The sequence below is a fragment of the Antechinus flavipes genome, chromosome 2, assembly GCF_016432865.1.
Source record: "Antechinus flavipes isolate AdamAnt ecotype Samford, QLD, Australia chromosome 2, AdamAnt_v2, whole genome shotgun sequence".
In the NCBI taxonomy this organism is placed as follows: Eukaryota; Metazoa; Chordata; class Mammalia; order Dasyuromorphia; family Dasyuridae; genus Antechinus; species Antechinus flavipes.
The window spans coordinates 360,433,738-360,577,916 of record NC_067399.1 but is presented as its reverse complement, the minus strand read 5'-3'; the positions used below and the strand labels follow the sequence as shown (position 1 = coordinate 360,577,916).

The following is a 144,179-nucleotide window of genomic DNA, read 5'->3' as shown; positions in this document are numbered from 1 at the left end:
TTTATTTAGTGCTATACCAATCAGACTTCCAAGAAAATATTTTAATGATCTAGAAAAAATAACAACAAAATTCATATGGAACAATAAAAGGTCAAGAATCTCAAGGGAATTAATGAAAAAAAAATCAATTGAAGGTGGCCTAGCTGTACCTGATCTAAAACTATATTATAAAGCAGCAGTCACCAAAACCATTTGGTATTGGCTAAGAAATAGATTAATTGATCAGTGGAATAGGTTAGGTTCACAAGACAGAATAGTCAACTATAGCAATCTAAGTGTTTGACAAACCAAAAGATCCTAACTTTTGGGATAAGAATTCATTATTTGACAAAAACTGCTCAGAAAACTGGAAATTAGTATGGCAGAAATTAGGCATGGACCCACACTTAACACCATATACCAAGATAAGATCAAAATGGGTCCATGATTTAGGTATAAAAAATGAGATTATAAATAAATTAGAGGAACATAGGATAGTTTATCTCTCAGACTTGTGGAGGAGGAAGAAATTTGTGACCAAAGATGAACTAGAGACCATTACTGATCACAAAATAGAAAATTTTGATTATATCAAATTAAAAAGCCTTTGTATAAACAAAACTAATGCAAACAAGATTAGAAGGGAAGCAATAAACTGGGAAACTATCTTCACAATTAAAGGTTCTGATAAAGGCCTCATTTCCAAAATATATAGAGAACTGACTCTAATTTATAAGAAATCAAGCCATTCTCCAATTGATAAATGGTCAAAGGATATGAACAGACAATTCTCAGACAAAGAAATTGAAACTATTTCTAGCCATATGAAAAGATGCTGCAAGTCATTATTAATCAGAGAAATGCAAATTAAGACACCTCTGAGATACCACTACACACCTGCCAGATTGGCTAAGATAACAGGAAAAAATAATGATAAATGTTGGAGGGGATGCAGGAAAACCTGGACACTGATGCATTGTTGGTGGAGTTGTGAAAGGATCCAACCATTCTGGAGAGCAATCTGGAATTATGCCCCAAAAGTTATCAAACTGTGCATATCCTTTGATCCAGCAGTGTTACTACTGGGCTTATACCCCAAAGAAATACTAAAGAAGGGAAAGGGACCTGTATGTGCCAAAATGTTTGTGGCAGCCCTGTTTGTAGTGGCTAGAAACTGGAAAATGAATGGATGCCCATCAATTGGAGAATGGTTGGGTAAATTGTGGTATATAAATGTTATGGAATATTATTGTTCTGTAAGAAATGACCAGCAGGATGAATACAGGGAGGCTTGGTGAGACTTACATGAACTGATGCTAAGTGAAATGAGCAGAACCAGGAGATCATTATATACTTCAACAACGATACTGTATGAAGATGTATTCTGATGGAAGTGGATTCCTTTGACAAAGAGACCTAGCTCAGTTTCAATTGATCAACAATGGACAGAAGCAGCTACACCCAAAGAAAGAACACTGGGAAATGAATATAAACTGCTTGCATTTTTGTTTTTCTTCCTGGATTATTTATACCTTCTGAATCCAATTCTCCCTGTGCAACAAGAGAACTGTTCAGTTCTGCACACATATATTGTATCAAGGATATATTGTGACATATTTAACAAATATAGAACTGCTTGCCATCTAGGGGAGGGGGTGGAGGGAGAGAGGGGAAAAATCGGAACAGAAGCGAATGCAAGGGATAATGTTCTAAAAAATTACCCTGGCATGGGTTCTGTCAATAAAAAGTTATTATAATAATAAAAAAAAAAGATGCCAAAAAAAAGTCCCCATTTCCTGTTACAGAATATATCTTTCCCACCATGGGAATGCTCTTCAGAAGTACTTTCGTTAATTCTTAAATTAAGTTTTTTTTTCCTTTCTTTCTCACTATTTTCTTTGATACCACTCTAGTTCTCTCATAGCCCCTCTTCTTCCTAAGAAAATGAAGGAATTGTTTTCTTTTCATTATTTACATTTGCCTGGATTAGGATCATCAAGCATTCTCCTCTCTCTTCTTCCTCCCCTCTCCGCTTTGATGCCCCCTCTTATTCTGAAGTTTAGTCCCTCAGAGAGTAAAAACAAAAACACTGATTCACCAGAACAGTATGGGTTGTGATGTTTTGTCCCATGGTATTTTGGATTTGGTCCTCCACTAACATTTTCCATTTAGATTGTATTTTATCTTTAGCTTCTTGTATGTTTTTAGAAATCTGTTGCTATTTTATTGTTTTTAGCCCCATAAGTATCTTTTTTGGGGAGGGGGTCCATTTTTCCTTTTTATTATCCTGTATCTATGGAATAATTTATTTTGTTACTTGTGCTTTCCTTGGTAATTGCACTTAGTTAATTTTCTTGTGTTTTTATTTCAAGGGCACTTGAAAATGGAATAATTTGCTCACATCCTTTTTTTGACTTATTTTGAAAGACAATCTTTTTAAAAGTGATGGTTAGGCTCAGGTTTGCAAGATAGGACCCGTTTGGTTTGCATCTTGAGCTATTTTGCTCTTCAAAATATATTATTCTATTCCCATCTTTAGTTTCTGATGGGTACATAAATTTCCATATTGTTATATTTGAAGGTCTTTCTTCTACTCACTTGCAGAATTTGTTGTTAATTGTTGGAATTGTTAAATTTAACTATTAATGTGTCTTGGAATTTGTAACATAGAGTTGTTTTCCCCTGTGGAGGCATTCTATGAATTTTTTAAGCTTTGGTTTTTATATAATATTTTATTTTCCCCCAATTACATATGAAAAAAAATTTAACATTATCATTAACTTTTGATTTCCAAAATCTATTTCTCCCTCTCTTCCTTCTTCCCTGAGATCAATCTGATATAAGTTAGATGTACAATTGTGTAAAGTGTTTCCAAATTAGTCCTTTTGGTGGAAGAAAAATAGCCCTAACAGAGGCAAGAAAAAAAGTGAAAAGTTGTATGCTTCATTCTCTTATTCAGATGCCAATGCCATCAATTCTTTCTCTAGAGGCAGATAGATTTTTCATTATAAATCCTTTGAGATTATCTTGAGTCATTGTATTGCTGAGAATAGCTAAGTCATTCACAATTGTTTATCATATAATATTGTTGTTATTGTGTACAATGTTCTCCTAATTCTGTTCACTTTACTCTGTGGTGGTTCATGTAAGTTTTCCCGAGTTTTTCTGAAATCATCATGTTTATCATTTCTTCTAGCACAACAATATTCTGTTTAAATCACATATCATAACTTGTTCAACCATTATTCAAATGATGACATCCTCTCAATTTCCAATTCTCAGCCCCCACGAAATGAGCTACTTCAAATATTTTTTATTGCTATTGGCTCTTCTCTTCCTCCCTCCAGCGCTCTCTCTCTCTCTCTTTTTCTCTCTCTCTCTCTCCTCGCTCTCTCTCTCCCACTCTCTCTCTCTCCCTTCCTCTCCCCCTCTCTTCTGTGTTTCCTTTCTCCCTCTTTTTGGTAAACAGATAGTGATTTGTTTTATCTATTTAAGGAATTTTTTTAAAGAAAATTTTTAATTATGTTTCTTACATTTAATTTTTGTTATGTTGTTATTTCTTTTTGCATTGTTGTATTTGCTGTGAATATTGTTTTCTTGGATTTGCTTACTTCACTGTGCATCAATTCATACACATCTTTCCAAACTTTTCTATATTCATTGCACATATTATTTCTTACCATAAATAATATTCCATTACATTAATGAACTACACTTAGCTTACCTATTCCCCAATTGATGGGCATCAACTTTGCTTCCAATTTTTAGCTATTACAAAAAGTGCCACTATAAATATTTTGGAGTATATGGAGATTTTCTTGTTATCAATGGCTTCCTTGGGGTATCATACATCTAATAATGGAATCTCTGAATCACTCAAGTTTGTATCTGTTGTCCTTCCTGATTTCACCTCCACAGAATAAGATCCCAGGATAAATTTGTCACGACTAAACTCACCAACATGCTTCCAATTCAAGTCTCCATTGATACCATCTCCCTCAGTTTTCTATTCTTCTGACTACGGGATTGGAAGATAGACTACCAAATTCCTAATATCTTCTTTTATGCAAGGCAGCAAATGAACTCTTTAATTCAATTCACTTTGCATCTGCTGGTCTAAAACCAGCCTGGTTTCAATTCCATGGAACATTTGTTCCCATGTCAGGTACCCTCTGGTATGATCCCATCACTCCCTGCACTGTTTTGTTTTTTTTAACCACCTTTTTAAAAGTGATCTCTCTCTCTCTTTAGATTGTAAATTTTTATTAATTATATTCCTAGCATTTAGCTACAGTGCCTGGAACATAGTAGGTGCTTAATAATTATTGGATTGAATCAGTTCAAGAAGCATTGGCATTTTAGTTACTTTATTTATATAATTCCAGATTGCTTTCCAAAATAATTGAACTATTTGCACAACCTTTCAACACTGACTGTTGTCATTTTTTGTCAATTTGCAGGGTATAAAATGAAACCTCAATATTGTTTGGATTTGTGGGGTTTTTTAAATTAGTTTTTTGGACTTTTTTTAGTTGTGCTGGGTGTTTTTTATTTGAGAACTATTTGTTCATATCTTTTGGCCATTTATCTATTTTAACATAATCTTTATTATTATTATTATTATAGCTTTTTATTGACAGAACATACGCATGTAACTTTTCAACATTGCCCATTGTGATCCAAGTGATTACTTCTGTTCCAACTTTTCCCTTCCTTCCCTCTACTCCCTCCCCTAGATGGCAGGCAGTCTCATACATGTTAAACATGTTAAAGTATATCTTAAATACAATATATGTGTACACATCTGTACAGTTCTCTTGTTGCACAAGAAAAATCGGATTCAGAAAAGTAAAAATAACCTGGGGAAAAAAATGCAAGTAGTCCACATTCATTTCCCAGTGTGCTTTCTCTGAGTGTAGCTGGTTCTGGGTCATAATTGATCAATTGGAACTGAACTGAATCTTCTCATTGCCAAAGATATCCATTTCCATCAGAATTGATTCTCATATAATATTGTTGTTGAAGTATATATTGATCTCCTGGTTCTGCTCATTTCACTCAGCATCAGTTCATGCAAGTCTCTCCAAGCTTCTCTGTATTCATCCTGCTGGTCATTTCTTACAGAACAATAACATTCCATAACAATCATATACCACAATTTATGCAGCCATTCTCCAATTGATGGGCATCCATTCAATTTCCAGTATCCAGCCACTACAAAAAGGGTTGCTACAAACATTTCCCTTCTTTAATATCTCTTTGGGATATAAGCCTAGTAATAACACTGCTGGATCAAAGGATATGCACAGTTTGATAATTTTTTGAGTATAGTTCCAAAGTGCTCTCCAGAATGGTTGGATCTGTTCACAGTTCCATTTTTCCCACATCCCCTCCAACATTAGTCATTATCTTTTCCTGTCATCTTAGCCCATCCGACAGGTGTGTAGTGGCCATTTATCTATTGAGGAATGACTATTAGTTATGCATATATTGATGTTATTGTTCAGTTGTGTTTGATTCTTCATAGCCTACCTGTGCTTGTTATTGTTTTTTACTTCTCTTCTAGATTATCCTTTACTGCTGCATTTTTGCATTCCCAGTCTTTTTGTTTGTTTGTTTCTACAGTGAAACTTGCCACTACAGATTCTAGAGAGGTTTGTTTTTGTGTGTTTGTTTTTTATTCTATCATAATCATAGCAATTTCACAATTGACGATTATCCACAAAATTTCCATTTCTTGGCTACCACAAAAAGCTTTGTATTATTTTCCTTTGATTTAAAGAATTTACATATTTATTCATAGATGCCTGAACTCATTTAGTAGACCTGAAGAATATATTTCTCTCTGTTGTTTCTCCTATTGATTATCAGATTGTGTCAAGGTCTTTGTGATTTTTCTTCCAGAAATCTCTGATAATCTCAGCATTTTCCCTCTCCTATTTTTCCCCTATCATTCACTTTTTATTCTCTCCTCTCTGAGTGTAGTTTCTGTAGGGACTAGATCTCTGAGTATTACTGCCTCTTTCCATGTTCTGCAATTCACAATTTTTGAGTAGTTAGTATTAGCATATTTGGATGCAGTGCCCTTGTGGAGTGTCTCCATGATATTGGAAAGAAGAAGATGGAACAGGATAATGGGAGTGAATTTTGTTGCAACTCTGTGTCATGCCCTGGAGTCTGCTAGTTCAGCCTTACTGTCAGTTGCAAGAGACATGGGGGAAAGGTTCTGACTAAGATCAAACAGTGTCAGTTCAGAAGTTGGCATTTTGGTGGGTTTTTTTAAACTTCTTTTTGGATTTTGTGTATCCTAGAATATGAAGATAGTTGAAATTGTTTTATCTTAAATACATAATTTTTGTTCGAAGAAGTTAGTGAAGATGTGAGGATTGGAAAAATGTTTAGTACTCCATTTTGTTACTCACATGATGACAGTTTTCTTATATTATTTCTTGCATTATAATTTCAAGTTTTTTTGACTTATCAAGTACTTCTGGGGATCTATGATCTGTAAGTTGCTGTTCCATATCCTGACTTTGAGATCAGTATGTTTTGCTGCTGTTCTTTTAATAGTATTTCTTTTTGCTTCTTTTCTACTAAATTGACATTTATTTCTATATATTTGTATTCTCCATAAGGTATCGTCTTTCACCTTTTTAGACAGATTCACTTCCATGGATTCAATAGTTTCCTATTTTGACAATTATTTTTGCTGTTCAGTACATTAATTTTGCTTTCACAATTCTAATTCCTTTCTTGAGCATTTGTGAACACTGTGTTACTGTTCCATGTTGGAGTCCTCTACCTCATCAAGTGTTGGTTCCTTTGTCTTGAAATATTTATTAAGAGATATTTTAATTCATTTAGATGAACCACTGATTACCTTTCCTTCTATTTTAATATCTTTTTAGTTGATTGAGCTATTTTTGCTCAAAGTTTTTAATTGGATTTTCTTACTCTTGATCTTCATAATTTCTATAGAGACTCATCAAGTCTGGACCTTAAAGTTGTCCCAGACTTCTCTTATGTTGGGGAATTTACTTTTCATTGGTTTCAATTTGTGACCCCAAATGACTTTTGGAAGTACAGGATTGGGTGCAACTAGATTCTAGTCCCCTTTACTTCCGATTTATGCAGTTTAACACACACATTGGTTTTCTCACTCAGTTTTTTTCTATTCTTTATTTCTTTGACTAAGTTCTACAATAGCAGCATAATGCCATCCCACAGAGAATACCCTTTGACATTTCTATATTTCTCTCCACATCTCAAGGGAGGGAGGAGTAGGTAACATTGAGAACCTCCTGCTTGTGGCGAGAGCAGGACAGAATGCATTGGCAAAGATTGCAAAAGTAACAAGGGGTTTACTGAATGGTTCCTTGACTACAGGCCTGTGGGTCAGGTTATGTTGTTCTTCTAGAATGTGAGGATCAAGTGAACACATTAGCAATTAGCGATTCTGTATTGTCATTTCATTAGATTGTTACTTCCATCAGCTTCTTAATATATTGGCCTTCAGAAACAGCTGTAATTACTTTACCTCTTGCACAAAACTTCTATTTTGATGAGTTTTGAGGGATCAAGAGAGTTGAAGAAAATATCTATTTCTCCTTTTTAGTCATGTGACCTGTACTCTCCAGCATAGTTTCTTACATGGCATATGCATTCAGCAAATGTTTGGTAAATTGAATGAATTAAAATTTGGCTAAATTTTCATTCAGGATACATCACCTTACAGTGAACTCCAAAATATTGCCCTAATTCAATATTATGTTGAATGTTATTCTAAGTAAGTGGTCCATCAACTGGAGTTTGGAAATGTTTTAGCTCTGTCATAATTGTTTTGCTGATAGAGGAACTGATAGGTATATTGTTTCAATTTTTTAAGGCAGCTTCCTTGAAGAGGAAGGAGGGAGTTGGAGATTGGCAACCTTACCACATAATTGGGCGTAGAATGTAGAGTAGTCAAGATGGTGGCTGACAGGGTAATTGCTCCAGAACAGGCTGATCTATTGCAGAGCTCGCTTTATAAATACCATGATTCTTAGAAGGGGCTGTAAGTACTCAGGACACTACTATTCCTCAGTCCTGCTGGACAAAATGGAAAAATACTGGCAATCCATATAGGCCCATTGAAAAATAGTCAATTGTTCACTGATTCTGGTTAGGTGCATACTTGGAGTGTTTGAGTCAAGAATCTGTGGTCCAACCCAGGCACCCTCCACTCCATCTGGATTTTATTCAGGCCCTTACTCTCACTCCCCTTCTACTATAAAGGTCATTCAGTTCACTGGAAAAGGATACAGTTTCCTTAAGAGACATATACTTAAAAAAGGTGAAGGGTTTTGCAACTTATTAGTCTGTGATTTTGGCTAAGTTCCTTCACTTTTTTGCACACTGTATAGATACATCCTCCTTCCCCCAAGTGATGAACTTGTGGAAGGGCATGGACTCAGAAATGGAAAAGTTGCAACTGATATTATTGTGCAAAAAATCTACATAGACTCGATGGAATATGATTTCATCTAGAGATATGCTGGTAAATATTTTATAACTAGTGCTCCAGGAAAACAACAACAACAAACAAAACTTCAAACACAAATTTTTAATCTGCATAATTAACATTTTCTTCAGCAGTTTCTTAAGTCTAGAAAATAACTTAAACAAGAAATCAAGCCCTAATTTATAGCAGTCAGTAATTTCTAAGGTGTAAAAGCTCAGGCTAAAAATTGAACAATTATATACTCTCAATCAGGGGGTTCTGTGCATATAAACCAATTTGATTTTTCTTCAGGATCCTCAGGGTACTAGTGGCTAGTTATCTACCAGAGCTGCCTTCTGAACTAGGCTACTCTAATTTTTGACTTATTGCAGTCTAGAGGTATATTTTTTATGTGTTGACCAAATCCCTTTGCTCCTTCTTCTATCACTTAGCTCTTCCCTTACCTCACAGCTCTTAGATGTGCTCCAGCAAGCTAACTCTATCCATCTCATAATTTTAGAAAACATTTTATAAGACTAATATAAGACTGTATAAGCATATCAATATCCATTTCCATAGGTCTCTGAATATCATCAGTCACCTCTGAGCCTGGATCTTCAAATGAGGAGTGTAGTCCCATACACTTTATTGCATATAAAATGTTGTGTTAATGGTTTCTAGGATCCATTTCAGCTCTATCATTGTAGATCTACACTATATTGGCCCTGGATACAATAAATTTTAGTTTTTCTTTCAGGCAGGTATAAATTCATTATTTCAATAACAGGAGGAAAATGCTTCATGGAGGATTTTTTAAACAGATAACTTAAGAGAAAAAATCCTAAGAATAATACTAATAGCTACCATTTTTTTATGGTGCTTATAACTAACATTTATATGGTGCTTTGAGGTTTGCAAAGTATTTCAAATGCTATACCATTTACAATTATCCCCCTGGAAAGATTTATATGAACTGATGCTGAGTGAGGTGAGAATAATCAGGAGAACATTGACAGCAAGACTATGTGATGATCAACTATGATAGACTTAGCTCTTCTCAGCAATATGGTGAGCCAAGACAATGCCAATAAACTTGGGATGGAAAATGCTATCCACATTCAGGAAGAGAACTATGAAGAACTGACTGTGGATCAAAGCATAGTACTTTTTTTGTTTGTTTTTTTCTTTTGGTATGATTTTTCTTGCACAACATGAAAAATGTGGAAATATGTTTGATAAAAGTATTATACATGTATAATCTGTATCAGATTACTTGCTGTCTCAGGGAAGGAAGAAATAAGGGAGGGAAGGAGAACAGATTTGGAACACAAAATCTTACAAAAATGAATATTGAAAACTATCTCTACATGCATTTGGAAAAATAAAATACTATTAAGGAAAAAACCCATTATCCTTAATTTATAGATAAAATAGATAAAATAAAAATATAAAATATAGATAAAATTTAAAATAGAGACTAAGAGAATGATTTGTTCATAATCATATAGGTAGTGTTACAGATGAGATCTGAATAAAAGTCTTTGTAATTTACATAATTTATAAATGGTGCTGATTTGGAGAGAAATTTCTGCTTATATTCAATGGACAAGGATTGCCATATGCACCCACTGACCAATAAAAGCTATCCACAGGGAAACCTCTCCTAAAAATTCAGGATAAAAATTCATCTTAAACAACTCTTATATCAGGAGTGAAACAAGGTTGCCCACTATCACCATTACTATTCAATATTGTATTAGAAATGCTAGCTTTGGCAATGAGAGTTGAGAAAGAGATTAAAGGAATTAGAATAGGCAATAAGGAAACCAAATTATAACTCTTTGCTGATGATATGATGGTATACTTAGAGAACCCCAGAGATTCTACTAAAAAGTTATTAGAAATAATCCACACCTTTAGCAAAGTTGCAGGATACAAAATAAACCCACATAAGTCATCAGCATTCTTATATATCACTAACAAAACCCAACAGTTAGAGTTACAAAGAGAAATTCTATTTATAGTAACTACTGATAGTATAAAATATTTAGGAATCTATCTGCCAAGGGAAAATCAGAAACTTTATGAGCAAAACTACAAAACACTTTCCACACAAATTAAGTCTGATCTAACCAACTGGAAAAATATTAAATGCTCTTAGATTGGCCGAGCAAATATAATAATGATGACAATACTACCTAAAACTAATCTATCTATTTAGCACTATGCCAATCAGACTCCCAAAAAACTATTTTAATGACCTAGAAAAAAAAAATAAGAACAAAGTTCATATGGAAAAACAAAAGATCAAGAATTTCAAGGGAATTAATGAAAAAAAAAATCAAATGAAGGTGGCCTAGCTGTACCAGATCTAAAATTATATTATAAAGCAGTGGTTACCAAAACCATTTGGTATTGGCTAAGAAATAGACTAGTTGAATGGAATAGATTAGATTCAAAGGACAAAACAGCCAATAACTTTAATACTCTAGTGTTTGACAAACCCAAAGACCCCAGTTTTTGGGATAAGAACTCACTATTTGACAAAAATTGCTGGGAAAATTGGAAACTAGTATGGCAGAAACTAGGCATTGACCCACACTTAACACCATACACCAAGATAAGGTCAAAATGGGTTCATGACCTAGGCATAAAGAATGAGATTACAAATAAATTGGAAGAGCATAGAATAGTTTACCTTTCAGACCTGTGGAAAAGGAAGGAATTTATGGCCAAAGAAGAACTAGAGATCATTATTGATTACAAAATAGAAAATTTTGATTATATCAAACTGAAAAGTTTTTGTACAAACAAAACTAATGCAGACAAGATTAGAAGAGAAGCAATAAACTGGAAAAACATTTTTTACAGTCAAAAGTTCTGATAAAGGCCTCGTTTCCAAAATTTATAGAGAATTGACTCTAATTTATAAGAAATCAAGCCATTCTCCAGTTGATAAATTGTCAAAGGATATGAACAGACAATTCTCAGACAAAGAAATTGGAACTATTTCTAGCCACATGAAAAGATGCTCCAAATCATTATTAATCAGAGAAATGCAAATTAAGACAACTCTGAGATACCACTACACACCTATCAGATTGGCTAGAATGACAGGGAAAGAAAATGCAGAATGTTGGAGGGAGAAACAGGGACACTAATACATTGTTGGTGGAATTGTGAATACATCCAACCATTCTGGAGAGCAATTTGGAACTATGCTCAAAAAGTTATCAAACTGTGCATACCCTTTGATCCAGCAGTGTTACTACTGGACTTAATATGCCAAAGAGATACTACAGAAGGGAAAGGGACCTGTATGTGCAAGAATGTTTGTGGCAGCCCTGTTTGTAGTGGCTAGAAACTGGAAAATGAATGGATGCCCATCAATTGGAGAATGGTTGGGAAAATTGTGGTATATGAATGTTATGGAATATTATAGTTCTGTAAGAAATGACCAGCAGGATGAATACAGAGAGGCTTGGCCAGGAGATCATTATATACTTCAACAACGATACTGTATGAGGATGTATTCTGAAGGAAGTGGATTTCTTTGACAAAGAGAATATCTAACTCAGTTTCAATTGATCAATGATGGACAGAAGCAGCTACACCCAAAGAAAGAACACTGGGAAATGAATGTAATCTGTTTGCATTTTTGGTTTTCTTCCCGGATTATTTTTACCTTTTGAATCCAATTCTTCCTGTGCAACAAGAGAATTGTTCAGTTCTGCACACATATATTGTATCAAGGATATACTGTGACATATTTAACATGTGTAGGACTGCTTACCATCTCAGGGAGGAGGTGGAAGGAGGGAAGGGAAAAGTCAGAACAGAAGTGAGTGCAAGGGATAATGTAAAAAATTACGCAAGCATGGGTTCTGTCAATAAAAAGTTACAATTTAAAAAAGTAAAAACAAACAAACCAAAAAAACTCTTATCATAAAGTTCATATTCTGTGAAATAGTCTCATAAATAAAGATTGAGCACATTTCTCCTCAGATGGTGAATACCTTTGATTGACCAAAACTTTGTTATGTCTTTGTGTGAAGGATACAAGGAAGAAGATTGATCCAGTGTTAACTTTTTTTTTTTTTGCCTTCATGACAGGTGCTTCAGGAATTAGTTGCTTTGTACTCACCATTGAGAATGTAATTAGGACTCATGTTCCTGGCTATAGGTCCGGAAAACAAAAAGTCCCTAGAGATGTAAAATGCTTCCAAACCCTTTGTGAGGTTGCTTAAGGGAAAGGAGGACTGCCACAACTCAATGAGAGTAGAAAACAGATGTTTCCAATCAAGTGTAGTTTCCAAGATCATAGATGAAGAACTGAAAGGCACCTCAGGGCCAGCTAGTCCCTTCATTTTACAGATAAAGAAACTGAAGCTAAGACAACTTAAGCAACCTGCTCAAGATGATGTATAATAGAAACAGGATTTGGATCTAATTCCATAAATACTAAATGCCATGTGCTTTCTTTCATACTAGAACCCTCCCCTTTATTAGAAATTCCGGATAGTGCTGTAATATTTTCTTTCCCTTCTAGTCTAGCTTTCAACTTCCAGTCTTTAAGCAGTGGTGAGATCTCATTGATTTAAAAGCAAGATTCAAAGCAGGTGAAAGAACTATTAAAAATGAAGACTAAAGCAATCATTGAGGCCAGGAGGAGGATACTTGAGAATTTCTAGTAAAACTTTACAATTTCCTTATTCCCCTCTCTTCTCCATCTCTCCACGAAGCCCATATCTGTGGGGGCATTGTGGCTGATTGTTAAGGGGAAGCCCATTAGACTTCCTCAATGGGAAGAATGTTCCTGCCTGCAGAAGGACCTTTCCATCCTCATTAGAGTTGGCCTTGGTTACTACACTCCCCTGCCCCAGTCTACTAATTGGAGCACAGGGGGAATCCAAGGGAATGTTTAGCAACCCAGGAAAAGACTCAAGAGCTACCCTGACTATCCTATCAGATACCAAGAGTCTTCAGTAGGGGTTTGGTTTGAGAAAAGAGAAACCAATTGGTTAAAAGATGGGCCAGTAATTTAGTAGTTATTTAAACTTTCCAGGCCATATATGACTGTAGATCCCCAGTTGTTGGGCCTTTCAGGTGTATTGACTTAGCAGCGTGCAAACATGTTAAAAGTTCACTCTCTCTTTTATAGGAGTCTATAAAAAAGCTCTTAAACTGGAGTCATAGAGTTTCAATGAGACAAATGAATAATCTGCCTTTTGGAACTGCCCTTTCTAAAGACTTAACCTAGTAGGTGTGAGCAGTTTTAAGATGTTGCTTCAGCTTGAAGACTTGGTTTGACTGTGAGGCCTTTGGCAATGGGCTCTGGTCACAGAAGGCAGGATGGGAGGTCCAAAAGGCAGAAAGGAGTAGCCTCTGGGGAATGGGTTCACAGGGACAGTCCCAGTTGCCTGAAGCATGGTCAGACTAGGAATATAGAGAGCTTCAAGCTATGATGGGAGGATGCTGGGAAGGCTTGTTCCTCCAAATTGCTGCTTCACTTATACATACTGACATAAAGGACAGGTCTTTGCACTAGAAAGACTGAAATTCAGATCTGACTCCTGACACATAAGTAATTTTATTATATGTAAATTTCAGGCAAATCACTACCTTTTTGTGTTCTGGATAACTTTCTAAGATAAATAAGGTGTCAGCCTGCATTGGGAAAAGGAGTTTCTTCCTAAGGCTATACCAAGGAAATCATGAGTCCAGTTCCTATCTCTATCCTAAGAGTTTAATAAAGGTATTGTACTCTGATGGGTGTGGCTGTTTTCAACAATGAGGGGGGACTGTGGGAGCTGTCTGGATCACAACATAGTATTTTCATCTTTTTTGTTGTTTGCTTGCTTAGGTTTTTTCTTTCTTATTTTTTTCCTTTTTTTGTGATGAATATGTTAGCACCCTGGATACCTTAGAATCAGCCAGAGTCAGAATAAGCAAAAGTCCTTAGTCTTTATTCTTGTTCTTTAGAGGTAGGATTGAATTGGATGGAAGCAGAATCTCCGCGAGCTTCCTTCTTCGTGTCCTGCCCAGAAGTGACCCTGGCTAGTCTTACTCCACCCCCTAGTCCCTCCTACAATTCTCTGTATACACCAATTATTGAGACAGAACAGGAATAGTGGGAAGGGCCATTTTTCAAGCATATGTTTATAGAGTATTGGTCAATTGGTAATTAGCCTTAAGTGCTCGAACCATCGACTCAAGAGTTTCAGCCCTTTACACTTTTTGATCTTGTTTTTCTTGTGCAGCATGATAAACATGGAAATATGTACAGAAGAATTGTACCTATTTAATATATATTATATTACTTGCTGTCGAAAGGAAGCAGTGGGAGGAAAGGAGGGAGAAAAAAATTGGAACACAAGGTTTTGCAAGGCTGAATGTTGAAAACTACCTTTGCATATATTGTGAAAATAAAAGTCTGTTATTTAAAAAAATAAAGAAGTGTGTTGTTTTTAAAAATTTGAATGTGTATTAGTGTATGAAAGTGAATTAGTGTATCTTACAGTAGAAAATCTAATAATAATATGAATTATATATAATATATATAATAATATAATAATAATAATAACAATAGTAGCACTTATATAGCTCTTTAAGGTTTGCAAAACATTTTAGAGATGTAATTTAATTTGAGCTTCACAACCAAAGTAAGTTCTATGATTATCCCCATTTTACAGATAAGGAAACTGAAGCCAAGACTTAACTGAAGTTAATGATTTACATAGGTCACATGGTGTCTAAGATAAAACTCAAACTAATGTCTTACTGTCTTTAAGCCCAATACTCTATTTGCTCTACCATTTGGACACCAAATGTAATTAAGAGGGGAAAAAGCAAGACAAATTCCTTGGGACATAATATTATTTTCAGTGTCTGGGAAACAGAAAATCAACTTTTGTAGAAAAGAAATCTAATTCAGCAACTATAAAATGACTTTTCTGTACTTTACAATGAAAAGAAATATGAGTATTATACCAGACGAATAGGTTTTGAATCCTACCTGTATGATTTTGGACAAATCATTTCCCCTCTCTGTGCCTCAGTTGTCTCCTCTATAAAGTGAGGTGGGAGGAAAGTAGAGAATAAGCATTTATATATAACCTATATGTCAGGCACGGTGCTGTTTTATTTTATTATTAAAAATATTATCTCATTTGATAATAGTGATTAGACTTAGATGTTATACAGTTTATATTTATAATCCTATTACCTCTAATCAGATTAGATGAGGAGATGCTTCTTTGACAAGGAACCCTTGCTAGCTGATGTCTGAACACTTCTGTCTCATCTTTGTACTGAGTCCCAACAATCAAACAATAAATTTATTTCTAGGAAGTTGGCCTCTCAGGGTTTACAAGGATGAATTTCCACCTTGATTAGGGTCAAGGGAATAAATGAATGCCAATGTATTCCCTATTGAGAAGGAACAAAGAAGAAATGGATGTGGTCAGGTGCACTCCATTGAGTTATATGATACATACCTGAAGTCCCCCAAATGAAAAGAACTGACTATGCTTGATATGCACATTTCATTAAGAAAATACTTATTAGGTAACTCTATGTTCAGCATGGGGAAGACAGTTTAGTTAAGATACAAGCTCTGAAGGAACATTGGGAAATGAGTGTAAACTGTTTGCATTTTTGTTTTTCTTCCCAAGTTATTTTTACCTTCGGAATCCAATTCTCCCTATGCAACAAGAGAATTGTGCAGTTCTGCACACATATATTGTATCTAAGATATACTGTAACATATTTAACATGTATAAGACTTCCTGCCATCTAGGGGAGGGGGTGGAGGGAGGGAGGGAAGGGAAAAGCTGGAACAGAAGTGAGTGCAAGGGATAATGTAAAAAATTACCCAAGCATATGTTCTGTCAATAAAAAGTTATAATAAAAAAAAGATACAATCTCTGCTTTCATGTCACTTGGTTTGACTGAAGAGAAAGTTAAGAAAGGGTATTGAGATGTGAGCACAGAGAATTAAACAATATTACATGATAAACATGGGAAGATTTATATGTCTTAAGTAGTGTCATAAGAAGACCCACTAAAAGCACATAAACAGTATAACAATGTAAGTGGAAAGAATATCCAGAAAGCAGTTGAAACTTGAATTTTTCTAAGTTATTAAAACCAAACTGCCCCAAAGAAGAGATCTGACAAAAGAGTTCTACCTGACCTACACCCCATTTACAAAGATAATGGAGCATGGGTGTCCAACATTACATCTATAGATTTATTCAATGTGTTCAATGATTTTACTGCTTTTATTCTCTTCTCTCTTATTCTTTGTTATACAAGGGATAACTCTCTGAGATGGGGGAGGGATAAAGAATAAAATTGTAGTGATGTAAAAGCAAAATATATTAGCAAAATCTATTTTTATGACACATAGAGGCAGCTAGATGGCATAGTGGATAGAGCACCAGCCCTGAAGTCAGGAGGACCTGAGTTCAAATCTAGGCCCAGATGCTTAATTTCTTAGCTGGTGTGACCCTGGGCAAGTCACTTAGCCCCAATTGCCTCAGGGAAAAAAGACACAGTAATATGTGTTGCAAAGATGCAAAGCACTTTGTTGAGTTTCAAGGGGATAAGTAGGGGAAGCTGCTATTATACTATGCCTGTTTTGCCAGTATATTATACTATGCCACTTTGCTGGTGAACTTGGGTCTATAGTTATAGGAAGCAATCGCACCAAACAGCTCTGAGTTAGCACCATGTGTCTACCTTTTACATTATTATCATGTGAGCAACAAAAGCTAGCATAGGTTCTGAGAGAATGGCCTAAATTTGGTTTCTCAAGAACATGCTATTGTCATGAGAACTAATTTGCTGACAAATCTGCTCACAAAAAGTTGAACACTATTAAACAACAACAAACCATTCCACTATCTTTCGAGGAAGGTATGTGTGTGTGTGTTTGTGAATTCATAAATAAAGGACAGAGCTACACCCAGGTTAAGTACTCAGTAAATGTCACTGGAGAGAATAGAATTGAATCTCATTTTATCCTCTACTTTCAGCACCAACGTAGGGCTCTTGAGTGTGAGATTTCATGATGGAATATGACCTTATTTTATCTACTCAAAAACTTTCCATAGATTCCTATTGTTTATTGAATAAAATGTCAGCTCCTGACACAGGTATTTAATTGTTATTAATTATTTTCCATTGTGTCTGACTCATTGTAACCCCATTTGGAGTTTTCATGGCAAAGATACTGGAGCGATTTGCCAATTTTTTTTCTTCTCCAGCTCATTTTAAAGAGGATGAAATGAAAGCAAATAATGTTAAGTTACTTAACCCAGGGTCCCACAGCTAGTGTCTGATCCTGGATTTGAACTCAGATCTTCTGGAATCCAGGCCTAATACTCTAACTACTGCACTAACTCAGCTTATTCCCAGCATTTAAGACCCTCCTTGTGGTTGCTATGGTTGTTGTTTGTCCTTCATCTTGAAGAAGACCATGGACATCAGGGAGGGTGATGCTCTTGATGTGTTTGAGGTACAGCACCAGATGATGAGATTGAGGAGAGAAATTGGCACCAAACATTGGGGTTTGGCCATGTTAAAAATTCACAATGGTCTTTCTCTTTGGCAAAAGGTAGATTTATTTGGAAGAGATGACAGACAAAATGAAGAGGTAAAAATAGACATCAGTAGTGCTAAATATGAAATAGAATTTGGAGAGCATAGAGTTTGATACCATCAGGATTAGGAGAGGTGTAAGAAGAAAGCCATCAGGAGGCCTAGACAAGACGGGCTAACTCAAAAGGGGTTCAGCAAAGATGACATGGGCTAAGGACAGATTTATAGGGTAAATTTAACCTTGGGGATTTGACATAACTTGACTTTCTGATTGGATACAGTAATGTAGGGTTACATAAGACTTCCATGGGTTGAAACTGTAAGGCTGATCTGATCCCCCATCAAGGCCCTTCCCTACTTCCCTCTGGGGGTAGTCTTATCAGTACTTTAGACTCTCTCTGCCCTCACCAAGTAACCCAGAATTTCATCATTGTGATATGCAAGCTAATAGGATTTAAGTGGGGAGAACCATGCTGTGCAAGGTCATCTGCCTCACTTTCTCCTCCAGAGTCATCTGAGTCCAATGGCCAGATATAGATCAGAATGACTGCAGATGGCCCTGGATGCAGTGGAAGACCCTGAACTTTTTAAGCTAAGGTCTTCAACAGGTTTGACTGAGGTCATTCCTATTCAATGATTAAAGTTAGTTTGCAAATGAAGCAAAAAAAAAAAAAAAAAAAAAAAAAAAAGGCCTCTTTCACCTAGTCCAAATAAGAAAATAATAAGAAAAAAAATAAACAAATCAAATTGGAAGGGAAAGATCCTCAGAGTTTCTGGTCAAAACAGAAATGATTTTTATTTATATTCACTCTGAGTCAATCAAGGCCCAAATAATGATCATTTGGGGCGTAGTCTGGATCTTATTGTTGGCCAATAAGTGAGATTCAAAGAGATTTGGATTTGAGGAAGAGCCCTTAAGAAAGAAATCTAGACAATAAATATGTAAGTATCTTGGAAAGGTTGCTACTTTGGAGTTTTACACAGTTTTGCCTGAACCTGTTTGTCCCTCATTCTCATCCTGCTTCTTTTGATTAATGCTGTAATCTTCACAAACTGTATTACCTTCTAGTCCCATCTTCATCTTTCTATTTTGATGTGAATCTTTGCTCACATCATATTCCATGCTTAGCATGGACTCTACTTCCATCGTTATTTGTTGAATACTTCATTTCCTTCCCTGTTTAAGATGACAACTCCTCTAGGAATCCTTCCATTATCCTCTGACTAAAAGTGATAGTTTTCTGCTCAATTTAGCATTTTTCCTGGACTTCTCCTTTTGCACTTATCTCATTGTCCCAATTATCATTTTTGTATAAATGTCTTTCTCCCCATTAGATTGTAAGTTCCTTAAGAGCAGGACCTCTGACAAGTCTATCTTTATGGGGAAATGGATAAATATATTTTAGAAACTGAACCTAATAAAATATCATTGTGCTATGACACAATTACTATGGGGAATTCAGAGAAACGTGGAATTTACAATTGAGACATAATGGATTAAGTAGAATGAAGAAAATAATGTGGCATAATTATAACAAAATAATGTATAATTATAATGATCAAGCTTGACTCTGAAAAAGAGATGAAAAAAATGGAGCTCCTCTTTTTGTTGAGGATATTGGGGACTATGGATTTAGGATGCTGCATATGCTATCAGACAAGGCCCATGTGTTGGTTTGCTTAACTGGATTTACTAGTTTTTAAAAATAATCATTGTTATTTGCTGGGTAGAAAAAGGGGAGGAGTATATTCAAAATTGAATATGTATAAATGGAAACCGCCCCCCCCCCAACATATGGGGTATTTGTTTTTTTAATAATCTGAAAATATTTACACAATACCCATGATAAAAAGAATTTAATAGAGGAAACGCTATATTTAGTCATCCCTGCAGAGACTACTTTAGAGGTCTTTAGGTTATGCAGTACATAAGAATGCCAGGCTGGGAGTCATCAGAAAGAACTGATCTTCCAGTTCAAATCTGGCTTCAGATATTTATTAGCTGTGTGATCCTGGACAAGTCACATAACCCTATTTGTCTCAGTTTTCTCATTTTTAAAATGAACTGGAGAAGGAAATGATAAACTATTATAATATCTTTGCCAATGAGGTCACATTGGATATGACTGAAAATGACTGAACAACAATAGCAGGGGTCATTTAATTCTCTGAGATTCAGATTACTTATCTATGGGGATAATATTTGTATTACATATTCTAAGTATTGCTGTAAAGAAAACACTTTGTAAAGTATAAAGAGCTGAATAAATGTTAATTGAGATGTGAGATGGGGATAAGTTTTGAATTTGGACCTGTGATTTCATGAATGGGAGGAATTCCTTTGTATGAAAACTCTGATCACCAATCTTAGACAGATAGGTTTATAACCTACATGGTTTAAAAAAAGAATTGCTTAAGGTAATGAAATATTAATGTTGCTCATGATCAATGACATAACTAATTGATATAAATTTCTGGTTACCTTAAAGAAATCTTATATCTACCCCCTATTTTGGAATACCATTAGGAAGCTGAAAGAAATTGTAGGTTGAAAAAAAAATCAAGTTTTCAGTCAATTGAATAAAGTTATAAACAAATATCTATTATAAAGAAATAAATTCCATTTAAGTAGCATTTACAAAGATATTGTTTATTATTCTGATTAGGCAAATTGACAAAGAATTTTATATGATTAATCATGTTTGAGCTTATAAATGAAAGCATTGTATAAAAATAGTCATTTGATGGTAACTTCAAAAAAAATCTGTCTTTGTATCCCTAGTGCCTAGCATAAGGTCTTGCTTACACTAGGAATCTTTAATAAATACTGAAACTGGCTAAATTGTTTATGCTCAAGATTGGCCTTGCCTATAGAGAAGAAAGGATTATTTGAGGAAGTTGGATATCAATTTTGCCTAAAAGTATTTTTACTATTTATTTTGGTGGCCTCCAGAACTGTTATCTTTAGTAAAGATTTATTCCTAGATATCAGACGAACTAGAATAAAGAGTAGACATTCCATGAAATGATGTTTCATCGTACTCACTGTAAGGAAGAGCTTTCTGACAATTGGTGCTTTTCAATAAAAGAAAAGGCCAGATCATGAGCTTCCTAGTGTTGGAAACATTTAAACAGAATCTGGATAACTCTATGTCAAGAACAGGTAGACAGGATTCCCATCTGGCATGAGAGATCAGACTATTTGGCACTTTGTCCAGCTCTAAGAAAAAGGATTTTATGATTATAAGAATCTTATTTAGAAGTACAATTGCTAGGTAAGGACACACAATCAATATCAATTGCTATTGTCTCAATAAAATAAGTCAGATTGCTCTGGCCTTCTGAGTTTAGGATAAGAAAAGGCAGGAAGAATGGGCCTAGAAATTTAGGGTCTGATATGAGGACCTCCCAGATGAGCTAATTCTCTCTACCAATGCAAATTGGCACCTTCTCTGTTACTAGTAATCTAAAAGTCACCTAAAATACTGAAAAGCTGTGACACTTTCCCACAACTAGGATATTTCAGGGGCAGTTCTGGAACCCCTATCTTTTTGAACCAGAAATCCATCTACACTATCACATTGTCTCTGAGTAGGAAGTGTGAAGTTGGTGGAAAGTAGGTCAGGGCCCAAGAACAGCTTTTCCATTTCATGTCTTTAACTAGGACTGGCCATATCAATGTGGCTGACAAAACTTCCTTTCTTGGGACAGTTCGGGGCTAGAGTGCAAATCCATCAACTTCCTCCAATTCAAAACTCATTGCATTTAGTCTGGCACAGAGAAATTGGCCATCCTGGCTTCTCTGTTGAGCTACCCAGAGGAAGTGTATGTCTGGGGTAGCCTGTTTTCCAGAATTTCCAGCTAAGCTGCTGCTGCTGCTGCTGCTGCTGCTGGTGGTGGTGGTGGTGGTGTGTGTGTGTGTGTGTGTGTGTGTGTGTGTGTGTGTGTCTATGTGTAAAATGTAGGAGGTGGGGGCAAGCTTCACTGTGTGGGGTGTGAAGTGTGTGGGGATTTGGATGAGGAAGCAATGGGGGTGAAATGTATCTCAGACATGGGGCATTCGTTTCTTCCAGTTGTTTGGATTTGTCCATAATTAAATCCTGGTGGAGCTGTCAGTGGCTGTTGACAAATATATTACAAGCACATTGAGTTAAGTGAAAGTTACTTAAAATTAATCCCACCCTTGCACAATATTCCTATTTTCCCTCAGAAGAATGCATTGTGCAGCCCCAGTACAATTTCTGTCACGGTTCTGAGAGACAGAACCACCTAAAGGTGGAAATTTGCAAATCAGGCTCCTGTAGAACCTAATGAGAAGCTGCAAAGGTTTCAATTATCCTCCCTAGCCTCTTTCTTTGCAGCCTGACTGACAGCTAATTATGCTGGTGCCATTTTTTGGCAGTGGAATTTAATCTCCCAGATGGTAAAGCAAATCAATTTGCCCATCCATTGCAGCTGAGCCTACTTGAGCTCAGTTTTAATTTATTCTCCTAAGCCTAAGAAGACTACTCATTTCGAGTACAAAAATATCAAATTTCTCCCACTTAGCCTGGGCAATGGAAACATGGAGCTGGGATGACTGGGGGTGGGGTGTGGGCAGTAAAGGCCAAAGGCGGTTTTGTAGGTTAGCCATAGGGAGTACTAGTGGTGGTGTCCTCTTTGAGTTCTTGGGAAAGGCTCCAGGGAAGGTCAGTGTCATTGAGGCTGCTGGGATAATGGTTACATATGAGTCAGAGAAGCATTAAGTTGGATTTTAAGGAAGGGCAAAGTAAATCTTTAAGGGACAAAGGACAGAAAGGAATTGGTGACAATTTCTAAGTCTTTGAGCTAGTGGCTGCCTTCTACCTCCCAGCAGGTATGTAAATTCAATCCTCTCTCTCCCTGCATTCTTTGGGCCCAACAATTATGCTACTGCTGCTACACCTTTGGGTATTACAAATTTTGTTATTGGAATGTTATGGGAAAATGTGGTATTTTTACAGAGACTTGACCTTCAATTTTGTTCGTCGTCCTATTAAGTCTGAAGGCCACTGGCTGCAAATCATATGTGGCATTCTTTCATGAAAGGCTGTCTTGCCACTGCTGATTCAGCCTTCCTTCTCTTTTTGGTATAAGTCAAGTCATCAAGCATTTATTAAATGTGTACTACATGCTAGGTACTATGCCAAGCTCTAAGGATACAAAGAAAGGTGAAAACAGTCCCTAGTGTAACAAGCAGATTCTGTAATGCTGTTGACATAAGAATGTTAATTTGAAAGTTCTATCCAATCCTTAGTTGGCCAAGTCAGTTCATTTCCAAATGAACTAAAGCAATATTCAGAGAATTTTTGCTGTGATTCCCCAAAATCTTAGAACCTCACACTTCCTCACACAAAGGAACTTCCAGGGCCTTTGAATCTAATCTGTATCTGTTCAAGAATTGTCTCTATGACATTTCAAATAAATGGTCTGCCATCTTTCACATGAAGACATTCCAATAAGGGTTCATGACTTCAATTAATTGCTTTTACTTAGGGACAGTTCCAATAAGAAATTTTCTTTTTTTTTCTTCTTTATTTCTATGCAATTTCCAACTAGTATGCCTAGTTTTAAACTCTGAGGCCAAACAGAATAAAGCTAACTTCACTGCCACATGAAAGTATTTCAAAAACTCAAAAGACAACTATGACTTTCTACTCAAGTTTTCTCATTCCCCAATCTGATATCCTCAAGTTCCTTAAACTAATCCTCTCTGGAATTTCCAGTCTCCTCAATCATCTTGGTTATCCTTCTTAATAAGCTAGAAAATGACCAAGTCATCAATATTTTTCTAAAAATGTGGTACTCAGAATTAAATAGAATTCTCCAAATGTGGTCTTATTGGGGAAATCTTAATGAGTTATCTGGAGTACTGAAACTGAAATATCTGCCCAGAGTCAGTATATGCAAGAGGTGAAACTTGAACTCAGGTCTTCATGATTTCAAGGCCAGTTTAACTACTATACCATTATGCATGTTATATAATTAGAAATGGAGATATCTTAGGAATCAATATTGCCACATAGATACGCATATTCATGCCCATATATATATCATCTCCATCATCCTTGTCATCTTTTCAGTATAAATAAAAATACCTTTTGGGAAGAAAAGAGAGAAGAAAAGGAAGAAAAGACAAAGAAGAAAGGAGGAAAGGAGTAAAAAAAAAAGGAAGGAAAAACAAAAAGAGAGGGAAGAAAACAAAGAAGTGATAAAAACAAAGAAAAAAGAAAAAGGAAGAAAGGGAATAATGAACAAAAAAGAAAAATGTAAAAAGAAAAAGAAATAAGGAAAAAGAGAAAGTAGTTACTAGAGTTCCTGGAGGTGTTTCCAGTCAGTCCACAGAAGTCTACATGGTACTTTATTCAATTTTTTAAAACCCAACAAACCAGTCATTTGATCTACCTATATAATAAATCCCCTGAACATTAAACAGCATTGTTGTTATTGTTTGTTCTTTGTTCTCAAAGAGGACCATGACATCAGGGAGGAAATACCATGACATGCAAGTGAATTGGACTGAAGTGAAAGAGGGCTATGCAAGATCACCTGACTCACTTTCTCCTCCAGAGATATCTAGGTCCAGTGGCCAGATAAGATCAGAGGGACTGGAGATGACCCTGGATGCAATGGGAGACCTTGGTCTTTTAAAACTAAGGTCTTCAACATGTCTGTTTGACTGAGGCCACACCCATTCAGTGATTAAGGCTCAGTAGCAATTGAGGCAAAAAATTCTCCTTTACCTATTCCAAAAAAAACCTAACCATTTTTTATCTTAACTCCATAAAGTATAAAGATGAAAAACAATAATAATGACAATTCTATTTCTTTAAGGTCTGCAAAGTGCTTTATATACATGACCTATCTAGGATAATCATAATCCTGTTTCAAGTTGGAATTTGGGAGTTCCAAAAGAAAAAGGACCTTCAATATGTTGCCATGGTTTGGTGGGAAGGTGCTCCTAATAATCTTCTCAACAGAACCCTACAGGTTGGGGATAGAGAAAAGATCATATATTTACACATGTTTGCTGAGCAGCAGAAGGGCATGTGAGAAAAGGATTAATGAGAACTTTTATTGTGGGGCTTGTCAGTATGTTCTTATGAAACAATTTTGATGTAAAGATATAAGATATAAAGAGAAAAAAGCCCCAAGAAAATGCCCTCAAACAATCCCATTTAGAGCTAGCTTTCTCTTTTTTGTTCCCCATTTCTTTTCCATTGCTCATTTCTTTTCCTTCCTTTTCTACTTTTCTTTCACTCTTCCTTTTTTCCTCTTTTTTTTTCTTTCTCCCTGTTACCTTTCCTTGCTGTTTCTTCCTTTGTTTTTACTTTTTTTTTTTTTTTTCCCTATATGGCATTCTTATCTTTTCTGAGAAAACTAAAGAGACAGTGCCCAGAAAAAAGAGACAGTCCACATCCAAAATACAAGCATATGCTTTCCCTTCACTCAAGTCTGAATGTTAAAAACAGCAAGTTGGAAAACTAGAACACAAGAATTTGATATTTATTAACCCGGGAGAAAATTGGAATTATTCCCTCCTCCTCTCTGTCCTTCCTTCTTTCTTTCCTCGCATCTCCCTCTTTCTTTTCTCGAACCTTCCTTTCTTAACATCTTTCCCCCTCCCTTCCTTCTTTCCTGTAAAATTACATTCCTGTAAGTGGCTAAATGCAGCTGTGACTTAACACTGCAGTTTGACCATGAATGTGATGGACTAATTTTATAAGATAAACAAATCACATGGATGGACAACCCAGAAGGTGAGAGAATTCTGGTAGGAGCTGGACTGGAAAACAAGGCAGATTTAAAGTTACACATTGCAGGATGCATCTGAGCAGGAAGACTCTGCTGACTCATGGCTCTCATACAGTGCAGAGTTCATTTTAATCTCATTTATGTTCAATCATAAATACAAATAGGAAATTTGAACACTTTCCATGCATCTGTCTCAAGATACCTTTCTACCTCAGCTCTTCAAGATCTGGGCTTTTTGAATTCTTTCCCAGGAACCGTTGCTCATTTCTTCCACCAGGAATGCCCTTTCCTCTTCTGTCTGTTCACCTCCCATTTGTGCTTATCGTCCCAACCAGGTTTCAAGTACTATGAAATTTTAATCCAGCCTACCCAGATTTCTTTCCTTTGAGCTTACAGAACTTTTCTTCACCACTCATTTAACACATGATTCCTCTAAACTGCACTTTCTAGCTATGTAACAGAACAAGTCACTTAATTTCTGTTGGTTTTCTTACCTGTAAAATATTCGTTCTATTTCCCTGTGTTGCTTTGAGGGAAATTTTGTAAATTTTAAAATGTTGCATAATTGCAAATTAGTTGTGAATATTAATAATCATTTTGTGTATGAGTAAAGGTCCTTGTTTCCATTATTGGAGAGGATCCTCGCTGAGGGCAGAGATCTTGTTATGCATAAAGCTCTGTTTCTGACTATAACTGTATAAAAACCTGTATTTAAAAGACAGAAGACATTTTTCATCTTTCAGGACAGGGTTGATTCTGAGTCACAGAATCCGAATTGGCAGGCCCTTTGGAAGTTTAGTCCAGGGGCTTTTCTGGAGTCAAGTTGACACCAAAGAAAAAAATGCTGCTTATGTCTAAAACTTAAACAGAACCTAGCAATTAAGATAAAGGAGATAACTGAGACAATTAACTTTTACCCAACTAATTCGAGACAGGAAAAAAGAGAAAAATCCCCCTCCCCCAAATATTATTGATATTGGCATAATTGCTTTATGGCTTGCAAAGTACTTAGCATATATCACTTTACCCTCACAACAAACCTAGAGCTAAGTATAATAGGCATAACAAATTTTTCCTTGGCTTTTTAGATAAGTAAGCTGAGATTGGAAAAGTTAAGAGGATTGTTAATGGTCACATAGCACAGAGGCAGTATTCAAACCCAGCTCTCTCCTGACTCCAAATTTATCTTGTGATTCTTTCTTTTATAACTATCCAGATGAACTGATTACTTTATCAAATCTATTCTTCAGAATACAGTGTAATTCATAACCTGCAGGGCTTTCATTTAGGAGGCAGTTTTTTAAAGAAGTTCTGATGTCCTGGGGCATGATTGAAAAGCAGAGGCAAATACCATAGTATATCCATTTATTGTGTATCTGTTTCTTACAGTTTATTGGATTTATTTGGATAGGCATACTCACTTATGATAGGCACACTGGTATGTTATTCTTAAACATATATATGTGTGTGTGTTTGTGTGTGTGTATACACGTATATCTTATGTGTGTATGTATATTTAATTTCTTGTAAAAACTTTTTAATATTTGACACATTATTCTTTTGAATGCACAGGATTCCCCCATCTGAAGCAAATTACTTTTTTGGTACTTTTTTTTTTGTTATGAGCTAATCTTCTGGCTAAGGGGAAAAAGTGTGTTTTATGAGAATTTCTTTGCAGCAGCCTGTGTTTGTGTTTTGATTCTTTTTTCTAAAGGGAGAGACATCTCTCTCAAATCCTTAGTTCTAACATAACTACCGCTGAACTCATTTTATTAAATAATTTTAACTATATATAGAGATCAGCATGGAGTAGTAGCAAGACTACCAGATTTGGAGTTAGAGAATCTGGATTTTAATCTTTACTTTATACTTTTCTAACCCTGGACAAGCCATTTAGCATCCCTGGGTCTGAGTTGTCTTATTTGTAAAATGTGGGGAGCAAGGGGCGGGCGGGGGGAGGGGGAGAGGAGAAGAGGGAAGGGGTACCTTTCAACTCTCAATCTGTGGTCCTGAGTATAGATTCTAACAGATGGCAATATTTACACCATAAGATCACAACTTAGGAACTGGAAGGAATCTTAGAGATTGTTCATGATCACACATGGTCACAGTGAGGAAACTCGTGTCTTCTGGCTCAAAACTTAGCACTCAGTTCTGGGCACAATTTTTAAAAAATTATTGCTACAGATGGGAGACACTATATTTACAAAGAGAGTAAAGTGTACTTAATTTTTCTGAACCTTCAGACATCTTCTGGTAATTGTGGTAAATAATTATTGCAAACTTCACAGGATCCACACAATTCATGCCTTTGTATGAACACATGGACAAATCTTTTTACTTTTCAGTCCTTTTAGCGACATCTAGTGGAATCCTTGCAAAACACATGGTGTGATTTACACAAAAAAGAAAGCCAAGTCAGAATGGGCATATCTGACTTTTCATCAGACCGTGTACCTAAATGTCCATCTTTAATCTACATCTTGGAAGTACTGTTCTTTCCAATCTGTTCACCACTTAACAATATTCTATTGATTATATTTCTACAAAATTATTAACCTGCATAATTATCAGCCCCAAAACATGTACTAATTGAAATTTTTATCATTTAGAAAATGCATCTTCTTAAGGAATAGAGAAAAATTCTTTTTGGGGAAAAATCTGATTCTTTGGTACCAGAGTTACAAAGACTTAACACAAAGAAACTCCTGCAGAGATCATCGAAACACAGTCAATGTATCTGATAATAGTAAACCGACTATTTAAAGAACAGTGCAGCAAGCCACATTTGTAGCCTGAATACAAAATCACCACATGTTGTACAACCTTAGTTGTTTTGAGGAAGAAATCACCTTAGGATAGCACTCAAAATGAAACACATTATATTGTATTATATTTTCTAACCTTCAAAATATGTTTAAGAGTACTCTTTCACAGGAGAGAATAATAATTTCTCCTCCTCCCCTGCCCCAAGCTGGGCAAGATTATCTGGTCTGTCATATAAATTGAAATGTGACTTCTAAGAGTCCTTGATGATGATGAACTTTTACCTCTCCCAGAGTTTGTTGCATGAAGAGAATAAAAGACCACAGCTAGAGAGCTAGAAAGAACTAGCTCATTTTATAAAACTCTGAGAGATTATGTGATTTGCCTAAGGTAGTAAGGTGCAGAGCAGTGGGAATGTGTATGCCAGGATAGATTAGGGCAAGACAAAGTGTCCTGTGTTTAAAACAAATAATTCAGGCATTCAGTCTGACTCATAACCCCACTGGATCACAGGATGCCAGGCCCTTATATCTTCCACTATCCCCTGAAGTCTGTCTCATCTCATGTTCGTTGCTTGCGTGACACTAACTATCCATCTCATCCTCAGCCACCTCCTTTCCTTTTTACCTTCAATCTTTCCCAACATCAGGGTCTTTTTAAATGAAAAAACAAATAACTGAAGTAACAAAATTGTTCTGAGATTTGTTTTTCAATTCAAGCATCCATTATTATTTTCACAAAATATCCTAAAGAGCATGAAAACAAATTTTTTTTTTTTTAGGGAGGAGGGGTACGGGAGATAAGGATACAGACTTGAGATAGTCTGCATTTGAGATACAACTGCTTGTATTGAGATAGAACTTCTTGATGAGTAAACTATAACCAATGCAGATTAGGGGCTATTCTTCAATTTCCAGCTTTAGAAAGCTGCCTGAGAACCTGAGAATCCAGAATTACAAAGTTAGAATGTGCCAAGGGCAGGACTTGAAGCCCCACATTCTTCATATGGAAGATAGCTTTACATCAGAGGGGTCAAAAAAACAACCCAACTATTGTCCCATCTCAATTAAAATTATTTGGGAAATATTTAACAGAATAAACAAAAATCAAGTAGAACATAATATTAACATGTTTGGCTTTCTAAGTCAATATGTAGCAGAGATTCTTAAGTACTCTTTAGTGGCCCCTCTTTGCACGAGTGTGACATTACTATTCTATACAAAACTGACCCTTGCTGAAAAATCTTATCAATCAAGTCAGATTGAACACTTGTTTTTAAAGACCTTGGTCTGCAACTGGTAAATGACTACAGGGACAAGTCCATGTCAAAGGTCCCTTCCTGAACCACTGGGCCTTGACCTAAATGGTTAGTATACAAGAGTATGCTATGACATGCAGCTAAGATAGAAAGGTCTGATCTTGAAGGTAGAACGTTGTTAGAATCCTTACAAAGTGATGTCAGTTGCCTAATTTAGCAGGGTACTTAGCAAATCCTCTAGCTCACTAATGTATTTAAGTACTCATTGGAGTTCACACTTTTGGGAGATTCGTAAGTCAGTATTCAATATGAGATTCATAAGTCAGAAACCCACAATCCCATTCTTTCAGAGAAGCAGTCAACCTTTGAGTTCACACCTCTAAAAGAGCATAAAAAGGCGCTGAGTTAGTGAAGTCACTCAGTTCAGAAGAAGCCCACTCTCAGAGGCGGAACCAGATTCATTCATCTCATCTCACACCATCGTGGTGGCGGGCTCTTCTCCTTCACTTCTCCACTGAAAGATAGGCCTCTAAGAAAGCTACTCGGGCCCAAGGAAAGAGACAAGACTTGGAAGGAGAAAATAAACGTTTGGATTTTATCAGCTGGCTGCATTTGAGGTGATTATTACTCTGAACTGAAACTTAAGGCTGCCTCCAGAAAACCTCATCAAGAAACCTGCTCTATTTTAAAGAAGAGAATACTACATAATGTGAGCTTCATTGCCTGAAAATGTGAGTGAGGATGGATGGGCTATGCATTCCGTGAAGGAGCCAGGAAAGTCAACAGGACTTTTACCTGGCCTATCTTCTTCTCCAGAGAAGCAAGATCTGGGACATTCCTAGAGCTTGACATCTTTTTCCCAATCACGGTGGCACCCAAAAACACACCAAGGCAAAGAAACAGTTTAACATTTTACTAAATCAATTCACACAAATTCCAAATTGCAAATATAATTAAGGACGACAGGCTTCTCTCCCCTTCTCCCCCATTTCAAGATCCATCATTAAGACAATAAGTAAACAGAAATTAGATGTGTGTGTTTTTTTGTTTTCTTTTTTGTTGTTTTAGGAAAAAAAGTGAGAACAATGTGATGAGAAGGAAACATCACGCAATGCAGGATTACGTACCACAACACAGTTACAAAATAGGGCTTCCTGTTTTTTTTTCCACATGTAAAAGACAATGTACTTCCCACTACTGTCTGCATCAATCCAGTATTCATTAAAATAAAACTATAAAATTTCCTAGATTACACTAAACTCATACAAGGGCTGAAACAGTGCATTAACAGCAGTAACGCCAACTATCAGTGCTAACATAAAAACATTTTAGAAGGTCAAAACAAATTAACCCAAAAAACAAAACAAAACAAAAAACCAAATCTCATTTCCCTAGATGAGAAAAATTGAAAATAAAGGGTGCTGCCTCACAATTAGGAGTTAAGGACTTTTTTTTCTTTTTAATTTTAAATTGGAGAAAAAGACCACGTGAGTCTGGGCAGCTTCTGTAGTTCAACTCAGTTAGCATCTAATTTTGCCATTTCCTGCACATATATCCCTATACTCTCACTGTCGAAGAGCACAAAATAAACCGTTTTGATTGATGAAGACATTGTAGACACAAAGTAGCTGGAGATGGCTCTCAGGATCAGCTGTGCTGCTGTCTGTTTGGGGAAACCATTTCTGTGAAGAAAAAAATACATCAGAGTTACTTTATGATTATTCCAAATTGGGATAGGAGGGAGGGAATTTAGGGTCAAAAATAGCAGCTGCTGCTCCTCTTTCCCATCAGCTAGTTAGATATGTCCAATAAGTTGTTTTTTCAGCTCTGATCCTGGGAATTACTGGTCCAGTATTCTATGATCCATTCTCCCATGCTGTTTCATTGCCAGACTGTGCCAGACTGAGATCTGAAAAGGCAAGTTTAGACCACTTACTTTTGTCTAGTACATTTGGCCTCTACAGTAAGCATTGTATTTGTTGAATGAATGTGATAGAAAAGGAACAGTGATTGCCTAAGTGCATGCTGCCCTTCCAACAGAATGTATTTGTATATATGTATAGGAACTGCCCCATTCCTAAACAGACATCAAAATAAACAAATATAAACAAAATAAACATCTAGCCTTATAAAGTGGGAAGGGCCACTTAATCTAATCTTCTCATTTTACAAATGAATAATTCAGGCCTATAATGGAAATGATTTGTCTCAAGTCACACAATTGTAAATAGCACAATCAGGATTCTAACTCAAAGCTTCAGCAAACCTTGAAGTATGATTACTTCCACTGTACACACTGATCTCTCATGACTACTTAAATGGACTCTAGAAGCATTTTAGGTCTCCGATTCCAACAGAATGGGAATTTCTGATAAGGGAGCTTCTCCTACCAATGCAAATTTTGCCTAGGTTACACAGTTTAAGTGACTTTCTCAGGCTTACAGAATTTCTTCAGGGTCAGTGACAGGATATTATCATATATCTAGCTTCAAGTCCTGAACTCTATTCAATAGATCACAGTGCCTCTACTATACCTCTGACAAATAGAATAATATACATATGCATATATTATTCAATAATATTATATATACTCATACAAGGCCAGCTTGGGCCGTGAAGGACCTCTGGGTATGCTAACACTAAAACAATCTAAATGTCTGATTTCAGGGTATATCAAGTTCTTTTCATGCAATTTAATTTTTAACAAGATAAACCTACTCCACAGAGCATGTTCAAGAGTGGTGGGGCAGAAACACAGGATAGAAAAGTCTGGAAGCTACAAGCTTACAACTTATGAGTGAGTTTCTGTGCATTTCTCCAAATGCCACCCACAAACACAAGGGCCAGAAACAGAACTCATAGACATCTGGCTCCTAATTTTCTCACACTTGATTTTTATCTCAACATCCTTCTTGGAGTGAGGCATCTTTGAATTGTTCCTGGTAGAATGTGCCAAGTTGGATGAAAATTTAACAAATTAGTTTCTCGATTGATTTGTTCTTCTAAATGTATTCCATGTATAACATTCATACATCAAGATATCTAAAAACCATGGCTGGGCAAGAAAGCCATTATATAAAGCCAAGAAGAAAACACTGTGAGGATAAACCCTGTTAGGGCCAAACTATTAGGAGAAAAAGCAAGTCTATTTTGGACATAACTAATGAAAACCAGGATACCAATTTTAGGCAAGCCTAAGTAAACCATTTTAAATCTGCAAAGAGGGATAAATACATCATCTTCAAAGTCTACTTCCTACATTATTTTTTTGGTCCCCTTGAGGTAGCTAGCATTTTTTGGTTTTATGTCAAATAATAATGGTGACAGTGGACATCCTTATTTATTCCCAATTTTATTATGAAACATCCAGAGTTTCTTCATTCATTCAGCTAGTCTTTGTTAAATATCTATTATTACTACATCTGAAAAGGCACTGGACCCTTAATTTCATTTATACAGGGAATTTCTAGAAGGGGAGATTTTCTCTTTGACTTAGAAAATATCTGAGCACTGAGGACTTAAAGGAACTTGCTCAGGTCCATGTGCCTTTGAACTCAAGTCTTCTTGGTTAAGGTCAGATTCTTAGTCACACTACTTCTCCTAAATAATCCCCTATCCTCAAGAAGTCTATGTGCTATTGCAATGCAAACAATGCTAGACCTTGCTTTTAAATAGACTTTTCATGATATTAAGGCAAGGTGTTTCATTCCTGTGTTTTTACTTTTTTCAACAAATAGATTTTGATGTTTCTAAGTAGCTGTCTTTTCTTTCTCCTCATTTGCCCTTTTAAACACCTTTTACCCCAAACTGTCCTGGAAATCACATTTACTCTGTATATATAATTTATTTATTTATTTGGATATACATTGCTTCCCTCAAGATAAGCTCCTATTTGCAGGGAATATTTTCATTTTTACCTTTGCATTCCCAACACCCAGAACAATGTCTGGCATTGTATAATTACTTAATAAATGCTTGCTAAATTATTCTGAATGCTAAGTGTCTGGTCTAAGCCTAGTTTTCATATGTAAGGAGTCAGTCAGTAGGGTTCAACTTACATAAGACTACGCATACTATACACTCAATTTTCAGTATAGGACATGAGTTAAATTCTTGTTTAAATGCCTGGAGTCAGGAGGGTCTGAGTTCAAATCATATCTCAGACACTTTCTAGCTGTGTGACTGGAAAATCACTTAAACTGTCAGCTTCAGTTTCCTCATTTGTAACCTGAGGATAATAATAGCCCCTATCCCCAAGAGTTGTTACAAAGATCAAATCAAGAAAATTTGTAAATAGTGTTTAGCACATAATAGGAGCTATGAAAATATTTATTACCATCCCTGCTTTTCCTCTTTACATTAAGACCATTCATGGATTCTGGAAAAGACCCAGCAATAGTAAAGAATGATTTCTTTCTTCCTTTCTCTAGATCCCGTTTCTGCTCAAGTTTTTTAAGAGAAGAGGAAAAAAAGGTGATATGTTCCTGCCTCATTTTAACATGAAATAATGCATATCATTTATGTAAATTTTATTTAAATTTTTAAAAAGGTGAAATCTGTGACATATTTGAAAGAAGCCAGTCCAACTATCTATTTTTTTCAGGATTTCTTTTCCCCATTTTGTCATATAAACATGTTCTGAATTCTCTCAGGCTTTTAACTTTAAAAATGAATTTTTGTAAAACTTTGCAGGGGAGTTCAACTAAATAGGTTGGGCAGTCATGATCATCTTTTAATATAACAAAATTCGTATATTCAAAAAGAGTTTGAAAGAATGCAATCTCCTTGAGGATAGGTCCATTTCTTTTTTTCTCTGAAGCCCTAATATTTAGGAAAATATTGGTTATAGAGGGATAAAGGTGACACCGTGATTTCATTGATCTACAAAGGCAACAACTTCTCTTATGCTGCTAGTCCCATAGAGTCACTAGAGTACTCACTTGCCTAGAGTCATACAAGCTAGCATGTTTCTTTTTTTTTTTTAATTTTTATTTAATAATTACTTTATATTGACAGAATCCATGCCAGGGTAATTTTTTTTTTTTTTACAACATTATTCTTTGCACTCGTTTCTGTTCCAATTTCTTTCCCCTCCCTCCCTCCACCCCCTCCCCTAGATGGCAACCAGTCCTTTATATGTTGGATATGTTGCAGTATATCCTAGAGAGAATATATGTTTGCAGAACTGAACAGTTCTCTTGTTGCATAGGGAGAACTGGATTCAGAAGGTATAAATAACCCGGGAAGAAAAACAAAAATGCAGATTGTTCACATTCCCAGTGTTCTTTCTTTGGGTGTAGCTGCTTTTGTCCGTCATTTATCAATTGAAACTCAGTTAGGTCTCTTTGTCAAAGAAATCCACTTCCATCAAAATATGTCCTCATATAATATCGTTGTCGAAGTGTATAATGATCTCCTGGTTCTGCTCATTTCACTTAGCATCAGTTCATCTAAGTCTTGCCAGTCCTCTCTGGTCATCCTGCTGGTCATTTCTTACAGAACAATAATATTCCATAACATTCATATACCACAATTTACCCAGCCATTCTCCAATTGATGGGCATCCAAAGCTAGCATGTTTCAAAAGAGAGACCTGAACCCTGATTTCATTGGTTCCAAGTCCTCTTCTCTAATCAAAACTTGATTTTGTTCCTGGCATATAGTACTTGCTTAATAAATATTTGTTGAATCAAACTACACACTCATTCTTTTGGAAGACTATACACTCATTCCAACAATTCTGCTAATTGCCTGAAACATTCTTTAGATTTCCCTTTGAGAAATTATCCATTTAGTAATAGCCAGTTTGAAAGCCACTTCATTACATGACAGTCATACTACCATTTTGGACTGAAAACACAATCATGAACTTGATCATATACTGAATTTGGCTGGCTCTAAGGGGTTTCTTTCTATCTCCGGAAATCAAATACAGTCTGGAAGGAGGAATATTTGCTCCCATGCCTGTGCCCCAGGCTCTGATGGCAGTTCCTAAAGGGAAATTGGGAACAATTGTGGGAAAAAGCAGTATCACTGGATTAAGTAAGCAACATGTTGTCTCCCAAGAGAACTATTTGTAAGAGTATTCATTTGGATGTAGAATCTTTCTGGTACATTTTGAAAAGTAACACTTTTCTTTACTGGGGCAATGTTTTCATAGTAGTGGCAGCATGGTACAGTAGGGAGAAATGCTGGGACTTGGAATTAAGGAACTTGGTTTTGAATCCTGACTCTGCTACTCACTACCTATGTGCCTCTTTTCTTATGTGTAAAATGAGAGTTTAGCCTAGGTGACTTCCATAGTTCCTCCCAGATCTTTATGTTAAGACTATAATCATGGCGTTGAAAAGGCAGTACTGACAAGTTTTGGAAAGCTGAGTGGGAAAACTAATTGGCACACGCCATCAGTTAATACTCTGGGGATGGGAAATACTCTGGGGATCCAGAAATAGGATAGAATGGATTCCACCTCCCCCCACCACTTTCTCTACATACCCATTTCTGCTTAATTTTTTTTCAGGTAAGTATTAAAATAGCCTAATTTTAAGAGAAAGAAAAAAGATGATATGCTCTATTCCTGCTTCATTTTAACATGAAATAATACATGTCATTTTAAATTTAAAATAGGAAGGTGAAGTCTGTAGCACATATAAAAGAAGGCAGCCCAACTAACTACTTTTTCTAAGACTTCTTTCCCCCATTTTGTTATCTAAATATGTTCTGAGATTGCTCAGGCTTTTAACTTTAAAGACAACACTAGGTGTGATGGTGAGAATATATGTGGCAGTTCTGGTCATTTTGAGTGTTGACTTCCAAACTAAGCAGTGGCCAAGGCTGCATGTTATTAAGCTCCCTTTTATAGAATCATCTTTTAGAAGCAGAAAGAATCTTAGGGGTTCTTCAGTCCAACCGAGGCCTAAAGAGATAGACTGATTTTCCCAAGGTCACAAAAGTAATGAATAAACAGAGTTGGAAATTGGCTCCAGGTACGTTGAACCCAAGCTGGACATTCTTGCCCCTGAACCATTTTGCTGCTTCATATTTCCCAAAGGTCTTCCATAGTTGAGAATTGGACAAAATCTCACCAGATCCACAAAGATCCATTTCTGAGTGAAGGCAAAGTAGCTATGAAGATGGGATAAGGGATCACATAGGAACCATTTGAATAAAATATCATTTAAATGTCACCCAAAGAATGAAAAATTATTTTCATGCTTTAAGTACAGCTGCCTTTTAGAGTACCTGATAAGGTTACAATGATTCCATTAATTTTTCCAGCTGTGAGAGCAACCCAAAGAGGCCGGACTGGTAGGGAGTGGGAAGCCTTCTCAGGACTACAGACATAAATGGGTTTACTACCAACCCAGGATGTGGGAAGGAGCTCTAGAAACACATGCCTGAAGAGAAAAATTCTGTTCACTGTGGGGATCAAGTCTGGGTTTCTGTTGAGTCTCAAAATACCTCCTTGATTAAGGAGGAAATTGTTGGCTATGAGTGCAGTACCCAGCAGGGGTCTTGGCTGGTGGGGATGGGGAACAGTATTTCATCCCATTATGCTAAAAAACCAAAATGCTATGTTATTCTATGCTAAAAAAATAAATATCTGTATCCTTGGCCATCTACTATTATATACTGTTTTCTAATAGCACAGTTCTCTACACTGCAAGTTCTTAATAAATGTTTATTGAAAAAAAATGATCCTATGACTTGATTCTCCTATAGTGGAGAGAATGCTAGATTTGCAATAATAGGACTTGGGTTAAAATCTCAGATTTGCAACTATATGGCCTTACACAAATCATTTAACCTCTTTGAAAATTGTGATTCCTGTGGCTCTTTTCAACAATGGGATGATTCAGACCAGTTCCAATGATCTTGTGATGAAGAAAACCATCTATACCCAGAGAGAGAAGTGTAGGAACTGAGTGTGGTTCATAACATAGCATTTTCACTCTTTTTGTTGTTTGCTTGCATTTTATTTTCTTTCTCATTTTTTTCCTGTTCAATCTGATTTCTCTTGTGCAGCAAGATAACTGTACAAATATGTATGCATTATGTTGGATTTAGCATATATTTCTGCCATGTTTAACATACATTGGATTACTTGCCATCTAGGGGAGGGAGGAGGGGAAGGGGAGGGAAAATTGGAAAACAAGGTTTTGCAAGAGTTAATGTTGAAAAATTATCCATGTATATATTTTGAAAATAAAAAGCTTTAATTAAAAAAAGAGAATTGTGGTTCCTGATGTGTAATGGACTAGACGGCCTTAAAGTCCCAAATCTATGCTTTTGTAAACCTGGCCATGTTTATATAAGCAGAGCTGGGTTATCTATTTCTGTGTCTTGAAACGATGGTAAGAATATAGCAAGTACTCAAGGACTAACAGACAACTGAATGACTTACAGTTCTAGAGCCAGATAACAACCGCAGGCTTTTCTGTCTCTATATCATTTGAACCATTCACACCAAACTCTTAATTGAGTTTAGGAACTGAATGTTTGAGATCATTTTAGCTTTGCAGACCTGGCCTCTTAACATGATCCTGAAGGATATTTGGATATTGATATAAAATAGGAACATAATTATAATAACTTCCTATACATAGGGCTAATCTCTAAAAGACTCTCATCCTATGTTTCTAATGGTGTCTACTTCAAGTAGCTGGAAAAGACTCAGAGCAAAGGGAAAATGGAATAAAAGTGATATTTTAAACCACTCCTATATTATCAGTGTTTACTTTGCAATCTAAGCCTTCAAAATGTATTTGTTTCTGTGGTTTAACAGAATTAGGACAGTGAACATTGGAGAAACTCTTGCTCAGGCAAGGAGAAAACAGAAGTTGCCCATTATGTCTAGGAATTTTTTACATTTTTTGAGCATCATATGTGTATAGTTATATGCATGCATGATACAGTAACCAAACACTGTCATATTCAACCACAAGGAAACATATGACCTCATTCACAGACCACTAATGAATGAATGAATGAATGTTAATAAGTGTTTATTAATAGAAAATTCTCATGTTCATTTTCCTGAAATGTGTTTCAAGGTGTATACCACTTTCATAGTAAACATTTCCCCCTTGTTGTTCAACATGGGTCTCTATGATAAAAACAAATTCTTTTCACCCTTTCAGGTCAGGGGTGTAGTTCCGGGGAAACTGGAAAAATGACAATTTTTTTTTTCAGAGGAATAATGGAAAGAAATAACTTTCACCGAGTATTTTCAGTCCATGAGGACTATCTTGCCAATCAGGAATTAAATCTATTTCTGACTCTTTCTCTAAGAAAATTTTCTTTTCTCAAAAGTTAAATTCAATTTAATTCAGCAAGCATTTCTTAACCATCTATATGCCAGGAACTATGCTAGGTGCTGAGGACTCAAAGATAAAAACAAAAGCATCTTCAATGATTTTACCTTGCCCTGGGAAGAAATATAAATACACACATGTAAGGGAGGCCTCTTGTAGAGATGATACTTGATTTAAGCCCTGAAAAGAGTTGTGTTGGAAGAGGATGAGAAGTATGGATATTGATTTCATTATAAAATCGAAGTGAAGTGAATATGGATCCACTTACTTTACCTACAGCTCTTGATTAACATGATAAAAGGGACTTTGTAATCCTATGTACTGGATATGGCTCTTCTGTAAAATGGAAATAATAAATGTTGTGAGGTTCAAATCACATGTTCCTTTAGCATTTTGCACATTTTAGGGTTCTTAATCTGTGGCTCATGAATTTGTTTTTTCAATAGTTTGATAACTATTTGAACATTGTAATTTCATGCATTTTTTCTACTATGCATGTTTAAATTATTATTTCAAGAAAGGTCCCATAGCTTTCACCAAACTGCCAAAGAGGCCTATGACACAAAAAAGTTAAGTAATCCTGTCATAAACAAATAGTCAGCTATTAGCACTATTTGGCTTTTTTTCTTATTGGACGCATCATTAAGTAGTGAGATCTTTAAAATTTTGAAAGTCAAGTTTTCTACCATGGGTCTTCTGTGTGTCTGTGGCACAAACTACTCTGTCCTTGCTATATGATTAAGATAGCATTACATAAATACTCTAGTTCATTTCTCTCAGCCTGCAAGGAAAGCTCTATTTAACACTCCAAAAGCATGATAATAAGAAATCTTGTATGTATAATCATGTAAAAAGAAAGGGGTTCCAAAATGGCCATCAAACTCCCGCTTGTGTCTAGAGTAAGTTTAAATTGACTTTTTGGAAGGAAGGGAGTAGCACCATTTTCTTTTTCTTGTAGTTAGGCTGCATGGGATTGGGGAAAACACTGGAAATGAGATTCCCTTCAGTACAGATGAGTACCTCCTGTGCAATTCAGTCTTAGAGAGATGTAATGTTTCGTCCATTGTCACAGAGGTGCTATGTCAGAAGCAGGATTGAAATACACTGCTGATTCTAAGGCTAGCTCTCTACTTACTACGTCACACTATCTTTTTCTTAGTTTTCTTTGCAGACAGGACCTGTGATTGCATTGGTGATTTTTTATTTTATACCATGTAAACAAAATGCCTCCAACCCACAGTTTCGGACACCTGTTCCAGACAACATGGTCTCGTCATTATCCTGCCCATTCCTCCCTTGCATCATCCTGATTAGAATAGTCTTTCCCATCCCCTCAGCCTCTTCAAATCTTACTCCATTATAAAACAATCACCTTCATGACAGATTGTAGAGCTAGAAGGGCCTACAGAGATCATCTGTCATTTTACATAAGAGGAATCTGGAGCCCAAGTGAGGAAAAAGCTCTCAAAGTCACACAGGAAGCTTTTTCTGACAATGGTATCTTCCTTCCCTGAATTCCTACTTACTATTTATGTTATTAAGTAATTGGCACATCCTGTTGGTTGTTATTATCTGTACATAATGTGTCTCCAACTAGAGTGTAGGTTTCATGAAGGTAGGAATCCAGTTTCATTCCTAGAATAATAGAATGTCAGAAATCATTTATTCTTTGTCTCATGTTATAATAGCTACTTAGAGAACTGATGTACTCTATGTAGAACATGTTCAATTGCTGAGTTTGTTAAATGGATACAGTGCAAATGGAAAAATTTCATTCTTTTTATTCATTATTACGTTGGCCAAGTGAATAAAAAATCTCCACTTCCAGCTCAGGTACTTTGGCTCCTACTTTGTGAGATTAAGATACACAGTAGTCTCCTATATCGACAAGCACTAACTGTGAATAATGAAACTAACAGAGTATTGGGGAAAAAAAGTGCATAGTCCAACAACTTAAGAGAGTTCACCAACTAAGTATGAGAGGCTGGTTGGTGTCCTAAAAATAGCCCCAAACTCAGCACAACGGAACAAAGTTCTATTCCCAGCTTTGAGACTTTGGATATATCATTTTTCTCTGGACCTTAGTTTTCTTCTCTCTAAAGGAACAGGTTTAGATGAGATGATTTCCAAATCCTTATATAAACAGTCCTTTGGTTATGGCAATGTATAATCCTCAGTCCACAAACCCCTTTATCTATTTCTGTACTTTCTAAGCACAGAAATCTTTTTCTTACTTCCCTGGAGAAGCAGCTCTAAATTAACTTTGTCTCAGAACTCATAAATTCAAGAAAAGTTCATGCAAAGTCCTTTAAATAAAAGAGAGCAAAGTGACTGTGTTCTTCTCTTAGGAGATTGTGTGCACCCTCTTAATGTCAACCAGAGCCCAGGAAGGCTTTGCATGGCTCAATAAATATTGTGGTCTAACAGGCTGCAAAGAGGATGTCTAGATGCCAAAGGTAGTTTCCTACATCCCATGTTATGATGTTGAGCTTTATTTAATCTAAGCACATTTTTAAAAGAAATCATCTGAGACAAATGTCCAATACAAAGTACACACTGCTGCATACAGTATTGTGATCATAATGGCTGCTGGAGGCTGAGGATATCAAAATACTGTTATATGAAAATACCATCACCAAGTCTTTCCTTTAGCATGCTGGACTTGGCTTTTTTTTTGTTGTTGTTGTTGTTGTTTTTTTTTTAATCCTAGCATGACTTTCATGCTGGAGACACTGAATGCCACAAACAAACTTTTTTATTTCCCTTCCTAAAATCCAACATGATTTATTTGAACAGCTTTGTGTAATCCCATTCTTGAGTGATGAAAGAGAATGAAACTGTTTACATGGCTTTATAAGGTGATGTCTGCTTGACAGATGTCTGTAACAGAATAGCTATGCATATGTGGTGCCTTTGGCACTTGTGGATTTTAAAAGTTTTTCAATTTATTATTTTAAAAAATGTTTTACTCTATGAAAAATGTAAACATGTTTGAAATAACAGATATACTTTTATGAAAATTAATTTTCATAATTCAACTAAAAGCTTTCTTAATAGCTAAAGAAAAAAAATACTGCTACCAATAAAGAATATTATTACCTCTCATGTCTGAAACACTTTTTATCAGCATATATCAAAGTGCATTATAAACACTAATTAATGGAGCCTCATAATACCTTCTATGAGGAAGGTAAATCATATTAACTTCACTTACTGATAAACAAACCAAGAGACAGAGAGGTTGACTCATTTATCAAAGGTAACACGGTGATTTAGTGACAAAGAAGAGATGTTAGAGGCATGACTATTTTAAACTCCTACAAGACTACTTTATGGAAAGTAGTTCCAAATCTACTCAGAGCCTGGGTCTATGTTGCTTGCAATAAATCTCCTTAATTGTAAATAAAGTGTATTCTACCAGGAGCTTGTTGACTACCTTCTATCATAAAAGGCAGTCATTTTTTTCCCCTTAATTGAATGTAGTAATATCCATATCCTATTTTTTTAGATAATTCTCAATCAGACAATACTGAAAATCTTCAACATGTCCAGAGCAAAATATCCCACTAAAAAAAGTACAGTATACTGCCAATGTAAAACAGGTAATGTAGTAGACTGGGAATAACACTAGCTCTCAAGTGAGAGTCTGAATCCCAGTTATGCTCATTTACTGTGTAACCCTGGACAAGTAACTTAAATTTCTCTGGACTTTTCTTATCTACAAAAGAAAAGACTTGGATTAGATGAGTTATAAGGTCTCTAAATCTTACAAATGATGCTTCCACTGTCTATCCAGAAAATATCTTATGGCTGACAGAGTTAGCTTGGAATTTTATCCATAATGACTCTAATGTCATTAAGAGGAAGAATAAGACAAGGAAGTAAGAATGTGTTTACAGAATCACAGAGTCTCCAGTCTGACTTTCTCCAATCTAAACTCTTTAGCTAAGCATTTAAAGCCCTTTACAATTAGTCTCCAACTTTTTTTAGCTTTGTTTTTCATTGTGCATATTCTTTATCACTGGGCCAGACCTGACTGCTCAGTGCTCCTCAATTTTGTCCTTTTCTTTCCCACTTACTTACATCCTTCTCATTTTCAAGGGTCCAGTTTAGGTACCACTTCTTTCATAAAACATTCCTCAATACATCCCTCTCATTCCCCAGTTAGAAGCGACTAATTCCTTCCTTATATCTCCTTTAAATATAGTTAATTTTTACTCTATGCTTATATAAACCTGATTTGTACTATAGTTATAATACATTAACATATAATACATTCTACTAAACTGGAAGGTCCAAGAAAATCAGGACCATGTCTTATTTTAAATTGGTATTCTCAGTACTCAAAATAAGACTGCTGACCTAAGTAAATTTTCTTAGATGAAATTAAATTATTTAATTTTCAGCATATCTTATCTCTTCAATTAGACTATGAACCACATGATGATTAAAACCTAGCCTTACTCAATTTTTTGCCTCTGATCTCTCAACTGAGTGTCCACATTAGTCTCTCAATAATTGGATAAATGAAATACATTACTTGAGAATTATCTTCTGGTACAAATATTTCAACTAGTAGATTCTCTTACCGGCCACTGCCAATTGATGGAAATGCAATTGACTTCAGCTTCTTGTCATCTGCTAAAGCCAAACAATTCTTCACGGTCTTTTCCAGAAGCTCTTCGCACTTGTCAGAACCCCATATTGGACTGTTACAATGGATCACAAACTTGGCAGGCAAACCATGGCCAGCACTGACAGCCGCTGGTGGGAAAAAGAACCCAAACCTTTAATTTCCATCCCTTATAAACAAACAAAAAATTGACATGTGTACATAGAGTTAACAACAACAACTATTCAGCCCTAAATTTAAACCACCTGCAGATGTGGCAGTGGAATGATTGCTTTAACTAGGGACCGATTTCTAATCCTGGCTCCTGTACCTACTAGAAGTAGGCTTGAATTAGTCTGTTTTCTCCCTCAATCTATTTCATCAAAAACAAAATGGGGATGATTAGCCCTGCCCTGGCTCCCTCATAGAACTGTTGAGTTAGTCAAGTAAGTTATTGCATATGAAAAGGTTTTATAAATGGTTAAGTGCTATACACCTATTTTAAAATTGTGCTTTTTAAAATTGTGCTATTTCTTTGAAGTCAGAAGTCTGAAGTGGGAACAAGAGCACTTCTAATGTATTTACATGTGTAACCTAGGTTCCCATGGTGCTAAAATGTATGTTTAGTTATAGTCATTTACAATTACATTGGTCAGCCAAGGCACAGACTTGGAAACTTGGCATTCGGTATCCACTTAGCTACTGCCAGGAATGGGTTTCATTATTGTAGGGCAATTCCCTTCCTAACACAGTGAACTTCATATGCCAGACTAATAACCCCTTTTTGTGTTCAAAGTGTTTGAATGCATTGGTTCCTTTGCTGCCAAAGGGTTCGTTTGAAAAACGATTTTAAGTGTGATCTGTAATTTCCCCTGACTGACATGTCAATGCAGACACATTAGGAAAACCACTTATGTTTATTTATACAATTTAACCAAATACCCCAATATTCTGCTTCAATAGCTTTATTAGGGAAGGAAGGTCTTAAGAATCCATATGACTAAATCAATTTGCTTTAGGTAGATTCATTTCATTTTAATAGATGTTTTCATTCTTATTTATGTTTTTTGGTGCTTGAGGCACCAGTAGAAAAGGAAAGGTTCTATCTTATAGTTTTTTCTCTTGAGGCATCTGTGGACAATAATTAATGTCTTTGTTCATTTATCTTACAGATTCAGAGTGCTTAGCGTGGAATTTACAGGATTCCTTACAGATCAGTGCAAATTTCAATCCATATTGATAGTATATGGAAGTAAACTGGTACATCAAACATAATTTCTAATGAAAAGTGTGTTCTATATACTTTAGATAAGCATAGAGTAGTGTTTGTGAGGCCCAGATAACTGATCAACAAATAAATTTTTGTTACACAACCAGTTATCATGCTTATGCACAAACTGTTTCATAAAGTGTAAGTGTTCTTTTTCCAACTAATTTGTACTCCTCTGTAAGCAATGATTCTAGCCTATCACTTTCCCTCTGTGGGACAGTGCTTTCTAATATGTAAAATAAAGGGGTTAAATGTGACAGTCTCTGAGAGTCTATCAAATTGGCATTCTGTGGTCTATTTTGAACTTATGTGTGTCTGCGCTTGAGTTTGTAATAGGTTGGCTTTCCCAACTGGATGGACTTGTACCTCATGAGGACCATCACAATGTCTCATTTCCTCTGGCAGTATTAAAAAAAAAAAAGTGTGGAACTGGTTCTATCATCACCTAATCCATCCATAAGATATTGCTTAATGTTTTATGCTACAAATATTCAGATCATCTGAAGGAATCCTATCATCATCTTATCCTGATAAGCTCTGATCCTAAGTAACCAAAGACATAAGGAACTGACATTGTTGGAAACAATAAAACCACAGGATTCCTCAACAAGTGAAAAAAATGGCCTAGTTGCAACTGGCTTGCTATTATTAAAGTTATCATTTTGTGAAATATCCAATATTATTCGGATATTTCACATCCAGTAGTTTGGGTAATACTGTATTTTGCCATCACTTAACCATATTAATATTTGCACTGATCTATATGCAGTTAATGAAAAATTTTGTCTATAGTTCAATGTCATGTTCAAAAGTAAGCTTTCCCCTTTTCCTTTCTTTCAGGAAGAATTTAAGTGGCAAATCATAATTTTATTTTTTGTAATTATAAATATAGATGGGTAAATGAAGATTATTAATTTTAAAACATCAGCAACTTAACAGATGGTTTAAAATATTACATTGTAATTTATCAGAGCTTATGTTTGCAGTGTTCTTTCCTTTGTTTTGAAACTCCTTTTAGAATCTTAAATCTACAAAAACTGATAAATTATTTTGAGCAATCACATTTTTAATGTGTTTTAATGTGATGGATTCTAATTTTGATTCTATGCCTTCAATAAAATTCTCTTTTGTAAAGACAACAGCCCTTCACTTCATTGCATGGATGGGATGATCAGATTGTGATTTTCACTTTGAGACTGTAAAAGTCTAATAGGAACAATAGTCTATAGGACAAAAGTCTATAGGAACAATATACAGAATGGTGTTTGAGCATAATGAACTTTATGTTTAGTGCCCTTGATCACTTATTTTAACCATGCAGGAGGACATCCCTAAGAGTGTTTTGTGAGGATTAAAAGATGGCACAGCCCACTCAAGAATGTGCCCAGATGAAACAAGAACCAAAATTGGAAATTGGCAATGTTGCTTTAATCTTACCTCCAGCAATGTCCAATGGACCATTTTTTTTCCGAAGCTCTAACACTGCTTCCACAAATTCCTTGCCACCTTTCTTCTCCAGGGTATTCCCTAAACAAGGACAGTGTCTGATTAAATGTTAAGCCTTGTCACTTGGGCCCATATAAAGCATGTAGCATATTTAGCTACCATGCTTCTCACAAAATGATTTGACCCGCTCAATTTTGGAAGGACTGCAAAATAGGAACTAAATGTTAGTTTTGTTCATGTAAAACTTCAAAGTCATTCCCAGATAGCCAATGGGCATCTTTCACATTGCCTCTTGCTCTTCCTGTCTCAGTTGGAACTTGATTCAGGTATCAGTGAGTCTCATTTTAACTGGTCTAAGAGGTGTCCAAGTTATCAGAAGGCCAAGGGAATCAGGCCTTTTTTTGTATAGGTCTGTTTCTATTTGTTTTATTTTGGTCATAAAAGAAACTAGATGGCTACAAACAAAACCTGAAGTCCTATTCCTACCTGAGCTTCTCTGGGAAAGACCAAATTTTCCCTACTGCCCCTTCTTCCTTAAAATAATGAGATCTTTATAAAATACTCTCATTCTTCCACCAAACTTCTAATTTCTCCTGTGGCTAAACGTAGAATAAAAGGAGAACATTCCAGTGCTTGGTAGGCACTATTAAGGGTTTTTTTGTTTGTTTGTTTTAATCAACTTTACGGGTACTAATTATTAACTGAATTAGTTCTTATTTTGCAGTTCTGTCATCATAGGCAAATACAAAATGGCCCCAGACAATATTTCCCTAATTATACTAATGACCCTCCAATTGCCATATATAAAGATTAGCAAAAAAAGAAACAGAGCTTAAAGATCTTTTATTATAAAAAGACTTTTTGCAGTCCCAACACTTAGCACAGTCCATGATAAAACAAGTTTGTGGTGATTTGCTTTTGAGGCAATGGAATGAATTATCCCAACATTGGTTTGGGTATATGCTACAAAAACAAGGATTGAATGTTTTAAAGAAATCTGCTTTATTCACATGGAGTTCACATCCCCAAAATGGGTGCATGGGTGGAAAAACTCCTAGCATGAATGAAAAAAAAAAAAAAAGACAAATGGCTTCTGTACAAATAGTTAAGTATTTTAAAAATGTTTAGTGATGGATTGAAATGATTACCGAGTTTCCAACAATTCAGACTCAAAACATAAAAATAGTATTTCTGTCCACTTATTTGGTAAAAAATTGGGAAAATTGTGAAGTAATAAGCACAGGATCTAAAACCAGGAGTCCTAGGTTCAAATCTTGCCTCTTCACTCAGTTACCATATTTATAAAAGAAAGAATATTAAAAAGACAACTTATTATGTCCCTTCCAACTTTAAGGTATGATTTTATGCTCTATTAACCTTTTATTGATGAGGGATATTTTTCTAAGTGGAAATACAAGCTCACAGCACAATCTAATGTTAAATATTTAGACCTGGACCATGGCATTGTTCTGATGGACAACTAGCAAAGGCAATGGATTTTTGTCATTGAAATCAAAGAAAGCAATAAGACTGAATATTTCTGAATGAAAAGAGTTTGGCTTTTTTTTTTTTTTTTAAAGCTCTGATTCCTGTTTTGCACATCTTAAAGTTATTTTCCTGAAGGGAGGCTGAAGTACACCCTTTTAAACTATTTACTTATGCTTTAATTTTGGAAAAAAATCATGATATACATAAGACAAGTTTGTGGTGATTCATTTTTGAGGCACCGGAATGAATTATCCCAAATTTGCTTTGGATATATGCTACAAAAACAAGGACTGGATGTTTTAAAGAAATCTGCCTTATTCACATGGAGTTCACATCCCCAAAATGGGCAGACTGCATGGGTGAAATACTCCCAGTGTGGATTTAAAAAAAAGAAAAATGGCTCTGTACAAATAGAATTTGGGATCAGAGATAAACTTATGTTTGCAGAGTCCTGTCCCGAAATAGAACCATAGAATTTAGAGTTGGAAAGGACCCTAAAGATCATTTATTCCAATCATTGGGACTGCAGAGTCTGAAAAAGCATTGTTGTGAGTACTGAGAGGGTGATAACCAAACTCCATTCAGCTCCCCTTAAGGCAGAGACATTAAGGTGTTAAACCTGATCCTGGGCTGACTTTCAGAGATGTTCATTTTAAGATGCTTTATGTGGAATCCAGTCTTTCCTTCTACACTATAAAGTTCAGAAAAAAGAAATAGGATGTTTTGATAAGTCATGAGGCAAAAGCCACTTTTCAATACAAGTTTCTGAGCTCCAATCATTTTAAGCTTAAATGACAGGAACTATAATTTGTATATGACATTTACCTAAGATAATAATGAATAATAGAGAATAAGGGATAAACACTTACATAGTACAGGCTTGAAATGACCAGAGAATTGAAGCAAGGCCACTATGGAGTTGAAAGATGCAAACCTTAGCCTTGGTTCTCCATTCACTACCATGCAGAATGATTGTATCACTTCTTTCAAATCAGATAATATATGCAAAATATATTTGCAAAGCTTAAAACACTAAATAATGTGAGCCATTACTTTTATGATTATAGCATAGTACTACTTTGATCTTATACTTTTAGCTTGATTTGAGGGGAGAAGAAACATTCTAGAGTAAATGAATACAATTCAGGTTTTCTAACTTTATATACTAACTGAAATGAAACAGAAATTCCAAATTAGAAAATGTTAACAGCATTACAATAAGCCTCTTCCTTTCTACTGCTAGGAGATATGGCATATTATTAATATTTTATTCAATGAAAAGAATATGTTTTAAATTACTTAACAAATTGCCTTATTTTTTATTTGGAAAGAGATTAAAATTAAACTATGTTTAGATTAAGTATTGTGGTATCTAAATTCTACCCAAAATTAAGGACACACAATCAAGGTCCATTTTGATTCTATACATAGCTAGGTATGCATGGATGCATATGTATCTGTATTTTTTAAAATAAGATACATTTTTCCTCTATGTAGTCAAAATTCTTAACAAAGAATATTTTCTTTTTTAGTCTAATATCAGGGTTAATGATAAAGCAATTGGCTTATTTTCTCCCAAGCATAACTATGTGTTACTCTCATGAGAATAAGAGCATTATCTCATGCTTACAAAGCAGGCATAGTAAGTATTACAGTGCTTAGAACAGCCTAAGCAAGAATTTTGGCCTAGATGACTTGAGGCTTTATGCCTGTGGTAAATTTCACTGTTAGAAAGAACTTTAGGTGATCAAAGTTAATCATCAGAAGCTAAGCATTCGTGCAGGTTCACTTCTTCTTCCAGCAGTCATGGGACCTGGGAATTTATTATCAATCATAAGAACTTGGATTATCAGGCAGGGGTTTCTTTGAGTTAATCAGGCTCACTTCAAAGCAGACGGCAGACCCAAATGGGATATAAGTTTAGGTTGGGTTTGGTTGAGATGAAGTATGGCTCTGGTTTGATTCTGGCTTAAATGGAATCACCAGGTATCACTCCTAAAAACAGCTCCAAGCTGGCATATTCTAACATTGGTTCCATTAACAACTAACTGTGTAACCTTAAAGGCTTTCAAATTCTCTAGTCCCAACTTTTGTTCGTTCAACTGTGAGGTACACATACCCTTGGGAATGTAGAAAACTACTGAATGCAAGGTATCATTGCTAGCATTGTTCTGATAGTATTTCAAAGGGTTAATTAAGGTGGTTTCCTTTGGTTTCTGTGTCATCGGTCTGCAGAGGTATTATATCATACTGTAAGGTGGGTGTCTAGAAAAAAATATAAGGAATTCTTATCTTCCCTGGGATTGTTTAGAATTGTCCTTGTCTGAGAAGAATCTGAACAGTATCATTCTCAGGGAGTCCCTTCAGCTTCTAAACCAAGAGATTGGCTTCAAAGTTCTCAGGACAACTGGTAATTCAGAAAATGGCCTTCTAGATCCAAAGCATATTTAGTAGGTATCATGTGTCTAGAGGTCCTATCTTTGGATACAGATTAAAAAAGACAAACTGATCATGATGGATTGAGTACATAGTTCTCAATTTGATAAAATATATTATTAAATTGTTTTGTTATTCATAAAACAACTTTTTCCTGCTCATCACATTTCCATCTGGTTAAGTAAAGAGTGAAGTAGTTTCTGCCTCTTAGGCGCTCTACTTTAGGAAGTTTGAATTTCCCTTTTCATACTTGGATTTCTGTATATTTTATTTGTCTACATTAGGATTTAATTTTGACTTAACAGCCTCAGTTAATCTAGATTCTGCTTAATATTTTCTTCCAAGATACCATATTAGAAACCAAAGAAATTGTAAGTACCTTGAATTACAAAATATAACGATGAATGGAGACAGTCTAGAAATACTATATTTTCTTTAGAAATAGTGAACAAAACAAAACAGCAATAGACTGTTGGATTATAGCCATTTTGGAGACAGTATTATAAATTTCTGAAGGTGTCATCTTCTTTAGCTACCTTTAATGTAAGCTGACATTTAGGTAATTAATAACCTTAATTTCTAACATTTTGGTAGCTATCTTTGAACCTACAACTTAGTATTTTTGCATGATATGCTGCACTAGCATTTCTATATAACTATTCCTTACTATAAGACAATTTAATACATTTATAAAACTATAGAACCATAGAATTTAGAGTTGGAAAGTATTCCAATCATTAGGAACCAGTCAACTCAAAGAAAATAATTCCTCCAGCACATAAAAAAATTACCTGGCCCAGAGAAGGTGCTAAATAAACACTTGCTGATTGAAAGATTAAATTAGCAAGTGATAAAAGTCCTTTCTAGAATTTAGGGTTCTAGAAAGTCTTTGGAGAGATTAAATATCAATTAAACAACCAATAAGTATTTATTTATTTATTAGGCACCTACTATAATGCACCAAGTACTATGTTAAGCACTGGGGATATACACAAAAAGAATTATGAATTTTTTTTAGGAACATCTGTCCCATATATTGGAGAGATACCTGTATGTTACACAGAACTATGGATTCAGTTTTGATTCCTTCAGCTCTTGTGCAATCTAAAGCTGTGGTATCTTCATAATGTTAAAACAGCTTATCAACTTAGTAAAACGTTGAAGGAAAATAAAAATGAGTCAGTTCTGTGATTAAAACAAGCTGTGTCATGTAGAAAAACTATACTACTAATCAGATGATTTATTTTTTTCTCTTTGAATTTACTACGGTGACCTTGTTAAGTCAACTTGAAAGCTTTATTCAGCTTGAAGAAAGATTGTTGTCCTGATGGCATCCGAGAAAGGGGGAGGAGAAAGGGAGCAAAGGGGGGGAAAGAGGGAAGGGAGCGGGGGGGGGGGGGGGGGGAGAGAAGGAGGGGAGAAGGAGGGAGAAGGGGAGATTCCTCAACCAGAAACATCCATTTGATGCCTGCATGGCCCATCACAACTGGTCTTTTTGCCTTTTACATTGAGCCTAGGGAATACAGTTTAGAGCTATGATCAGGGGAACTTTGGAGGAAGGATATTTCATTTTTAAGACCCCATGAGTCAGGACTGCTGGAAGTGCAAGATGAATGCAGCCCTGCATAGCTATCAGAACGATCAAGCTTTTGTGGCTGATGGCCCATGCACACACACAAACTCCGCAGCACTGGGCTTTCCATTACCTACTTCACCACCGATGTAGAAGTCAGAGTTTGTCGGGTGAACGACAGCATCACTGTCGATCGTGGCAATATCAGCCTGTACAACTTGCAACTATAACAGGTAAACAAATGTAGATCAACTGGGTTGGATTGAGACCCATGCATAGGCTGTACATTCACTAACGCACCAATGGAAGTGTGGACCTACCTGGTGGATTCCAAAGTATGAGCCAAAACGGTAATCCAAGATGTGTGTACACGTGTGGATGGGGGTGAGAGGAGGAGGGATATCAAATGTGACATGTTTCAATTAAATGTTTGAATGACAGGTCTGAAAAAATCACATGAGATCATTTCCAAAGTTTTTTTTTTAAGTGGCTAACAACCCTTTCACTTTGTAGAAACCTATAAAACTGGTACCCCACTGAGAAGGATACTAATTTATGGTATGTTTTTTTTTTAATTGCGGATCATCAGGCCAACCAAAATAATGAGTTTCTCCATTCTGTCAGCAGCAATAAACTCACAGGTCTTAATTTTTATCCTTATGACATTTATCATTTTATCTACCTTCAAGGCACTTTTCTTTTAAATTGAGAAAACAGTATATTTGTCTGTAGAGAACTGGTAATTTCCCCCCTAATGTATTTTACATTTTAAGGTACATTCTATTGGTGCCACTTGGCCCTTCTTTGGTTGTATTTTCACTGCAAATAGTATCTGGAGAGGCAGTTAGATAGTACAATGTATAAAACACCAGCCCTAGATTAAGGAAACTCAAGTTCAAGTTATTTATCCTTGATTGCCTTACAGAGAAAAAGAGAGAGAGAGAGAGAGAGAGAGAGAGAGAGAGAAAGTGTCTGAACTGCGTGAAAATGGTATACTTGAAGCATAATGGCGTACTGATGGCATAATCACAAATATCTGAAATGGGGCTAGGCACAGAATATATTTGTAGATTTTGTTTACTCCTACACTTTGCAAAAATGTTTATGTATAATACCTGAAGAATAGAATGGAATTATTCTTTCATTAAGGAAAGTTGATGTTTTATAGCAGAGTTAAAAGTTAATAGGTATTTAGTACTGTTACTATACACTATTTATTGGAAAGAGTTCCTTTGAGGTTTTTCAATGTATTGGAAATATCAAAGGCAAAACTAAAGGGAGAAGGAGACATCTTCATCTCCACAGGCTAGCATTGAGAGGATAAGAGGTATTGCTAATAACCTATCACCATGACAGTGAAGGCTAAAGTGTATTTCTAAGCATGAGGATAATATGCACAGACCCACCCATCGATATTTTCTCACATATATCTTGTCTGCTCTATGGAGTTACATGAAACTCTGGAACAACTGTTTTCTCTTTATAAAGTATCCAGAGACTGAACTCCTATCTTTGGACTTTGATCTATTTCTTCTAAAGCATAGGTTAGGAAAGCCTCCTCCTATATAGAGGTCTTTTCTATCTTACCCCAATATGAAATTACTTTTTACTACTCAACTGTATATGTGTTGTACCCCCTCAGGAGACTGTGAGCTCCTGTTCTGCAAAGTAGGCTGGGTTGAAGGATATTCACTATAGTTTCTTTCCTCTGTTTTTCAATATCTAAAGCAGGGTTTTGCATATAATTTGCTGAATCACATTCCCAGGGTATGCTCTAAATAACTGGCACTGATTATTATTTCAATATAAAAGACAATGTGAAGGTAGATAATATTGAGAAAATCAATTTGCTTACCAATTAAAGTCAGCATGACAACTCGTAGCCACATTATATAATTTTCTTCTCTTCAATTATTTTCAGGTTTAGTTTGAATAACATTTGTAACGAGGGTTAGAATGGAGAAATTCTTATTTTGTTGTTACCTGAATATTTCAGTCAGTTAAAAAAAAATCCCCCCTCCCTCCACCCCTAGAAGCCAACAGTCAGTTTGATCATTATGGAAAAGAATTTAGACATAAATGTATTTGCAATCAGGTGAGATGATGCCAATCAGAATCAATGAAATGTACTGAGTCCCTTATACCTGGGCTAAGGTTGGTGTAAGCTGGACACAGCTCTGCAGGCTCAAACATCAGCCTAGGATTTGGGAATTTGGGTTAAACTATTTTACAGAAAAAGTTGTTCAAGAAGCTAAATTCTGGGTTCCATAGTTTTCCATCTGACAGCTGGTTGCGCCAAACCCATTCCCCCCAATTACCTAGGTCATCTTTAAGGTCAATGTCAGCATTGGTAGGATTGATAATGGCCTCCACCTCAAAGCCGGCTAAATTACTGATTTCACTGTGAATAAGGTTCAGCTGAAAAGAAAAGCATGAGGTGGGAAATAACAGGACAGCTGGGAAGTCACAGAAAAGCTGCAGAGAAGTGAGCCTTGCAACATAGATGGAAGTAACAAATACTCAAAACAAGGTACAGGTCACAAACAAGGTTGGTGATGGTGCAGGGATGGGATGGGGAGGATCAGTGCTCAAAATGAATCCATTTCAAACACAAGACTCAAATGCTACTCAGACTGCTGAAAGGAAGAATTTTTTTAGGTGCCAGCCTTAGAGAGACTTTAATGATGTCAATATGGAGTGAGGTGGGGGTTGGCAAAGTCTTAAACTGCACTGGATACATATATTACCCTTGGCAATGTTGATCATCCCAAAGCCTCTGTCCCAGAAAATCACTACCACGAGATTCAAAACCTCTCATTATGAGAACACAATGTTATTGAATTCCTGTCCCCTCCCATTGGCTTCATAGAACCAGACTGGCTTTGTTAGGGCTGGGGCTGGGGAGGAGTAATGTCATGTCAAACAAAGCAATCATGTATCTTCTGATTCAGTCAGGAGGCCAGTTAGGAGCTATAATGGTCTGTTGCTTAGAAACATCTAATTTCACCTGCCCATTCATCACAAGACTCTGGATTTCTCTAGATAGGACCAAGGGGAAAGGAAAAACAGTACTTCTTCAAGTACTAGTAATCTTAAAATTTGCCAAACTCTTTGGGCACTATTGTCCTGACACCCAATAGACTTCTCCTCTAGAATACTTCTCTTTGGCAAGTTTATTTCTATCCAATAAAACAGCTCCTTTATATTCTAGCTCATGACCATCCTTTTATCACATTTCCATGGCAACCCTGAGTATCTAACTATGAAGGGAAATTTTACACAGCAACCAGTGGGGTGCTGAGAATTAGAGAGCAATGGATGTTAGTCTCATATCTTCTACTTATTGCTTTTTAGACACAAATATTCAAATGGATTTTTTTAAAATGCAGATGTTAATACTTTGGCTTTGGTATTTTAAGAACAAAATTTGTGCCAAAGAAAAATATCAATGCCCAGAGAAGGTTGTTGAGACAGATTCTAGCCAAAATCTACCCCCACAAAAGAGGATGACCCATTGCTGGCAAAGGATATAACTATCCCAATATAGCCAGAATCTACTCTAGTCAGAGCTGTCTTATATGGTTTTCTGGGAAAACAAGTGAAAATCATATCAGAGGAGCTGAAAGCTGGCAACTGGGCCAATTGTTGCTTAGACTTCAATCCTCTGAATTTATGGAACCAAATATTTTATTGAAAACAAAACAAAACAAAAGCCCAGCACACTCCAAGCATTAGAATCATAAGCCCAGGTTTATGATCCCCAGAAGTAGTTAGTACATTCTCAAAATCGGGACTCTGTTTAGATTAAGAATAATTGTTTCTTAGGTAGGCAGTAGTGGAAACAAACTCTTATGTAACTATGCCAGAACCAGGCTCAGGGTAGGTCTAGCCATTTGACAGAGGGAATCACTTTTAATTACTAATTAGAGAGGTAGTGGACTAGCTTTCAGTTTGAACATTTAGTGGTTTAAGATAATCTTCCAAATGGCCTTGAATTGAGATCCTCAGATGTATTTCTTGGAACTCATGTGTGATGACCCGGGGATAGGAAGGAATGGTCTTCAAATAAAGAACTGCAATCTGGGACTTCAGCTGCCCGCAGTCCAGGCTTTTGAAAAAAAAAAATTAGTTTGGGATTCATTTTCATTCATTCATTCACTCACTCATTAGAAGGAGTCTTCCTGTGAACAGGAATAAATGGCATTAAAGAAAGTCAAGATTAACACTTGTAAATCATAGGTCTACCAATTGGGTAGAAATGTGGAGGCAATTTAATGGTTACTGTGTCTTAAACATTCGCACAATTGAGAACAAGGGGTGGTTGTTTCCAAATGATATCATTTGAGTCTTGCAATCTGACAACATGCAAATGCTGTTTTAAAAAAAAAAAAACTCAAATTAAGCCAATACCAAAGAAACACTGTTTCAGAGTTGGGAAAGGGAAGGAAAGAGGGGAAAAAGGAAAAGGGAAAGAAATACTTCATTTGGCATAGTATGGATGAGTGCACTTTTTACTATATCTATCACATTACTGCATTTTTGTATGTGCTTAAAACCACACATGCTTAAATCCTTAGAAATTCACACTTTTTTCCAGTTATATAAACTGTTCTGGTTTTGTGTTCAGAAATGCCTTAGGAAAGCTGGTTATTTATGTAGGATCTAATTCAACCAAGCCATAAAATACTCTCCAGTTTTGAGCTGGCTTTGTCCTAGGGAGATTGACTGCCTACATTTAGTGGAATTGGATTCTCTGCTGAGAATATGGAGTATAATATGGGTAGAATCTTATATCCTAGTCTGGTAAAAAGACAGAAATTTCAAACTGAAGCCATGAGGCTCCACAGACAATTTACAACTGTGGTGTGGAAATGTTTATCTTTATACCTGACACCAGTTCTGTGGAGAGACACGGGATACCAAAAGAACAGCCATTACTCATTGCTATGGATATATATACCTTCAAATCAAGATATTTTTTTTCTTCTCTTTTTTGAGGGATAGAAGAGAGGAAAAAGAAGTAGATGAAAAGAGGTGCAGGTACCTTGGTTAACTGCACATCATGTGGAAAAAATGAAATTCAGCAGAGACAAGTAATACAAAAAGGAAGAACAAACAGTGCACAGAAAACAGAAAGGTCAAGTGGACTAGGCATGAGCAGAGATGGTCAAGAAGATCTCAATGCCGTAACACATCACATACCAGCCGGAGTGAGTCAGCCCTTCATAAAAAATGCAAATGGAAAAGGCCAAAATAAGAGAACTCAAGACAGAAAATGTAAGGCCACCCTCTTGTTACCCTAGAAAGAACCTGAATAGGCAACAATGGACTTACCTCTGAAAGAGGTGTAGAAGAAAATAGGACTAGAAGGCAATTGAAACTACAATATGGGGAAATTTAGACTCGATATGAAGAATAATTTCCTGCCAGTAAGAATTGTGAGGCATTGGAAAGGGTGACATAAAAATGGTGGTATATTTATAAAATTAAGATGGTTTCTCATAGGTCAATCAGAATTTAATAAAATCATGTCTGAGAGACATCAAGGATAACTTCTCAAAGTTGCTGCCTGTACAAGGAGTCCATGGCTTTAATTTTGATTGGTTCTTAATGACATTGACCTTGTTCCTGACCACCTCAATATATTGACATCTGTTTGTATTGGTTTCTAATTGGTGTGTGTGTGTGAAAGAGAGATGAAGAAGTTAGAACCTCAACTAGCCTGCAAGCTTCTTAAAGGTGAGGGACCAATTTCATGCTTCCCATAAGTATACTCCCATAATCTAGGACAGGGCTAAGTAACAGATGGTGAAATTAAATATTAGCTGAAATGAATAATAAGACATATGTAGATGTAATGGTGAAATGGAATAATATTTTTATTAGTCTCTCTTCCTTTAATATAGAAAAGAGTAAACCGTTTTAAATATTCTAGATCTATTACAGTGACAGAAAACTGCCTTAACCTTCTTTCTTTTCATGCAGAATAATAAAGTCTTACTCAGAAACAATTATCATGTCTACTTTGAACAGAATTAGCTTTTTTAATGAGCTGAGATGATGTATCAGTGTCAGAGAAGTATTTAAATTGGAAGCTGCTATATGGAGATATATTTGCAACATATAGCAAAGTTTTTTTTTTTCTTAAACATCTTTTGGATATAAATGCAGATTTTATTATATCAATGTGAATGATCAACAAAAAAAGATTTAGAAGGTATTGATAATCCTTTCCTGTAATATAGGCTTGGGTGCTAGCTTATATTAATTCTCTGAAAAGGGGGAATTTAGATGAAATTGGAATTTTATCTTCCTATATTACTCACAAAGAATGGAACAATCCACTATCTCCAAAAAAAATCCAATCCTATAGAGCCTGTTTTTCTAATCCATTGTGAGAATCAGAACTTAACTGTAGTATCTGTTCATCTTCCCTATGTTGGGGAGAAAGTTGAACACTCTTACTTTTTTCTTTCTTATAAATATCTTTACTGGGGTATCATGAAACATCCAATGGCCACCAGGCCTTAATAATCTTGATGAGGGAAGTGCTGAGGCAATTCTGGGAACTTCAAACTGGCAACTTCCTCATAAAAAGCTTTTACTTTGTTCTATATAGAAACCACCACCAAAGTTCCCTGAAATGGAGTCACTCCAAATTGCCTTGCTTATTGTCTGAGTTGGTTCACAGAAATTTTCAAACACAATAGATAAAATAGTCACAGGATGGGATGGGAATACATGAATCTTTTCATAATCTAAAATAAGAGTCTAGAACTACAAGAAAAAAATAAGGAGTTAAGAGTCTTGAGGCTGATTTATAAACACCAGGAAGATTTGTAAGTAATGACTCATCATACATCCTGGGCTGTTCTGAAGAAGTATTAACTCTACTATGAAAAATTTTAAATTAAATTTGCTATTATTTGACAGTAATTTATGGAAATCTATGTTGGATGCTCTTTGGAGGGGTATCAGATTGTAAAAGTTCTGATAAAAGGACTCTGTCTCAAGCAGTAATTGCATCAGAAACCACAAAATAAAGGCATACAATTGGTTCAATACCACAGCACTGCCTTCATTTTCACAACAATTTTACAACGCAGTATTTATATGCGTTTATTAAAAACTTACAGCATAATTAAAGCAATTATTTCACAGATTTAAATATGTCAAGTACAACATTGTTAACAAGAACAAATAACTTATAGTCTCCAAGACTCATTTGCCTTTTTATTTAAATAGCTTAGCAACTGACATAGAGAACTGTTGCGATCAAACAGCATTTTCCAGCCCAACCTTCTTGCCATGTGCAGGAGACACCAAGTTTTCTCTTCACAGATGGGCAATCCTGATACATACTTGAAAAGTATGACTTGAGCAGTACAAAGAACTACTATAGAAATTGTACCACTATGAGACTTCTAAAATCAAAATTAACCTGTAGGTTAAAACAGATAAATCAAATTGCCCCAATTAAAAGTCAACTTGAATCTGAACACTGGAATTTTTTTTCCCCTGAGGCAATTGGAGTTAAGTGACTTGCCCAGGGCCACACAGCCAGGAAGTGATAAGTGTCTGAGATCAGATTTGAACTCAGGTCCTCCTGATTATCTACTGTACCACCTCCGTGCTCCTGAAAACTGGACATTTTTAATGGTGTTTTGAGATAGTGAAAATTATCTCTGTTCTATGATTCACAACACATAGTGTCACTTGTTTGTATAATTATTATAGTAGACAAATGACTGGAAAAATCTCTTGTCAAATTATATTAAATGTAAAATTCTTTCTCTGTTTAATACCTCAAAGAGTGAGAATGAAAGCCTTTTTGACTTCAGGAATAGCACTCTTTTATAGTGTTAGCATCAGAGGAGAGAACAGCCATACATATATACCATGTTATATCTTACTTTTTTGAGTTTTATTTGGGCAGTGGGTAAGGAAAGCATGATCTGAATCACAGAGAAAGTACAATTTAGGGAAAGGAGAAATAGGTGCAGAGAAATTCTTAGGTTCAAAATCAGGTTCTGACATTTGCTGTTAATGTGAATATAAGTTTATTTAACTGTTCAGATTATCAGTGTCTTTATCAGCAAAATGGAGGCACTAATACCTATAGGGTTGTGAACAAAGTGCTTTGTAAGGTTTAATGTGTCATATAATGTATTATTATATATATAAATCTAACATTTAACTGCTTTATAAGGTTGAATTTTATTTAGGAAATCTCTCTTGTTGGTATTTATGTATCTTTAGTTTATTATACATAGGAACAAGTGATAAAACATTTTTTCCTGTGCTGATCAGCCTTTATTTTGAAGTTGTTATTTGAAGGTAATCTAAACACAATTAATTCTGTGAAAACTATGGGAGTACAACTCAGTAATTGCTTCCAATTTTAAAATGCCAGAGGATAATTTTCTAACAAAGTGCGAAACACAAAATATTTGCTGAGAGGTTAATAGTTAAGTTGCAAAAATTCAGTCTTAGCATTGTATTTCAGCAGCATACTGAATTACTAGTGTGCAAACTCTCCTGCCAATGTAATTCAATGACTGTCCTGCAACTTAAGAAGTCTTAATTAGTTGCACTGAAAAATTAAGTGACTTGCCAAAAGTCACATATTCAGGATATGCTATGATAGAAGTTGAACCCAGGTCTTTATTACTTTGAAATTGGCCCTTTGACCAACCTGACATCTATTATGGTCTACAGATTCTAAATTTGCCTACAGGAATAGTTCTTCTGCATGGAGTTCTGGCATTAACTTCACCTGCATCTTTCCTAAAGTACCCAACATTCTTAACTGAAATACAAATTAAAAGAACAGTATTGTTTCAGGGACTTTCTTTCCAAGGAATATAGCCAAGCGGGAATACTGATTTCACTGCTCTACTCTAACACAATTCCTCATATTTTCGCTATTTCCTAAATAGCATTGCACTAAATGTCTGCAAGCAGTTTAAATGGTGACAGCACAAATTACAAGCTTGCTATGCACTTTGGCTGGCTGCTCCTGAACACTGTTGTGTGGCTGACATTAACTAGTTTAGCCTGTTTAAAGAATCCTCTTCTCATATCAAAAACATTTCTGTGGAGTCTGGTAATGAAACATAAATGAGAAGGAAGAATAAATTTAAATGAGTTGTGTAAAAGTTCCATCTCTTTCCATCTTAACCTTCAACAGATTTTGAATGAATAAAAAACTCCTGATTCTTTTATGTGCACTGAAGCCTTCCTACTGTGCTCAGGGAAAAAAAAAAAATTAGTGTATTGGGTCAGGTTTACTATAACTGTAAAAACATTGTACCTACCATACTTGGGTAAATTGAAGAACCAGTCCCTTCATCCAAGGAGTTTACAAATGACTAAGGAGAAAGGCAAGCCAGAATCTGTTTCTTTATAAAATACATTAAAAAGTTGGAAAATGGGGGAGAGTTTTTCCTTAATTCACACACATAAAAAATTTCTTTTTAACTATGTGGGAAGCATTTTTTTCCCCTATTCATCAAGGCAGGGTGAGAAATTCTAACACAAAGCAACAATGGGAGTTAGCTTTAAGTAAGTAGCAGAGATAGAAGCAAGCAGAAGAGACTGTAGGGACAAGCTGCCAAAGAGCAGGGAAAGGGAAGAAGTAGGTGTGGGAATGGAACACTAAGGGCTCTATATTTTCCTGTACTTAACATATTACCAGGTCTTGGAAATTCCATCTGGCCCAAGGAACTTAGTATAAGCTGGTGGGGAGGGGGACAGGGCTCAAGTAGCAACACTTTTCACCCCTCATTCCAATCAAGGTAATTTGTATGAAGAGTCACATTAATCTGGGATCTATTGCCCAAGGAACAAATAAAAGTATGTAAAACTATTCCCAATCAATTGACTTTCTTATTTTGTGCAATTAAAAACATAAAGTGAATTTAGAAAGTAAAAATTTCAAACTTTGTGCTTAAAACATCAAATTTATGCTTTTTTTTTTTTTAAAAAGTACTAAAAGCACAAATAGCATTTGCAAAACAGAAGCTTTTTAAATTACATTTTACAACAATACATTAGCATAAAATTACAATAAGAGACTACCTATAACCTGGTTTTGGAAAAACATAAAGGATTCAAAGAAAAATCTCAGTGGCAGGATTAAATAGAATGAATCACTTATGATGCAAAAATAACTTCACACTGAGAGTTAACATATGATGCCATGTCTAAATAAAATATCATTAAAAATAGATCAAATTTAACCCTTAAATTGTATCACTTAAATTTTCAAGAAAGGAAATGATCCGAATATAATATCTAATTCTTTTTTATTCACTGTATGTTTTTTAAGGCAGTGTTCATAACTATTATATTTTCAAGGCTTAAAAGCTCTTGATATCATTTTTATTCACAATAAAAACCAATTATCTTTTATAAACTGTGACATCTTTTGCAAAACTATATCATTAGAACAACTGAAAATATATTGCACAAGGTTAAAAAAAAACACCAAACAATAAGGATTTTTATAAATTGATGTCAGTAAATAAAAACCCTAGTACACATATAAGAACCAACCCACCCTTTAGGTCAGAAAGATTACTGTACTGGAAAATGAAAGTGATATTCTTTCAGATGTGGTTAGTGACCCGCCAATTGTTCTCACACTTTCTGCCAAGGATTCTTTTTGCTTCTAGCTAATTTAACAATTTACCTTTCAGACAGAGTTCCACCTGTACCAGGAAGCTTATAGGAGCTGCTGGCCATATTATATATACAGATCAGCTTCTTAAACTCTTATATTTGAAATGTCTACACTTTTCCTTATCTACTCAGCACCCATTTTCTGAACATCCTTTTTCACCACTCCCAGTTTTTCCAAATTTTCTACTATCTTCAATGTTTTCCCAACATATCTGACACCTGTAGCTCCTGAGACCTAACCTAGTCCTTTGCTTAATCATGGTGCCAACTTAGAGTCTCAAAGTTCTCACAAATAGGACCAGATCACACCCCCAAAAGTTCCCACACTTCACAGAGGACATTATACGGCTGTGTGTGTGTGTGTGTGTGTGTGTGTGTGTAAGAGAGAGAAAATCTTGAGGCTGTTCAATAGCTCATTTAATTTTGAAGAGTGCTAGCATACCTTCTGGCCGAGGAAGAGGCTTTTGGTGGAAAGGACGGTGAATCCATCAGCAGGAGTGCCCTCCGTGGTACTATCTGCACTGGCTGCTTTGCTGACTTCTCCCTGCTTCTTCTTGCATAAATAGAGTTGATTAGTTTAAATCTGCATATGAGGAGGTTCTCATTTAACTGAACATTTGTCTGCTGAGGCTGGCATGTAGCACTTCACTGTAAAACCAAGAGAACAATGTAAAACATCTAATCATGGAGTTTAAATTTAGAGATGAGCAGAACTTTATGGCTTATATACTTTAACATCCCTCATTTTGCAGAGAAAGAAATTGAAGCTAGATATTATACAGGCAAAAAGTAGCAGAGTTGGAATTATCTGGATTTTCTGATTTTAAATCCAGTATTATCCTTATTGTGCCTATGACATACTATCAGTGATGGACTAACGACCAGTGCCCCTCTCTGTCACTATCACATACCCCACACTCTGAGAATCCTACTCTTATTTTTCTCCCTCCTAGCAAAATCCAGTCTTAGAAAATACATGATAAATTCTTTCACAAAGAGGTTTAACTGACTGATTCTTTTTTTGTTGTTTGTTTTTGCTGAGGCAATTGGGATTACATGACTTGCCTAGAGTCACAAGTTAGGAAGTGTTAAGTGTCTGCGGCCACATTTGAACTCAGGTCCTCCTGACTTCAGAGCTGGTGCTCTATCCACTGCACCACCTAGCAGCCCCAACTGACTGATTCTTAAAAGAGACCTCTTCCTGATTCTTCCATCTTCACAAAATCTTGAGCTAAAGGAATGAATCTGATGAAATTTCAAACATTAATAGTAAAGGTAGAGGTTTGGTAAAAGGCTTTTTTGTTTTGTATGTGTGCCTATAGATCTTCCAGGCAACCCAGAAATAATTTGGTTCGCTTTATTTTATGCCAACATTTATAACCAGTAAGGTTAAAACCAATGATTTGCCCAAGAGCTCCCTCCCCAATGTCTCACCTAAAAGCAGTATTACTATTCCATGAATTATAGTTGTGATAGTTTAACAGTGCTCAAGAAAAACAGGTAAAGTAGAGTGACATGAGGTCTTTTGTCCAAAAGAATGGTCCTTGGACCCCTAAATATCTGAGGATCAACAATCTAGATATGAATTACCCATTCTATAGGTATTCTATCTGCTCCGTTAAGGACTCAATTGAGACACACTTCTCCATAACAGGACTAATTCATAAGGGCTTTGAGAACAGCACCAAAGATGGTTGCTTTTAACATATACAAAATGGATCTCCTGTGTCTCCTGTGCATTTTAATGAAACAGAAGTGAGGTTTCTTGTTTTGTTTTGTTTTTTGCCTCTTTTACACTTTGCCTAATATTTAGCTGGGAACTAAAAAAAAGAGGTTGGTGGCGTTTTGAGCCCAGAATGGATGGACAGTGAGTAATTATTAACAGAAAATATGACAGTAGAACTTAAGGCTAGAAGGGAAATCAGAGATAATCTAGTCTAATCCCCTGAGAAAACTGAGGCCTAGAAGTTAAATACTTAGGCTCCTATAACTTAGTGATGGAAGGTCTCTCAGAGATCAATTTGCCCAGTAAGCAGTAGAACCATAATTTAAACCTCAGTCTCCAAAATCCAAATCAAGTTCTCTGTCACTGATGCAAAGGAAGGAATAGCACTATCGTTTCTAAAAGGGCCAGGTCCCTTCTTCATAGGCCTTGCAATCAACTCAAAAGGTGGGACAGTAGTGCAGTGCTAAGGAAATTTGGATCTTGGAGTCAAAAGAACTAAATCTGAATCTAAACTCTGCCATACTCTATATAGGCTCTGTATAGGACTCTGAACACTTTAGCTGTCTGGGCCTCAGAACTGTGGTTAAATAAGATGACCTCTAAGGTCCTGGAGAGCACTGTAGTTTCAGACACTTATTCAGCTGTGTGACCTGAATCACAGTCTGCCTTAATTTCCTCAACTGTAAAAGGTGATAATAGCACCTAGCTCACCAGGATTATTTTAAGAATTAAATTAAACTTGAATATTTGTAAAATGCTTAGCATATAGTAGGTATTTAATAAATAATTGTTTCCTTTGTTTCCCTATTATCTTCCTTTCATTTCTAGAACTCTTGTTCTACCATCCTATAAAGCAGTCTAAATGACTGATATCCATTCCAGATTTTGTTTCAATTTCCCAAATATTCAGCTGATTCTATGATCCAGATTTGCATGCTTAAATAGCAACAATATCCCTCTTATTGATTCCCTTAGATGGCACAAGCTCAGTTGTCACTCATGGAAAAAGAGTCTGATTCTTCAATAAAAGTTTATCAAAGAGACAGTAGAAGTGTTGAAACAATGGTAGCTTTTCCAAAGAGCCATTTCACTTTATTGTTATCCCGACTTAAACAATCCTCATCTGAATCCCTTATATTTGTGGTTAGAATATTTAGACCTCCAATAGAGAAAGACTATAACAACATCATCCAGAATCTTGACTAGCCTGTGAGAAGGGAGAACTGATGCGAATGTCCTATTTTTTACTCTGGGTAAAGGGAAAGATTCTGAATGAAAATTATCTTTACCTTAACTTCTGGCTAAAAAAAACTAATCACATTAATAGGTTACCAATTCCCCAAGAATAATCTCAATATTATTTGCCTTAAGTTTATCGTTAAGATATTTATTCATAAATTCTTTTTCTCAACTTAATATGCACATAAAGTTTACAGATACAATTCAAGTCCTCATCTAGATAGGAATTATATTTGTGATTTTATTGAGTTAGAGAATGCCTAGATGAGAGAACTTTCAATGCAGGGGCACCTTCTTTGTAACTTAAAGTACTAGAGAACTGCCTAGACTACTATTGTGGTTAAATGAGTTACTGGCCAGTCACCGAATCAGAAGGTTTCAGAGGTAGACTATGAACCCAGATCTTCCCCATTTCTTCCCAGATCTATCTGTATTTGTGTGTACATTCAAAGACAATTATAAAAATGAAATGTTTGAAACTAACTGGATCAAAATGCATTAAATGAAAAATTCCACTATCTGCTTAAAAATCTCCACCATAACAGATTCAGTTGTTAGATACTTGGAAGGAGTTTCTTTTTTTTTTTTTTTTTTTTTTTAATTTAAATGACATGTAAGAAAAAGAATATGGTGTATTGGTCTTCAAGGTTTGACACTTGATAATGAGCAATGCCCTTTTCCTTCAAGTGTTTGGGAATGTTAGGGGGCATTCCAAGTATTCTTTGACAAGGTATTTTAAGAACAGGAAGAGGGGAGAAGCAGGGATTTCCACTGATTTCTGGGAGTTGACACCACAATTCACATTAAACAAATGTTTGGAAAACTAGCTGTTCACAGGTCCAATTTCAATTCCCCTCAGGGTTTAACGTTAGCCAAATACTGGTACAGTAAGCATACAATGTGCTTTATTGTGTGGAAGAAAAACAGACCACCATCACAGACTTCCTGCTTTTGTAATCAAGGAAAAAGTGGAGTTTTGGAGTGATCATTCGTGTGTGGTTATTAGAAATTCTGGGCTCTAAATATAGCTCCACCAAGAAATGTTCCCCACTACTTTCCTCTCTCTCCTGTCCCAGTCCAAAAAGAAAACATGCCTGGATTTGGAAGGTCTGGAAGTTGAGAAAGGCATTGGGAATAAATAAATACATTTTAAAAACACCTGGGGGTCAAGGTAGCGGGACTGGGAATGACCAAGGGCTGCATTCTGAAATCACAATGAAAAGCCAGAGACTTTGTTTAGCTACTCAGGTAGGCTTTCTTCAGCATTCTGGACTAAATATGAAGCAGTGAAGTTCGAATACAAAAAATGTAGTTGTTCTGCTGTTCAACTGTTCAGATCAGTTGCTCAACCACACTGCTTATGGGATGCTTATGGTCAGAGCTGGGAAATCTCTTAAAGAATAGATCTGGATCTTTCTCATAAGCTTCAGAGTTGATCCACCTGACGTTTTCTTAGTCATCTCAAATGCACATATGTTTGTGTGTGAAAAAGAACAGTCCAACCTGTTAATTTTATACTTTGCAAGAACAAGTATGGAACATTCCACGGAATCCCTGAGTAGCCCTGAACCACCTATGGGACTTCTGAGGGAAGTGGAATTTAAGTCTGGAAATAACTTCTAGTAAGTTATTCAATATTATGTTTCCCTTTCAAAAGGCTTGGAGCAATTCTCAGGTGGTCTGGGAAAGGTTTTTTGAACTGTTGTTTTATAGGAAGTACCTCATTGCTCTGAAAGAAATGAGGTTTGCATGGAAGAAATTTCTCCAAGTTTACTTTGACTCTACTCAGAGACATTAGCAAATTCTAAAGGCAGTAGGTAGACAAAAGAGAGGCAAATTGGTGCAGGGGTTAGCAAGCCAGATTTGAAGCTGGAAAGGGGCAGGTTTCAGTCTTTCTTTTGGAATATATGGAACAGAATGGAAAAGCACTCATTAAGTGCTTTCTAGATACTAAGTACTATCAACATAAACAAACAATCTGTAGAAGTTCACATTCTAAACAGGGGAGACAACAAATAAAGGAGTTTCATGTTCATGTTCAGTTCATGGAAGATAGAAAAGTCAGGAAGTAATTAAGCAAGAGAAGTAGCAGGGCAGATGGCAAGGCCCTGAGGACCTGAAGAACTATGTCAGAGCAAATAGTCCCCTACCAAGATCCAAGGGTTAAAATGGAGTGGGGCTCTAGCACAACTCCAACAGAAACAGGGAGATATGTATACACATAGAAACAGACATACAAGTCTGTCTGTGGTTCGACTCTCTTAATCTCTCAGTGTCCTCAGCAACTCTCCCAAAACTGTAAGTTAAAGATGAATTGTTAATCTATTTAAACAAAAAACTAATCCCATCTCAATACCCTCCACCCCAAAACAGTAACAACCACAAAACAGGCAGCAAGAGGTAATTGGTTACAAACCGTCTTTAAAATTACCAAAAAAAAGAGTTCTCGTCATGCTGATAACACACTCCCACTAGGCAAGTCATTCAATAAACTCCCAGAGCTTCACTCTCCCCATTTGTAAAATGAGAAGGGTTGCAGTAGATGATCTCTAAGGACCCTTTCTTGCCACAGCTCTATGATTCTACGGTTAAATAGGGAAACAAAGACTAAAGGCTTTCATCACACTCCTGCTAAAACCAGGCTGTGCTGATCAGAGACATAGAAGAAGTGATGTGTGTGTGTGTGTATGTTTCTAAGAAGCCTTTACTTGGTATGCTGTAGGAATGGATGGCAGATCATTCATCTTGATCATTTTTATCAATCTAGCCTTCCAAAGGACACTTTCCTTATTGGTAGAAATTAAAAGATTCTCATCCCAGGAAGCATAAGTGGCCTTCTAAATCTGCCATTCATCTTCTGTGATTCTAAGATTCCTTCTAGTTCTGACATTCTGAGTTTGCATAGAAAATCATATATATCTCCATGAAATAGAAATTAAGATCTGTCCATTTCATGGCTCTCTTCAACAATGAGATGATTCAAACCAGTTCCAATTGTTCAGTAATGAGAATCAGCAACACCCAGAGAGAGCACTATGGGAAATGAGTATGGACCATAACATAGTATTTCCACTCTTGCTGTTATTGTTTGCTGGCATTTTTGTTTTCCTTCCCAAGTTATTTTTCCCTTCTTTATAGATCCGATTTCTCTTGTGCAGCAAGATAACTGTATAAATATGTATACATATATTGTATTTAACATATACTTTAACATATTTAACATGTATTGGACTGCCTGCCACCTAGGAGAGAGGGTGGGGGGGAAAGGGGGAAAAGGGGAAAAGTGGGAACAGAAGGTTTTGCAAGGTTCCATGTTGAAAAATTATCCATGCATATGTTTTGTAAATAAAAAGCTATAATATTAAAAAAAAAAAAAAAAGATCTGTCCATTTAGGGAATTTTGAAATAGTTTTAGTTCTTTTTTTTGGTACTTACTAATAGTATATGGAAGGATATTGTAGAATATAGAAAAAACTATTTATAGAGCCAATGTTCAAATCCTACCTCTGATACAAGTTAAATCAGGAGAGAAGATTTTCTCCCCTGGGAGTTCCTGTACCAATGAAATTCCAGATCCAAGCCCTAGATTCCACTAGTTTTATTTATTTACTTGGAGACAATATGGTACACAAGACAAGAGGACCTGGTTTGGGGCACAAGTTCTGCTACTCATTATGTAATGATGAGTGAGTCACATAACTTTTCTGGACCTCAGCTCCATACCTGTGAAATAAGGAGGGATGGGGATGGGGGTGTGGGATAAAATGGTTTGCAAGATCTTCTCCATCTCTAAATCTACGAAAGATGAATGATGATCCTATGAACCTGTCAGGTAGAAATAGAGGTACCAAAAGCAGAATATGGCATGTACTGTCAAATTATCATGTAGTAAGTTTGGCTTAATTGCTTCCTTTTTCAAATGGACTAATAACAAAATTCAATATGGCACTTTTTTAAAAGAATAGGTTACCATGGAGTTAGGAGAACACATTTTTCAAAACAGAATGACCATCAATGTCCAAAGCTGTTGAGATAGGAGACTAAAATGAATGCTTTCTAAGCACTTTTCCAGCTCAAGTGCTGTGGTGCCCATCTTATTAAAAATGCATCTGATGAAGCAAAAGGAAAAGTTTCATTTTTACCCACGTGGCCTCTTGATTTAAAATGGAAATCTTTTGGCCACAGTTGACAGATATATAGAAAGCAGGACAAATGTGCTTATAGATTATTCTCAATTGTTCCTTTCTGAGTCAGCTTAATCTATTTCCCTATTGACAATACATTGCTACAAGTAATCTAATAACTAAGATTCAACCCACTTTCCCACTAAGAAAAAGGTAAATCATTCCCATTTGCTTGTTTTATTTCATAAATTAAAATAAAATTTTTAAAAGAACAAATGTAATCTGGATTTCAGAAGATAAAGCAGAACAGTTTACTTATAAGAGCAAAAAATCATCTACCTATCCCACTCCTCAGTAACTAACCCTATTCACATTCTCTGAACAGGAATACATGGCACTAAATGTCTGGACAGCATTTGTGTTTTTTTCTCTTTGATGCTGGAGTAATAACATTCCAATGAAGAAAACACCTGGGATATTTGGGAATGTTCCCATTCACCAGGAGATTTTAAGTCACTGCAATGAGTAGTGACAACTGGGGAAAAGTTATTTTTCAAGAGTCCAACATATTCCTTTGAAGGTAAATATTTTCCTTCAAATAATCAACCAGCATGTTCTCTTATATATTGAGCATTTTAATTTTTGAGGAATGTAGATTACTTAAAGAAAAATTCATAAGTACAAGTAAACATGAGAACATAAGAACTGCTCCACCTAGTTGCCCCATAGGCATAGTTGACCCATTATTCTGTATCCAACATGATAAGAAGGAATAGAATACGAAGGGTTTGGCTGACCTAGGTGATATAATACTTGAGGAGTAGCTAGATGATGGGTTTTTTAGAAGGTACATACAGTTCTGTCAGTCACAAATATGTCCAATTCCTTAAATTCATGTTTACTTCCTGCCTCTAATAGTTCTTGGGGTAACAACTTCCACAAATTATTGGGCACTGTACAAAGCAGGACTCCCTTTTATTTGCCCTAAATTTACTTCATCCAAAGTTCCTAAAACTCTAATCCTTAGAGGATATGCATAGAGTTTAAGTGGAACTTTGCTCTTACTTCAGCAGTGCCTCACACACATAATAAATGCATGTTGGCATGAATAGTGTATTAAGCCTCAGATGTCCAATGGTGGCTTGGCAAAACAACATACCTTAGATTTTCTGGGTCCTTTCTTGCCTCCTGATTTCTTTGACACAGGTTTCTTCTGTGATGGAGATTTGGCCTTTTTGGCTGGTGGGGGAGTAATGATAGCTTCCAGTTTGCCTTTGGATCCTCTCTTCTTTGCTAGCAATTCCGGATGGATATTTGGTAAAACACCCCCACTGGCAATGGTGACCCCCTTTAACAGCTGCCGGCAAATCAAAGAGGCACATTATAAATCAACATTCCCAGGCCTGCATATTGACAACTTTTTCATATTGAAACTGATGATCTAGGGGCATGGAAGGTCAAAACTTCAGGGAATTTAAGGATCACTTAAAACTGTGGCTTAGAAAAGGCAAAGATCCTATGACCAGACTGAGACAAGAAGACAAACTTTTGGATTTTTTATTAAGTGTTCTTTACCAAATGGACCTCTCCATCAGAAAATGTATGTTCTTAAATGGGAAAGTTGTTGTGTTACATGATCTACAAGTTTACTTCCAATTCTGAAATTCTAAGTACTCATTTTTAATAAATGGCATACTTTCCTCTACTGTCAAACACAAATTTTCAAGCACTGAAAAAAAGAGTGAAATTTTCATCTGTGTTAGCATCTTTGTACTTTCTCTCCCTCCCTGATATTTCACTCCATATCAGACATGGGTTGGTAAATATTTAATAAACAGCTCTCCCCACCCCCCCAAAAAAGGCACATATAACACATTTTTAAGATCAATTTGCATAATTAATACCTTTTCCATTACCTTTTTAAGGGTAGACAAAAATAAAATGATAATCAAGCCCTGGTTTTGTAGCGTGACCAGTTTCTGAGGGGGTAAATATTTACACTGAATACTTAACAATGGATTTTCATGAACAGGTATGAGCTATCTGTAACAGACCAATGCTTCAGAACCTCCCGCCTTCCCTTCTGTATAGTCAAGAAAAAAAAAAAGGCCTCTCTATAATTAGCATGACATGAATTGCTTAATGCTTGATATAGCATACAATTTTTGCCTCCTGCTCTACTCATTCTTGTGGATTTGACTGAAGTCTTCCGAGAGGTTCAGATTTGTTCTTTCAAGAATCCTACATTTAAATCTTACTTAAATGTCTGATTGTAGAATGGTGGTGATGTGGTGTTCTACTACGCCTAAGCTCAGTTAGTTAATAAAGATGTGAGTTGAGAGCCACCTGACAAATTGTATACCTCTGGTGCCAAATAAGGCAAGGTTGAAGAGACCAGTTAAGTCCAGAAAGGCCAATTATTAGCAAGGTGACAACAGAAGTAGTACTGGACTTTCCCAAGTGCACAGAACCAGATTAAAATGTAATTGGCAAATGTTTGAATAAATTAAAATACAATAAAAATAAATTTAATTTGTGGTTTTATAAGTCAAAATGAAGCCCATACCCTCAGACTACAGAATAAGTTTTTCAACTAGAGCATCTCTTGAATACAATCTACCAAAACTGCGGGTTCAATAACTGAAGATTAGCCCTGTCCAATAGGCCATGAGATTGCAGATAAATGAAAGAGAAATCAAAGTGATGACCCTTGATACTGATCTCATCCTTTAAAACTGGCAGACAACAAAAGGCTTTGGAGAAGGGAGAGTTTGAATGAAAGAAGTTCTTCAAAAGGGGTCAACTATTTTAAATCTATTCTGAGATGCACCCATGGCTTGTGTTCCTACCTGGTTTAATTCTTCATCATTGGCTACAGCCAAAAGGATGTGTCGAGGAGTGACTCTTCCCTTCTTGTTGTCTCTTGCAGCATTCCCAGCCAATTCCAGAATTTCTGCTGTAGATGGGAAGAGACAGAAGAATAATGGCTCTTGGTTAGTGTCACAGAAGTGGAAAATTTCCCCTTGTGACATACAAAGTAACCTCCTATTAGGCACTGCAACTTAGTCACTTCATGAAACTTTTACAATCCTGATCAAATGTCTCATTCTTTCTTGATTCTAACATTTATCATACAACCTGGTAAACAAGAGAAAATTAATTCTAGGACCTTTCTATGAAGCAATACTTTGTATAAGGCTAGTTCATAGGATGGTGTTCCCTGAAGTCACTGGTTCAGAAACTAGTTTCTTTTCCTTTCTGAGTGCTAGTTTTCTTGTGAAATAAAAAAGGTCTTAGATTAGATGAGGTTGAAGACTCCTTCCCACTTTGATAAAAACAGTACAGTATAGAAGATAAAGAAAAGGCTCATTTATTGTTAGAAAACATAGGAGTTCACATCCCTACTTTATGACCTGGGCTGAAACACTTAAGCTACATACACCTCAATTTTCTTATCTGTTCATGAGAGATTATGATATTTACATTATCTCAGATTAATAGAAAAGACCAAATAAGATATGTAAAACACTTTATAAACTGTAAAGCATCATAAATAAAGGAATTATGGAGAGAACGCTGGTTTGGATGGAGCTGGATGGAGGCTTGGGGCCAAAATAACACTCTGGCCATATAAAATAGCATTCTACCTGGAAGATATAGATTTGAATTCTGTTCCATCTTTACTAACTGTGTGACCAAAAGCTAGTTCCCTTACTTTCTGAGTCTCAATTTCTTCATGTCTACAAGAAGGGTTTGTAATATCTAAATCATGATGGCATCTGATGCCAAAAGACCCTTCTGTTGCTCACTTTTTATATTTCAGTTAGTGAGCATGAAGTGAGTAAATATGTCTGGGACAATCACACACAGAACTTTTAACACATTCTTATTCCCCCAAACTTCTAAAGTCCCTCATAATTTCCTTAACTTGTTTTGAAAATGAGAGATTTTAAAACTTGGGAGTTTGTGTCTATTGAGATTCCATGTTCACATTAATTGACATCTGTCTGCAAAATAAAGCATTTGGTTTCAATGACAAATGTTTCAACTGCTGCAACTGAAAAAAAAAATTTATGAATAAGCCACTGAGGCAATATAGATGCTGTCTATTTTACTGTATCAAATGTGTAACAAGGAATGGATCAACTAATCAATAGATATTTATTAAATACCTACTATGTGTTAGGCACAATTCTAACCACTTTACAGATTCTATTTCATTTGATCAGATAAGATGTACCCCTGAGCAAGAGATTTCCTCTTTTAGTATCAATAGAATCACAGACCATTAGAGTTGAAAGATACCTTAGAAATCATTCAATTCAATCCCTATTTCACAACACATAAGGAACTTGAGTTTTTTATAGGTAAGATGACTTGTTCTTGGTCACACAAGAACTGAAACTTTAATCCAGGTCTCTTTAATCTCAACATCTGAGTCCTTCTCAAGAATGTTTTTACCTACTGCTCACTCACCTTCCTAAGCGTTATGCTTTAGCCAAACTGCTTTCCTCTCCCTGATCCTTAGATACATTCTGGGTTCAAGCCACTCTCCACCAGAAATACCTTCCCTCTCCTCTGGACCTATCCAAAACAAGTTCATTCTTTGGCATCTCTCCAGCACATGGTGATCCCTACCACTTTCTAGGCTACCTTTTGGGCTTATAATTATGTTCTGACTTGTTTGTGATATCACGTTGTCTTTTAATAAGTTTTTGGTTGTGTTTCATTTCCCTAACTAGTTTATAAGGCAAGAACTTCCAATATTTATAACTAACTATGCCTCCCCAGACAATCACACCTCCTCAGTTTGCAGGACTCCAGGTCATCCTAAAAATCTCATCCTTTGCTCAACAAGATTGATCTTTGTACACAGTAAATTTTCAATAAAAATCTGTTAATTCAAATGAATTTAACAAATATTTATTCAACACCTATTTACTAGATACAAGCCAGTATGATGCATACTAGAGATAAATATAAATGTATTAAAAATTATGTATTAAAAAATGTATTAAAAAATGACACAACTTCTGCTTTTTAAAGAATGTATATTTCACTAGAGAATATAACATGCAAATACAAGTGAATATATGGTAATCTGAGCAGAGACAACATTTACAAAGCCATTAAGTGATCATATATTATATCCCTGACTTAGATAGAGAGGGAGCTCAGAGGCTATCTAGTTTAACCCATTCATTTTATCACTTAAGAAAAGGATCACAGTTAAGCTGTGACTATTCAGTCAAGCATATTCATACATGCAAGCACAGCTTTTGCATGTATGCCATAGAATTTAGTTTGTGCTTAGCCTTTTGGCCTAAATTTTATAAATAAATAGTTGCATAGAATAATAATAGAAATAATCACTATTTATTAAATAGATAACCATTGTTTTATAAATATCTATTATTGTTTTTAAGAAGTCATATTGGTTATGTTGATTGGCCTTTTTCCTCTGTCTCTGATTTAAGTTAACCTGCCTTCAGAGAAGATGGAGCCCTATTTACAAGGTAACTGAACCAAGTTTATGATGAGTCCTACAATAACTAAGCTTTCTGAAGAGATTCTTAATCATGTCAAGATTTGTCACTAAGCTTATAATGGTTTCTGGTAGGAAAAGATGAACTGCGTTTATTGGTGGAAGCTAAGTAAAAACTGCATATAATTTTCAGGGTTTTTTAAGCTTAAAAGACTATAAGACAGAAAAGGCAAAAAGAGTAAGAGTTAAGAAAAAAAAAGAGAGGGGAGGAAGTAAGGGAGAGAGAGACAAACAGAAATGGAGATGGAGATGGGGAGGAGAGAAAGAGAGGATATTAAAAAAAAAAAACTCAGTGGAAATTAAATACAAAGAGAGGTTAGAGGATCTTCCCTTTCACCATTGAAATTATCTTTCTACTTACAGTTCAATTTATAAAAGCCCCTAACACATTTTCAGGTATCGGTAGTATTAAGAACACATGCCAACTTCCTTCCTTCTACAGAACCATAACTAGGAATCTTTTTTCTTCTTTGGAGGCAAATGGGATTAAGTACCTTGCCCAAAGTCACACAGCTCCTAAGAGACTGAGGCCAAATTAGAAGTCAGATCCTCTTGGCTCCAGGGCCAATGCTCTATCCACTGTGTTATCAAGCTACCTCTAGGTAACTTTTTAAATGGCTAGAAACATATTCTTAATTATACCTTGGTCATCTGAAGAGAGGGAATAGCAATAAAGCTGAAAACAAAATTGAAAAGTGGAGTCCCATCAACTAAGAAAGTACTTTTGACTTATGAATTAAATAGGGCTTTATTGGGCCTTAAGAAATAAAAAATATGACAAATTCAGAGAAATATAGAATTTTACAAATTGACACATAGCAAAGAAAAGAGAACCCTAAATTCAATACAATAATGAATTGATGTACAAAAAATAAACTCAGATGAAATGCAAAGACCAATCTTGATCTCAGAAGTCAGATGATGAAAGACAACTTTCCCCCTTTCAAAAGAAAAATGGGAAATATAGGTAAAGAATGTTGCTAATACTATTAATTGGACAATTGTGTGTCTTAATTTTGTTTAATGATTTCTTAGTTACAAAAGAGAGACTTATTGTGTGGGTATGTTTGTGGGGAGACAGAGGGTTAAAATTAGGAAACTGTAATTTGAAAAATAAAAATTTACTAATAAAGATTTTGAAAAAAAAAACACCACAAAATTCACCTACAATATTCTATGCATAATTATGTTATGCCTTCTGAATATATTGTATTATTAAATTTTCATGCATTTATATCTTCTCTCTCTTACTACATTGTAAACTTCTTGAAGGCAGGAATCTTCTATGTGTTATTCTTCATTTCATCCACTGAACCCACTTATCTTAAGTCCATAATGAGCAGATCTTTAAAACATTAACATTCACAATTAAAATAAGGGATACTACTTAGACACTAAAAAAGACACAAAGTCTTAAAATATTTTGGCAGGGATCTGGGTTGTGACTTTCTTATTCAAAAATGTCCCTATTGCTCAAGGAATAAAATTTGTATTTTTTTAATTTGGTATCTAAGGTCCTTCACAAGTGTTAGTTGCCTTACTCTTTCAAAAATAACTTAGTGACTAAATGGATAGAATGCTGCTCTTACAGTCAGGACAGAGCTGAGTATGAATTGTGACTCAGGCACTGATCAATTGTGTGAGTGTTCATAACCTCAGTTTCCTAAGTCTGAAAAAAAAAATGGGACTATAATACAATAACATGTTACCTAATATAACAACAAAATATAACATGTATCATTTACCTCACAGGTTTAAGGATCAAATAAAATACTTTATGTAAAATGTTTTGCAAACCTTTAAGTGCTATATAAATGGTAGCTTATTATTTTACACGACTTCTTTAAATACCACTAGTGCTGTTTTATGTATCTCGAACACATTCTGCTATACCAACTCCAATTCTTTAATCACGTTTTTCTCTTTTCTGAAAGTCCTTCCTCTCTTTCATCAGCTAAATGTCTACCATCCATCCTTTATAACTCAATTCAAATGTTATTTGCTCTATGAAGCTATTCTTTTATTTTTTTTTGTTTGTAATTTTTTTAAAGCTAGCTATTCTTAACTCCTCTCATTGCAAATAAATTTTTTCCTTGAGTTTCAGAGTTTTTCACCTCTCTAATGAGCCTATCCACAATCATTATGTCAGAGTTAACAGAATGCATTTTACCCTGCTTATTTTACGATAAGTTCTAAGAGGGCAGAAGGATTAAGTCTGATTTAAATTTTGTATTTCTAACCTGTAAAGTAGCACAATAACTTGCACACAGTAAGATAAAAGATGTTTAATATATGAATAAATGAATATTCATTTCTTCCATTAATTGAAAGAGACATGTTAGGTTGCCTATTTGCAAATGTTTCCTTTTTGTGTAAGGTCAATAACAGTTTGTTCATAAGTCAAGATAATAAAAGTCCTGCAAGACAAAATGGAAGCAATATTAGATCTGAAATCAGAGGATCTGGAGTCAAAAAAAAAAAAATCTTCATAGAACCTGTTGATAAACCCAAAGATCTCAGCTTCTGGGATAAGAACTCACTATTTGATAAAAACTGCTGGGAAAATAGGAAATTAGCATGGCAGAAACTAGGCAATGACCCACACTTAACACCCTATATTAAGAGAAGGTCAAAATGGATTCATGATTTAGATATAAAGAGTGATATTCTAGGGGACAGCTAGGTGGCACAGTAGATAATCAGCCCTGAAGTCAGGAGAACTTAGGTTCAAATCTGGCTTTAGACAACACTTAATACTTCCTAGCTGTGTGACCCTGGACAAGTCACTTGACCCCAACTGCCTCAGGGGGAAAAAAAGTGATACTATAAGCAAATTAGAAGAACAAAGGATAGTCCACCTTTCAGATCTGTGGAGAAGGAAGGAATTTGTAACCAAAAGAACTAGAGTACATTATGGAATACAAAATGAGTAATTTTGATTATATTAAGTTAAAAAGTTTTTGTATAAACCAATGCAGAAGATTAGAAGAGAAGGAGAAAACTGGGAAAATTTTTTTACATCCAAGGGTTCTGATAAAGGTCTCATTTCTAAAATACATAGAGAACTGACTCAAATTTATAAGAATTCAAATCACCCTCCAAATGATAATCAAAGGATATGAACAGATAATTTTCAGATGAAGGAATTAAAACCATTTCTAGTCATATGAAAAAATGCTCTAAATCATTATCGATCAGATAAATGCAAATTAAGATAACTCGGAGGTACTATTACAAACCTCTCAGTTTGGCTAAGATGACAGGAAAAGAATGATTAATATTGGAAGGGATGTGGAAAAACTGGGACATTAAAACATTGGTGGTAGAGCTGTAAATTGATCCAACCACTCTGGAGAGCAATATAGAACTATCCAAAGTATCATATATAAAACTGTGCATATCCTTTGGTCCAGCAGTGTCTCTACTGGGCTTCATGTGCAAAAATGTTTGTAGCAGCTAAATGGCAAGGAACTGGAAATTGAGTGGATGCCCATTAGTTGGAGAATGGCTGAATAAGTTATGGTATATGAATGTTATTATTCTATAAGAAATGATCTGCAAGATGATTTCAGAGAGAGTTGGAGAGACTTACATGAACTGATGCTAAGTGAAATGAGCAGAACCAGTAAATCATCGTACATGGACACAAGATTATACAACGATCAATTTTGATGGCTATGGCTCTTTTCAACAGTGAGATGATTCAGGTCAGTGCCAATGATCTTGTGATAGAGAGATACATCTGTACCCAGAGAGAGGGATTGTGAGGACTGAGTATGGATCAAAACACAGTATTTTCACTTTTTCTGTTGTTGTTTGCTTGCTTTTTGTTTTCTTTCTCATTTTTTCCCTTTTTGCTATTTTTGTTGTACAGCATGATAATTGTGGAAATATGTAGATTACTTGCTGTCTAGGGGAGGGGAAGGGGTTAAGGGAAGGAAAAAATTTGGAACACAAGGTTTTTCAAGAGTGAATTTGAAAACTATCTATGCATATATTTTGGAAAAAATAACTAAAAAAAAACAAAACTTGTTGAGCTTGGGCAAGTCATTTAATTTCTCTGAACCTTATCTACGAAACCTCTTTTTACTTAGAGGAGTTGGATACTGATATTTTTAGTCACTGCAGGTAGGTAGGTTAGATAGTGGGTTTGGTAGGTAGTGTTAGACCTGGAGTCAAGAAGATGTGAACAGAAGTTCTCTCTCAGTCACTTGTTAGCTCTGTGATCCTGGGCAAGTTACAAGTTACTCAAACTCAGTTTCCTAATTTGTAAAATGAGAGAACTGGATTTAATGGCCTCAAAGATCCCTTCTAAGCTCTAAATCTGCTAACCTAATTCTGTGCATGAGTAGGTTAGCAAATTACTTTATAGTTGAAGAACTATATAAAAAATGAACAGAGATATAGGGGAGGAGGAAAGAGAGGGTAGTATTTCACCATTTGAAGACTACTGTATTTGTCCAAGAAAATGTTGTTTTCACAGAAGAGAATGATTCTGCTAAATGATGTTCCTTCAGCAGGAAATTCAGTTTAAGTTATGGTTTTCTACTGGCCATTTAGGGAAGTTAAGGTGACCCACTTTTTTTCCGGTCTGGTAAATGGTATGCAGGGGGTTCTCTGTAAGAGGACCCAGACAGATGGAGCTAAGCCTGTGTAAAGAAGGAAAGAGAACTGGAAGAAAATAATTTAGAGGGAAAATTAAGAAAGGAAGGGTTTTTTTTTTAATTTTTCTCCTCTCTCTTTACTCTCTTACTCTAAAGAGTAAGTAAAACAGATTAATAAGAGAATAACAGATTCCAACACTTAGAGGATCAATGTAACCATGGACAGTAAAAGCTGAGCCTAGAGTTGAAAAGGACAAGAATGAGCAGTCTGATATTCACCTCTGTTTGAAAACAGGTTTTCATTAACACCAGACACCAGAAAGTGGATGGGAAGATAAAAAAAAGGTAGAAAAGAAAGCTAAGCGGCTTGAAAGGGGACAACATGGTATTGGGAGATAATCCTAATTTGCTTTTTCTATACTTCCCGCCTAGTCATTCCTTTGCTGAAACTTCAGAAACGTCCCTTGCCACAGTTATTTTATTAGGGAAAAACTTAGGATGTTGTGTACTTAATGGCAATGAAGTTCAAAATATATAGTCATAGAAGTGGATATAGATATTCTAAGAGAAGAAGAGAAAGAAAAGTGGTTACAAAAGCAGAAGGCTGTGCATTTTGGCTATTTGGATTCCCCTTTCCTAAAATTCAAGAAAAACCCAGGCTTCCTTCCAAGTCTACTATCTCTGAGTCTTAGTTTTGGAGAAAGATTTAGAATGAGAGGACCTTGTTCTGATGATGATGTTTGTCTATGTGCCTTTTACAAGCTCTACCCTCCTGTAGTTCTATCTCCTTATTAAAAAAGAAAAAAAAAGGAATCTGAGAATCTTTTTTTATGAGATTAAAAAAAAAAAAAGGATTCTCAAGTGTAAACCCTTCCCTTTTTTTTTCTTATTAGCACATATTATCAGACAATATCTATTTTAGGCTTTCTCCTGATTCTTCAAAATTCCAAATCCATTCCCATTCCTTTCTCTTCATTCTTGGATAAATGATCTTGACTTTTCCTTTATTAAATAAAGGAGAAAATCTAAGTTCCCCTACCTACCATCCTTCTCCTCTAAATATAGTTCTGTCAGTCCTTTTAACTACTCTCTATGATTTCCCTCCAATCTCAGACTAAGATAAAGACATCTTCCCATCCTAAGTCTCATTCTTGCCCTTATGCTCTAGACTTCATTTTTTCCTTGCTGACAGATATCAATTTGACATTTATGTCCTCTCTTCTAGCTTTTTCCATCTTCTCTTTCCAACAGCTCCTTTCTGTCTAATATAATGAAGAAGCACTGGCCTTAGAGTCACAAATCCTGGAGTTCAAGTACAATTTCTGCCATTTGTTATCTCTGTGACTTTCAATAACTTCTTAAGGGTCTTTGTTCCTTCTTTTGCAAAAAGTCAAAGAATGAACTCAGGTGTATTTAGCTGGGGGAAAAAATTACCTGTTAGTTTTGTAATGCATATAATCACAGATTTGGGGCTAGAAGGGACCCTTGAGGCCACTGAATCCAATCTGCTCATTTTACAGATAAGGAAACCGAGGAAGAAAAAAGGTGCTTTGCCCAGTGTCACTTTATGTTCCACCATGCTATGGACCTATGAGTTTTGACCTACACTGAGCCCTGCAATATGATGAAACTGAAAAAGATTTCAGTGCTAGATTAAGAAATACAAATCTTATATTCTAATTCCAGCTCTGGCATTTACTATTGTACTCTTGGGAAAGTTCCTTAAACTTTTCCCATCTGTTTGTTAGCTCACATACAAAATGAGGAGGTTGGACTAAATAATCTCTTAGATTGCTTCTAGTTCCATTCTTCCTTTCAACAACAACTTCTCAAATGATAGGTTACATCACATGCTTTTATTTGATCATCATCTATCCCGTTTCTAATGCCTGAAAATCCCAGAAGCAAAGGAACAATAAAAATTCTGAAATTCCAAAATAAATGGAATGACTGCCATAGGTCACCATGAACCTTGTTTAATATTTCTTCCTTCATGGAGCCATTCTATGCTGCATATTTGTCTATGGTATAATGCAAAATGGAATCCAAAACCAAACAATACAAAATGGAGTCCAAGCAGAGATAACAGGGCCTATCAGAGTAATAAGTAGGCACACTCCCTATTCACATGATTCTCCCCTTCCATGTAAATTGGGGAACTTCTTTATGTGCTGTGAGGACTACACAAAGGAGTGCTCATGGATACCCTCTGGATAGCTGTGCAATGGCATTTATAACTGTTTACTCAGGCATTTTTTCCCCCCGATGGACAGTTACTATAGCAGCCTCTTCATCAAGGGACACACAAGACACAGCACCCTAAGACACACTTTCAAAAACACACTCCACGGCCGTCCCCTCTTTCCCATATATGAATGGCTGCATGTTTCACAATAGCAAAGAGAAAATGAGCACAAAGATCCCAAATAAAACAAACCCCTAAACATCTGATGTCTTTTCCAACTTTTTAACACAGCCTTCTTCCACACTCTAGGGGAAAAAGGGACCTAGAAGTGCTTCCCTGGTAACAGACAAGGCAGCAAAACTGAGTGGAAAAACCTGAGGAGAGGAGGCAAGGAGAGGAATAAGAAGAGACAATAGCGCACAAAAGGAAAAGGATGAAGGAAGAGAGGTGAGAGGGAGAGGATAAAGGAGAGAAGAGATGGGAGAGGGAGAAAGAGAAAGAACATATGGGAGAACAAGAAGGAAGAGGAGGAGTTAGAAGAGGAGAAAAGGAAGAGAGATACAAAGTAGGGGAAGGAAACGAGACAGAGACACACAAAATATAAACGCTCAACAAAGGAAGTTTCTAGACTTTATTTTTCTGCAAATGGGTGAGCCCCTCCTTTTCATGCTCTAACAAGAGACAAGGTCATGCAGACTTCAAGCACTGAGCTGTACACTAAATTATTAACAGCCAAATTCTGCTCCCCAAAATGATTCTACATACCATTTGCATCAACTCTACCAAAACCTTGGTGATTTTCAGCAGGAGGTGCACTGTTTTGCATTAAATCAGAACCAGCTTCAGTTATTGCCTAAAACTTGAACTGAGCCCAAACTCTTTTAGGGGAAGGTTTTGTGCATATCTGAATTTCCTAACTGTAGCTGGATTAGGAGAAAAGAGAATCTCTGGAGCCCTGGGATTCCCAGACCAAAAGCCTCATCTTGCAGAGACTGACAAAATAACGTCTGGATGCAGTTTGATTTTTCAGGTGTCAAAAGTAACTCTTCTTGGGACAAAAGGAACCAGAATCTAAGAACAAAGAAAACCAAGAGAAAAGTAATTAAGGAGGGAAAAACAAAACAAAACAGGGCTTATATCAAGTTCACTGCTGCCTGGGTTGGACCATTTTTACTCCACACTTCGGCTAAGGGGGGGAAAAGTCATTTCCTATAAAGAATGCCAACCATAGATCTATTCATACATATTAGAAACTGGGGGAAAGTCTAAAGAAGATAAAAAGGAGAGGTAAATTAGAAAAGTTGTAGCTAAAAAGAATACAGGTTGAAAGGATGAGAAATTCTCTCCAATCTCATTCTTATTTTGCAAATTATCCTAGATTTAAGCAGTTCTTATTTCAGCTTCTTTAGCTTTAAAATCTACACTCACCCACACTTCGTGACCTCATTTGCAGTGACCCCAGGCCTAAGAGACACAGCATCCTTTTCTTTCCCCAGAGCAGCAATTCTGACAGATTCCTTGCTAGCCTAAATGTCCCTTGGCCTCATTGAACATGATATTTTAAAAGCTATTCTGACAAAATTCTTGCAGCCTTGAATAACAGTGTGATTTGGCAGCCTTTTCAGCCCCTAACCAGCTGTCAGAATGTGAGTACCTTTGACAGGTCTACTTTCTGAGTTCATCCAGAGACCAAAGGCTTAGATTTGTTTTTTGTTTTTTTTAAGTTTAGTGGTTTTTTTTTCCCTTGAACTAAACCATATCTGTAGTATTGAAGCCTTCTGTCTATCTTCTCTTTAGGGAGATGAAGTCATGGCTTGCAGAATTAGGCTCATAACAACTAACAGGTGATGTGTTGAGGCCAAGCCAAAATTTTAAACACAGATCTTCCAATAGGAAAAAGTCAGGGGCCTTTTCAGAGCTGTTTGAAGAGACTCATGTAACAAAAGAGAAATTGAAAATAACATCTTGAAATCAAAGAAAAGCAAAAGCTGTTGTAATCCCAAGGAGAAAACAGGCATTTGCTACAAAGCCAACAACATGACAAGGTATCTGTTTATTGTATTTCTTTAAGTTAATCAACCTTCCATCAGCAGTTTATTGAGTTCAGAATCGTTTTACACAATTCTGGAAGGTTTTAACCCAATCAACCCCAATCTGAGGGTGACAGTAGAATTTCCTGCATGCCTTCCCCTATTGGAGACTTTTACAATCCCTTTGGACTCTCCCAAATCTTAGAAGTTAAAGATGAATCCACATGCATTCCTGTAATTATGCCTCATCTGCAACCCCTCCAGATCCACTATCCTAAGAACATACATATATAAAGTACTGAAGCTTTATCAAGTTCTATAAATATAAAGAATCTCATTTGATCCTTACAATAACTTCATGAAAGCTGTTGTATTATCATTATTATTATTCCCATTTTACAGATGAAGTCCTAGTTACATCAAAGTTATCCGATACTTAGGATGTACACACGGCCTATCAATTCTTTGGGCTATATCCTGGACTTGGGTCTGCACTGAAAGAAGAAATTATTTATATTGTAAAAGAGTGTAAAAATGGAGAATGCAAGCTTCCCACTTCTTTGTATCCCTAAAAGGTGCATAGCATGTGGCACATAGTAGATCCTTAAACTTTTGCTGATTGAACCATGGCCATGGAAGTCAGAAGACATGGGTTAAGCAAATGATTCATTTTTAGCTCTTTTTTATGTGCTGTCTTCTCTTATTAGAATATGAGCTCCTTGGGAAAAGGAACTGTCCTATTTTTAATTTGGATTTCTCAAGACAGCAGAGTGCCCAGAACTCAGTAGGTGCTTGATAAATGCTCTGTCAGGCTGGCAAAGTAAAAGTATAGAATAATATAATAATCTAATTTTGTAAATAAAGTCCCTAAAAACAGGATTTGTGCTCATCAGCTGGTCAAGCTTAAGTGTAAAGAAGATAAAGGAATAGATTATATCAGAGATATCAAACATTTTAACTGCAACACTCCCTAATGCAGCTAGAACCAGATTAAAATGTACTTGGAAAACATTTAACAAAATAAATAAAAATATAAAAAGTTCCAAAGATAATGTTAGTATGTAGTTTTCTAAGTCAATATGTGATCTGTAGGGATCCTTATTTACAATTAAAAATTTGATATCAGTAGACTAGATGACCTCCTCTCATTCTCTGATTGACAGAACCAAAGAATTCTAGGCAACAAAGAGAATTTGAAATTTTTCCAAGATCAATTTGAATTGTTCCCATTTTACAAACAAGGTCCTAGTCACACCCATGTTTCTTTTTGTCTTCATGTCTCGTATTTTGCACAAAACTGTCAGTTCACTGCTCTTATAATCAAGAGATTATTTCTATATTTTGATACTTAGAAATGATGAAAGGTTAGGGTTATAATTTTTTTTAATACCGAAATTCCCCAAGCTTCTTGATGGAGCTAGCAAACAAACCAATCTCCATGCATTTAGTAATACTGTTAAAGCCTCGTAAGTACCTTGAAAGATATAAATATACTAATTACTATTAACAATAATAACTGGTATGCAAAAAGTGAATGTAACCAAATCACCCATCTATCTCTAAACTTCCCAAGAATAGAGGATCTCAGAATGAGAGTTCAGAGAACATGAAGTCAATGGTTCTCAAATGTTATCAGAGCACTAGAACTGCTCAGTTTAAACAAGACTTTAGCTAGTCTTGCAGTAAAATCCCCTAAAATGATTATTTTAATGTCTGACTGACAGAACCAAAGAATTCTAGGCAACAAAGAAAATTTGAAATTTTTCATTTTTTTTAACAAATAACAAAAAGTTCATTAAAAAAAATAAAAACCATAATAAAAACCATCACCAACAAAATGTTTAGGAATTCCTTGAAACACAATCCTGAGAGAAACTGATCTAGTACAACTCCCTGACTTTACAAATGAGAAATTATGACCCAGAGAGATTAAGAGACTTGGCTAACGTCACTCAAGTACCAAATAGAAGAATAAAAATTAAAGTTCCAGTGCTGAGAATCCAACTTCAGCATTCTTTCTACTGCAAGATGGGTCATACAGTGAATGACTAGCATGGTCAGGATAAAAATCTATACCTCCTGATTGCTTGTCTTGTGAATCCTGAGTCATATCTACTTCTTTTAACTAAGAAATTTTTCTAGCTTCTCTCATTTACACATTCATCTTGAAATAAATCAGTAAGGACTCTGTAGTCAACATAAAATGTAGCCACAAAAAGGCCCCCAAACCATACACTCTACTGAAATAGTTTACAAAGACTGGCCGACTTGATTTTCCAACACATACACATACACAGTATATATACTGCATGTATATGTGTAGACACACAAGCACATAGAAGAGAGGAAGAGAATCTGTATGGGGAGACTCACTGTGGGGAAAGAGGTAAAGGAGAGCAATAGAAAACCTAGTATTTCCTCCCCCTTATAGTTTACACTTTGTTGTTAATCTTAACGGTTTACATATGTTTGAAAAAATGCACTTGAACCTGATTAACCTAAGTGTTGCCAGACATGACTTGATTGAATGCAGAGTGCATGTCTTGACCCAGCGAGCTCGTTATTCCTTAGAATTGGGGTCTTGGTTTTTAGTCCCTGACCTTATCCTGCATTTGCCAAATTTGCACTGATGAGGGGAGAGTCAGAGCTGACAGGTGTCAGCTGCCAGTCACTACATTTGCTGAGGCAGCAAATGCCAGCATCATTAGTAAAGAAAAAGAATGGAGGAGGTGACCTCATCATCACCAGCTGGTCTGAAATTAGTATCTTTGAGCTCTAGACATTTGGGAGGTCTCTGTTGTCCCTATGAATTAATTTCTTCTTTTAAAGGTCAAAACACATTTGAGAGGAAATGGTTAATTTGCGTATTTGTCTATAGAAATACCAAACTATGGAGAGAGGCAGGTACAATACAAAGAAACCTGCTAAAAACTACAATCAAGGATAATTCATAAAACATCACTGAAAAAGAAACAATCTTTCTCACTACCACTTCAGCAAGACCTTAGAGATAGAGATCACACTTTTACTTCCATCATTAAAAACTTTTGGTTTTATCCATCTTCCTCATCCATCTTATTCTTTGGAGTGGAAACTATAACCAGATGGTATTCCTCTCCTCCAAAAAACTTCTGAATCTCATTTCTTTTTTGATTTGCTGGGCTTCATTCTAAAGCTCTGTGAGTTTGGTGATTAAGAAAGCAATTTTTGAAACTTTCTGATCCAAAGATGTGGCTGCTCTCCAGTGTTTAAATAAGGAGAATCTGTGGGCTAGACATTCATCCTTCTTCCAGTCTCTCCCTTTCCAATAGTCAGAGGTAGAAAAGAGATTAACTTCTTAACATAATTCCTAGCTGCAACTCATCTGGCACCATTAGATTAAATCTTCCTAAAATATAATTTTCATCAAAGGAGAGAGGTCATTTAGTCCAATCACTCATTTCACAAGTGAGGAAACTGAGGCCCTTGTAGGTTGAATGACTTGCTCAAGTTGACATAGATAAGTCATAGAGCCAGGATTCAAACTTAAGTGACCCTCCTTCTCAAAAACATAACTTCTCATTGCCAAGTGGATAAAGTACAAGCTTTTCAGCCCAGCCTTCAAAGTCCCCCAAAACCTAGTGCTTCCCTACTTTTTCTATCTTTCACTATACTGATCCCATATATATGGGATATGACTGGACTGGTCTTTTCGATGGCACTCACCCCTTTTATATTTCTGTCTCCATGCCTTTATTCACATCATTTCTCCTTACCTAGAATGTTGTTCTTCCTTCTTAACACCTATCTAATTTCTATCCATTTCTCAAGGATCACATCTACAAAAAATCTTTCCACAATTCCACAATCCTCTTGAAATGTTTGCATCCTTGGGTTTCGCTGCCTGTATCCCTTATTTGCCACTTGGCACAAAGTGTTGTCCTTTATTAGGAAGATAGATTAGAAGGGACTTTGGCCATTTAGGTCAAGTACCCTAATTTTAAATATGAGGAAACAGGCTGAAAGAGGTTAAGTGACTAGCACAGGATGTCACATAGAGAAAATTAGCAGTCAAGATTTGAAGCCAGTCCTGAACCAGAGCTTTTTTCCTACTACTCCACATTACTTATCTCTTTTTATGTATATGTCTTTTCTCCCCAATAGATCATGATCCTTGAGGACAAAAACTACATGTCATGCACCTCTGTTCCACCCAAATAACTTGGAACAAGCACTCACAGGTAGTGCATACTCAGTTATCATTAGTAAAAAGATGACACTTAAAAATAACTAGAGATACTTGTCATAATTTTTAAAATCCATGACTCAAGTCTTGGGGTTTGACTGTTAGACTTCCCATCATGCTAAAGAGAAGCAAGCATGGAGGAAATCCTATTTTGTGGAAGAGTTACTATACAACAAATGGAAATTTTGCTAGAACCCCCCTATGTGTTTGCTGCCTCTCTCACTCTATTGACCCTCCTATCTTGCACTAGCTGATCCTTTGGGCAATTCTGATCTTAGAAATAATCTAGTACAAAGTTCTAATTTTCCATAAGAGGCTCACTGAGACCCACAGATGAATAGTGTCTCATTTAAAGTCACACAATTATTAAGTATGGAGTTAGGATTTGAATCCAAGATCTTGGACCCTAAATCCAATGTTTTCCTAATGGGAAATTCCTACATAACCCTTTCCAATGCAAAATCCAAGGAGTTGGAAGGGGTAAAGAAGGAGGGAATAAAGAACTTATTTTAACATAGGGCTTTAAAGTTTACAAAATGCTTTCCTTACAATTATTCATTGATATAATTGACACAAGAATCATCTTTATACAAATTAGGAAAATGGGATTTACAGGAGGAAGGACTTGCCTACAGCTACACAAATAGTGAATATAAGAGCTAGGATTTGAATCTAGTTCTTCTGACTCCAAGTCTAGTGTTTTATCCCATAAAGAAAAATCCAAACTCTCCTCTTCCTAAGAAGTTAGGAAGATAACAGGGAACAAGGAGCATGGGAAGGAGGACCATGATCTGGAGTCAGAGACTTTAGTTTTGAGTTCCAACCCCTATCATGTGCAATCTGGATGAATGAAGGCAGGTTATTTAATCTCTCTGGGCCTTAGTTTGCTTCATCTGTAAAACGGTATGGCTAGATCAGATGGATCTCTACAGTTTCTTCCACCTTTAATTTTTTGATGATTGAGTTAACAATCTTGAGTCAACTAAAAGCTCAGATTCAAAACAGGGTCATGCAAAAATTTCTCAAATGAAAATGGGTCACAAGTAGGAAAAGTTTAAGAAGTCCTAATTTATATCTCACAATTTAGCACTCAATCATCCTACTTTATATCACTGCTTGTCCTACATGTGGATAAGTCTAATGACTGTGAACTCCCTGATCAGGGTCTTTTCCTTATCTCCTATCCTCTGTCTTCCCCTAGCAGAGTGGCACTTATGACAGTGAAGAAGAAGCTGAAACAACATAGCCATCATACCATTCCATATAATAATAATGGGTTGTGAATATGTCAAGGAAGTGAACTGTGAGGACCAAGATGCTTACAGAATCACTTCTAAATCAATGAGAACTACAGAGTAATCCATAATGTCTGGGAGAGGCTTCCCTGAAGGATGCTATATTACCATATATGAAATTCCTACCTAGAAGTCCAGGATCTTTAGGGAACCATGAATTTCCTTTACTTTGATCACAACCTGCTCCATGGCTTTCTGTGGTTTGCATTTGTAAATGCCAACTCAGGGCCTGAGCTTTACATCTCAGCTGATTGCCCTCAGAGGGACTTAAACCAGGTCAGACTATGAACACTAATCTACCTCAATTTACTCATCTGTAAAATGAGGAGGTGGGTAGAACTAAAGTCCCTCCAACCTGTAAGTCCCAGGATTCAACCTACTGGAAAAGTTCTCTGCTTCCTTCTTTAATTATCTGGCTACTGCACATAAGACTGTAGAATTTAGAACTAAAAGGCAGTTGGCTCAGAGGATGCTATTATTCAAGTTGACAAGATCTGTTTGCTAATGAATAACTGATAATGATTTTTAGTATTCAATATCCAGATTTATGGATCAAGAGATAAATTGTTAATCAAAGATCAACCTTGGTAATAATTAGCCCCGGGATAATAAATCTGAATTCAACCAAAATATGAAGCTAATATCTTCAGGGTCAATTTGGTGAAGCTGTGAATTTTCTTGGGTTTCTCAAGCAATGAGTCAGCTTTGTATACAGTGTATTTTGTTTCAAAGTTATTTTTATCCAGCCAGTAAAATCAGAATTTGATTGAGATACTAAAAATAAGAAGTGGTTCCAAGGGAAGGAGAGTGAAGAAGGATATAGAGAAGAAAAAAAAAATTGACCATGACTTCTCTTCTCCACCATTTCTCTTAAGACACTTTAATTGTAATTTTACAGGTACATGGAAAAAACAGCTATATGTACAACAGAAACAATATAGATATTATCTGTTTGTTCACCACTGTCTCTGCCCCTGGCATAATGGAAAAATTAATTGAGTGTCTGGAGGCACAATAGGGAAAGAGAAGGAAAAGAGAGAAGAAAAATTTATTGTTCACTGATATACTTACTATGTAATGCTATGTTATCCATGTTTCCTATTATCTTCTTTTTATCTACCTTCTACTAATCTGTGAACTCTAAGAGGGTGGGGGGATCCTGTCTGGCTCCCCAAATTCTGAGAATCATGTTTTACATACCAATGGAAGGAAGCCCATTTAATGTTTGCTGAATGAAAAAATAAATGGATAGTTGGAAAAAGGAAGAAGAAGGGAGGGAAAGAAGAGGAGAAAAAGAAGGAAGAAAAAAGACAGAAGTAGCAAGGAAGGGAAAGAAAAAAAGGAGGAAAGGAATGAGAGAAAGAGAAGGAAAAAAAAGGGAGAGGAAAGAGGAGAAGGAATGGAAAAAGGAGTGATTTCATTCAGTTTGGCAGATCTAAGGAAGGTTGACTATTAAACTCCTAACAAACAATAGGCCAGGTAGAAAAAGACTATCTTTCTTGAGGACTATAATTAATATCCCTTTACAGCTAGTCCCTTCAACTGTATTTATTTATAGGTTTGAACTTTAGGTTTTGCTTTCCTGACATGTTATTATGGCCTAAATAATTAGGGAGAGAGGGTAATAAATATATATTTTATTAGCTGTTGATATTTTGATGGAATGATAGTTGGAAAAACTATTCACAAAACTCATACTGGTCTCTTTTCTCTTCTCCATAGGGAATCTTGGTATCTCAAAAACAAATTCTAAAAATTATCTTCAATGGTTTAAGGCACTTGGGAGATTTTTAAGAGCATAGAACTGTCCCCAAATCCTATACCCTAGTGATTCTCACATACCCACATGGAATAATACTATTACAACCCAACTGGATCGTTCAGTGTTTGGCTACCTTTTTGCCTCAACAAATACTGATCATTTCATGCTATCCCGGCAAAAAGAAAAGACCATCTCTTGAAACATTTAAGATTACTAGTTGCTTGGGGCAGCTAGGTATTACAGTAGATAGAGCACTAGCCCGTACATCAGGAGGACCTGAGTTTAGATCTGGCCCCAGACACTTAACACTTCCTAGCTGTGTCACCCTGGGCAAGTCACTTAACCACAATTGCCTCAGGGGGAAAAAAAAAAGATAACTAGCTGCTTTTCCAGCAATTACCCCCTGTCTTATCACTGACTTGGCCTTGACAAACACTTGATTTCCACTTTTTTTTTGGAATGTTAATATGAATATGTCAAAGCTGGGTCCAAGATCAGAAGCTCATGTCTAAAACATCATTTCTAAGAAAAAGACATACCATGGTATAATCATAGTATATGGAATTTATGTAGCATTTATCACCTAAAGATCTAAAACTGATTCATTCTTTTTTTCTCTTTATTCTCTGGAATTGAGAGAAAACTTTAACTGAGCAGTGATGCAGCTCACCCAGGCCACATAGTGGGCAAGTCATAGAATTATTGGAAAGGTCACCTTCTCAGCTTCCAAGACCAAAAGAATATAAGAGTTTTCCTACTGGATCAGGATCTGCTGAGCTCCAGATTCTGTCTGACAGTAAGCAGAGATGGATCATTTTAGGTAGGGCATGAAAATCCTACCTGGTGCTGACCTCAAAGGTTAAGGATCATAAGACCAACAAAGATTTAGAGTTATAAGGGACCTTAGAGATAATTTAGTCCAGCCCTTTCATTATACAGATGAGGAAACTGAGAACCATTAAGGTGGAATGACCTGCCCATAGCTCAGGTTCAAACCTTGATTCTCTGACTCCAAATAAAGTGCTTTTCCCAACTTATCATACCAGCATTAATGTGTCTGATATTGTTTCCCTTCAATTCTTGGATGATAGATTTCTTTCTGAATTATTTTCAACCTTTTTAGAATTTGTATATATATTCCATCAGTGTTCTTTCTGTTGGAAGACAAAGAAACCTTCCAGTAGATATGCTCAAGGAGATTGAAATTTCAGATAACAGATAACCCTCCAAATGTCAGTTATCCTCCCCAACCACTACACACTTGAAACTTCTTACTAGGTTTTGCCTTGTCAACAAGACTATATATCCAAAATGGTTCTGCCTAGATAATAGACCATAGCAGATGTGAGATCTTTCAGGGTAACATTTTTCCAGAAGGAGATGCATTGACTTTTGAAGTGATCAGAAGTTAAGAATAGTGAATACTGCTGCTGGACTCTCCAAGCAAACAACTCTTGTGGAAAATAAGTGAGCCATTTCTTCTGACTGCCATCTAGATGGCAGGCAAGCCAGATGAGTGAAGCAGCATGGTACCCTGAGAAGGAGAAAAGAGATGATATTCTAAAGGCAAGTTAAAACTCCATTACTACATTGAGCATGACCTGCCCTCATCCTAGATGAAGACTGTGAATCCAAGAGGCTTGGGAATAGTAATGCTTTCTAATAGTAGTAATGCCTACTACAATCATCATCCTGGGAAGCTGGGAATCATATCATCATATTATCAGTGGAAATAAAATTAAGGATGAACATAGACAACATGGCATAGTGGCAGGTAGAAATATAGGCAGGGTCTTCCAACATAACCCTTCCACTGAGATCTTACCAGATCCTGAGAGAGAAATGCAAGAAAACAAAACAAAACAAAACACAGTCATATTTCCAGTCCAGATCAGCATAGATGTCTTGGGACCCTAAGGATGAAGTCTGGTCAGGAGGGCACTGTATCAAGCAATCCACTGTACTGGAACTCAGAAAGGGCTGAGGTTATGCACCAAGGGAGAGATCCAGAACTTTAATGAAGAACCCCGATCTTTCAGTACTGTAGAGAACAGATGCAAACTGGCATTTCAGTCATTTGCTACCCAATTTCAAGTCAGATTCAGAGTGGAATGAGGTTTCAGAAGGTCGTAGGCTTTGTACTAAGCTAAAAATAAGTTCAAAAACAAATAAAAGCAGTAAGGATGTGACTTAAGGAACTGGTTTTGGTTGTAGACTCGAGTGCAGTAGAGTTGTGAACCAATATTGCCATTCTAGAAAGCAATTTAGAACTATGCCTTAAAAGCTATTAAAGTATACGTATCCTTTGATTCAGCATTACTTCTATTAGGTCTGGTACCTCAAAAAAATTAAAGAAAAAGGAAAAGAACCAGAGCTGCTAAAACTATTTTTGTACAGATGGGCAAAGAAGTAAAAACTGAGGGGATATAAATCAATTGGAGAATGGCTAAATGAGTTATAATAGGTAATACAATGCTTATTCTGCGCTACATAAGAAGATCTTCCATTTAAAAAAAATTTTAAAGTAATTATATTAAAGAAAAGGTGTGGTGTTCTCTTCTTTTTTATAATGTGAAGATTCTCTCTGGGAGCAGGTTTCTTGGGGAGGTTTTCTGGAGGCAGCCTTAGTTTCAGTTAAAAGTAATAATCACCCAAATGCAGCCAGGTGTTAAAAGTTCAGATCTTTTATTGCTTCCTCCAAAACAGTCCAGTTAGTTTTTCTTAGAGGCCTATCTTTCTGCTTGGTTCCAAGAGCTCTTACAGTTGTCCTTTGCCTCTGCTTTCTTCAGTCTCCAGCCAGCACAAAGGTGGAATATGAAATGAATTTCTCTTGCCTCCGAGAGAGGGCTTCTGGCTCTCAGTCTCTCAGAGTGTTCCTTCCAAGTCTTGTCTCCTTGCCTGGAGCTGGGCAGCTTTCTGGAGAGCCTTTTAGACCAGCCTTGGTCTCAGTAGGGGAAGTGCAAGAGGCCAGCCACCACAGTGGGATGAATGAATCTGGTTGGGCCTCTGAAAGAGGGCTTCTCTTGAACTAACTCGACTGGCTCACTGAAGCTCTATTTATGCTCCTTCTCCAAGAGTGGGATTGTGGGATCCGAGAGCGGGATTATGGATTTCCTCCCAGAGTGCTCTCTGGCTCTAAGAGCTTCCTGCTTATATGAGCTTTCTAAAGGTGTGAGCACAAGCGTTGTTTCTATCAGTTCTACTTAGTACCTTGTTTCAAGTTCTGGATCATAATATCTCGTAGGATCAGATCAATCATACTGAACCATGCTAAATTAGATAATTATTATCTCTATCAACTCTAATGACTTAACACTTTGTAAGGATTCCAACAAAGAGGCACTACTATCCATTTGCTTTGCTGCTGTACATTAAGAGCCAGGAAACCTTTCTATCTTACTTTCAGTGAAAACTTTCTATATATTTTGTTTCTCCCATTAAAAGGAGAATTCCTTCAAAGAAATTGGTTTTGCATTTTCAGGGGTTAGCAAAATGTTGTAGCAAAATGTAAAAAAATGCAAGTCCTTAATGCTTTTTTCTTTCTTTCATTCATTCATGTGGAGAAGCTAAAGTACTATGCTACCTGTATGAGGGATTTCTGAGCAGATAATAAAAGTTTGGCTTGGTTTTATCAATTAAAAAATAAAAAAAGAAAAGAGGATAAACAATAAGCAGCTGTCAATTCAAGAGTAAAAATTCATAAGAGGGGAAAAAGGGCATGAGGTAAGCTAAAGAGGCTAGTCACCACAATAGAATGATGGTCTTCCAGTATTTCCAAATGCTAATATTTACATGGCAACATATGGAGGAGGAAGAACAGCAATAACAACCATCACCCAATTGGGAATCACTGGTATAAATAGATTTCTTTATTATTTTTTTTTAATTATAACTTTTTATTTACATGCATGGGTTGTATGCATGGGTAATTTTACAGCATTGACAATTGCCAAACCTTTTGTTCAAATTTTTCCCCTCCTTCCCCCCATCTCCTCCCCCAGATGGCAGGTTGACCAATACATGTTAAATGTTAAAGTATAAATTAAATACAATATAAGTATACATGTCCAGTTATTTTGCTATACAAAAGGAATCGGACTTTAAAATAGTGTACTACTAGCCTATGAAGGAAATCTTAGCCTGTGAAGGAAATCAATATACTTTTTTATTATAAAAGAGATTTCAGAGAGCACAGTCAGGGACATTTGGGAAATGACAATTATAATAAAAACAAAACATCAGTAAAACATTTTAAAAATTAATCACAAGAAGTAGCAATTTTCTGCTAACAACCAATTGATATAAATCAATTCCTATCCCCATACATGTCTCATGATTGTGCTGACCTGCATTTATCTAATTTCTGCTCCATTTTAATTCCTCTTAACTGTCTTGAATATAATAAAGCAGGATGATTCTAGGAAAAATATAACTGGCAGAAAACATCACTCCCAGTCTATAGTCAAGGAAGGATCGCCAAATTATTCTGTATGAAGCATTCAAAGAACTTATGACCTAGTAAGGAAGACAATTATATCAATTTCAGATTCATCAAAGTGTTCCAAACTGTCAATATCCTTTCTAAAATGTGGCAACCAGAACTGAACAAAATAATCCAGTTGTAGTCTGATCACATCAACAAAAACCAACTCCCAACCACAAAGTCCCTCATTCTAGACATTATGTCTTTCAATGGAACCTAATTTCATATTTGCTTTTTAGGGTATTATCATGTAATACAACTGATATCTATTGAGCTTGCAGTCCACTAAGACTTCCAGATCTTTTGCATATCATCTGATATCACACAATGATTTCTATATTTGTGAAACAGATTAATCACTTGAACTCAAATGCAGAAATTAAAATCTGTCCCTATTAACAACATTTTATCTTCTTAGATACAATCCTCAATTCTAGACAACTATGATCATTGTGGATCCTGATGCTACTATCCATTTAGATATCTTTCCCAGCTTCATTAATCTGTAAATCAAATAAGCATGTGATTGATGCCTTCTTTGAAATCATGTTGAACAGTAGGAGCCTCAAGGACAAATCCCTAAATTACTATATTAAAGGACTCCCTCCAAATTGGTATTGACTTACTAACAACAACTTATTTGGGTCTAGATGATCAACAAATTCTGAATTCACTTAATCATTCTATCTCACATTTCCACCTTATGCACAAAGACAGAATGAAAGATGCTATATTGAAATTTAAGGTATAAAAGTTATATATTATATGTATATAATATACATTATATATATGTATATAAATACATATATCAATCAAATATGTATATACATATGAAAATTATGTCAAAAAAAGAAAATGAAGGTAATAGGCTGGCATGACCTATTTTTCATGAATCCATGAAAGGTTCCTACCAATCATTTCTTAAAAATACTCAGAAACACTCAGTCTAATCATGAATTTTATAATTTTTCAAGAATCAAAGTCAAATTTATCATCCAATTCACAGATACCAACTCCAGTAATATACCATCTTTTCCTGTTCTCCATGATTTTTCAAAAAATGACTAACAGTAGCTTGTTAATTATAATATCCAATTCTTTCTGAGTCTGGGATGTATTTCTGGTTAGCAAGATTTCTGGGAGCCACTTTTATCTTTTATTTTGGGTTTCAATATTATCTTCTTTAGCAAGGAAAAAATTGCTAGCAATGATCATTTTTATCCATTAAAATTTACCTAGAATTACATAACTCTTTACACGTTTGTATGATGCTTTGCCATTTACATTGTGCTTAAATAATCACATAAATGATCTCATTTGAGCTTAATAATACTCTCTGAGAAAAGTAGGGCAAGGACTATTTCTTCTATTTTAGAAAATGAAGACATAGAGGCTCAGATCAATTAGGTGACTCTTACAAGTTCATAAAGATAGTTAATGGTCAATCCAGGCCAAAAATGAGAATTCAATTTTAGGCCTAAGAGTTTCATAATACCCAGAACTAAGGAGATGATAGTTATATAACATCTGTGGTACTTAGTTATTTTAGGAAGAATATTGATAAACTAAAGGATAAACTGGATAAATGTCCAGAGGAAAACAACTGAGAATAATGAAGAGCCTAGAGATCAAGCCATATGAAGTTAATTAAAGAAATTTAAGGTATTTAGTATGGAAAAGACAAGGCTTAGGAAGGGCATGGTAGCTACTTTAAAGATTTGATAAGTTACCACATTAAAAGAAAAGGGGATTAAATTTGTTCTTCTTAACCACAGATGGCAGAACAAGGAACAGAGAAGGAGATTTAAGTCAGATATAAAGAAAAATTTCCTAATAAAAAAGAGCTATTCCAAAATGGAATCACTCCTTAGGAGGTAGGCTGTGTTGTCTTCACTGAATTTCTTCACACAAAGGCTAAATACTGGCTAAATACTAATACTGGCTAAGTATGCTACAAGGTAACTATTGTTCAGAAGACCTGGGTGTGTGCAATCAGCAGCTCCACTATGCATAGTTATGCACTAGCATAACTGCTATCTAGGCCTCAGTTTCCTCATATGTAAAACAAGTAGATTGGCTCAGATGACCCTAAAGGGACTTCCCATGTCTATCAAACACTGCCAAGAGATGAATTTTTTGGCCATAGCAACTTATTTACTACAATAAAAAGAAGTTTAAAGTTACAAAGAGGGAAGGAATACTCATCCCAATGTATCAACAAAAATACACATACACATTGAGAGATGGTCTATTAAGAGAACTGGCCTTGGTGTCAGGAAATCCTACCTTTAACATATATTGGCTATGTGACTCTGGGCAAGTCCACTTAACCTAAGTTTCCCACGAAGCTCTCTAAACTTAAAAATTTTAAAACAGGGTCCAATCTGCATAGTTAGAAGGAATTCCCTCTATAAATAGAATCACAGGTAAGCTCCAAAATATATACAAAGAGATACACACACACACATATATGCCATTTTTAAAAATTGGTGATACCAATTCTCCCTGTGCAACAAGAGAACTGTTCGGTTCTGCACACATATGTTGTATCTAGGATATACTATAATATATTTAACATGTGTAAGACTGCTTGCCATCTAGGGGAGGGGGTGGAGGGAGGGAAGGGAAAAGTCAAAACAGAAATGAGCGCAAGGGATAATGACCCAGGCATATGTTCTGTCAATAAAAAGTAATTTTATACACACACACACACACACACACACACACACAAACAAAAAAAATTGGTGATATATTCATGTAGTTAAATAACTTTCAAGCTAGAATTCTTCATTTTAAAGAAGAAAAAAATTCAGACTTGTTCAAGGTTGAGTAATAAGTAGCACATCTAGGATTTAAACCCTAAGCTCTCTAACTTCAAATTTAGCACTCTTCTTACAGAGGTCTCTCCTCTGTAAAGTCATGAGTTTGTGGCACACTCAAGACTAGATTCCGGATATCTGGACTCCTGTTCCAATACTCTTCAAACCATGGAAAACCAATGATGCCCCCATTCTGCTTCTTCGTTCTAGTTAATGGTACTCAATGAACATATTCAGGAAGGACAGGTAAGATTAGGGGGTAAAGGTAGTAACTTAAACCATGACTTTTGATCTTAAGAGTTACTGTTAGGGCCAAACACATACCTTCCACCTCTAAACTCTCTGAGCCTGGAAGATTTACTTCTTTTTCCAAGGCCAGAAGTCTTAGGAATGATGTATATTCACTGAAACAACTATCCATATAAGCAGAATGTGCTGACAATAGAATTTTCTCACACTCTAATTTGAGAAGAGCAGCATAGCTGAAAAAGTGATGGCAGAAGGACAGAGAACATCTGACCCAAGTTAAAGATCAGAAGTCATGCAAGCAGAAATGTGGAATTAAAAAAAATCATTTTATTCGTTTAGACTAGACTTCAAGGTGTATTTTTAATGACTATCCCTTTCCTCTGTGTTTTATTGCAAAATGAAATCAGGCTCCAAAGAATACCTCATCCAGCCTGTCAAGTGGCTAAAAGATCACCCAAGGGATACCTATTGTTCCCTGAGTCAAAAATCAGCTGTTTAAAAATATAAATTATTCAGGTCTATTAATAACAGACAGCTGCAGGAGACTTCTATTATCCAAAGACACTAGGTTTCTATTAGGAAGTCTTATATTCAGTAGTTAATATAAGAGAGAAGACAAAGAGGGTTCAGAGTGCTAAAATGAAGGAGAGTGGGTTGGGATTTGGGAAAAATCATAGGAAGGAAAAACAAAAAGAAAGAGAAGGGGGAGCTAAATGGAAGCTATGAGATGAGTTGTTTACAGAAAAGACAAAAAGCAAAACCAAAAATGAGAATTAAATTCTAACCACCAATGCATGCCATGGGAAATATGCACAAGGCATCTAAAACGTAAAACATCAAAATAAGCATTGGTCCCTCTATTAAAAAACCATCCCTTTGGAGGGGACTTATTCTGGTGCTGCTGTCCTAGTCCATTTCTACACTTCTCCTTGGGAACTGCCTTCAAAGCAGGTCATAAATCATTCAAGTTGCAAGTTACCTTGGAGATCCTTCATTCTACACTTGACAAACTGAAGACCAAAGTCATATAGGCAGAAAATGGTTGAGCCTAATAATCTTTTGAAGTTCAAATTGACACATCGATCCCCAAATCCTTCAATCTTGCCCAACTGAACTTCTCTTTTTTCCACTGATACCTTCTTTTTTCTCTCCTCTAATCCCCCCACCTATCTTTTGCTTATGGAAGCTTCTAATTCTTTTCCTCTCTGCCTATCCAAACTCTACCTATTCTTTAAACTCGTCCATGAAATTTTCCCTACTTCCCTCAGTCTATAGTTACCTTTTTGCTCAGACCTCACAAAGCACTCTGTGCACACCACTCTAATGCAGTTATCATAATTTTTCTTGGTTGGGAGTAATGGAGCAAATTATACAATGCAGTTGTTTACATGAGTACTGTATTATCCCCCTATTAAATTGTGAACTGTGAGAGGGCAGGAGCTATGATTCAGTTCCATTTCCCTGTACTTAGAATAATTCTCTGCACACAGTAGTTGCTTATTAAAAATTTGGTAAATGAGTGAATGGGCTCACATTCTGGCTCTTTGCTCTTTTCCCTACAATTCAACCCAGCCCAAAACCAAGCCAAGATAGCTTCCTGGAAACTTATGGAGGAGAAACTGTGCCAATTTTCTCCCATGCTTACTCTCCACTGGCTCAGATTCCGGCCTGAGTCTCCAACAACACCTACTCCAAGTTACTTATGGTCTCTTCCCCCTCTTTAGGTCACATTAAGACCTAGACACTGGTGCATAAAATAAAATCGCTATAATATTGTTTTTCAAATGCCCTCTAGGAGTAAATCTGATTTGTGGAAGCAGCTAAAAGTCGCTCAAAACTAAGACTGGTGAATGATGTGATAAGACTAGTAAGAGCATATTTGGTTGAATCAAGTCCAGATGCAGTTTAACCAATGTCAGGAGCATAGTTCCCCAAGAGGATGGGATTCATCTGAATACACAAGTTTTAGTCTGTTTATTTTTAAAGTAAGTCACATGGCTACACAGTCAAATCTCATCTGGTCCACCTGTTAAAGGCCTCTTACTGATTTATGGTTGGTGGCGCCTTGAATGAGAAGTGTAAATGCAAATAGACAGACCAAAACCAGCTCTTTAAATGTGGAGCTTTGATATTCTCCTAAAATTTGGTACTAGACTTCCCTATGACCTTCAAGGTAGACAAATGAATCAGAGAAACATGGAATTTTAGAGTTGGAATGGACCTTAAAAAGTTATCTAGTCCACATTCTCATACCCAATCTTCCTTGCCCCAAATTTTACAGATGAAGGAACAAGCCCAAGGAACTGAAATTACTTGCTAAGGTTGCATGTAAAAAAGGAACAAAGCTGGGATTTGAACCCTGATCCTGACCCCAAATCCATAACTCTGTGCACTCTGCTACACTGCTTCCAACACTCTATCTCTTTCAGTTTCAGATCCTAGTGACATAATGCTGAAGATTTATAACTGGAAAGAACATTAGTGGTTACCATAATAGAAGGAGGAAACTGAGGCCTAAGAGTAGGGACTTGCCCGTGATCATACAGGTAGAAGGGATTCATGATTAAAACCAGAACCTGTGACTCTGAATTAAGTGTGATTTTTTCTTTATTTTCTTATTCCAATCTTTTCTACCTTCATGACTCTTGCTCTCTACTCTTTAATCTACACCAATGTTCTTGCTGTCTGAACAACATACTTTGGCTTTAATTAGACTCAGTTTTAGCATTTAATTCTATAATGTCACAATTAACTCACAAGTCTGTGTGATCTCACCTAAACTAGAAGTTACTGAAGGGTTGGGACCATATCACATTCTTCCTTGATCTCCCCTGCAATTCTTAACACAGTAGGCACTGTGTGGTAGGCACATAGTAGACACTGACTAAATAAACAGAATGCTTTGCTGACTTCATGATTTCATTAGGGTAGGTAATCACAACCCTCCTATGTCTTTTTATCATTTGTGATTCTTATCTATGTCTTCTTATAAATCTTCTACTAAGGATCCACCCCATCAAATCCTTTACCTTGTTCATAGGGTAGTTCAGAAGCATTTAGGCTATCTGTTCATTGGGTTTCTCTCATTCTGGCTCTGTGATTTTTTTCCTTTTCAAGTCAGACATGTCCTTTATATGTTATAGTTTAGTGGATACACACCTATACTCAAATGTCTTACAAAGAATATAAGTCCTATCTCTGACACATACTGACTATGACCCTGAACAAATCATTTAACCTCTAAGCATCTAAAACTATGAGTTTTAGAGAAGATGCCAACTTGAATTGGTTGAGGGCATTTTCTCACCCTGGAGTATCCTATACTAATAAAATCCCAAGTCTTCTCCTTATTCTACCACTTCCTATATACATCTCCCCTAATAAGATGCATTAATCTGCTTAAATCCAGTTTGCATATTTTATTTGCCCTTTAAGATATTTAGAATGTTATTTATTCTAAGATCATAGTGTTCTATGAGTCACAAATATATAACATCACTTGGAGAACACCAGTGTTAAAGAATGTTGAGCTTTCTTTAGAAAAATTCTCTTTGAGAAACACGAACAACAATGCAAAATGGGAGCCAAAAAAGTTAATTGAGATCCTAGACTATGCCAAAAAGCACATTGGCAGCATAAAGGAAGTGATACCAGTTGGGTGACATGAAGTGGTAAAATTTGGAATCCATCTAAGTTTTGATCCTGACTCTGGTACTTATACTGTAATTTTGAATTACATACTTCACCACTCTGGGCCTCAGTTCCCCCATCTGTAAATTAAGCCAACTAGACTATTTGACCTCTAAATTTCCTTCCAGCTCTGAATCTATATTTTTAGGATACTCCTGTTATATTGTTCCTGGTCAGATTACATTTCTCTTCTGAGGAAATGGTAAAGTGTTCCCAGAGAACTATCTAGCTGAGAAAGAAGATACTGAATATATTTAGCCTAAAAAAATAAAAGACTTAAATGGGGACACAACAGCACTTCAAGAATCATCATGTGGAAGAAGGATTACTTTGTTTAGTCCCAAAGGGCAAAAGGTGGCAGTTATTGAGTGAACTTCTCAATAATTAATGCTACATATTAAGTGGAATGGGTTGTTTCTAGAAATCCTGTGCTCCCTTAGTGAGAGATCTTCAAGTAAAGACTGAGGATAACTCCTTAAACTTATCACAGAACACTGTTCAGGTACAAATTAGAAGTTTTCTGAAGTTCCTTCCAATGCTAATTTTCTTTCTGCTAAACTAATTTTGGACCTTATTCATTATTAATCTTAAGTACCTATTTCAAGACATGCAGATTGAAAGACTCACTCAAACAAGTGTCAGTAAGGCAAAATATCACAAACTGGTATTAACCATGACTTCTAAAAAGTGCTTACTAAATAATAATAATAAACATAATTAAAACTTACCATTATGCAGTACTCTAACAGTTCCAAAGGACTTTATAAACTTTATCTCATTTGAGCCTCACAATAATCCTGTGAGGGAGACAGGATTAGCCCCACCTTACAAATGATAAACTGAAATCAAAAGGAGAAGTGAAATGCCTAAAGTTGTACTATTAATGAAAAAAGCATACCTGGGGTTTGATTCCTGATTCCAAGTCCAATGCTCTTTCAACTACAATACTAATCTCAATATTCCCTTTCCCTTAAAAGACATGTGTGCTTTTTGAAGCATGTTGCAAAAAAAAAAAAAGCCAGTCAGTTAAAATCCAGCCTTAGACACTTATTAGCTGTGTGACTATGGGAAAGTCACTTAATTCAGTTTTCCTTAATTCATTGGAGAAGGAATTGGAAAACCACTGCTGTATCTTTGCTAAGAAAATTCCAAGGACAATGTTGGCATTATCCATGGGATCACAAAGAGGTGAACAAACAATGGCCAAGTATTGTCTAGGGGAATATGGAACAGCAATGTTAGAGTGGACAAAGATCCAGTGAAAGTCACCACTAGAGCCAGGATTACCATCCTGAATATCATCTCAAGTGTCTGCTCACCCACAGAAACTCTGAATCTCATTGTTCTGGATGAACAAAGACATGCAAAAGCAATAACAATCTGCAAATCAAGTGAGAAAGGTGCAGATGCCACTAAGACACTGAAAGAATAGCAAGATACCATAATGTAACTGAGAGAAATGGGCAACAGTGCATGGTATATGAAGGGATCATATTCCATGGGGAAAGGTCTGGGAAAAATCTGAGAGGTTAGAGCTCAAAGAGACTAGAAAGCCATCTGTAACAATGATTTCTGGTGGATCTCTTTGATAAAGAGATCTAATTCAGTTTCAATTGATCAAGGATGGAGAGAAGAAGCTACAACCAAAGAAAGAACACTGGGAAATAAATATAAACTGCTTGCATTTTTGTTTTTCTTCCCAGGTTATTTATACCTTCTGAATCCATTCTCCCTGTGCAACAAGAGAACTGTTCGGTTCTGCACACATATATTGTATCCAGGATATACTGTAACCTATTTAATATGTATACGACTGTTTGCCATCTGGGGGAGGGGGTGGAGGGAGAGAGGGGAAAAATCGGAACAGAAGTGAGTGCAAGGGATAATGTTGTAAAAAATTACCCTGGCATTGGTTCTGTCAATAAAAAGTTATTTAAATTAAAAAAAAAAAAAAAAAAAAAAAAAAAAAAAAACAATGATTTCTGAAAGAGTGCATTCTGGTCACCAGACACAGGTTCACTCCAGATGCTGTATTTTCCTTTCAAGTAAGATGGATGATTCTACTAGTCATGCCAGAGGAGAAACAGATGCCCAGCCTCAAATTACAGAACAACAAACATGGTCCACACTGCTGCTCTTCCTAACAGAATAGAACAGAACCCACCAAGATCAAGACACTTAACCATGTCACCCAACATCCCCAGCTCTAAAAGAAATATTCTTTTCATCACTCCCTCTTTTTAATCTAGGGAATTTCTAACTTGATTATGACTCTATCTATTTGCTAGCAATAATTCACGGATTCATATGGTCCTAGGGAGTTGGAAAGAGCTTTCAAGATAGCCTAATTCAACTCACTCACCTTAAAAATGAAGAGCAGAAAAGTTAAATGCTCACATAGATAGTAAACAGCAGAGCTATTATTCAAAAGCAAACCCTTCAACTTCAGGAACTCCCACTTCCCTTATATCCAGGCATCCACGCATGAACACAGGTGGTGTTAGGCTGAACTGTATACATCCCAAGGATAATTCACAGAACTGCAATAGAAACACTTGGAACCCAACTTTGCTGTGTACCCAACTTGTCCCAGGTTAAGTGAGAAAAAGAGTTCACCTGTGGAAGATAGACTCTTTGGAAGAAAGGCATGAGGATGATAGTAGAAAAAGTACCAATTACCCCTTCCACATCATGGGGAGATGGGGAAATAATGTGGAAGGGTTAACTGTAGGAAAAAGGCTTGGGTCCCAGGTCTGCCAGTGTCTGATTAGGTGTGTGATATTATTAGACAAATCACTTCCTCTTTTCAGGCCTGTTCCCTTTTTCATAAAAAGAGGAAGTTGAACTAGATTGTCTCTAAGCTCCCTCACAGCTCTAACGTTTTGTGGTTCAAGATCCTTTCTAGTTGTAACATTCTATAACCTTCATAGCCAGAGTATCTTTTTTTTGCAATAATTTTCTGGATACTTTAACTAAGGACATATAAACTGGGACCAGTGAAGTGGGACTGCAGAGTTCAAATCTTGATTCTCAACTTACTGGGACTGAGACCAAGTTTCCTCACCTGTAAAAATAAGGTGGTTGGACTAAATGTCTCCTAAGGTTCTTTAAAACTCTACAAATCTATGATTTGTACTCATATGGTATGGCTTTTATACATCTTTGACTGGCTCAGAAATATCAGAAGTAAACACTGTATTCCTGGCCTAATATGTAAAGAGGATAAAAAAATTCACTCATTTGTGAACTATTTACTTAATTTCTCCAATTGCTTTCTTTTTCTAATATAGCCTTGAAAGGTCCATAAAAATTGTGTGATGATTGAGATGCAGAACCACCATCAGGACTATTATACTGGAGGAGAGGAGAGAAGAAAAAGAGGATGAAGACTTTAATTTCCTTTACGAATGAATACTGAAATCAATCAGGGAAAAGTAACAGGCTAGGGAGAGATGAAAGATGGGGAAGGGGGAAAATCCAGCAGGGGGGTTAGGTTATTTATGTGAAAGTCAAAATAGTGCAATGAGCAATTTTTAAAAATCAAGAATCTCCATTTTCAAATCCTATGAAGTCAGGCTGAAAAGGGTCTTAGAAATTCAATCTAACAGAGAATGGAAAGGACTTGATTAAAGGATTCGTTCCTACTATATATCAACTTTGCAAGTTAAAATTTTATAGAGTGGAGGTTATGATTTTTTTTTTCCCAGAACTCTCTCAAGAATGTAATACAAATGTCCCTATCCCCATTTTACAGATGAAGAAACTAAAGTTCGGTGAAATAATAATAATATATTGAAGTAATAAGCCTCCCCTGATCAATCTCCCAATGGGCAGCTGATTGTGAAGTAGACAGAGTACCAAGCCTTAAATCAGGAAATTTAAGTTTAAATCTCGCTTCAGACACTTACTAGCTGGGTGACCCTGGGCAGCACTTAAGCTGTATAAAAAAAAAAGGGGGGGGGGCAGGGATAACTGCACCTATTTCCTGTGATTATTGTGAGGATAAGAGGAAATATAATGTGTAAAGCACTTAGCACAGTGCTTGTCACAAAGTAGCTGCTAAAATACTACCTCTTATTGTATGTATTGCAGAAAAATGTGTTATAAAAGAGAAGGCACTACAATTCGAGTCAGATTTCAAATGCCTGAATTGCCACCAGCTGCCTGATTCTAGATAACTAACATTTTTTGTTCAGCCAGAGCCAAAATTATCCTTAAAGAGGCCCTTTAACTGTGCTTGTCAAAAGATCTTAGAGGCAAGATGTGGAGTAAGTGGAGTAAGTGGAGTAAGGCTTCAGAAATGTTCTTTGCATGCATAAAGCCTTTAGAGGCCCCCCTGTTTAAGCTATCCTATATGTTCTCATTTTCCCCACAAACTATTCCCAAAGCCAGGGGTATATACACACATTACCTCCTTGTGTAACCTTGTAATGACTCCCCACTAATGATCCAGACTCAATTTAGCCCTCTAGCCTCATCTTCTTCTAGCTGCATCTTTAACTCCTTCTTTGTCCTCTTTTCTCACATACAGTTAACAAATCTTCTGAAATGCTACCTCTGCACAACTTTTGCTTCTGTTCCCTCCTCTCTAGACCTATCACCTCATCATCAGCATTCTTATCAATTATTGCAAAAACTTCTTTATAGGCCTTCTTGATTCTATAATTTTTGTTTTGCCAATTCATCCCTTACACTGAAGTCAAAATAATCTTCCAGAGGATCAAAGGATCATAGAAACAGATTAGAAAGGAACTTAAGGGCATGCATGTGGTCATGTCACTCTTCTGCTTAAAAACTTCAATGATTCCTAATGCCTACTGATTCAAGTTCAAATGTCTTTAAAACATTCAAAGACTTCTATAACTGAGTTACACCTATAACATCCAAACTTATCATATAATACTCTTCTCCCACAAGGTTCTGAGTTTCGGCCAAAGAGATCAAAACTCCCACCTCCAACACACTTTGTATTCTCCTGCCCCCATGTGTTTGTTCACACTTCTACTTTACTTAAAATGTACTCCCTTCTCTTTTTGCCTAAGTTCCTTAGAGTAAGGTGATAAGAGAAATAAGCCTTTTCCTGAAGGAAGTGGCTTGAGTTTTAAAGAAAATAACTGTCAAAGTCTAATTCAAGAGCAAACTTCTCCATGAAACTTCAACAACTCCCTCTCCTCTCCCCAGTCCAACTTCACAAAGTAAAAAAGTCCTAGAAAGAATGCTAGACTCCAAGTGAGAAGGGATATGGGTTTGAATCCTGCCTCCAAAACTTACTAGTTGAATGACTAAGGGAAAGTTCTGTCTCCTTCACTTTCAAATAGGGATAATACCTTAAAGTATCTGACAGGATGTAGTACAGGTCAAATGAGATAACTTGTGTATTATGCTTTATAAATCTTAAGGTACTGTTTAAATCTTAGCTATTTTTCCTTGTTTTGTGTCAGGCTTTCTTGGTGTATCTTGCTCATACTGTTTTCTCACTGCCTGCAATGCCCAATTCCTCCCTCTACTTTCTACTTATTTAAATGCTATCCTTTCTTCAAGATGCCATCTCCTCTATGAAATCACCTTTAATCACACCAATAGTGAGTGACCTCTCTCTCCTTTATGTTCTAAAAGCTCCTATTTTCATCATTCATAATGAGGCCTGCCACATGCTGCCTTATAGCATATTTTTGTGTTCATGTCTTAAGTCCTACTACTTCCAATAAACCAAAATCTCTGTGAGGACAATTATTGGATCTCATTCATCTAGGTCCTTCCACAGACTTTTACAAATAGTAGACATTTAGTATTTGTTGAAAGTGTTCTCACTGAAGCAAAAATTAAAGGATACTAAAATGACAGATGAGAGAGAGAGAGAAACTCAAAACACTAATCTCTTTGAGCCTTTTTATCTATAAAATGGGGGGAAGGAGGAGAGAAGTTCGGATTAGATGATCTCAAAGCTATCTTTCAAGTGCAAACTTAGGAATCTCCTCTCATTCTGATAAGGTAATTTAAAACATAAGCTTGAAGGTGAATCATCACCCTCCTTAACCCAGGATTCCAACATCCCACTAAAAAAAGATCAAAGAATATAAGAGGATTCTAAATATCAGAAGCATATTCATTAAAGACTGATCCTCCTTCCAATTTCCAACTGCAAGATCACCACTGTTTTCTATTACAGCTAGACCCCCATGAACTATACATGACAGAAGAGTAGAGAATGGTAAATGATGAGGAAGTCCTCATTTTACATAAATACCCACATTTATTACTGCTCTTCAGCTGCCCAAATTTACTTTATATTTATTCTGCATATGCATACTCTGTATATATTATATTATAATAACAAATTATATTAATTAATAGCTAATAAGGCACTTTAAAGTTTGGAAAGTATGTGGCAGACATAGAGTATTTCATTTGATCTTCAACATAAACCTTTAAGGGAGAAATTATTTTCCTTACTTCATAGAAGGAGCAGAGAGTTCTAAGGGAGTTGGATTTTATATATACTGCAGATAATTTGATTCACTGGTTGGTTTGGCAGAATTTTTTTTTTTCTTTTATTCTTTGTTAGAAGGGATGTGAGTAATCACTAACAAAATCCAATAGCAAGAGATACAAAGAGAAATTCCATTCAAAATAACTGTCGACAGCATAAAATATTTGGGAATCTATCTACCAAAGGAAAGTCAGGAATTATATGAGCAAAATTACAAAAAACTTTCCACACAAATAAAGTTAGACTTAAATAATTGGAAAAATATTAAGTGCTCTTGGATAGGCTGAGCGAATATAATAAAGATGACAATACTCCCTAAACTAATCTATTTATTTAGTGCTATACCAATCAGACTTCCAAGAAAATATTTTAATGATCTAGAAAAAATAACAACAAAATTCATATGGAAGAACAAAAGATCAATTATTACAAGGGAATTAATGAAAAAAAAAATCAAATGAAGGTGGCCTAGCTGTACCTGATCTAAAACTATATTATAAAGCAGCAGTCACCAAAACCATTTGGTATTGGCTAAAAAATAGGTTAGTTGATCAGTGGAAAAGGTTAGGTTCACAAGACAGAATAGTCAACTATAGCAATCTAGTGTTTGATAAACCCAAAGATCCTAACTTTTGGGATAAGAATTCATTATTTGACAAAAACTGCTGGGGTAACTGAAAATGTTAATGGCAGAAATTAGGCATGAACCCACACTTAATACCGTATACCAAGATAAGATCAAAATGGGTCCATGATTTAGGCATAAAGAACAAGATTATAAATAAGTTAGAGGAACATAGGATAGTTTATCTCTCAGACTTGTGGAGGAGGAAGAAATTTGTGACCAAAGATGAACTAGAGACCATTATTGATCACAAAACAGAAAATTTCGAGTACATCAAATTAAAAAGCCTTTGTACAAACAAAACTAATGCAAACAATATTAGAAGGGAAGCAACAAACTGGGAAAACATCTTCATAATTGAAGGTTCTGATAAAGGCCTCATTTCCAAAATAGATAAGAGAATTGACTCAAATTTATAAGAAATCAAGCCATTCTCCAATTGATAAGTGGTCAAAGGATATGAACAGACAATTTTCAGATGATGAAATTGAAACTATTTCCACTCATATGAAAGAATGTTCCAAATCACTATTGATCAGAGAACTGCAAATTAAAACAACTCTGAGATACCACTACACACCTGCCAGATTGGCTAAGATGACAGGAAAAAATAATGATGAATGTTGGAGGGAATGTGGGAAAACTGGGACACTGAGGCATTGTTGGTGGAGTTGTGAAAGGATCCAACCATTCTGGAGAGCAATCTGGAATTATGTCCAAAAAGTTACCAAATTGTGCATACTCTTTGACCCAGCAATGTTACTCCTGGGCTTATATCCCAAAGAAATACTATAGAAGGGAAAGGGACCTGTATGTGCCAAAATGTTTGTGGCAGCCCTTTTTGTAGTGGCTAGAAACTGGAAAATGAATGGATGCCCATCAACTGAAGATGGTTGGGTAAATTGTGTTATATGAATGTTATGGGATATTATTGTTCTGTAAGAAATGACCAGCAGAATGGATACAGAGAGGCTTGGAAAGATTTACGTGAACTGATGCTGAGTGAAATGAGCAGAACCAGGAGATCATTATATACTTCAACAATGGTACTGTATGAAGATGTATTCTGATGGAAGTGGATTTCTTTGACAAAGAGACCTAACTCAGTTTCAATTGATCAATGATGGACAGAAGCAGCTACACCCAAAGAAAGAACACTGGGAAATGAATGTAAACTGTTTGCATTTTTGTTTTTCTTCCCAGGTTATTTATACCTTCTGAATCCAATTCTTCCTGTGCAACAAGACAACTGTTCAGTTCTGCACACACATATTGTATCTAGGATATACTGTGACATATCTAACATGTATAGGACTCCTTGCCATCTGGGAAAGGGGGTGAAGGGAGGGAGGGAAAAAACTGGAACAGAAGTGAGTGCAAGGGATAATGTTGTAAAAAATTACCCTGGCATGGGTTCTGTCAATAAAAAAGTTATTTAAGAAAAAAAAAAAAAGAAGGGATATGAGTAGGAGCAAGAAGGATATGTTCAGACACAAAGGTGATAATAAAATATATCAATATAAACAATATAAACATTAAAATGCCTTTTTTAATAGAAGTGCATTGAAACCATCATGCTTCAGGATACAAGGCACTTTAACACTACTCTGCTAAATGCAGTGCTTAGAAACCCTGGGTTTTAATTCCAGACCTTGAGGTAATTTGTTTTGTGATCCTTAGCCAAGTCCCAGCTTTTCTGAGCCTCAGTTTCTCCCACTGTAAAGTGAGAGGATCATGTAATTGATCTCTAAAGCCCTTAGACTAATTTAATAATCTTTATTTAAAACTTGATTGTTTACAAAGCATTTATACATAGATGAGCATGAGCCCTTCACAACAATCGTTATGAGGAAAAACCTGCAGTATTTTTTTTTCATTCTAACTTATAATTTCATTGGGTTAAGGAATTCCTCATTAATTAATTCCTTTTATTAGTGTAGATCAGTATATGGAATTTACTATCTTAGAAAGTACAAAGTCATTCAGACAGTATCAGTTCTCAACTCTCACCCACAGGTGAGATTAGAACTCTTGTCTTGACCACAAAGCCAGTTCTCTACCCACTATGTAATTTTGCTTCTACATCAAGCAAAAATAATTGCCCCTATTTAATAGATGAGAAAATGGAAGTTCAGAGTATAGGCCTCTTGAGTAGTGGATTCCACATCACGTATTTTAGTATACTGGATGACTCCTTTTAAGGATAATCAAAAGAGATTCCTGTTTTGAATAAGTGGTGGCTTTCTGAGTAATTCCTGACTTCCAATTCACTAATCTTTCTCCTAGATTATCCAATTCTGGAAAGTCTCACACCCTCCATGTTGAACACTTTATAAAGCAGCTGGTATGCATGAGCGTATGATAGTTTTTTCTTTTTACTTCCCAAGTACAAAAAATGGTAGTAGTGGAACAATAAAAACATGGCTCCAGAAGTACTGGATATATAGATTTAAGAAATTAAACCTCATTTTGTTGAGGCTAATATATTAATAAACCATTCAACAAACATTTATTAAGTAAACATAAATTACTCTGCACAAAATATGTGCCTTGTTTGAAGTTCTGCCTCTGACACATATTGGTTGGGAAAAGAGACTCCTAACTTGTCCTATTATCAGCTGTTCCATCCCTCCTCAAATTTTCTTCAGTCACTTTGTCTGGAGCTCTCCTTTGTGGTAACTAATACTTCTTTGTAAAATCCGTTTTATACATGCCTTATCCATAGTACAAGCTTCTTGAGGACAGAAATTACATTCTTCATCTGAATCCCCAGGCTGTAGTACAGAGTCTCACATATAAAAGGTGCTTAATAAATGTTATTAAAATGCACTTTTTGTGTGACTCTGGGCAAGTCACTTAACCCCCAATTGCCTCAGCAAAAAAAAAAAAAAAAAAATTTGCACTTTTTTCCAATTATCCCAACAAATCTCTGTCATATGATATCTCCCAAATAGACCCCAATAGACCTGTCTCTGTAGCTTTGTTTGTGCTGTTGTCTCAGCCTGAAATGCTCTTGTCCTCCTCTTCTATTTTCTGTGCCAATCCATATTTTCCCCATCCATCAAGGCTGAACTCAAAACCTACCTCTCCCTGTAAGCCTTCTCTAAATTCCCCAGCCCATACTGATCTCCCCTTTCCTGAATCTTAGTCTGTATCACAGTTAGTATTTATTGTTTCTTTGTGTATAAAGTTTTGTCTCCCTTACCAATGTGTAAATTTGCAGAAAAAATCTGGAGCATTTTCTTCATCCCTGAGTCTCTCTCCAGTGAAATTTCAGGTCAGGCCCATAGCAGATGTCGTGTGAATGCTTACTGAACGGCCATTTAACAGAAAAGTTTAATCATACTCACCAGTCAGGTATTCCAGCACAGCAGCCATGTAAACTGGAGCACCCACCCCAATCCTGTACTTGGGGTGTCCTTTTTTAATGTATCGCAACATTCGCCCCACAGGGAAGATGACTCCAGCTTTTGCTGATCGGGAGGTTTTGGTGGACTTCTTCTTTCCACCTCGGCTTGACATCTTGCTTTTCCTGAATATGAAACAGCACACTACAAAGAGAACGGGGGAAAAAGCAATCAGATCACCCACACCAATTCTGGGATCTAGAATAGGATATGCATGCATAGACTAATAATCTACCTCATATTTGCTCAACTGAGGGCAAATTAAAGTCAGTGGATTGGGTTCTTCTGCATAGATGTGACAATACTTAAGTCCTCTTTATTCTTTTAGAATGAATTTGCTCCCTCCTTTAAATAAAAGATTCTATTTTCCATGTCTGACACTGTGACATCCATTTACTTTATTTGTCATTCCATTTAAATATTACCATGAAAATGATGTGATTGCCCTTAAATGCCTTTACATGTATACTTAAAAAAGAAAGGTGGATTTCTTTGCTAGGTTCTCTATGGTTTATATTTAATCATTATATTTACACAGAACTAAAACCTAGGGCTTATCTATTTGCTGATCATATATATTTTGAAGCTATTTCATTAGCATGGAGAATGACTATCTTAAAATCTACGACTTATAATGCTTATGGTTCTAAATAGCAAGAAGAACTAACTTCCAATACTCACTGAATCTTGGCCTGAGTGTGAGAGAAACAGCAGTCAAGTTCTCACACACCTTTAACCTCTTAAAGATGATGTTGTAGAACTAGGCAATGAGAAGGAAAAGTGGGGGAAAGCAGCAAGACTGACATTTAATATTGCTGTACTTATATAAAGCATACTTTATAAATATAGCATAGTACAGGGGAAAGTGCTACATTTAGAATCCAAAGTACTGGGTTCAAATCCTTGTTAGACTTAATATTTATATGACCTTGAGGAATAGGATACAAGTTATTATAAGGATGATTTCATTTTTGTTTCTGTGTCTCCAGGGCCTAGGCCAGTTCCTGGAACAGAGCGGGTCTTTAGTGCTCATTAAATGAATAAAAATAAATTAAATTATCTGAGACAGTATGGTATAGCAGATAAGATACTAGACTTGAAATCAGAAGACCTTCAAAAATTCTGAAACTTATGGCTATGTGATTCTGAACAAATGCATAATCTCTGTGAGTCTCAGTTTCCTTATCTGTTAAAGGAGGCAGTTGAACTAGACTTCTAAGGGTTCTTCTAGCACTAAACTTATGATCCCATGTCCCCAAAAGACTCATATTTTTTGAAGAATCATTTTCTTAAAGTACTTGGTACCCTGTACCAATTATATTTCTATTATACTAATAATCAATTAAGGCTTTGCTCTTTATTTCCTTATTCAGAGTCTAGCACTAGAACTCAATCAGCCAGTCTCTGAAGGACAAGGCTGATAGATGAGGTTGACAGAGATGAGACTGCCCAAATTTTCTGGTAACATAATCTACAATCTTGAGCAGGACTGCACCAAACAAGGAGACTTTATTTCTCTTCCAAGTGTAAACAGAATCTAATCTAGGTGAATTTCAGCCCCAAAGCATTAAGCCCACTGTTTTTGTACCACCACACCTCATATCTCCCACTGGAATATAGGGAGATCTAGCTCATGAAGGAAAAAAACAACCAGAATGGTTTAGATAAAGATATATTCCTTTGTCCAGATTGCAGGAGGCAGCTGTGACTCTTAATCAAATCATATTCTCAGCAGGAGAAGATGAAGACTTTTAGCCACCTCCTCATTAACATACCTACTCCTCACTAATTATTTACCAATCAGGGTTGATTTTCATCTGTCAGGGGCATCCCCTTTTCCAAAATGACATTAAGGCTTTCAGTCTTCAAAGTTTTTTTGTTTTGTTTTTTTTGTTTCTGGTTATCAAAAAAAAAAAAAAAACCACTGACCATCAATTTATTAATTATTACCTAGCCTAATTAATAAATTGTTTATTAATTACACAGAAACTGTCTCTTAGTGTGTCAAGTATGATGGCACAAAGAAATGGATGTCAAGAAAAGTAATTCACTTTACAATTCATGGAATATTTTCCTTGAAATAACCCTTGGAGAAAGTAGCATAAATACTGTTTTTCCATTTGACAAATGAGAAAATTGACATTTAGAGATTAAGTGACTCATTTACACAACTGATAAATAGCTGATCTAAGATTAGAACCATCCTCATCCAGTCTTAAATGCATCATTCTTTCCACTATACTTTGCTCCCTTGGAATATGAATTCTTAGCAGAATTACTGACTGGCTATTAGCAGCTCACAACACCCCTTTATCTGTTCAGTTTCTCAATCTATGAAATGGAAATAACATCATGAAATGAAGGCCTCAGTCATCAGTCCAGAGGGTCAGTTCTCTATTAAGTTAAATTCAGCTCACTGAAGGCCATAAGGATATTTGTTTATAAAAACACTAATTAGAGTTTCATAAACAGCACTACCAGGTACACTCTGTTCACTGCATCAGGCATTTTCCAATGACACAACATATTTTATATTTGCCTTACTGTTTCATTCTTCCTCCTTAAGAGGCCTAGTTCAAATGTTAGTAAGACTAATTTTAAGAAAAATCAGAGCTTTGTGACAGGCAAATCTAACAGGAGCTAAGACAGCTCAAGCCTTAGTTCAGAATCAACCCTAGAGGCAATTGTCCAAGGGAGAGAGAGACCTTATTTCTTGGAATATATCTATCCACCCATACACCTGAGAATGATGGCGTCAACTGTCCCCTAAAGGCTAAATAAAGCAAAAACAGGGCTTACTGTCATAAAGTCAGTCTTTGTAATTGTAAGCCTTGCTCATTTTAATAAGCATGGTTCTATCTGATGTCCATCAATGCAATGCATCTCATTACGTTACAATACTATGAGACACAAGACTGTGTCTGATGTCAACTTTGTATTTTCACCACAAAGTAATAGCACTTTCAATGATTAGGGTTTCTGGAAATCTAATCCAACTCCCTCATTTCAGAAATGAGGAAACTGAGGTTCACACAAGTCACAAAGGTAATAAAATACAATGGAGGAGCTGCAACTTGGGCCAGTCTCTCAGGGCTGCTGTGAACAATGCTTAATCTGTAACAGATTTATTGGTGAATGAATGGATGAATGTGATTTTAAAATATTCCCTCCTTATGGGTGCCTCTACCCACTAAAAGCAGGGAATGTGTGCTTCACAGGTCTTAAGGATCCTATTTTGTTTTGGAATAAAGATTTTGCTACTCTCTGTGTAGAATAACTGCAAATGTTTCTTAGAACCATAAGCCCAACTAGAAATTTCCATTAAATCTATGAATATCAAAGTTATACACTATTATAGTTTTTAAAATGAGTAGATATTTTTGTATTTTAAACAAAAGTATATGGAAGTGATATTTCCTGAAACTAGTTTCAGGAAACTAGCTCTTTATTTGAACATGTGACTTTATCAGGGGTCCTCAAACTAAGGCCTGCAGGCAAGATGCAGCAGCTGAGGACGTTTATCCCCCTCACCCAGAGCTATGAAGTTTCTTTATTTAAAGGCCCACAAAACAAAGTTTTTGTTTTTACTATAGTCCAGCCCTCCAACAGTCTGAGGGACAGTGAACTGGTTCCCTATTTAAAAAGTTTGAGGACCGCTGCTTAGCTCATAACATCCTTCAATACTCCCCAGGGCAAAACCTACCTTAAAGTCAGTCATAGTTCCCTTCAGTGACTTCTGGCTAATTACAGCTAAAGGAGAGTATGTTCAGGAGAGGAACAATAAGACTTCTGTGCTCGATATGCTCTGAAGTAAACTTATTCCCTAGTATTAAAGTTCTTTGTCCTATTAGGTACTCAGGCATTCACAAGATTTGTTTCCAGCAGCTTGCCCTGAATAGTCCCAATTTTACACTTACACCTAGCCTAGGGAAGAGCCAAACTACCTGTCAAGCCTTATTTATGGCAAAATAGAGTTATGTGGGCTAGGACTTTCAGAAATTAAATTTTTTTTTAAATTACGTAAAGGTTTTTTATTCTTGTGTAAGAAATTTTTGCTAACAGCTCCAAACTAGCTAAATATAAATGATACAGAGTTAGGATGTTCAAAGTTTAGGCTTCAATTTAGTAAGACAAGACAGTGAACATTTATCTTTCAGAATTTTCAATGAAGTAGCCTTCTTCAGACATGTTTCAAGTTAGGGTTCAGAAACCACGGCCATCATAATTATAGATCAACAAGGGCATTAGGGATTTTTGTTTTTGTATTCCACATAGCTGAGTTTCAGAGAAACTGACCACCCCTCACCAGGGAATGCCTGATTGTATAGGTTAAGGAGAGTAGATTATACTAATCTTTTCTTCTAATGAAGTATTCCCTCTTTATGAATGAGATTCAGGGCTAATTCCTCTCCCTCTTATATGCTGAGATGCCATTTTTCTTATTAACTTGCTGTCTTTCTAGTTTCACATCATTTCCTAAAGCTGAGATTCTAGGACACCAAATCCACAATCAATCTAGGTAGGAAAACTCGTCTCACTTTGCATCAAATGAAGTGCTTAACCATAATTTAAATTTTGTTTTTTTGATAATTTCATTCCACTTTCCTTTGGGAGCTTATGCCAATTAAGAACATTCAGAGAAGAGGTTCATAGGCTTCCTCAAAATGTATAAGGGACCCATCTTTAATACAAAACAAAGAACTGACTGATAAAGCAATCTTTTAACTCCTTTCAATTTTATGTAGTGTAGACAAAAAAGCATTTCCAAGACTATTTTTCATGCTTAGTCCACTTTGTATTCATTTTATTCCAAGATTTTAAAATCAAACTAGAGAAGGCATCTATCTTCTGACCAACATGCCATGTTAGCCACACAGAATCAAGCACTCTTACTCTACGGTCACATTGCATAACAAAGCCAACTCTAGAAAAAGTTTCTAGATCAGATTTTTCAATACTTCTCTTTAAATTGAGACACAGATAATGGCAGTGTTTTCACCTTTCTGCATTTATCCAATGCCTTTTTAATGCATATTTTCTTTTTTCTTCCCCTTCTCTGGATCCTATCTTTAAGTAAAATAAGAAGGCTTACTGATCTCAAAGGTTTCTTCTAGCTTTAAGAGTATCTGACCCTCTGCATTTAAATCACCAGCTTTTCTTTGCCCAAGCTAGCCAGAAATTACATTGTATTTATTTGGGTATGGATTCTGTATATACTTATGAACATATATATTATTTCCCTCTGATAGACCATAAGCTCCTGGAGGAAAAGAACAGTTCTGCATTTGTCTTTGTATATATCTAGTACCAAGCATAGTAGGTACTTCATACATAATTATTGATTTGTCATTGTGGAAGAATAACCAGCATGTGCATTCTAACTATATAGTCTACTTTCTCATCTCTTTAAAATCTTTGAGAATGAACAAACACATACTGATAGCACTCTTGATGAAAAGTACCAAACAACCACAGGAAGGTTACCCCAAACAGCTCTGCGAAAGGATGAATGCTATCAGGTTGGGCAATATGGCTTCAATCCAGCTATGAATTCTTATGGAGACTAAGTGCCTACAGAGAACATATACAAGACTCATCCAATGAAGAAATCAAAGTCATGAATTGCCTTCAGGTTCTCTGACTCCAATCTTCTTAATTACAAGTATAGTATTCTAAGCATTTGGGGTCAGATTTGAGTCTGAAGTCTTGGTGCCACTGCTTATGATATCTTGAACAACTCACTTCCTCCTTTAATTAGATGATTACACTGGATCAGAGATTCTTAAGAGTTTTCCATGCCATAGACCCCATTCTTAAATAACCTTTTTAAACTAATAAAGCAAAATACATAGGCTTAGAGGAAACAAATTCTTTTCAAGCACAGATATCAAAATACTCTTAAAAGAGTAGTTGGTCCTTTCTACCTCTAAAATCTATTAAACAAACTCAAAATATATGACTTTCTTAAGACTTATTTTTATGCAAAGCACAAACAATCTACTCTCTTAAATTTTATCCTTTTTCATTTGAATCACCCTAGAGCCTTCTCTGCTCCATCAATTCTTTTATGTTGTTTTAGGAATTAATTGTTTTAGGAAAGTTAATAGACATTAGGTTACTGGGATAACCAGACTATGTCTGACAGCTATAATTTTGTCTGTTACCTGGTTAGATGGGGGAGCAAAAGAAGTTTCTAGCAAAGTGATCACTTACCAGAAACGTATTTCTGGGAATTTATTTTGCAAAGACCCTACTCTTCCTACCCATTAATCAAGTGCAGAAAAATCATCCTTTTTTTTTGGAAAGCCATAAATCTGATCCTTTCCAATTTTAGCATCAAATTAACTATGTTACAAGAATAAAGGTCACCTAACTTCAATGACCCTCCATTTCCTAATTTGTAAAGTAAATAATATTCACACTATCTATCTCACAGGAAAATGCTTTGAAAACTCTGAAATGCTCTAATCACACTTATTATTACTCACCTTGACTGAGCACAGAACAGCTGGAACCCCGAGGGTGTATCTCATATAGAAAAGTAGAGAAAAGATGGCATAGGCAACCTCCTCTAAGCCTAAGGCCAAGCCCCAGATAGGAAAACACACTGGAAGAAGAATTTGAGGACCTCAGTTTCAGAAAAGACCACTTTCTAACCATAGGCTTTGGTCATGCAATTTCCTCACTTGTCTTCTCTGGTACTTAATTCTACTCCTTCATTTCAAGATGAAGCCCAAAAAAAGTGAGGACACACAGCCAAAATAATGTGAGAGTGGGATTAGGATGCTTGTGGATCAGATGGGGAAAACAAACTACATTCTACCACCTGCACTAGGTTATTGAAATCAGACAAGGTTATTAATGTAAACTAAAAAATCTTTGTCTAACATCAGAATAGAAGAGCAAATCCTGAAATCAGTGAAACCACATAGCTTTCAAGGCTGTCCATAATATGGCCCCAGCCCACCTATCCAACTAAACAACACACTGTTCCCCAACTCTGGACTTTACTTCTCCACTTGTCAGTTTTAGTTCTAATTCTGTCATGCTATTCTCTCTTTAATATCTATCTTTTCCCCACATTCTAAGTCCTATGCCCATCCTTGAGGTCCAATTCCAACTCTTCCTCCTCTAGGAAGCCTTCCATAGCCATTACATGTCCCAGTTACTGTTGGGATAGCAGTTCAAAGCAGTCTTTCGAGCACTGGATTCCACAACATGGAATCACTCTTACATTTTTTCATATTAATTTGGTCCCCTCTCCCTACTTAGACAGTCACCATACTAGTTCACACACCCCTCAACTCTCATCTTTACTACTATAATGCCCTAAATTGTTCTTCATGACTCAGTATCTTCCCCCTTTCTCCCTACCCTCCACTGAGATAATAGAGATTTTCATAAAGTACAGGTTGGACCATTGTTTCTAAAATCAAAGGTAAACTCTTTAGTTTGGCTTTTAGAACCCTTCAAAAACTAGCTCTACTCTGTCTGATATTACTATATTCCCAAATTGGCCTTCTTATTGTTTCTCATACATGATATTGCATTTCTAATCTGTTATGTTTTTGCCCTGGCTACTCCCCCTATTCCTGGGAAATAGTCCTTTTCACCTCCAATTCTTAGAATCTTGTTGTTTCAAAATTCAGCTAAAGCACCAACTCCTAAATCAAAGCTTCTTAAAACCTCATTCAATGTTGGTGTCATGAAATTATGACATTATAAATAAATGTTTGATTTGTATACTCATTTTATATATCTATATACCAAGGTTCATGTAAAAATTTCTGGAGTAAAAAGGAATCAGGAGTGGAAAAGTTTAAGAAACCCTGTCCTAAATTAAGCTCTTCCTAATTCCTTTAGCTGCAAATGCCTCTGCCACCTCACATTATTCTTTATTTTGTATATGTCTCTAAAATATGTACATACATGTACATATATACAAACATATATGTATACATGCACATATATGTATATGTACATGTTATTTCCCCTGAAACAATGTAAGCTTCTCAAGGGCAGAGTGTTTCATTTTTGTCTTTATACTACCCAAGCACCTATTATAGCGGCTAGCACATAATAGGTGCTTAATAAATAATTTTTAACTGATTCTATCTTCAACTAAAATAAGAAATCCTAGAGATTAAAAAAAAAAATCTTCTTTTGTGTCCCCTGCCTCACTGGTTTGATATTGGATACACAGCAGGAGCTCTATAAATGCCTTTTATTTCAATACATCAAAAGAACCATGATTTCAATAGTTATGGGCACTCCCTCTACTGAAACTTATCACAGCCTAATATACATAGAAGAATCACAGACTTCAAGCTGGCAGGGAACTTAGATATAATTGAATTCAATTCCCTCATTTAATAAATGATGAAACTAAAGCCCAGATTTATGAAATGATGTGCCCAAGGGTATTCAAATAAAAAATGTCAGAGCTGAGATTTGAACCCAGATCCTCTGACAACAAATCCAGTGCTCTTTTCACTGTGCCACACTGTATCTTAATAAACATCCTCATGAGTTTTTAGTAAACTATCTTCAAAAATATTCACCACTTTATGGCCAACCCTATGATGATGACAAGTGGATAAGAAGTCTAGATTTATAATCAAAAAGATTTGAGATTGAATCCTACCCTCAACCTCAGTTGTAAAATGGGGCTAACAATCATACCGACTTTATAGGGGTTTTGTGAAGTTAAAATCGGATAATAAGCTCCCTGAAAATCTTCAAGGGTAGTAAGTACAGGGACACTTATTACGCTGAAAGTTTCTTAAACTTCTCATCTTTCAAAAAGATAGAGCAACACGTCCTAGCTATGTGACCCTGAGCAAGTCACTTAACCCCAATTGCCTCAGCAAAAAAAGACCAAACCAAACCAAACCAAAAGATAGAATATTTAAAGGATTTCTTGCCCCCCTCCCGTGCTTCTGGAGGGCACAGCCACTTCTCCATGCCTGGAATATTCAGCCTCTTAGAACTTTAGGCCAAAGCTTGGCCAAAGCTCAGCCCAAGCTCAACCCAAGGGCCACTTCTTTAAAAAAGCTGTCCTGAGTCCCTCAGTCATTTATCCCTCAGGCATTTATTTAATATATGTCTATGAAGACATTGCATTCCTCTAAGGAGTAAGGACTGGCTCCCTTTCCTATTTGTTTTCCCTAAGTCTGACACATAGTAGGGCTTAAAAAAATGCACATCAACAAGTTGATTAATTATAAAATTTACAGCTGGAAGGGCTCAGACAGCATCTTCTAGTCCTATCCTCTCATTTTAAGATGAGATAACTGAAAAGTTAAATAATTTGCCCAAAGTCACAAAAGTAACAACTATCAGATCCACATCTCGTTCCTATTTCACAGGGCTGTTGTGAAGACAGTGCTTTAGTATATATAATAGCAGCTAACACGCCTATAGCTCTTACTATGTGAAAAGCACTGTGTGAAGCACTTTATAATTATCATCATCTAATCCTTTCTTCCATCTGATTTCCTTTTCTAATTTCGGGACTATACCCCAATTCTAAGTAATATTGTTGTGTATGGCTTTTTCAGTTCGCCATTACGAGAAATGCCTACCCACACCAGAATCCATTCATTAATAGCAATTCCATTTCCAAAGTACATAGCAACTTTCCTCCAAGGAGTTCAAAGTGCCTCATTCACATACCGTCTCACAGACCTGTGAGAGGAGTAGGCCAAAAAGTATTCTTTTCTAATTTGTTACAATTCATGAAACTAATAGATTAAACAATAATAAAGGGATAATAAACTCAGCAGAAATGTAACCTAGATATTCTAATTCCCTAGCAATCCCCAAAAGGAAACAAAAAGATGCTTTGAAGTTATCTCCAAATAAATACTTCTGCTGTCTTTTAAGTTTCTTTTTTGTGGAAAAAAAAAAAAAAAGGATTTTTTTTTAGACTTACTAATTTAACTCCATTATAAGTAACACCACTTTAAAAACCAAGTAGTAAGAAGCAAATAATCAGGACAATTACAAAATGGCTTAAAGATATAAAGTTTTTTATTAGCTAAATAATTAATACTTGCACATTTGCCACAAATAAAAGTATTGATTAGAGTCTGATTGGTGACAGCTATTTAAAGGTGATTACATCCTACTATAAGGATGACAGATTCTGTAAGATTAGGGCTCAGATCAAAGCCATGTTGCACAGGATAATGATCTCATGGAGCTGGATAAATGCCCATTTTTTACACAAGCATTTGACACCCTCCTTTCAACTTCAATTACTAAGGCCAATCTGAGACACTTAATTCTGGAGCGTGAGACACTAATCCTGTTACAACATTCCCTTCCATTTATTCCCATCATACAAAATGATTAACCGTGTCACTACTGTCACTCCCAAGAGGGTTAAGATACAGTATAATAACCATCACTCACTGGGCTGGGGTTAAAATGTGTCATTATGACTGGTTTAAAATAGGGACTTGCTCTAGTTTTCCAACCAATCAAAAATGTCATCTGTCCCCATTCTTGCACAAACGCTTCTTTGAAAGCATGCAGTATAAACTAAATATCTCATAGTCAATTCTCCACAATCCTTTGGAAGCAAGCCATGAAGTGCTACAGCTAAGTCCAATACATATATAATCCAAAGACTCAGTTATTCTGTACTTGGGAATGCCATATGTACCTGCTATATTTCTTCCTAATTAGTTTATGTTGGGACTTAAAATTAACCCAGTGTGCATCTGAGCAATATGTAACTAACTGGGAACTTCAATTTGGTAGGAAAATCTACTACAGAGAAGACAACACCAATGTAGACCAACCAAGATATGTTTGCTTGCTTAAAGGAATTTTCACCAAATGTTAAAACTCAGTTAAAAAAAAAAATCTCTTTAGTTCTTATTTCTAATCTCATACAACTATCCCAATTCAGAAGTCACTTAGATTCTCTAAGAACATAAACAGTTCTTTTAACTCAAGTCTATGCTTTCTTATCTTTTACAACTATCCCAATTCAGAAGTCTCTTAGATTCTCTTAGAACATAAACAGTTCTTTTAACTCAAGTCTAGGCTTTCTTATCTTCTCTTTGACTTATATCTTGACCTAAAAAACCTTTAGGGACTTCTTATTGCCTACTGATTGAAATATACAGTCCTGAACCTCCAAACTACATTTTCAATACGTTCAAGTATGATTCCCATTCAGTCTATGCTATTTCTGCCTTTCCCCACCTTTATGCACATCATCCTTAATGGCTAGCATAGCACCCCTCCTCCCTTCAGTTTCATCATTTAAATACTCCATTTTTACTTCAGATGTCACTTTGTCTATTCTCCCTGGAATCAAAGCCATGTATCATCGTTCTCCAGCCCCTCCCTGTTAAACTGTAAGGTCTAGACCCCCAGACTCAAACACAAGGCCTTATACATAAAAAATACGTGTTACACTGAATTAAGGCACATGCCCAATTCACAAAGAGATTTCCTCACCCCATTCCCAGTCCACCACCATTCCCAGCTTCTTCCATTTGGGAAGGATATGTCCCAAATATAAATTGGGAAATATCTACTCTATTGAAAACCCATCAAATAAAAGCTTCCAGGGATAGTGAAGTTATTCTGTGAAAACTATTCCCAAACAATAATATAAATCTTGGAAATGTTTCCATTTTCCATTTCTACACATTTACAAGATTCTTGACTTATACAAATCCTAAGTGGCAAAACTGGGATTTGAACCCAGGTCCTCCAACTCCAGATCTGTTGCCAATTCAGTATACCAAACAGCCTTAATGAAACTGAGATGATATAGGAAAACACAAGCAGAATATGGAATTGGGTGAAATACTTGGTCATCATAATTCCCTTTAAAGTTTCAGAGAATCTTTCTGAACTAAAAGACAACAGTTACTTTACAATATCCACAGGTCTGCTCTGGCCAGCAGCCCTAGATCAGTAAAATAAAAGATGAACAATCTTCTGAGGCAGCTACAATAATGTCAAAAGCAGTCAGGCTGTTAAGGGGAAGGGTTATTTTGGCGTTTTCCTTTTAGTTTTTGAAGCAAAGTAACTTCTACTATTGCTTTGCTTGGTGGCAGTGGCAGAGGTAATAAAATGAACTAGTCTTTTATTATGAGTTGTCCAAAGTAATTTTCTTGTAGAATACCTTGGAATATTTGAAAATTCTACACTGCTTAGGGTCTCTTCAGCCAACTAAGTAAGTAGGTATACTATGAACCGATCCTTATCAGTTTTCTGTTAAATAGGAGCTGTCAGAAAGTTCCAGTATATCTATGTGCTAAAGCTTCATTTGTGCATTATTCAAAGTTACAGAGGTAAGAATCTTAAACTCATCTAGTCCAGTTAATAGTGTACAAGAATATCTTCTACAAGATCCCCACAGGTGGCACCCAATCTTTGTATGGAGACTTTTATGGAGAAGGAAATTCAATAAATACACAGGAATGCAGATCTAATTTTTACCCTCACTATTACCAATTGTTCTGCTGTTCAGGTCCAAGCTTAACTATGCATTATCTACATGACAGCCTGGTCACTACTGGAATGCAACTATTATGTCTATTCTGAAGTCTTCTCTTCTCCATGCTATACATCTTCATTACCTTCAATTTATCCTCATCCAGCATGATTTCAGGACTCTCCAACATCCAGGTTGCCATGCATCCAGACATTCTCTAGGTATTTCCTAAAATTGGGTACCCAGAAGACAATGTTCTACATATACATATACTAAATAAGAAATAACAGTGGCACTTTCACATCCCTAATCCTCTTTTAATGCAACTTAAGAATTTATTTTCGTTTGCTGACAACTGTATCACAGTTGACATGTTAAGCTTGAAGTCCACTAAAACTCCTAGTTCTTTTTTTGTTTGTTTTTTAAAGGTCTGCCATCTCAGTCATTACCTATTAATAAAAATTCATATTTAAGGCAGCTGGATGATGCAGCAGGTAGAACAATGGATCTGAAGATAGGACGAACTTCATTTAAATCCTAACTCAGATACTAGCTATGTTAACTATGAGCTAGTCACAACCTCTCTCAGCTCCCTCCCAGGATCCTCATCTATAAAATAAAGAGAGGATTTAACTCCAAGGTCTCTTCAAATTCTAAATTTAAGGTGCTCTTCAAAGGTGCTTTAAAATTTGTAAGACACTTTTTGCCCAACCCTATGACAAATTCTGCCAATTCATCAGAGATGTTGCAGATTAAATAATATAACTGAAAACACTATGAAAACTAAACTATACGATGCAAAGCAATGTACATATATAAGAGGTTATGTTCCATTTCAATGATTATTTTAATATAATAATCATAACTATTTCATTGAATCACTAGGCAAGGTCAAGAAGAGTTAAGATTTGATTCAAGTCAAGACTCAGGCTATAGTCCTTTTGTGCCACTGACTTGGACATACACAGTGCCTAAAAAATTGTAGGTGCTTAATAAACGCTTGTTGGTTGACTGATTTATAAATCCTTTATCCCCCTTCCTTCAAATGATTAACACATGATATAACCTCAAGAACCCTCACCATCCAGTGCCTCTTTTCTGGACACTCTCCTGCTTGTCAAAATCTTCCTAAAATACATTACTTAGAACTAAAAACAATATTAAGAGAGAATGTAAGCTCCTTGAGGACAGGGTTTTCTAAAACTTGATATCTGGAACATAGTAAGCACTTAATAAATTCTAGCTAAGTGAATAGTAGAACTAAAACTTGACCCATTTGGGAGTGTCATAGGATTATAAATTTAGAGTTAAAGGCCCTCTGGGGTAGTCTTCCTATTTTATACAGGAAATTCAGTGACTCTGACCCAATTCTAGCACTCTTTTCACTACACCACTTGCATACCAAGTCCGAGGCACCTTTACTCTATTGAGATGAAATTAGCTTTTTTGGCTGTCCTGTGTGTTGATTTATGCTGAGCTTGCTATTCATTAAAAACCTCAGTTTGTATTTGTTTAGGGCAACTAGACAATTTCCGAGGTTTGAAAAATAAAATGTCTTAATACCTAACCTCTTCCTGGTATAATTTCACGCATGCTTCCTTTACCTTCCACTATACACATCAGCTTTCAATACCATCACTAATTGTGTCAGCTAGGTGATACGATAGTTCACTTAACATGGATTCAAAAAGACCTCAGTTCAAATCGTCTTGAATATACTAGCTTGAGTAGCCTGGGCAAGTCATTTAAAACTTCTCAACTTCAGTTTCCTCATCTGTAAAATGGATATAATAATGGCACCTGCCTTATACGGTTGTTACAAGAATTAAAATGAGAATATTAGTGAAGTACTACGATAAATTTTAAATTGCTTTATAAATACTAGATAATACTATCATTAAATTGTTTAAGAAGACAAACCCAGAATTTTGTAGAATGTTAAAGTATTAAATGTAGAGTGTATTAAAGCATTTCACTGAGAAAAGCTGACAGGAAAAGAAAAGGTAATTTAAAAATCCCAAGTGCTTTTTTAAAAATTAAAAATTTTTCTACAATGATGGGTTGTAACTTTCCCATGAAATTTAGGAAGCACAACAAACTAAACTTGGTTTAGTTTCACACAGAGGATTTGATGCCAATTTTGGGAAGTCACAGGTGCTACTTTGGGGTTTAATTATACCATGGACAGTAAATTAGTGTTTGCTTTCATAATCAAATGGGTAAAAGTGAGCCCCAGTTGCCAAAAATGAGTTCCAAAGTTGTAAATGAGTGCTATCAGCTCCACAAATGCAAATGATCTTTAAAGAAAGCCTAATCTTAAAAGAAGCACCTTGAACTTCGAAATCTCAAGCTATAAAAGTAAGGAAGGGAAACTAGCAAGACCCTGCAATTTTCTATTTTTATAGGACATTTATGGCATCATAAAAATCTTACAACTTCACAATTGCAAGTGTTGGACATCTTCATAATCTACTTGGTCTCTTTTGAAATAAAATATTTTCTTAACACGTATGTAAGACTTACAAATGCAGTTGTAATTTCATTTTCTTTTAATGGGGGGAGTAATGGATCGTCAGGGGAAAGGGGATGAACTCACCCATTGATGGTCAGGTGAGATGACAGACAATATTCAAGTATCCCTCCCAATCCTCCCCAACCGTTCCCCTGCCCAGGAAAAGGGAGGCAAGTCCAAAGTTCCAAACCTTTCTCAAACTACAAAGGATCAAAGATGTAGAACCAGGAAAGATCTTACAAGTCATCTACTCATTCCCTTCTTTTTACTGACAAGGAAAAACAAGGCCCAAAGTACAGTGACATGCCCAAGATTACACAGAGCAGTTTGACAATCTAGTATGAAACTCAGTTCTTCAGGCTCCAAATCCAGCACTTCAGGCTGCTACAGAAGGAAAATACAAGGCCTTCTGGAATTCCTTCGAGAAAAAACAAATTTAAACTGTCAACAAAAGAATTACCTAGAAACTAAAAAACGTGGAGTGCTGATAGGTCCCCCAAAACTTAATGAGAAGAAACTTGTCCAGACAAGTTTCGGGTACCAACCCGGTCAACTCAGGGCAACCCGTACCCCCAACTTTGCCAGGTTAGCTCTTGGAGCTTCCTCCTCCAGGAGGGTGAAGGGAAGTAATGACAGGACCTAGAATGCCAAAGCTTAAATCCCCATACATGCACTTCCATCTCCTTGCTTCCAGGGCCTGCTTCTCTGCCTTTCTCCCTTTGCCAGTATTGTTCTGGGGACCTCGCCCCCCCCCCCCCTCCTTCCCGAACACCACATTCTTTCTTACATTCACTCTCGTAACTCCGGGATGTCAAGTTGCTGCAAATGCTGCCTCATCTTCCAAGTGCAACTTTTAGGCACTTTTAACACAAGGTTCCCAGACACCGCCCCGAGTCTGGGCCTGGCTAAAGAGCAGGGAGGGGGCAGTAGGGGGGAGAGGGGGAAGAGGAGGGGAGGAGTCCTTTTCTTCACTTCACCTCTTTCCAGGTTCCAGGTTCTGCACCTTCCCTTCCAGGAACCGAAGGCACTAGGCTCTACCCTCCCCTCGACACTCCTCCCCCCCACCCCAGTTCCAATGGCCTGGACTCCCAGAAGGGCGGGAACAGCTCCGGGAGGCTCCATCGGCTCCCGGGCTCGGGAAGGGAGTGGGGGTGGGTGAGAGTTGGGCAGCGGCAGTGGCGGCGGCGGTGGCAGCAGCAGCAGCTTCAGGGATAGGATGCTTTTTTTTTCTTCCAAAGGAAGTTGGTTTCCGGATTTATTTTTAAAAATTAAGAAGCTGCCGGCCTTGCAAGCTTTTTCGCAAGAAAGGAAAGAAAGCAAGGCGACCTCTTTAAAGGGGGAAAAAAGGGGGGAGGGGGGAATTAGGAGAGAAACAAACGAAATCTTTCCTTTCTTTTGCTCTCCCAGCAGCTGGAGTAGGTTACCCCCACCCCCACCCCCACCCATCCCCCCCCCGGCCCCGAGTAGCCTTGCCCCCACCCCGCGCCCAAAGACAGGCGGAAAAGAATACAATGTATCCTCTCCAGAGAGGCCCGGGTCGCCTAGAGCAAGAATTCTCAATAGAAAGCCGGGTGCTCCGCAGGGCAACCCGCCAGTCCCCAGGGTCGGCAGCGATAGCTGCCAGTGCAAAGAAGCGCACGGCCCCAGAGGAGCTGCAAAGACTGGATCCTCCCCCCATCCCCGCGCCGATCACTTACGAAGCGGCTCCCAGATAGCAGTAGCAGCAACAGCAATATGTCTCCTGCCTCGGCAGCTCTCGCTCTTTCTCTCCGCGCTCGTTCGCCCGGTCTCTTCCCCCACACACACACACCTCTCGCTTGCTGACGCGCGCTCGCTCTCTTCTCTCTCTCCCCTCTCCTCTCAGCCGCCGTGTGAACTGGAACCAGTCGGCAGTGTCTGTGAATTCCCACAATGCACCGCGAGTCTCTCGTCACATCCCCATCCTAGACCCGTGTCCGGCTGGCAGCGGTCCTTCCCTTCCCCCTTTACCCAACGCCGCGCACATCTACACTCCTTCTCCAATGCGCGGCCTCGCGCGTCCACGTACAAGCGCGACCCAAGTCGCAACCTAAGGCTCCAAAATACTGCTGCCCAGGCCTCAGAGCCTTCTGCAGGAGAGTCTGGCTCCTTGTTCCGTGCAGGCTCGAGCTGCGATTCTGAAGTCTAGAGTGGCTTCTCTTTTTCCTCTCGCCAGTTGGGTTGCTGTTTCCCAGCCGCATTCTCGAATTGTAGAGAAGCGTTATTAAATGCCTGTGGTTTGCTACGCACCGAGATGGCAACGCTCTCAAGAAACAAAAGATGCACACAAAAAACAACCCCTACCTTCAAGGAGCTTTTGTTCTGCGAGATAGGTTTGGTCTGTTCTGCTTAAGTTTCTTGACGATAAACCTTGCTAACCTCTTTCTGCATTACTTGCTATGAGGCGAAGAGATTCATTCTATCCCTTTCTCCTAGTTCTTCCTCCGAACCAGTAGACTTGATCGTCCCTATTCCGGCCATTCTCAAGGATTCTCCTAGATAATGTCTCAGATCTTAGTGTAGCTGCTATTATGGCGATTGCCATAATTTGTAAAAAAAAAGCCGAGAGACTGGAAATTTGGTGGAGCACAATTTAAAACACACATCAATTTTACCCTGAGTCTTGCTAAAGCATTGAATCGTGCCTTTATCCATAGTGATGAATACCAAAGCCGGAGAAAGACTGAGAACTAATTGAAGACTATCCAATCATCAGTTCTCTCTGTCTCAAGTAGACGAGAAGGTTTAGAACTGGAATGGATCTGATTGATTATCGAGGGGAAATCTTCAGTTTTAAGGGTGAGAAAACTTAAGCCTAGAAAAGAGAAAGTAGTCATTCAAGGTGACTTAGCATCTGTAGTAAAGTCAATATTCAAACCCCAGTCCTCTCACTCCAAATTCAATGCTCCTTCCATTATATCACAGCAGAACACTCATTGAGGGTGATTATAGAAGCTTTCCTGGATGGAAGCATATATTGACCATCTCTCAGGTTGATTTAAAAATGGAAAAAGGGAAATGAAAAAAAATCACTCTTCCTTGTGACTTTCATATTCGAAATGTACAAAAAATCCACTGAGAAATATATTCTCAAGTATGAAAGGAGAAAGAGAACATCATAAACTTGTGTGTGTGTGTGTGTGTGTGTCTGTGTGTCTGTGTGTGTCTGTGAGAGACTCCTCAGACCATTGATTTTCCTGATTAAGGAACTCCAGATGAAGAGATTCTTTCTATGAATTCAGCAACTTATTGATTCAGAGTTGCCTGATGCTTTTAAAGTTAAATGATATGCCCACGGTCATGTAGGTAATGTTATATGCTAAATTTAATGTCTTCTTGACCAGGCCACTCTATTGTCTAGTATTCTCTACTTCTTATTACTATCCCAAGAGGGCAAGCCAGAAATTTTCAATAACTATTGAACTAAATTCCTTCCTCATTTCTACAATTTTTTATGTGATTAATACACTCAAATTATAGTACTTATAAAGACATGAGGAAAACAGACTTTCACAAAAGATATTCCACAAGAGAACACATCTGTAATAGGCACATGACTGACTGGAGGGTACAAATAATACAAGATCCTAATGTGTTTATTTTTTATTAACCATAAAAAATATTTGATTTAGTACAGAAATATATCATCTTAACAGCTCTTTTCCAACAAAGTGTTTCTCTTTCATGTGTTAAAGCCATATAAGACTAAAAGATGCAACAACAGATAACTTTGTTTTCTACTCTATTATTATCAAGGGAAACATAAAACAGGGAGGTTCAAATTTGACAAAGTTTCTTCTTACTGTCAAGAAATATATCCTTTACAAAATACCATTTAAAGAGATATTTCCCATAGATAGTGAAATCTTCCATATGCTTCTGCTTTGAAGGTGATATTGTTCTGAATTCATCAGGCACTGGAATAAAAGTTTCCTAATGAGATATATAATCATTCAAAAGAATTTGACCTAACTTCCCAGAAGTTAGATATAATTCCCAAAAAAGATATAGACAAAGAATATCAACTCCATGATATGCAGGAGGCTGGGTAATTCATACAACTGGTCCATTGGTACATATTTCTTAGGTAGTAACTTTGAACAATCTAGAATTGTATAGAAGGAAGGGAGCAGGCTAGATAGCCTTTTGGAATTACCATTTTTAATGATCTGAATATTTTCTAGGAAAAAAAAAAAGACTTCTCTTTTTTAATATCAATATTCTTTCCATCATCCTATGTGATATTTGGGGGGTAATGGAGAAGGACTTGGTAAAAATGAATAGACTATACCATTACCATACATTGCTTGGCAAAAGTTGCAAAAATATTATCATATAGACTTTCAGGGGCAGAGTCAAAATGGTGGAGATGACACATGTTTCTCTCTGACATTCTCTTACAAACCTCAAACTAATTAGCAAATCCAGCCTCTGAATTAGCTCTGGACTAGCAGAACCCACAAATATTGGAAGTGCAACAAATTACAAACAGAAAATAACTTAGAAGATCTCCAGAAAAAAGTCTATTTCAATTGGAAACAGGAGGGAGGCAGCCAGCACAAGCAGCTGATCATAAACACCAGCCCAGACAGCACAGAGTCCAGGGCAGAGGGAACTCCACTGGTAGGTAAGGACTCCTCTACAGGGAGGAATCTACAGCAGCAGTGTTGGCTATTCTGCCACGGCTGCAAGCCAGTAGAGCAGCAAAGAAGTTAGAAAACATCTCTAACACAAAAGATCTGTAGTGAATCTCAAAATGCCAGAATATTATAGGACCTGGCCACGCCTACCCAGCACCAGGCATGAGTCAGCACTGACCCAGTGCAGTCTTGGCAGCTTAGAGGAACCTTAGAAAACATCCCCTGCCTCAAAAGCAGACTTTAACTTTATTTAAAAATGAGTAAAAAAAAGTAAAGAGAACTCTGACAATAGACAGCTTTTATGGTGAAAGAGAAAAACAGATGTCAAACCCTGAGGAGACTAAAGACAGATTGTCTCCAGATGAAGTCCCAAAAGGTGATAGAACCTGGTACCCATGACACAAGGCTCTCATAGAAGAAATTAAAAAAGATCTTAAAAGAGAGCTAAAAGAAAAATAGGGAAAGGAAAACTTTGCAAGAGGGTTTGGAAAAGGCATATACCTCATTAAAAGATAGATTTGATAAAATGAAAAAAGAAAACAGCTCTCAGAAAAACAGAATTGTTGAAAGAGAAAAAGAAAATAACTCCTTAAAAAACAGAGTTTGTGAAATGGGAAAAAATTCCATAGAACAAAACAACTCATTTAAAAATTCAATTGGACAATTACAAAAAGAAGTAAAAAAAAGTAAATGAAGAAAATAATTCACTAAAATTCAGAACTGAATAAATGGAAATGAATGACTCAATGAGAAAACAAGAATCAGTCAAGCAAAACCTCAAAAAAAATGAAAAAATTTTAAAAAATGTAATTGGGAAAACAACTGACCTAGAGAATTGATCTAGGAGAAATAATCTAAGGATTATTGGATTCCCTGAAACCCATGATGAAAAAAAGATCCTAGACACTATTTTTTAGGAAATCATCAAAGAGAACTGCCCAGATATCATAGAAATAGCAGGTAAAATGACCATTGAAAGAATTCATTGAACACCTCTTGAAAGAGACCCCAAAATTAAAATCCCAAGGAATATTGTGGCTAAATTTGAGAACTATCAGACCAAGCTAAAAATATTACAAGCAGCCAGAAAGAAACAATTCAAATGCCAAGGAACTACAATAAGGATTACTCAGGACATAGCAGCTTCCACTTTAAAGGATCGAAGGGCCAGTCATCTGATATTCAGAAAGATGAAGAATGTTGGAATGCAGCCAAGAATAAATTGCTCTGCTAAACTGAGCATTTTCTTTCAGGGAAGAAGATGGACATTCAATGAAACTGGTGAATTCCATGGATTTTTGATGAAAAGAGCAGAGCTAAACAAAAAAATTTGACCTCCAAATATAAAACTCAAAAGAAGCATAACAAGGTAAAAAGAAAAAAAAAAAAACCTCTTGAGAACTATTTCTGTTATGGGTATACATAAAGAATACATGTATAATCTGATTTTACTGTTATAATATAAAAGAAGAAACTAGAGGTGGAAAAGGGATTGTAACAGAAAAAAAAAAAGGGGGGGGGAAGTGGAGGTAAAACGAGGGAAATCACAACTCAGAAAGAGGCGAAGAAAACATTATATTTGATGGAAAGAAGAGAAGGTGACGAATATTGAATATTGTGTGAATCTTACTCTCATCAGATTTGGCTCAAAAAAAGAATATTAGATATATTTGGTTTCCCTGAGAAACTTCTCTCACCTTATAGAAAAATGGGAGGTGAAAGGCAAAAATGGAAGGGATAGGCTAAATAGAAAGGAAAACAGAAACCATAAGAGAAAGGGATAGGGTCTCTAAAGGGGGAGGATTACTTGAGGCAAGTAATGTGCATAAGTAAGCTACTGAGGAGGAGGGAAAGGAGAAAATAAAAAAGAAAAGTATGATTTGAGGTTAATAAGATGGCAGGGAACACAGAATTATTAGTTTTAACTGTAAATGTGAATGAGGTGAACTCTCTCATAAAATGTAAGTGTATAGCAGAATAGATTAACAACCAGAATCCTATAATATGTTGTTTACAAGAAATACTTTTAAAGCAGAGTGATACATACAGAGAAAAGGTAAAAGGCTGGAGCAAAATCTATCATGCTTCAGGTGAAGTAAAAAAAGATCAGATCAAGTAAAAGCAAAAGTTGACCTAATTAAAAGAGATAAGGAAAGAAACTGTATCTTGCTAAAGGGTAGCATAGATAATGAAGCAATATCAATATTAAACATATATGCACCAAGTGGTGTACCATCTAAATTCTTTTTTTTTTAATATAATTATAACTTTTTATTGACAGAACCCATGCCTGGGTAATTTTTTACAACATTATCCCTTTCACTCACTTCTGTTCTGACTTTTCCCATCCCTCCCTCCTTTCTCTCCCCGAGATGGCAAGCAGTCCTATACATGTTAAGTAGCATCTAAATTCTTTTTTTTTTTTTTTGTGGTGGTGGTTGTCCCTCATTCTTTTTTTTTTTTTAATTTTTTATTTAATAATTACATTAAATTGACACTCGTTTCTGTTCTGATTTTTTTTTCCCCTCCCTCCCTCCACCCCCTCCCCTAGATGGCAAGCAGTCCTTTATATGTTGGATATGTTGCAGTATATCCTAGATACAATATATGTTTGCAGAACCAAACAGTTCTCTTGTTACGTAGGGAGAATTGGATTCAGAAGGTATAAATAATCCGGGAAGAAAAACAAAAATGCAGATAGTTTACAGTCGTTTCCCAGTGTTCTTTCTTTGGGTGTAGCTGCTTTTGTCCGTCATTTATCAATTGAAACTCAGGTCTCTTTGTCAAAGAAATCCACTTCCATCAAAATATGTCCTCATACAATATCGTTGTCGAAGTGTATAATGATCTCCTGGTTCTGCTCATTTCACTTAGCATCAGCTCATGTAAGTCTCGCCAGTCCTCTCTGTATTCATCCTGCTGGTCATTTCTTACAGAACAATAATATTCCATAACATTCATATACCACAATTTACCCAGCCATTCTCCAATTGATGGGCATCCATTCATTTTCCAGTTTCTAGCCACTACAAACAGGGCTGCTACAGTAGCATCTAAATTCTTAAAGGAGAAGTTAAAAGAGTTGCAAGAAGAAATAGATAGCAAAACTATAATCGTGAGAAATCTCAACCTTCCTCTCTCAGAATTAGATAAATCAAATTACAAAATAAAAAAGAAAGAAGTTAAAGAAGTAAATAGAATACTAGAAAAGGTAGATATGTGACCCACACTTAACACCATACACCAAGATAAGGTCAAAATGGGTTCATGACCTAGGAACACGGGATAGTTTACCGCTCACACCTGTGGAAGAGGAAGGAATTTATGACCAAAGAAGAACTAGAGATCATTACTGATCACAAAATAGAAAATTTTGATTATATCAAACTGAAAAGTTTTTGTACAAACAAAACTAATGCAGACAAGCTTAGAAAGGAAGGAATAAACTGGGAAAATATTTTTATAGTCAAAGGTTCTGATAAAGGACTCATTTCCAAAATATATAGAGAATTGACTCTAATTTATAGGAAATCTAGCCATTCTCCAGTTGATAAATAGTCAAAGGATATGAGCAGACAATTCTTAGACAAAAAAATTGAAACTATTTCTAGCCATATGAAAAGACGCTTCAAGTCATTATTAATCAGAGAAATGCAAATTAAGACAACTCTGAGATACCACAACATACCTGTTAGACTGACAGGGAAAGATAATGTGGAATGTTTGAGGGGATGTGGGGAAACAGGGACACTAATACATTGTTGGTGGAATTATGAATACATCCAACCATTCTGGAGAGCAATTTGAAACTATGCTCAAAAAGTTATCAAACTGTGCATATCCTTTGATCTAGCAGACTGGGTTTATATCCTAAAGAGATCATAAAGAAGGGAAAGGGATCTGTATGTGCATGAATGTTTGTAGCCCTCTTTGTAATGGCCAGAAACTGGAAACTGAGTGGATGCCCATCAATTGGAGAATGGCTGAATAAATTGTGGTATATGACTACTATGGAATATTATTGTTTGGTGAGAAATGACCAACAGGATGATTTCAGAAAGGCCTGGAGAGACTTACACGAACTAATGCTGAGTGAAACAAGCAGGGCCAGGAGATCATTATATATTTCAACAACAGTACTATATGATGACCAATTCTGATGGACCAATCATCCTCAGCAATGAGATGAACCAAATCAGTTCCAATGGAGCAGTAATGAACTGAACCAGCTACACCCACTGAAAGAACTCTGGGAGATGACTAAGAACCATTACATTGAATTCCCAATTCCTATATTTTTGCACACCTTCATTTTTGAGTTCTTTCACAGGCTAATTGTACACTATTTCAGAGTCCGATTCTTTTTGTACAGCAAAATAATGGTTTGGTCATGTATACTTATTATGTATCTAATTTATATTTTAATATATTTAACATCTACTGGTCATCCTGCCATCTGGGGGAAGGGGTGAGGGGAAGGAGGGGAAAAATTGGAACAAGAGGTTTGGCAATTGTCAAAGCTGTAAAGTTATCCATATATATAACCTGTAAATAAAAGGCTATTTAAAAAAAAAAAAGAAAAGAAAAGAAAAAAAAAAGAAAAGAAAAGAAAAGCTAGATATGATATATATTTGGAGAAAATTGAATGGAGACAGAAAGGAGTACACCTTCTTCTCAGCAGCTCATGGAACCTACATAAAAATTGACCACATATTAGGACATAAAGACCTCAAAATCAAAGGCAGAAAAGCAGAAATAGTAAATGCATTCTTTTCAGATCACGATGCAATAAAAACTACATCCAACAAAAGGCCAGGGGAAAATAAACCAAAAAGTAATTGGAATTAAATAATCTCATCTTAAAGAATGAATGGGTGAAACAACAAATCATAGACACATCAATAATTTTATCCAAAAGAATGACAATAATGAGGTAATGTACCAAAATTTGCAGGATGCAACCAAAGTGGTAATAAAGAAAAATTTTATATCTCTAGAGGCTCACTTGCATAAAATAGAAAAAGAAAAGATGAACTGGGCTTATAACTAAAAAAGCTAGAAAAAGAACAAATTAGAACCCCCCCCCCAATCAAATACCAAATTTGAAATTCTAAAAAATAAAAGGAGAAATCGATAAGATTGAAACCAAAACAAACAAACAAACAAAAAAAAACCCATGGAATTAATAAATAAAACTAAGAGTTGGTTTAATAAAAAAAAAAAAAAATAGATAAACCTTTAGTTAATTCGATTAGAAAAAGGAAAGAGGAAAATTAAATTGTTAGTCTCAAAAATAAAAAGGAAGGACTATCCACCAATGAAGAGGAAATTAGAGCAATTATTAGGAGTTACTTTGCCCAACTTTATGCCAATAAATTTAACAACCTAAGTGAAATGGAGGAATACCTACAAAAATATAGATTGCCCAGAGTAACAGAAGTGGAAATAAATTACTTAAATAATCCCATTTTAGAAAAAGAAGTAGAACAAGCTATTAATCAACTCCCTAAAAAAAAAATCCCCAGGAATAGACGAATTTACATGTGAATTCTACCAAACATCTAAAGAACAATTAACGCCAATACTATATAAACTATTTGAAAAAATAGGGAATTAAGGACTCCTACCAAATTCCTTTTATGACACAGACATGATTCTGATACCTAAACCAGATAAGTTGAAAACAGAGAAAGAAAATTATAGATCAATCTCTCTAATGAATATTGATGCAAAAACTTTAAATAAAAAATTAGCAAAGATATTACAGAAAATCGTCCCCAGGATAATACACCACGACCAAGTAGGATTTACACCAGGAATGCAGGGTTTATTCATAGGAAAACTATTAGCATAATTGACTATATCAATAACCAAATTACCAAAAACCATATGATCATCTCAATAGATGCAGAAAAAACATTTGATAAAATCTAACACCCATTCCTAATAAAAACACTAGAGAATATAGGAATAAAGACTTTTCCTTAAAATAGTCAGGAGCATCTATTTAAAACCATCAGTAAGCATCATCTGTAATGGGGATAAACTGGAACTATTCCCAATAAGATTAGGGGTGAAACAAGATTGTCCACTATCACCATTACTATTCAATACTATATTAGAAATTCTAGCTTTGACAATAAGAGAAGAAAAAGAGATTAAAAGAGTTAGAATAGGTAATGAGAAAACCAAATTATCACTCTTTGCAGATGATATGATGGTATATTTAGAGAACCCTAAAGAATCAACTAAAAAATTGTTAGAAATAATCCACAACTTTAGCAGAGTTGCAGAATACAAAATAAATCCACATAAATCATCAGAATTTTTATATATCACTCACAAAATCCAACAGCAAGAGATCCAGAAAGAAATTCCATTTAAAATAACTGTGGATAGTATAAAATTTGGGAATCTATCTGCTAAGGGAAAATCAGGAACTCTATGAACAAAACTACAAAACATTTTTCACACAAATAACGTCAGATCTAAGCAATTGGAAAAATATCAAGTGCTCTTGGATAGGTCAAGCAAATATAATAAGGAGAACAATACTATTTAAACTAATCTATTTATTAGTGCTATGCCAATCAAACTCCCAAGAAACTATTTTACTGAACTAGAAAAAATAACAACAAAATTCATCTGGAAGAACAAAAGGTTAAGAATTTCAAAGGAATTAATGAAGAGAAAAGCAAATAAAGATGACTTAACTATACCAGATCTAAAACTACATTATAAAGCAGTGATCATCAAAACCATTTGGTACTGGTTAAGAAATAGAGTAGTTGATCGGTAGAATGGGTTAAGTTCACAGAACAAAAGCATCAATGACTATAGCAATCTAGTATTTGACAAACCTAAAGATACCAGCTTTTGGGATAAGAATTCACTATTTGACAAAAACTGTTGGGAAAATTGGAAACTAGTGTGGTCAAAAGTAGGCTTAGATCCATAACTAACACCATATACCAAGATAAGGTCGAAATGGATTCATTATCTAGATATAAAGAATGATATTATAAACAAATTAGAAGAACATAGGATAGTTTATCTCTCACATTTATGGAGGAGGAAGGAATTTGTGACCAAAGAAGAACTCTAATATTGTCCTCTTTATTATATTTGCTTGACCTATCCAAGAGCACTTGATATTTTTAAAAAATCCTTCATTAAGAATTCTAGTCTAACAAATAATTTTTTAAAATAACAATACTGCTACCTTCATTACTACTTTACTGAGATTAAGAATATTTATGGAAAACTTTTTAATTCTTACTTTATACTTATAGAACCTTTCTATTTCTTCACCCAAGCTAGCTAGGTATTGCAGTAGATAGAGCATAGTACCTGGAATCAAAACTTTACTTCAAATCTGACCTCAGATACTAATTGACTGTGTGATCCTGAGCAAGTCACCTAACCTCTGTCTGCACATCTTGGGCCATCACTAGTCATGACTCTAGAGGAGATAGTGAAGTTGATGACTTCACAAAGCTCTGCTCCACTCATATTCAATTCACATACAAGTCAAGACATCGCCTTTGTGATAACAATAGCAACAAATTGGAGGTAATAACAGCATCTATTTCACAGAGTTGTTGTGAGAATTAAATAGATATTTGGTAAAGTCCTTAGCATATTTGCTTGGCATATAGTAGGCATTATATAAATGTTTCCTTCCCTTCCCAAACCTTTTTTCTTATGTTCTAGTCTCAGAGGAAAAGGTAATTTTTCTTTTTTGCTAAGAGAGATGCAATTCTGCTTAGGTAGAAAGTGTATCTGGAGTTATAAATTCCACCATTCCCACTCTTAAGGTTCATCTCCTTGCTAACTTTCTCTCCAGGTTCAAAAGCTGTCTATTCTTGTCCAGAATGGTGTGAAAATTTGATAGTGATTATAGTGATTGAACTAGATGATTACTAAGTTATCCAACTGTGTAATAATTCTATGATTGTATGAAAAATTCATGTTGTCTAGCATTTTGCAATGGAATTAAATATGTGGTCCATTTACTTGGTCCAATTATGAGGCCTAGAATTTTTTTTTTTTATAATAACTTTATATTGACAGAATCCATGCCAGGATAACTTTTTTACAACATTATCCCTTGCACTCGTTTCTATTCTGATTTTTACCCTCCTTCCCTCCACCCTTTCCCCTAGATGGCAAGCAGTCCTATATATGTTAGATATGTTGCAGTATATCCTAGATACAATATATGTTTGCAGAACCGAACAGTTCTCTTGTTGCACAGGGAGAATTGGATTCAGAAGGCAAAAATAACCCAGGAAGAAAAACAAAAATGCAAATAGTTCACATTCGTTTTCCAGTGTTCTTTCTTTGGGTGTAGCTGCTTCTGTCCATCATTTATCAATTGAAACTGAGTTAGGTCTCTTTGTCAAAGAAATCCACTTCCATCAGAATACAGCCTCATACAATATTGTTGTTGAAGTGTATAATAATCTCCTGGTTCTGCTCATTTCACTCAGCATCATTTCATGTAAGCCTCTCCAAGCCTCTCTGTATTCATCCTGCTGGTCATTTCTTACAGAACAATAATATTCCATAACATTCATATACCACAATTTACCCAGCCTTCTCCAATTGATGGGCATCCATTCAATTTCCAGTTTCTAGCCACTACAAACAGGGCTGCCACAAACATTTTGGCATATACAGGTCCCTTTCCCTTCTTTAGTATTTCTTTGGGGTATAAGCCCAGGAATAACACTGCTGGATCAAAGGGTATGCACAGTTTGATAACTTTTTGGGCATAATTCCAGATTGCTCTCCAGAATGGTTGGATTCGTTCACAACTCCACCAACAATGCATCAGTGTCCCAGTTTTCCTGCATCCCCTCCAACATTCATTGTTATTTTTTCCTGTCATCTTAGCCAATCTGGCAGGTGTGTAGTGGTATCTCAGAGTTGTCTTAATTTGCATTTCTCTGATCAATAGTGATTTGGAGGCCTAGAATTGAATAGGAAAATGAATAAGTTGGATTATATTTGGGAAATTGCTCAATGCTTTGAATGTTCTCAAATGCTGGCAAATACTATATAACAATGAGGCCTACATAGTTATCTACTAAAAATATAAGATATACTAAGACCAATGTTGTAATAGAAATATACTGATCCTGGGGTCCCACATTAAAGGAGCTGATATGACTGAAGTAGTGAGACTGGTCATTGCCATATCTCCTTCTAGAATATTGGAAGGCAAGGAAAGTAATACACTTCCTTGCCCCTCCTCTTTTTTTTTTCTTTATTTGTAGAGATGACTCCAAGTGTGATAATACTGCAATCTTTTCTTAAGATATGAGAGAGACTGTGGTGAGTATTTTGGAATTATTCTTCTTAATGCAACTAAAACCAGATGTCAGGAAGAAGTTCTTAAAAACTATTGGATAAAGTTCCCTGTGAAGGGGGATGATTAACAATTTTATTTATAATTTTTGTTTTGTTCAATAAATCATTATAAATATAGAATACTAGGAAATTTCTAAGAGAAAGGATGAGACCTCTTGCGCTATAGATTGTTGTCTTTTTAATACTCAAATACTAAAAGGGAGCTGTGATCTCACTATTTTGGAAACTTCAAATAATGTAGATTGTGTAGGAATTGTTTGGTGGGCTAAGAGGGAGAAAACTGTATTAGGGTAAGGGAACTGCATCAGAAAATTGCTGTTCTAGCACATATCACTCCTTGCAAGATCTTAATGATTTTGGGAAGGACCTTCCATCATTTAAATAACTAGACAATCCTCCTTTCATAGGCAATAAGATAGAAAAAAAAGGGTAAAAGGTAAAACAAGACAAAAATGTGGAAGAATTCAAGAGCCTTCAGAAACACCTCAAAATTTCACTATCTTTGTCCATGTAAAAGATGATAGCACATCTTTCAAGTTTATAGTGGTTTACCTAATAAGTGGGAATATGAACCAAAGCAGCAATGAGAATATTAGAACTATAGCACAGATAATAGCATTCCAAAAAAGAAGTGAAAATACCATAAAAAGAAGGTGGTCACACCCTCCCTCTCAGGAAGGGAGATGAAAACACCAAAGGAAATAGAAAACAAATCAGATTAGCGGGTTTCTAAAGAGGCTCACTTGAAACAGGTATGAAACAAGGTGTACATAAATCCGTCAATATGGGAGGCATTACACATAATTACATAAGCACATCGCAATTTAACACAGACTAGTAGTAATGTAACAAATAACATGGATCAACATGAAAGTGGCTCTTCTCCTGTTGTGAGGTACTGATGATGAGTAGGAATAGCTCCAAAAATATCGGGGTCTCTGCACAGATATTTTTGATATAGTCAAGGATTCTTCATTCTGCATCAGAGTCCTTTGTATAGTAAAGTGATTAAGAGGCCATAAACCTCCTATATGCAAAATATCTTAGTTGATAGTGAGGCTCTAACTGTATCACACTCACTCAGTATTTCCTATTACACCTGTCCAAACTTCTCCCTAAAAGCTTAGGATGATGATAGAAAATCTTTGCCCCTTTAGACACCCTATTGATAAAAAACACATCCATGTAAATTAAACTAAGCCACACTATGATGGAATTTCAAATTATAGCTTAAAATGACAAACTAATTTAAATGGAAGTGTGAAGATTTAAAATAATCCACCTAAGGTAAGAGGAACAAATTCCTTATTATATATAAAGGATTTTAAAAAGGAATCTTCTTTCTTCCAGATTAATACAAACCCATCAGAATTATATAGTAACACTTCCATCTCCATGATACCACCTCTTGATCCCATGAATCTTTTTTGGAAAAGAGTTCCCTGAACCATTCCAAAGGAAAGGAAGCTTGCCACTTAAAGGGGACACAAGCTATTTCTCCAGGGGGAATGGAGCATTAAGTGAGGAAAAAAACCTTTGAGGAGACTAAGGAAGAGCCAGAGAGAATCAAACTCAACTAAGTCTCAAAACAGCCCACTTTTATCAGGTAAGACTTTCTAGAGACTGGATTGGTTTCAAGGAACCACTGGATGAGGGAACTCCTTTCCCTTTTAAGGAAACATTGATTTGTCATAGACATGACTTGTGGAAAGTTGAACTGACACTGGCAAGTCAGATATATAATGATGCAACTGTTCACCATTAGGGGAAATCCTCTCACCTTGAGATAAGAGAGTTTCATTTTGTCATTTGGGGACAGGTTCAGAGTCACTTGGGTCACAGATAGCTGTCTTGTCCTTTGTGAGAAAGTTCATATGGTTATGTGCCTGGGACAGCATGGTATTACCATCTGAATTGGACCTATTCCCTGACCTTTGCTACTCTTATAACAGCTCAAACCTCATTTTTAGCATGTATTTCTGATGAATGCTGA

The 144,179-nt window shown here is 36.1% G+C and overlaps 1 protein-coding gene across 14 annotated transcripts; it reads right to left on the bottom strand.

Moving 5' to 3' along the window:
- Nucleotides 1–30,756: 30,756 nt before the first annotated feature.
- LOC127549805 (core histone macro-H2A.1) lies at nucleotides 30,757–130,063 on the bottom strand. 14 transcript variants are annotated; one of them, XM_051978148.1, is made up of 9 exons: nucleotides 129,851–130,059; nucleotides 113,122–113,322; nucleotides 72,619–72,725; nucleotides 70,929–71,126; nucleotides 63,123–63,233; nucleotides 54,316–54,415; nucleotides 46,492–46,581; nucleotides 43,762–43,936; nucleotides 30,757–31,540 (listed from the first exon to the last, which is right to left on the bottom strand). In XM_051978148.1, the coding sequence occupies exons 2-9, from the start codon at nucleotides 113,291–113,293 to the stop codon at nucleotides 31,375–31,377; spliced, it is 1,119 nt and encodes a 372-aa protein (XP_051834108.1). In that variant the 5' UTR covers nucleotides 113,294–113,322; nucleotides 129,851–130,059; the 3' UTR covers nucleotides 30,757–31,374. The 14 variants fall into 14 exon arrangements, 12 of the variants coding, with proteins under 12 accessions (XP_051834108.1, XP_051834110.1, XP_051834111.1 ...); XM_051978150.1 differs by having other exon boundaries at nucleotides 63,123–63,230; XM_051978151.1 differs by lacking the exon at nucleotides 54,316–54,415 and adding an exon at nucleotides 52,131–52,221 and having other exon boundaries at nucleotides 129,851–130,058.
- Nucleotides 130,064–144,179: the final 14,116 nt, after the last annotated feature.

Coding starts and splice junctions, on each gene's coding strand:
- LOC127549805 (XM_051978148.1), bottom strand. CDS start 113,293: ATGTCAAGCCGAGGTGGAAAGAAGAAGTCCACCAAAACCTCCCGATCA. Junction 46,582..54,315: donor TGACCTTAAAGATGACCTAG/GTAATTGGGGGG, acceptor GTCCTTGTTTAG/GGAATACCCTGGAGAAGAAA. Junction 43,937..46,491: donor TCCATTGGACATTGCTGGAG/GTAAGATTAAAG, acceptor TTTTCCCACCAG/CGGCTGTCAGTGCTGGCCAT.